A 144,179-nucleotide genomic window follows, 5' to 3' on the forward strand; every position below is an offset into this window, starting at 1 on the left:
CAGATCTGCTCAATCAAAAGTATGGTTTAACTCTGTTAGCTGAATGCACAGATCAGAAAGAAGTTTCACAGAATGATTCTGTGTAGTTTATATTTGGAGACATTCCGTTTTCCACTATTACCCTCTTAGCGCTCCGAATCTCCACTTGCATTTTCTACAGAAAGAGTGTTTCAGAACGGCTCAATCAAAACTAAGGTTCAACTCTTTTAGTTGAACAAACAGAACAGAAAGAAGTTTCACACAATTCTTCTGTGTAGTTTTTATTTGTAGACATTCTTTTTCCCAATATAGGCCTCTTAGCGCTCAGAATGTCCAATTGCAGTTTCTACAGAAAGAGTGTTTCAGAATGGCTCAATCAAAAGTAAGGTTCAACTCTGTTAGTTGAATGCACAGAACAGAAAGAAGTTTCATACAATGCTTCTGTGTAGTTTATATTTGAACATATTCTTTTTTCCACTATTACCCACTTAGCGCTACGAATGTCCAGTTGCATTTTCTACAGACAGAGTGTTTCAAAACTGCTCAATCAAACGTATGGTTTAACTCTGTTAGCTGTATGCTCAGATCAGAAAGAAGTTTCACAGAATGCTTCTGTGTAGTTTATATTTGAATATATTCCTTTTTCCACTACTACGCTCTTAGCGCTCCAAATGTCCAGTTGCATTTTCAACAGAAAGAGTGTTCAGATCTGCTCAATCAAAAGTATGGTTTAACTCTGTTAGCTGAATGCACAGATCAGAAAGAAGTTTCACCGAATGATTCTGTGTAGTTTATATTTGAAGACATTCCTTTTTCCACTATTTCCCTCTTAGCGCTCCGAATCTCCACTTGCATTTTCTACAAAAAGAGTGTTTCATAACTGCTCAATTAAAAATATGTTTTATCTCTGTTAACTGAATTTACAGATCAGAAATAAGTTTCACAGAATGCATCTGTATAGTTTTTATTTGAAGATATTCTTTTTCCCAATGTAGGCCTCTTAGCGCTTAGCATGCCCAATTGCAGTTTCTACAGAAAGAGTGTTTCAGAACGGCTCAATCAAAAGTAAGGTTCAACCCTGTTAGTTGAATGCACAGAACAGAAAGAATTTTCACAGAATGCTACTGTGTAGTTTATATTTGAATATATTCCTTTTTCCACTATTACCCTCTTAGCGCTCCGAATGTCCACTTGCATTTTCTACAGAAAGAGTGTTCAGAACTGCGCAATCAAAAGTATGGTTTAACTCTGTTAGCTTAATGAACATATCAGAAATAAGTTTCACACAATGCTTCTGTGTAGTTTTTATTTGAAGATATTATTTTTCCCAATAGAGGCCTCTTAGCGCTCAGAATGTCCAATTGCAGTTTCTACAGAAAGAGTGTTTCAGAAAGGCTCAATCAAAAGTAAGGTTCAACTCTGTTAGTTGAATGCACAGAACAGAAAGAAGTTTCATACAATGCTTCTGTGTAGTTTATATTTGAACATATTCTTTTTTCCACTATTACCCACTTAGCGCTACGAATGTCCAGTTGCATTTTCTACAGACAGCGTGTTTCAAAACTGCTCAATCAAAAGTATGGTTTAACTCTGTTAGCTGAATGCTCAGATCAGAAAGAAGTTTCACAGAATGCTTCTGTGTAGTTTATATTTGAATATATTCCTTTTTCCACTACTTATCTCTTAGCGCTCCAAATGTCCAGTTGCATTTTCTACAGAAAGAGTGTTCAGATCTGCTCAATCAAAGAATGGTTAACTCTGTTAGCTGAATGCACAGATCAGAAAGAAGTTTCACAGAATGATTCTGTGTAGTTTATATTTGGAGACATTCCTTTTTCCACTATTACCCTCTTAGCGCTCCGAATCTCCACTTGCATTTTCTACAGAAAGAGTGTTTCAGAACGGCTCAATCAAAACTAAGGTTCAACTCTTTTAGTTGAACAAACAGAACAGAAAGAAGTTTCACACAATTCTTCTGTGTAGTTTTTATTTGTAGACATTCTTTTTCCCAATATAGGCCTCTTAGCGCTCAGAATGTCCAATTGCAGTTTCTACAGAAAGAGTGTTTCAGAACGGCTCAATCAAAAGTAAGGTTCAACTCTGTTAGTTGAATGCACAGAACAGAAAGAAGTTTCATACAATGCTTCTGTGTAGTTTATATTTGAACATATTCTTTTTTCCACTATTACCCACTTAGCGCTACGAATGTCTAGTTGCATTTTCTACAGACAGAGTGTTTCAAAACTGCTCAATCAAAAGTATGGTTTAACTCTGTTAGCTGTATGCTCAGATCAGAAAGAAGTTTCACAGAATGCTTCTGTGTAGTTTATATTTGAATATATTCCTTTTTCCACTACTACGCTCTTAGCGCTCCAAATGTCCAGTTGCATTTTCAACAGAAAGAGTGTTCAGATCTGCTCAATCAAAAGTATGGTTTAACTCTGTTAGCTGAATGCACAGATCAGAAAGAAGTTTCACCGAATGATTCTGTGTAGTTTGTATTTGAAGACATTCCTTTTTCCACTATTACCCTCTTAGCGCTCCGAATCTCCACTTGCATTTTCTACAAAAAGAGTGTTTCATAACTGCTCAATCAAAAATATGTTTTATCTCTGTTAACTGAATTTACAGATCAGAAATAAGTTTCACAGAATGCATCCGTGTAGTTTTTATTTGAAGATATTCTTTTTCCCAATGTAGGCCTCTTAGCGCTTAGCATGTCCAATTGCAGTTTCTACAGAAAGAGTGTTTCAGAACGGCTCAATCAAAAGTAAGGTTCAACTCTGTTAGTTGAATGCACAGAACAGAAAGAATTTTCACAGAATGCTACTGTGTAGTTTATATTTGAATATATTCATTTTTCCACTATTACCCTCTTAGAGCTCCAAATGTCCACTTGCATTTTCTACAGAAAGAGTGTTCAGAACTGCGCAATCAAAAGTATGGTTTAACTCTGTTAGCTTAATGAACATATCAGAAATAAGTTTCACACAATGCTTCTGTGTAGTTTTTATTTGAAGATATTATTTTTCCCAATAGAGGCCTCTTAGCGCTCAGAATGTCCAATTGCAGTTTCTACAGAAAGAGTGTTTCAGAAAGGCTCAATCAAAAGTAAGGTTCAACTCTGTTAGTTGAATGCACAGAACAGAAAGTAGTTTCATACAATCCTTCTGTGTAGTTTATATTTGAACATATTCTTTTTTCCACTATTACCCACTTAGCGCTACGAATGTCCAGTTGCATTTTCTACAGACAGAGTGTTTCAAAACTGCTCAATCAAAAGTATGGTTTAACTCTGTTAGCTGAATGCTCAGATCAGAAAGAAGTTTCACAGAATGCTTCTGTGTAGTTTATATTTGAATATATTCCTTTTTCCACTACTACTCTCTTAGCGCTCCAAATGTCCAGTTGCATTTTCTACAGAAAGAGTGTTCAGATCTGCTCAATCAAAAGTATGGTTTAACTCTGTTAGCTGAATGCACAGATCAGAAAGAAGTTTCACAGAATGATTCTGTGTAGTTTATATTTGGAGACATTCCTTTTTCCACTATTACCCTCTTAGCGCTCCGAATCTCCACTTGCATTTTCTACAGAAAGAGTGTTACAGAACGGCTCAATCAAAACTAAGGTTCAACTCTTTTAGTTGAACAAACAGAACAGAAAGAAGTTTCACACAATTCTTCTGTGTAGTTTTTATTTGTAGACATTCTTTTTCCCAATATAGGCCTCTTAGCGCTCAGAATGTCCAATTGCAGTTTCTACAGAAAGAGTGTTTCAGAACGGCTCAATCAAAAGTAAGGTTCAACTCTGTTAGTTGAATGCACAGAACAGAAAGAAGTTTCATACAATGCTTCTGTGTAGTTTATATTTGAACGTATTCTTTTTTCCACTATTACCCACTTAGCGCTACGAATGTCCAGTTGCATTTTCTACAGACAGAGTGTTTCAAAACTGCTCAATCAAAATTATGGTTTAACTCTGTTAGCTGAATGCTCAGATCAGAAAGAAGTTTCACAGAATGCTTCTGTGTAGTTTATATTTGAATATATTACTTTTTCCACTACTACGCTCTTAGCGCTCCAAATGTCCAGTTGCATTTTCAACAGAAAGAGTGTTCAGATCTGCTCAATCAAAAGTATGGTTTAACTCTTTTAGCTGAATGCACAGATCAGAAAGAAGTTTCAAGGAATGATTCTGTGTAGTTTATATTTGAAGACATTCCTTTTTCCACTATTACCCTCTTAGCGCTCCGAATCTCCACTTGCATTTTCTACAAAAACAGTGTTTCATAACTGCTCAATCAAAAATATGTTTTATCTCTGTTAACTGAATTTACAGATCAGAAATAAGTTTCACAGTATGCATCTGTGTAGTTTTTATTTGAAGATATTCTTTTTCCCAATGTAGGCCTCTTAGCGCTTAGCATGTCCAACTGCAGTTTCTACAGAAAGAGTGTTTCAGAACGGCTCAATCAAAAGTAAGGTTCAACTCTGTTAGTTGAATGCACAGAACAGAAAGAATTTTCACAGAATGCTACTGTGTAGTTTATATTTGAATATATTCCTTTTTCCACTATTACCCTCTTAGCGCTCCGAATGTCCACTTGCAGTTTCTACAGAAAGAGTGTTCAGAACTGCGCGATCAAAAGTATGGTTTAACTCTGTTAGCTTAATGAACATATCAGAAATAAGTTTCACACAATGCTTCTATGTAGTTTTTATTTGAAGATATTATTTTTCCCAATAGAGGCCTCTTAGCGCTCAGAATGTCCAATTGCAGTGTCTACAGAAAGAGTGTTTCAGAAAGGCTCAATCAAAAGTAAGGTTCAACTCTGTTAGTTGAATGCACAGAACAGAAAGAAGTTTCATACAATGCTTCTGTGTAGTTTATATTTGAACATATTCTTTTTTCCACTATTACCCACTTAGCGCTACGAATGTCCAGTTGCATTTTCTACAGACAGAGTGTTTCAAAACTGCTCAATCAAAAGTATGGTTTAACTCTGTTAGCTGAATGCTCAGATCAGAAGAAGTTTCACAGAATGCTTCTGTGTAGTTTATATTTGAATATATTCCTTTTTCCACTACTACTCTCTTAGCGCTCAAAATGTCCAGTTGCATTTTCTACAGAAAGAGTGTTCAGATCTGCTCAATCAAAAGTATGGTTTAACTCTGTTAGCTCAATGCACAGATAAGAAAGAAGTTTCACAGAATGATTCTGTGTAGTTTATATTTGGAGACATTCCGTTTTCCACTATTACCCTCTTAGCGCTCCGAATCTCCACTTGCATTTTCTACAGAAAGAGTGTTTCAGAACGGCTCAATCAAAACTAAGGTTCAACTCTTTTAGTTGAACAAACAGAACAGAAAGTAGTTTCACACAATTCTTCTGTGTAGTTTTTATTTGTAGACATTCTTTTTCCCAATATAGGCCTCTTAGCGCTCAGAATGTCCAATTGCAGTTTCTACAGAAAGAGTGTTTCAGAACGGCTCAATCAAAAGTATGGTTCAACTCTGTTAGTTGAATGCACAGAACAGAAAGAAGTTTCATACAATGCTTCTGTGTAGTTTATATTTGAACGTATTCTTTTTTCCACTATTACCCACTTAGCGCTACGAATGTCCAGTTGCATTTTCTACAGACAGAGTGTTTCAAAACTGCTCAATCAAAAGTATGGTTTAACTCTGTTAGCTGTATGCTCAGATGAGAAAGAAGTTTCACAGAATGCTTCTGTGTAGTTTATATTTGAATATATTCCTTTTTCCACTACTACGCTCTTAGCGCTCCAAATGTCCAGTTGCATTTTCAACAGAAAGAGTGTTCAGATCTGCTCAATCAAAAGTATTTTTTAACTCTGTTAGCTGAATGCTCAGATCAGAAAGAAGTTTCACCGAATGATTCTGTGTAGTTTATATTTGAAGACATTCCTTTTTCCACTATTACCCACTTAGCGCTCCGAATCTCCACTTGCATTTTCTACAAAAGGAGTGTTTCATAACTGCTCAATCAAAAATATGTTTTATCTCTATTAACTGAATTTACAGATCAGAAATAGGTTTCACAGAATGCATCTGTGTAGTTTTTATTTGAAGATATTCTTTTTCCCAATGTAGGCCTCTTAGCGCTTAGCATGTCCAATTGCAGTTTCTACAGAAAGAGTGTTTCAGAACGGCTCAAACAAAAGTAAGGTTCAACTCTGTTAGTTGAATGCAAAGAACAGAAAGAATTTTCACAGAATGCTACTGTGTAGTTTATATTTGAATATATTCCTTTTTCCACTGTTACCCTCTTAGCGCTCCGAATGTCCACTTGCATTTTCTACAGAAAGAGTGTTCAGAACTGCGCAATCAAAAGTATGGTTTAACTCTGTTAGCTTAATGAACATATCAGAAATAAGTTTCACACAATGCTTCTGTGTAGTTTTTATTTGAAGATATTATTTTTCCCAATAGAGGCCTCTTAGCGCTCAGAATGTCCAATTGCAGTTTCTACAGAAAGAGTGTTTCAGAAAGGCTCAATCAAAAGTAAGGTTCAACTCTGTTAGTTGAATGCACAGAACAGAAAGAAGTTTCATACAATGCTTCTGTGTAGTTTATATTTGAACATATTCTTTTTTCCACTATTACCCACTTAGCGCTATGAATGTCCAGTTGCATTTTCTACAGACAGAGAGTTTCAAAACTGCTCAATCAAAAGTATGGTTTAACTCTGTTAGCTGTATGCTCAGATCAGAAAGAAGTTTCACAGAATGCTTCTTTGTAGTTTATATTTGTATATATTCCTTTTTCCACTGCTACGCTCTTAGCGCTCCAAATGTCCAGTTGCATTTTCAACAGAAAGAGTGTTCAGATCTGCTCAATCAAAAGTATGGTTTAACTCTGTTAGCTAAATGCACAGATCAGAAAGAAGTTTCACCGAATGATTCTGTGTAGTTTATATTTGAAGACATACCTTTTTCCACTATTACCCTCTTAGCGCTCCGAATCTCCACTTGCATTTTCTACAAAAAGAGTGTTTCATAACTGCACAATAAAAAATATGTTTTATCTCTGTTAACTGAATTTACATATCAGAAATAAGTTTCACAGAATGCATCTGTGTAGTTTTTATTTGAAGATATTTTTTCCCAATGTAGGCCTCTTAGCGCTTAGCATGTCCAATTGCAGTTTCTACAGAAAGAGTGTTTCAGAACGGCTCAATCAAAAGTAAGGTTCAACTCTGTTAGTTGAATGCACAGAACAGAAAGAATTTTCACAGAATGCTACTGTGTAGTTTATATTTGAATATATTCCTTTTTCCAATATTACCCTCTTAGCACTCCAAATGTCCACTTGCATTTTCTACAGAAAGAGTGTTCAGAACTGCGCAATCAAAAGTATGGTTTAACTCTGTTAGCTTAATGAACATATCAGAAATAAGTTTCACACAATGCTTCTGTGTAGTTTTTATTTGAAGATATTATTTTTCCCAATAGAGGCCTCTTAGCGCTCAGAATGTCCAATTGCAGTTTCTACAGAAAGAGTGTTTAAGAAAGGCTCCATGAAAAGTAAGGTTCAACTCTGTTAGTTGAATGCACAGAAAAGAAAGAAGTTTCATACAATGCTCCTGTGTAGTTTATATTTGAACATATTCTCTTTTCCACTATTACCCACTTAGCGCTACGAATGTCCTGTTGCATTTTCTACAGACAGAGTGTTTCAAAACTGCTCAATCAAAAGTATGGTTTAACTCTGTTAGCTGAATGCTCAGATCAGAAAGAAGTTTCACAGAATGCTTCTGTTTAGTTTATATATGAATATATTCCTTTTTCCACTACTACTCTCTTAGCGCTCCAAATGTCCAGTTGCATTTTCTACAGAAAGAGTGTTCAGATCTGCTCAATCAAAAGTATGGTTTAACTCTGTTAGCTGAATGCACAGATCAGAAAGAAGTTTCACAGAATTATTCTGTGTAGTTTATATTTGCAGACATTCCTTTTTCCACTATTACCCTCTTAGCGCTCCGAATCTCCACTTGCATTTTCTACAGAAAGAGTGTTTCAGAACGGCTCAATCAAAACTAAGGTTCAACTCTTTTAGTTGAACAAACAGAACAGAAAGAAGTTTCACACAATTCTTCTGTGTAGTTTTTATTTGTAGACATTCTTTTTCCCAATATAGGCCTCTTAGCGCTCAGAATGTCCAATTGCAGTTTCTACAGAAAGAGTGTTTCAGAACGGCTCAATCAAAAGTAAGGTTCAACTCTGTTAGTTGAATGCACAGAACAGAAAGAAGTTTCATACAATGCTTCTGTGTAGTTTATATTTGAACATATTCTTTTTTCCACTATTACCAACTTAGCGCTACGAATGTCCAGTTGCATTTTCTACAGACAGAGTGTTTCAAAACTGCTCAATCAAAAGTATGGTTTAACTCTGTTAGCTGTATGCTCAGATCAGAAAGAAGTTTCACAGAATGCTTCTGTGTAGTTTATATTTGAATATATTTCTTTTTCCACTGGTACGCTCTTAGCGCTCCAAATGTCCAGTTGCATTTTCTACAGAAAGAGTGTTCAGATCTGCTCAATCAAAAGTATTTTTTAACTCTGTTAGCTGAATGCTCAGATCAGAAAGAAGTTTCACCGAATGATTCTGTGTAGTTTATATTTGAAGACATTCCTTTTTCCACTATTACCCACTTAGCGCTCCGAATCTCCACTTGCATTTTCTACAAAAGGAGTGTTTCATAACTGCTCAATCAAAAATATGTTTTATCTCTATTAACTGAATTTACAGATCAGAAATAGGTTTCACAGAATGCATCTGTGTAGTTTTTATTTGAAGATATTCTTTTTCCCAATGTAGGCCTCTTAGCGCTTAGCATGTCCAATTGCAGTTTCTACAGAAAGAGTGTTTCAGAACGGCTCAAACAAAAGTAAGGTTCAACTCTGTTAGTTGAATGCAAAGAACAGAAAGAATTTTCACAGAATGCTACTGTGTAGTTTATATTTGAATATATTCCTTTTTCCACTGTTACCCTCTTAGCGCTCCGAATGTCCACTTGCATTTTCTACAGAAAGAGTGTTCAGAACTGCGCAATCAAAAGTGTGGTTTAACTCTGTTAGCTTAATGAACATATCAGAAATAAGTTTCACACAATGCTTCTGTGTAGTTTTTATTTGAAGATATTATTTTTCCCAATAGAGGCCTCTTAGCGCTCAGAATGTCCAATTGCAGTTTCTACAGAAAGAGTGTTTCAGAAAGGCTCAATCAAAAGTAAGGTTCAACTCTGTTAGTTGAATGCACAGAACAGAAAGAAGTTTCATACAATGCTTCTGTGTAGTTTATATTTGAACATATTCTTTTTTCCACTATTACCCACTTAGCGCTATGAATGTCCAGTTGCATTTTCTACAGACAGAGAGTTTCAAAACTGCTCAATCAAAAGTATGGTTTAACTCTGTTAGCTGTATGCTCAGATCAGAAAGAAGTTTCACAGAATGCTTCTTTGTAGTTTATATTTGTATATATTCCTTTTTCCACTGCTACGCTCTTAGCGCTCCAAATGTCCAGTTGCATTTTCAACAGAAAGAGTGTTCAGATCTGCTCAATCAAAAGTATGGTTTAACTCTGTTAGCTAAATGCACAGATCAGAAAGAAGTTTCACCGAATGATTCTGTGTAGTTTATATTTGAAGACATACCTTTTTCCACTATTACCCTCTTAGCGCTCCGAATCTCCACTTGCATTTTCTACAAAAAGAGTGTTTCATAACTGCACAATAAAAAATATGTTTTATCTCTGTTAACTGAATTTACATATCAGAAATAAGTTTCACAGAATGCATCTGTGTAGTTTTTATTTGAAGATATTTTTTCCCAATGTAGGCCTCTTAGCGCTTAGCATGTCCAATTGCAGTTTCTACAGAAAGAGTGTTTCAGAACGGCTCAATCAAAAGTAAGGTTCAACTCTGTTAGTTGAATGCACAGAACAGAAAGAATTTTCACAGAATGCTACTGTGTAGTTTATATTTGAATATATTCCTTTTTCCAATATTACCCTCTTAGCACTCCAAATGTCCACTTGCATTTTCTACAGAAAGAGTGTTCAGAACTGCGCAATCAAAAGTATGGTTTAACTCTGTTAGCTTAATGAACATATCAGAAATAAGTTTCACACAATGCTTCTGTGTAGTTTTTATTTGAAGATATTATTTTTCCCAATAGAGGCCTCTTAGCGCTCAGAATGTCCAATTGCAGTTTCTACAGAAAGAGTGTTTAAGAAAGGCTCCATGAAAAGTAAGGTTCAACTCTGTTAGTTGAATGCACAGAAAAGAAAGAAGTTTCATACAATGCTCCTGTGTAGTTTATATTTGAACATATTCTCTTTTCCACTATTACCCACTTAGCGCTACGAATGTCCTGTTGCATTTTCTACAGACAGAGTGTTTCAAAACTGCTCAATCAAAAGTATGGTTTAACTCTGTTAGCTGAATGCTCAGATCAGAAAGAAGTTTCACAGAATGCTTCTGTTTAGTTTATATATGAATATATTCCTTTTTCCACTACTACTCTCTTAGCGCTCCAAATGTCCAGTTGCATTTTCTACAGAAAGAGTGTTCAGATCTGCTCAATCAAAAGTATGGTTTAACTCTGTTAGCTGAATGCACAGATCAGAAAGAAGTTTCACAGAATTATTCTGTGTAGTTTATATTTGCAGACATTCCTTTTTCCACTATTACCCTCTTAGCGCTCCGAATCTCCACTTGCATTTTCTACAGAAAGAGTGTTTCAGAACGGCTCAATCAAAACTAAGGTTCAACTCTTTTAGTTGAACAAACAGAACAGAAAGAAGTTTCACACAATTCTTCTGTGTAGTTTTTATTTGTAGACATTCTTTTTCCCAATATAGGCCTCTTAGCGCTCAGAATGTCCAATTGCAGTTTCTACAGAAAGAGTGTTTCAGAACGGCTCAATCAAAAGTAAGGTTCAACTCTGTTAGTTGAATGCACAGAACAGAAAGAAGTTTCATACAATGCTTCTGTGTAGTTTATATTTGAACATATTCTTTTTTCCACTATTACCAACTTAGCGCTACGAATGTCCAGTTGCATTTTCTACAGACAGAGTGTTTCAAAACTGCTCAATCAAAAGTATGGTTTAACTCTGTTAGCTGTATGCTCAGATCAGAAAGAAGTTTCACAGAATGCTTCTGTGTAGTTTATATTTGAATATATTTCTTTTTCCACTGGTACGCTCTTAGCGCTCCAAATGTCCAGTTGCATTTTCTACAGAAAGAGTGTTCAGATCTGCTCAATCAAAAGTATGGTTTAAATCTGTTAGCTGAATGCACAGATCAGAAAGAAGTTTCACCGAATGATTCTGTGTAGTTTATATTTGAAGACATTCCTTTTTCCACTATTACCCTCTTAGCGCTCCGAATCTCCACTTGCATTTTCTACAAAAAGAGTGTTTCATAACTGCTCAATCAAAAATATGTTTTATCTCTGTTAACTGAATTTACAGATCAGAAATAAGTTTCACAGAATGCATCTGTGTAGTTTTTATTTGAAGATATTTTTTCCCAATGTAGGCCTCTTAGCGCTTAGCATGTCCAATTGCAGTTTCTACAGAAAGAGTGTTTCAGAACGGCTCAATCAAAAGTAAGGTTCAACTCTGTTAGTTGAATGCACAGAACAGAAAGAATTTTCACAGAATGCTATTGTGTAGTTTATATTTGAATATATTCCTTTTTCCACTATTACCCTCTTAGCGCTCCGAATGTCCACTTGCATTTTCTACAGAAAGAGTGTTCAGAACTTCGCAATCAAAAGTATGGTTTAACTCTGTTAGCTTAATGAACATATCAGAAATAAGTTTCACACAATGCTTCTGTGTAGTTTTTATTTGAAGATATTATTTTTCCCAATAGAGGCCTCTTAGCGCTCAGAAAGTCCAGTTGCAGTTTCTACAGAAAGAGTGTTTCAGAAAGGCTCAATCAAAAGTAAGGTTCAACTCTGTTAGTTGAATGCACAGAACAGAAAGAAGTTTCATACAATGCTTCTGTGTAGTTTATATTTGAACATATTCTTTTTTCCACTATTACCCACTTAGCGCTACGAATGTCCAGTTGCATTTTCTACAGACAGAGTGTTTCAAAACTGCTCAATCAAAAGTATGGTTTAACTCTGTTAGCTGAATGCTCAGATCAGAAAGAAGTTTCACAGAATGCTTCTGTATAGTTTATATTTGAATATATTCCTTTTTCCACTACTACTCTCTTAGCGCTCCAAATGTCCAGTTGCATTTTCTACAGAAAGAGTGTTCAGATCTGCTCAATCAAAAGTATGGTTTAACTCTGTTAGCTGAATGCACAGATCAGAAAGAAGTTTCACAGAATGATTCTGTGTAGTTTATATTTGGAGAAATTCCTTTTTCCACTATTACCCTCTTAGCGCTCCGAATCTCCACTTGCATTTTCTACAGAAAGAGTGTTTCAGAACGGCTCAATCAAAACTAAGGTTCAACTCTTTTAGTTGAACAAACAGAACAGAAAGAAGTTTCACACAATTCTTCTGTGTAGTTTTTATTTGTAGACATTCTTTTTCCCAATATAGGCCTCTTAGCGCTCAGAATGTCCAATTGCAGTTTCTACAGAAAGAGTGTTTCAGAACGGCTCAATCAAAAGTAAGGTTCAACTCTGTTAGTTGAATGCACAGAACAGAAAGAAGTTTCATACAATGCTTCTGTGTAGTTTATATTTGAACATATTCTTTTTTCCACTATTACCCACTTAGCGCTATGAATGTCCAGTTGCATTTTCTACAGACAGAGTGTTTCAAAACTGCTCAATAAAAAGTATGGTTTAACTCTGTTAGCTGTATGCTCAGATCAGAAAGAAGTTTCACAGAATGCTTCTGTGTAGTTTATATTTGAATATATTCCTTTTTCCACTGCTACGCTCTTAGCGCTCCAAATGTCCAGTTGCATTTTCAACAGAAAGATTGTTCAGATCTGCTCAATCAAAAGTATGGTTTAACTCTGTTAGCTGAATGCACAGATCAGAAAGAAGTTTCACCGAATGATTCTGTGTAGTTTATATTTGAAGACATTCCTTTTTCCACTATTACCCACTTAGCGCTCCGAATCTCCACTTGCATCTTCTACAAAAACAGTGTTTCATAACTGCTCAATCAAAAATATGTTTTATCTCTGTTAACTGAATTTACAGATCAGAAATAAGTTTCACAGTATGCATCTGTGTAGTTTTTATTTGAAGATATTTTTTTCCCAATGTAGGCCTCTTAGCGCTTAGCATGTCCAATTGCAGTTTCTACAGAAAGAGTGTTTCAGAACGGCTCAATCAAAAGTAAGGTTCAACTCTGTTAGTTGAATGCACAGAACAGAAAGAATTTTCACAGAATGCTACTGTGTAGTTTATATTTGAATATAATCCTTTTTCCACTATTACCCTCTTAGCGCTCCGAATGTCCACTTGCAGTTTCTACAGAAAGAGTGTTCAGAACTGCGCGATCAAAAGTATGGTTTAACTCTGTTAGCTTAATGAACATATCAGAAATATGTTTCACACAATTCTTCTGTGTGGCTTTTATTTGAAGATATTATTTTTCCCAATAGAGGCCTCTTAGCGCTCAGAATGTCCAATTGCAGTTTCTACAGAAAGAGTGTTTCAGAAAGGCTCAATCAAAAGTAAGGTTCATCTCTGTGAGTTGAATGCACAGAACAGAAAGAAGTTTCCTACAATGCTTCTGTGTAGTTTATATTTGAACATATTCTTTTTTCCACTATTACCCACTTAGCGCTACGAATGTCCAGTTGCATTTTCTACAGACAGAGTGTTTCAAAACTGTTCAATCAAAAGTATGGTTTAACTCTGTTAGCTTAATGAACATATCAGAAATATGTTTCACACAATTCTTCTGTGTGGCTTTTATTTGAAGATATTATTTTTCCCAATAGAGGCCTCTTAGCGCTCAGAATGTCCAATTGAGTTTCTACAGAAAGAGTGTTTAAGAAAGGATCAATCAAAAGTAAGGTTCAACTCTGTTAGTTGAATGCACAGAAAAGAAAGAAGTTTCATACAATGCTCCTGTGAAGTTTATATTTGAACATATTCTTTTTTCCACTATTACCCACTTAGCGCTACGAATGTCCAGTTGCATTTTCAACAGACAGAGTGTTTCAAAACTGCTCAATCAAAAGTATGGTTTAACTCTGTTAGCTGAATGCTCAGATCAGAAAGAAGTTTCACAGAATGCTTCTGTGTAGTTTATATTTGAATATATTCCTTTTTCCACTACTACTCTCTTAGCGCTCCAAATGTCCAGTTGCATTTTCTACAGAAAGAGTGTTCAGATCTGCTCAATCAAAAGTATGGTTTAACTCTGTTAGGTGAATGCACAGATCAGAAAGAAGTTTCACAGAATGATTCTGTGTAGTTTATATTTGGAGACATTCCTTTTTCCACTATTACCCTCTTAGCGCTCCGAATCTCCACTTGCATTTTCTACAGAAAGAGTGTTTCAGAACGGCTCAATCAAAACTAAGGTTCAACTCTTTTAGTTGAACAAACAGAACAGAAAGAAGTTTCACACAATTCTTCTGTGTAGTTTTTATTTGTAGACATTCTTTTTCCCAATATAGGCCTCTTAGCGCTCAGAATGTCCAATTGCATTTTCTACAGAAAGAGTGTTTCAGAACGGCTCAATCAAAAGTAAGGTTCAACTCTGTTAGTTGAATGCACAGAACAGAAAGAAGTTTCATACAATGCTTCTGTGTAGTTTATATTTGAACGTATTCTTTTTTCCACTATTACCCACTTAGCGCTACGAATGTCCAGTTGCATTTTCTACAGACAGAGTGTTTCAAAACTGCTCAATCAAAAGTATGGTTTAACTCTGTTAGCTGAATGCTCAGATCAGAAAGAAGTTTCACAGAATGCTTCTGTGTAGTTTATATTTGAATATATTCCTTTTTCCACTACTACGCTCTTAGCGCTCCAAATGTCCAGTTGCATTTTCAACAGAAGGAGTGTTCAGATCTGCTCAATCAAAAGTATGGTTTAATTCTGTTAGCTGAATGCACAGTTCAGAAAGAAGTTTCACCGAATGATTCTGTGTAGTTTATATTTGAAGACATTCCTTTCTACACTATTACCCTCTTAGCGCTCCGAATCTCCACTTGCTTTTTCTACAAAAAGAGTGTTTCATAACTGCTCAATCAAAAATATGTTTTATCTCTGTTAACTGAATTTACAGATCAGAAATAAGTTTCACAGAATGCATCTGTGTAGTTTTTATTTGAAGATATTCTTTTTCCCAATGTAGGCCTCTTAGCGCTTAGCATGTCCAATTGCAGTTTCTACAGAAAGAGTGTTTCAGAACTTATCAATCAAAAGTAAGGTTCAACTCTGTTAGTTGAATGCACAGAACAGAAAGAATTTTCACAGAATGCTACTGTGTAGTTTATATTTGAATATATTCCTTTTTCCACTATTTCCCTCTTAGTGCTCAGAATGTCCACTTGCATTTTCTACAGAAAGAGTGTTCAGAACTGCGCAATCAAAAGTATGGTTTAACTCTGTTAGCTTCATGAACATATCAGAAATAAGTTTCACTCAATGCTTCTGTGTAGTTTTTATTTGAAGATATTATTTTTCCCAATAGAGGCCTCTTAGCGCTCAGAATGTCCAATAGCAGTTTCTACAGAAAGAGTGTTTCAGAAAGGCTCAATCAAAAGTAAGGTTCAACTCTGTTAGTTGAATGCACAGAACAGAAAGTAGTTTCATACAATGCTTCTGTGTAGTTTATATTTGAACATATTCTTTTTTCCACTATTACACACTTAGCGCTACGAATGTCCAGTTGCATTTTCTACAGACAGAGTGTTTCAAAACTGCTCAATCAAAAGTATGGTTTAACTCTGTTAGCTGAATGCTCAGATCAGAAAGAAGTTTCACAGAATGCTTCTGTGTAGTTTATATTTGAATATATTCCTTTTTCCACTGCTACGCTCTTAGCGCTCCAAATGTCCAGTTGCATTTTCAACAGAAAGAGTGTTCAGATCTGCTCAATCAAAAGTATGGTTTAACTCTGTTAGCTGAATGCACAGATCAGAAAGAAGTTTCACCGAATGATTCTGTGTAGTTTATATTTGAAGACATTCCTTTTTCCACTATTACCCTCTTAGCGCTCTGAATCTCCACTTGCATTTTCTACAAAAAGAGTGTTTCATAACTGCTCAATCAAAAATATGTTTTATCTCTGTTAACTGAATTTACAGATCAGAAATTAGTTTCACAGAATGCATCTGTGTAGTTTTTATTTGAAGATATTCTTTTTACCAATGTAGGCCTCTTAGCGCTTAGCATGTCCAATTGCAGTTTCTACAGAAAGAGTGTTTCAGAACAGCTCAATCAAAAGTAAGGTTCAACTCTGTTAGTTGAATGCACAGAACAGAAAGAATTTTCACAGAATGCTACTGTGTAGTTTATATTTGAATATATTCCTTTTTCCACTATTACCCTCTTAGCACTCCGAATGTCTACTTGCATTTTCTACAGAAAGAGTGTTCAGAACTGCGCAATCAAAAGTATGGTTTAACTCTGTTAGCTTAATGAACATATCAGAAATAAATTTCACACAATGCTTCTGTGTAGTTTTTATTTGAAGATATTATTTTTCCCAACAGAGGCCTCTTAGCGCTCAGAATGTCCAATTGCAGTTTCTACAGAAAGAGTGTTTCAGAAAGGCTCAATCAAAAGTAAGTTTCAACTCTGTTAGTTGAATGCACAGAACAGAAAGAAGTTTCATACAATGCTTCTGTGTAGTTTATATTTGAACATATTCTTTATTCCACTATTACCCACTTAGCGCTACGAATGTCCAGTTGCATTTTCTACAGACAGAGTGTTTCAAAACTGCTCAATCAAAAGTATGGTTTAACTCTGTTAGCTGAATGCTCAGATCAGAAAGAAGTTTCACAGAATGCTTCTGTGTAGTTTATATTTGAATATATTCCTTTTTCCACTACTACTCTCTTAGCGCTCCAAATGTCCAGTTGCATTTTCTAGAGAAAGAGTGTTCAGATCTGCTCAATCAAAATATGGTTTAACTCTGTTAGCTGAATGCACAGATCAGAAAGAAGTTTCACAGAATGATACGGTGTAGTTTATATTTGGAGACATTCCTTTTTCCACTATTACCCTCTTAGCGCTCCGAATCTCCACTTGCATTTTCTACAGAAAGAGTGTTTCAGAACGGGTCAATGAAAAGTAAGGTTCAACTCTTTTAGTTGAACAAACAGAACAGAAAGAAGTTTCACACAATTCTTCTGTGTAGTTTTTATTTGTAGACATTCTTTTTCCCAATATAGGCCTCTTAGCGCTCAGAATGTCCAATTGCAGTTTCTACAGAAAGAGTGTTTCAGAACGGCTCAATCAAAAGTAAGGTTCAACGCTGTTAGTTGAATGCACAGAACAGAAAGAAGTTTCATACAATGCTTCTGTGCAGTTCATATTTGAAAATATTCTTTTTTCCACTATTACCCACTTAGCGCTACGAATGTCCAGTTGCATTTTCTACAGACAGAGTGTTTGAAAACTGCTCAATCAAAAGTATGGTTTAACTCTGTTAGCTGAATGCTCAGATCAGAAAGAAGTTTCACATAATGCTTCTGTGTAGTTTATATTTGAATATATTCCTTTTTCCACTACTACGCTCTTAGCGCTCCAAATGTCCAGTTGCATTTTCTACAGAAAGAGTGTTCAGATCTGCTCAATCAAAAGTATGCTTTAACTCTGTTAGCTGAATGCACAGATCAGAAAGAAGTTTCACCGAATGATTCCGTGTAGTTTATATTTGAAGACATTCCTTTTTCCACTATTACCCTCTTAGCACTCCGAATCTCCACTTGCATTTTCTACAAAAAGAGTGTTTCATAACTGCTCAATCAAAAATATGTTTTATCTCTGTTAACTGAATTTACAGATCAGAAATAAGTTTCACAGAATGCATCTGTGTAGTTTTAATTTGAAGATATTCTTTTTCCCAATGTAGGCCTCTTAGCGCTTAGCATGTCCAATTGCAGTTCCTAGAGAAAGAGTGTTTCAGAACGACTCAATCAAAAGTAAGGTTCAACTCTGTTAGTTGAATGCACAGAACAGAAAGAATTTTCACAGAATGCTACTGTGTAGTTTATATTTGAATATATTCCTTTTTCCACTATTACCCTCTTAGCGCTCCGAATGTCCACTTGCATTTTCTACAGAAAGAGTGTTCAGAACTGTGCAATCAAAAGTATGGTTTAACTCTGTTAGCTTAATGAACATATCAGAAATAAGTTTCACACAATGCTTCTGTGTAGTTTTTATTTGAAGATATTATTTTTCCCAACAGAGGCCTCTTAGCGCTCAGAATGTCCAATTGCAGTTTCTACAGAAAGAGTGTTTCAGAAAGGCTCAATCAAAAGTAAGGTTCAACTCTGTTAGTTGAATGCACAGAACAGCAAGAAGTTTCATACAATGCTTCTGTGTAGTTTATATTTGAACATATTCTTTATTCCACTATTACCCACTTAGCGCTACGAATGTCCAGTTGCATTTTCTACAGACAGAGTGTTTCAAAACTGGTCAATCAAAAGTATGGTTTAACTCTGTTAGCTGAAAGCTCAGATCAGAAAGAATTTTCACAGAATGCTTCTGTGTAGTTTATATTTGAATATATTCCTTTTTCCACTACTACTCTCTTAGCACTCCAAATGTCCAGTTGCATTTTCTAGAGAAAGAGTGTTCAGATCTGCTCAATCAAAATATGGTTTAACTCTGTTAGCTGAATGCACAGATCAGAAAGAAGTTTCACAGAATGATTCTGTGTAGTTTATATTTGGAGACATTCCTTTTTCCACTATTACCCTCTTAGCGCTCCGAATCTCCACTTGCATTTTCTACAGAAAGAGTGTTTCAGAACGGCTCAATCAAAAGTAAGGTTCAACTCTTTTAGTTGAACAAACAGAACAGAAAGATGTTTCACACAATTCTTCTGTGTAGTTTTTATTTGTAGACATTCTTTTTCCCAATATAGGCCTCTTAGCGCTCAGAATGTCCAATTGCAGTTTCTACAGAAAGAGTGTTTCAGAAAGGCTCAATCAAAAGTAAGGTTCAACTCTGTTAGTTGAATGCACAGAACAGAAAGAAGTTTCATACAATGCTTCTGTGTAGTTTATATTTGAACATATTCTTTATTCCACTATTACCCACTTAGCGCTACGAATGTCCAGTTGCATTTTCTACAGACAGAGTGTTTCAAAACTGCTCAATCAAAAGTATGGTTTAACTCTGTTAGCTGAATGCTCAGATCAGAAAAAAGTTTCACAGAATGCTTCTGTGTAGTTTATATTTGAATATATTCCTTTTTCCACTACTACTCTCTTAGCGCTCCAAATGACCAGTTGCATTTTCTAAAGAAAGAGTGTTCAGATCTGCTCAATCAAACGTATGGTTTAACTCTGTTAGCTGAATGCACAGATCAGAAAGAAGTTTCACAGAATGATTCTGTGTAGTTTATATTTGGAGACATTACTTTTTCCACTATTACCCTCTTAGCGCTCCGAATCTCCACTTGCATTTTCTACAGAAAGAGTGTTTCAGAACGGCTCAATCAAAACTAAGGTTCAACTCTTTTAGTTGAACAAACAGAACAGAAAGAAGTTTCACACAATGCTTCTGTGTAGTTTTAATTTGAAGATATTATTTTTCCCATTACAGGCCTCTTAGCGCTCAGAATGTCCAATTGCAGTTTCTACAGAAAGAGTGTTTCAGAAAGGCTCAATCAAAAGTAAGGTTCAACTCTGTTAGTTGAATGCACAGAACAGAAAGAAGTTTCATACAATGCTTCTGTGTAGTTTATATTTGAACATATTCTTTTTTCCACTATTACCCACTTAGCGCTACGAGTGTCCAGTTGCATTTTCTACAGACAGAGTGTTTCAAAACTGCTCAATCAAAAGTATGGTTTAACTCTGTTGGCTGAATGCTCAGATCAGAAAGTAGTTTCACAGAATGCTTCTGTGTAGTTTATATTTGAATATATTCCTTTTTCCACTACTACTCTCTTAGCGCTCCAAATGTCCAGTTGCATTTTCTACAGAAAGATTGTTCTGATCTGCTCAATCAAAAGTATGGTTTAACTCTGTTAGCTGAATGCACAGATCAGAAAGAAGTTTCACAGAATGATTCTCTGTTGTTTATATTTGGAGACATTCCTTTTTCCACTATTACCCTCTTAGCGCTCCGAATCTCCACTTGCATTTTCTACAGAAAGAGTGTTTAAGAACGGCTCAGTCAAAACTAAGTTTCAAATCTTTTAGTTGAACAAACAGAACAGAAAGAAGTTTCACACAATTCTTCTGTGTAGTTTTTATTTGTAGACATTCTTTTTCCCAATATAGGCCTCTTAGCGCTCAGAATGTCCAATTGCAGTTTCTACAGAAAGAGTGTTTCAGAACGGCTCAATCAAAAGTAAGGTTCAACTCTGTTAGTTGAATGCACAGAACAGAAAGAATTTTCACAGAATGCTACTGTGTAGTTTATATTTGAATATATTCCTTTTTCCACTATTAGCCTCTTAGCGCTCCGAATGTCCACTTGCATTTTCTACAGAAAGAGTGTTCAGAACTGCGCAATCAAAAGTATGGTTTAACTCTGTTAGCTTAATGAACATATCAGAAATAAGTTTCACACAATGCTTCTGTGTAGTTTTTATTTGAAGATATTTTTTTCCCAATAGAGGGCTCTTAGCGCTCAGAATGTCCAATTGCAGTTTCTAAAGAAATAGTGTTTCAGAAAGGCTCATTCAAAAGTAAGGTTCAACTCTGTTAGTTGAATGCACAGAACAGAAAGAAGTTTCATACGATGTTTCTGTGTAGTTTATATTTGAACATACTGTTTTTTCCACTATTACCCACTTAGCGCTACGAATGTCCAGTTGTATTTTCTACAGACAGAGTGTTTCAAAACTGCTCAATCAAAAGTATGGTTTAACTCTGTTAGCTGAATGCTCAGATCAGAAAGAAGTTTCACAGAATGCTTCTGTGTAGTTTATATTTGAACATACTCTTTTTTCCACTATTACCCACTTAGCGCTACGAGTGTCCAGTTGCATTTTCTACAGACAGAGTGTTTCAAAACTGCTCAATCAAAAGTATGGTTTAACTCTGTTGGCTGAATGCTCAGATCAGAAAGAAGTTTCACAGAATGCTTCTGTGTAGTTTATATTTGAATATATTCCTTTTTCCACTACTACTCTCTTAGCGCTCCAAATGTCCAGTTGCCTTTTCTACAGAAAGAGTGTTCAGATCTGCTCAATCAAAAGTATGGTTTAACTCTGTTAGCTGAATGCACAGATCAGAAAGAAGTTTCACAGAATATTCTGTGTAGTTCATATTTGGAGACATTCCTTTTTCCAATATTACCCCCTTAGCGCTCCGACTCTCCACTTGCATTTTCTACAGAAAGAGTGTTTCAGAACGGCTCAATCAAAACTAAGGTTCAACTCTTTTAGTTGAACAAACAGAACAGAAAGAAGTTTCACACAATTCTTCTGTGTAGTTTTTATTTGTAGACATTCTTTTTCCCAATATAGGCCTCTTAGCTCTTAGAATGTCCAATTGCAGTTTTTACAGAAAGAGTGTTTCAGAACGGCTCAATCAAAAGTAAGGTTCAACTCTGTTAGTTGAATGCACAGAACAGAAAGTAGTTTCATACAATGCTTCTGTGTAGTTTATATTTGAACATATTCTTTTTTCCACTATTACCCACTTAGCGCTACGAATGTCCAGTTGCATTTTCTACAGACAGAGTGTTTCAAAACTGCTCAATCAAAAGTATGGTTTAACTCTGTTAGCTGAATGCTCAGATCAGAAAGAAGTTTCACAGAATGCTTCTGTGTAGTTTATATTTGAATATATTCCTTTTTCCACTACTACGCTCTTAGCGCTCCAAATGTCCAGTTGCATTTTCAACAGAAAGAATGTTCAGATCTGCTCAATCAAAAGTATGGTTTAACTCTGTTAGCTGAATGCACAGATCAGAAAGAAGTTTCACCGAATGATTCTGTGTAGTTTATATTTGAAGACATTCCTTTTTCCACTATTACCTTCTTAGCGCTCCGAATCTCCACTTGCATTTTCTACAAAAAGAGTGTTTCATAACTGCTCAATCAAAAATATGTTTTATCTCTGTTAACTGAATTTACAGATCAGAAATAAGTTTCACAGAATGCATCTGTGTAGTTTTTATTTGAAGATATTCTTTTTCCCAATGTAGGCCTCTTAGCGCTTAGCATGTCCAATTGCAGTTTCTACAGAAAGAGTGTTTCAGAACGGCTCAATCAAAAGTAAGGTTCAACTCTGTTAGTTGAATGCACAGAACAGAAAGAATTTTCACAGAATGCTACTGTGTAGTTTATATTTGAATATATTCCTTTTTCCACTATTACCCTCTTAGCGCTCCGAATGTCCACTTGCATTTTCTACAGAAAGAGTGTTCAGAACTGCACAATCAAAAGTATGGTTTAACTCTGTTAGCTTAATGAACATATCAGAAATAAGTTTCACACAATGCTTCTGTGTAGTTTTTATTTGAAGATATTATTTTTCCCAACAGAGGCCTCTTAGCGCTCAGAATGTCCAATTGCAGTTTCTACAGAAAGAGTGTTTCAGAAAGGCTCAATCAAAAGTAAGGTTCAACTCTGTTAGTTGAATGCACAGAACAGAAAGAAGTTTCATACAATGCTTCTGTGTAGTTTATATTTGAATATATTCTTTATTCCACTATTACCCACTTAGCGCTACGAATGTACAGTTGCATTTTCTACAGACAGAGTGTTTCAAAACTGGTCAATCAAAAGTATGGTTTAACTCTGTTAGCTGAATGCTCAGATCAGAAAGAATTTTCACAGAATGCTTCTGTGTAGTTTATATTTGAATATATTCCTTTTTCCACTACTACTCTCTTAGCACTCCAAATGTCCAGTTGCATTTTCTAGAGAAAGAGTGTTCAGATCTGCTCAATCAAAATATGGTTTAACTCTGTTAGCTGAATGCACAGATCAGAAAGGAGTTTCACAGAATGATTCTGTGTAGTTTATATTTGGAGACATTCCTTTTTCCACTATTACCCTCTTAGCGCTCCGAATCTCCACTTGCATTTTCTACAGAAAGAGTGTTTCAGAACGGCTCAATCAAAAGTAAGGTTCAACTCTTTTAGTTGAACAAACAGAACAGAAAGATGTTTCACACAATTCTTCTGTGTAGTTTTTATTTGTAGACATTCTTTTTCCCAATATAGGCCTCTTAGCGCTCAGAATGTCCAATTGCAGTTTCTACAGAAAGAGTGTTTCAGAAAGGCTCAATCAAAAGTAAGGTTCAACTCCGTTAGTTGAATGCACAGAACAGAAAGAAGTTTCATACAATGCTTCTGTGTAGTTTATATTTGAACATATTCTTTATTCCACTATTACCCACTTAGCGCTACGAATGTCCAGTTGCATTTTCTACAGACAGAGTGTTTCAAAACTGCTCAATCAAAAGTATGGTTTAACTCTGTTAGCTGAATGCTCAGATCAGAAAAAAGTTTCACAGAATGCTTCTGTGTAGTTTATATTTGAATATATTCCTTTTTCCACTACTACTCTCTTAGCGCTCCAAATGACCAGTTGCATTTTCTACAGAAAGAGTGTTCAGATCTGCTCAATCAAAAGTATGGTTTAACTCTGTTAGCTGAATGCACAGATCAGAAAGAAGTTTCACAGAATGATTCTGTGTAGTTTATATTTGGAGACATTACTTTTTCCACTATTACCCTCTTAGCGCTCCGAATCTCCACTTGCATTTTCTACAGAAAGAGTGTTTCAGAACGGCTCAATCAAAACTAAGGTTCAACTCTTTTAGTTGAACAAACAGAACAGAAAGAAGTTTCACACAATGCTTCTGTGTAGTTTTTATTTGAAGATATTATTTTTCCCATTACAGGCCTCTTAGCGCTCAGAATGTCCAATTGCAGTTTCTACAGAAAGAGTGTTTCAGAAAGGCTCAATCAAAAGTAAGGTTCAACTCTGTTAGTTGAATGCACAGAACAGAAAGACGTTTCATACAATGCTTCTGTGTAGTTTATATTTGAACATACTCTTTTTTCCACTATTACCCACTTAGCGCTACGAGTGTCCAGTTGCATTTTCTACAGACAGAGTGTTTCAAAACTGCTCAATCAAAAGTATGGTTTAACTCTGTTGGCTGAATGCTCAGATCAGAAAGAAGTTTCACAGAATGCTTCTGTGTAGTTTATATTTGAATATATTCCTTTTTCCACTACTACTCTCTTAGCGCTCCAAATGTCCAGTTGCATTTTCTACAGAAAGATTGTTCTGATCTGCTCAATCAACAGTATGGTTTAACTCTGTTAGCTGAATGCACAGATCAGAAAGAAGTTTCACAGAATGATTCTGTGTTGTTTATATTTGGAGACATTCCTTTTTCCACTATTACCCTCTTAGCGCTCCGAATCTCCACTTGCATTTTCTACAGAAAGAGTGTTTAAGAACGGCTCAATCAAAACTAAGTTTCAAATCTTTTAGTTGAACAAACAGAACAGAAAGAAGTTTCACACAATTCTTCTGTGTAGTTTTTATTTGTAGACATTCTTTTTCCCAATATAGGCCTCTTAGCGCTCAGAATGTCCAATTGCAGTTTCTACAGAAAGAGTGTTTCAGAACGGCTCAATCAAAAGTAAGGTTCAACTCTGTTAGTTGAATGCACAGAACAGAAAGAATTTTCACAGAATGCTACTGTGTAGTTTATATTTGAATATATTCCTTTTTCCACTATTAGCCTCTTACCGCTCCGAATGTCCACTTGCATTTTCTACAGAAAGAGTGTTCAGAACTGCGCAATCAAAAGTATGGTTTAACTCTGTTAGCTTAATGAACATATCAGAAATAAGTTTCACACAATGCTTCTGTGTAGTTTTTATTTGAAGATATTTTTTTCCCAATAGAGGGCTCTTAGCGTTCAGAATGTCCAATTGCAGTTTCTAAAGAAAGAGTGTTTCAGAAAGGCTCATTCAAAAGTAAGGTTCAACTCTGTTAGTTGAATGCACAGAACAGAAAGAAGTTTCATACGATGCTTCTGTGTAGTTTATATTTGAACATACTCTTTTTTCCACTATTACCCACTTAGCGCTACGAATGTCCAGTTGTATTTTCTACAGACAGAGTGTTTCAAAACTGCTCAATCAAAAGTATGGTTTAACTCTGTTAGCTGAATGCTCAGATCAGAAAGAAGTTTCACAGAATGCTTCTGTGTAGTTTATATTTGAATATATTCCTTTTTCCACTACTACTCTCTTAGCGCTCCAAATGTCCAGTTGCCTTTTCTACAGAAAGAGTGTTCAGATCTGCTCAATCAAAAGTATGGTTTAACTCTGTTAGCTGAATGCACAGATCAGAAAGAAGTTTCACAGAATATTCTGTGTAGTTCATATTTGGAGACATTCCTTTTTCCAATATTACCCCCTTAGCGCTCCGACTCTCCACTTGCATTTTCTACAGAAAGAGTGTTTCAGAACGGCTCAATCAAAACTAAGGCTCAACTCTTTTAGTTGAACAAACAGAACAGAAAGAAGTTTCACACAATTCTTCTGTGTAGTTTTTATTTGTAGACATTCTTTTTCCCAATATAGGCCTCTTAGCTCTTAGAATGTCCAATTGCAGTTTTTACAGAAAGAGTGTTTCAGAACGGCTCAATCAAAAGTAAGGTTCAACTCTGTTAGTTGAATGCACAGAACAGAAAGTAGTTTCATACAATGCTTCTGTGTAGTTTATATTTGAACATATTCTTTTTTCCACTATTACCCACTTAGCGCTACGAATGTCCAGTTGCATTTTCTACAGACAGAGTGTTTCAAAACTGCTCAATCAAAAGTATGGTTTAACTCTGTTAGCTGAATGCTCAGATCAGAAAGAAGTTTCACAGAATGCTTCTGTGTAGTTTATATTTGAATATATTCCTTTTTCCACTACTACGCTCTTAGCGCTCCAAATGTCCTGTTGCATGTTCAACAGAAAGAATGTTCAGATCTGCTCAATCAAAAGTATGGTTTAACTCTGTTAGCTGAATGCACAGATCAGAAAGAAGTTTCACCGAATGATTCTGTGTAGTTTATATTTGAAGACATTCCTTTTTCCACTATTACCTTCTTAGCGCTCCAAATCTCCACTTGCATTTTCTACAAAAAGAGTGTTTCATAACTGCTCAATCAAAAATATGTTTTATCTCTGTTAACTGAATTTACAGATCAGAAATAAGTTTCACAGAATGCATCTGTGTAGTTTTTATTTGAAGATATTCTTTTTCCCAATGTAGGCCTCTTAGCGCTTAGCATGTCCAATTGCAGTTTCTACAGAAAGAGTGTTTCAGAACGGCTCAATCAAAAGTAAGGTTCAACTCTGTTAGTTGAATGCACAGAACAGAAAGAATTTTCACAGAATGCTACTGTGTAGTTTATATTTGAATATATTCCTTTTTCCACTATTACCCTCTTAGCGCTCCGAATGTCCACTTGCATTTTCTACAGAAAGAGAGTTCAGAACTGCGCAATCAAAAGTATGGTTTAACTCTATTAGCTTAATGAACATATCAGAAATAAGTTTCACACAATGCTTCTGTGTAGTTTTTATTTGAAGATATTATTTTTCCCAACAGAGGCCTCTTAGCGCTCAGAATGTCCAATTGCAGTTTCTACAGAAAGAGTGTTTCAGAAAGGCTCAATCAAAAGTAAGGTTCAACTCTGTTAGTTGAATGCACAGAACAGAAAGAAGTTTCATACAATGCTTCTGTGTAGTTTATATTTGAACATATTCTTTTTTCCACTATTACCCACTTAGCGCTACGAATGTCCAGTTGCATTTTCTACAGACAGAGTGTTTCAAAACTGCTCAATCAAAAGTATGGTTTAACTCTGTTAGCTGAATGCTCAGATCAGAAAGAAGTTTCACAGAAGGCTTCTGTGTAGTTTATATTTGAATATATTCCTTTTTCCACTACTACGCTCTTAGCACTCCAAATGTCCAGTTGCATTTTCTACAGAAAGAGTGTTCAGATCTGCTCAATCAAAAGTATGGTTTAACTCTGTTAGCTGAATGCACAGATCAGAAAGAAGTTTCACCGAATGATTCTGTGTAGTTTATATTTGAAGACATTCCTTTTTCCACTATTACCCTCTTAGCGCTCCGAATCTCCACTTGCATTTTCTACAAAAAGAGTGTTTCATAACTGCTCAATCAAAAATATGTTTTATCTCTGTTAACTGAATTTACAGATCAGAAATAAGTTTCACAGAATGCATCTGTGTAGTTTTTATTTGAAGATATTCTTTTTCCCAATGTAGGCCTCTTAGCGCTTAGCATGTCCAATTGCAGTTTCTACAGAAAGAGTGTTTCAGAACGGCTCAATCAAAAGTAAGGTTCAACTCTGTTAGTTGAATGCACAGAACAGAAAGAATTTTCACAGAATGCTACTGTGTAGTTTATATTTGAATATATTCCTTTTTCCACTATTACCCTCTTAGCGCTCCGAATGTCCACTTGCATTTTCTACAGAAAGAGAGTTCAGAACTGCGCAATCAAAAGTATGGTTTAACTCTATTAGCTTAATGAACATATCAGAAATAAGTTTCACACAATGCTTCTGTGTAGTTTTTATTTGAAGATATTATTTTTCCCAACAGAGGCCTCTTAGCGCTCAGAATGTCCAATTGCAGTTTCTACAGAAAGAGTGTTTCAGAAAGGCTCAATCAAAAGTAAGGTTCAACTCTGTTAGTTGAATGCACAGAACAGAAAGAAGTTTCATACAATGCTTCTGTGTAGTTTATATTTGAACATATTCTTTTTTCCACTATTACCCACTTAGCGCTACGAATGTCCAGTTGCATTTTCTACAGACAGAGTGTTTCAAAACTGCTCAATCAAAAGTATGGTTTAACTCTGTTAGCTGAATGCTCAGATCAGAAAGAAGTTTCACAGAAGGCTTCTGTGTAGTTTATATTTGAATATATTCCTTTTTCCACTACTACGCTCTTAGCACTCCAAATGTCCAGTTGCATTTTCTACAGAAAGAGTGTTCAGATCTGCTCAATCAAAAGTATGGTTTAACTCTGTTAGCTGAATGCACAGATCAGAAAGAAGTTTCACCGAATGATTCTGTGTAGTTTATATTTGAAGACATTCCTTTTTCCACTATTACCCTCTTAGCGCTCCGAATCTCCACTTGCATTTTCTACAAAAAGAGTGTTTCATAACTGCTCAATCAAAAATATGTTTTATCTCTGTTAACTGAATTTACAGATCAGAAATAAGTTTCACAGAATGCATCTGTGTAGTTTTTATTTGAAGATATTCTTTTTCCCAATGTAGGCCTCTTAGCGCTTAGCATGTCCAATTGCAGTTTCTACAGAAAGAGTGTTTCAGAACGGCTCAATCAAAAGTAAGGTTCAACTCTGTTAGTTGAATGCACAGAACAGAAAGAATTTTCACAGAATGCTACTGTGTAGTTTATATTTGAATATATTCCTTTTTCCACTATTAGCCTCTTAGCGCTCCGAATGTCCACTTGCATTTTCTACAGAAAGAGTGTTCAGAACTGCGCAATCAAAAGTATGGTTTAACTCTGTTAGCTTAATGAACATATCAGAAAAAAGTTTCACACAATGCTTCTGTGTAGTTTTTATTTGAAGATATTATTTTTCCCAATAGAGGGCTCTTAGCGCTCAGAATGTCCAATTGCAGTTTCTACAGAAAGAGTGTTTCAGAAAGGCTCAATCAAAAGTAAGGTTCAACTCTGTTAGTTGAATGCACAGAAAACAAAGAAGTTTCATACGATGCTTCTGTGTAGTTTATATTTGAACATACTCTTTTTTCCACTATTACCCACTTAGCGCTACGAATGTCCAGTTGTATTTTCTACAGACAGAGTGTTTCAAAACTGCTCAATCAAAAGTATGGTTTAACTCTGTTAGCTGAATGCTCAGATCAGAAAGAAGTTTCACAGAATGCTTCTGTGTAGTTTATATTTGAATATATTCCTTTTTCCACTACTACTCTCTTAGCGCTCCAAATGTCCAGTTGCATTTTCTACAGAAAGAGTGTTCAGATCTGCTCAATGAAAAGTATGGTTTAATTCTGTTAGCTGAATGCACAGGTCAGAAAGAAGTTTCACAGAATATTCTGTGTAGTTCATATTTGGAGACATTCCTTTTTCCACTATTACCCCCTTAGCGCTCCGAATCTCCACTTGCATTTTCTACAGAAAGAGTGTTTCAGAACGGCTCAATCAAAACTAAGGTTCAACTCTTTTAGTTGAACAAACAGAACAGAAAGAAGTTTCACACAATTCTTCTGTGTAGTTTTTATTTGTAGTCATTCTTTTTCCCAATACAGGCCTCTTAGCGCTCAGAATGTCCAATTGTAGTTTTTACAGAAAGAGTGTTTCAGAACGGCTCAATCAAAAGTAAGTTTCAACTCTGTTAGTTGAATGCACAGAACAGAAAGAAGTTTCATACAATGCTTCTGTGTAGTTTATATTTGAACATATTCTTTTTTCCACTATTACCCACTTAGCGCTACGAATGTCCAGTTGCATTTCCTACAGACAGAGTGTTTCAAAACTGCTCAATCAAAAGTATGGTTTAACTCTGTTAGCTGAATGCTCAGATCAGAAAGAAGTTTCACAGAATGCTTCTGTGTAGTTTATATTTGAATATATTCCTTTTTCCACTACTACGCTCTTAGCGCTCCAAATGTCCAGTTGCATTTTCATCAGAAAGAATGTTCAGATCTGCTCAATCAAAAGTATGGTTTAACTCTGTTAGCTGAATGCACAGATCAGAAAGAAGTTTCACAGAATGATTCTGTGTAGTTTATATTTGCAGACATTCCTTTTTCCACTATTACCCTATTAGCGCTCCGAATCTCCACTTGCATTTTCTACAGAAAGACTGTTACAGAACGGCTCAATCAAAACTAAGGTTCAACTCTTTTAGTTGAACAAACAGAACAGAAAGAAGTTTCACACAATTCTTCTGTGTAGTTTTTATTTGTAGACATTCTTTTTCCCAATATAGGCCTCTTAGCGCTCAGAATGTCCAATTGCAATTTCTACAGAAAGAGTGTTTCAGAACGGCTCAATCAAAAGGAAGGTTCAACTCTGTTAGTTGAATGCACAGAACAGAAAGATGTTTCATACAATGCTTCTGTGTAGTTTATATTTGAACATATTCTTTTTTCCACTATTACCCACTTAGCGCTACGAATGTCCAGTTGCATTTTCTACAGACAGAGTGTTTCAAAACTGCTCAATCAAAAGTATGGTTTAACTCTGTTAGCTGAATGCTCAGATCAGAAAGAAGTTTCACAGAATGCTTCTGTGTAGTTTATATTTGAATATATTCCTTTTTCCACTACTACGCTCTTAGCGCTCCAAATGTCCAGTTGCATTTTCAACAGAAAGAGTGTTCAGATCTGCTCAATCAAAAGTATGGTTTAACTCTGTTAGCTGAATGCACAGATCAGAAAGAAGTTTCACCGAATGATTCTGTGTAGTTTATATTTGAAGACATTCCTTTTTCCACTATTACCCTCTTAGCGCTCCGAATCTCCACTTGCATTTTCTACAAAAACAGTGTTTCATAACTGCTCAATCAAAAATATGTTTTATCTCTGTTAACTGAATTTACAGATCAGAAATAAGTTTCACAGAATGCATCTGTGTAGTTTTTATTTGAAGATATTCTTTTTCCCAATGTAGGCCTCTTAGCGCTTAGCATGTCCAATTGCAGTTTCTACAGAAAGAGTGTTTCAGAACGGCTCAATCAAAAGTAAGGTTCAACTCTGTTAGTTGAATGCACAGAACAGAAAGAATTTTCACAGAATGCTACTGTGTAGTTTATATTTGAATATATTCCTTTTTCCACTATTACCCTCTTAGCGCTCCAAATGTCCAGTTGCATTTTCTACAGAAAGAGTGTTGAGATCTGCTCAATCAAAAGTATGGTTTAACTCTGTTAGCTGAATGCACAGATCAGAAAGAAGTTTCACAGAATGATTCTGTGTAGTTTATATTTGCAGACATTCCTTTTTCCACTATTACCCTCTTAGCGCTCCGAATCTCCACTTGCATTTTCTACAGAAAGACTGTTACAGAACGGCTCAATCAAAACTAAGGTTCAACTCTTTTAGTTGAACAAACAGAACAGAAAGAAGTTTCACACAATTCTTCTGTGTAGTTTTTATTTGTAGACATTCTTTTTCCCAATATAGGCCTCTTAACGCTCAGAATGTCCAATTGCAGTTTCTACAGAAAGAGTGTTTCAGAACGGCTCAATCAAAAGTAAGGTTCAACTCTGTTAGTTGAATGCACAGAACAGAAAGAATTTTCACAGAATGCTACTGTGTAGTTTATATTTGAATATATTCCTTTTTCCACTATTACCCTCTTAGCGCTCCGAATGTCCACTTGCATTTTCTACAGAAAGAGTGTTCAGAACTGCGCAATCAAAAGTATGGTTTAACTCTGTTAGCTCAATGAACATATCAGAAATTAGTTTCACACAATGCTTCTGTGTAGTTTTTATTTGAAGATATTATTTTTCCCAATAGAGGCCTGTTAGCGCTCAGAATGTCCAATTGCAGTTTCTACAGAAAGAGTGTTTCAGAAAGGCTCAATCAAAAGTAAGGTTCAACTCTGTTAGTTGAATGCACAGAACAGAAAGAAGTTTCATACAATGCTTCTGTGTAGTTTATATTTGAACATATTCTTTTTTCCACTATTACCCACTTAGCGCTACGAATGTCCAGTTGCATTTTCTACAGACAGAGTGTTTCAAAACTGCTCAATCAAAAGTATGGTTTAACTCTGTTAGCTGAATGCTCAGATCAGAAATAAGTTTCACAGAATGCTTCTGTGTAGTTTATATTTGAATATATTCCTTTTTCCACTACTACTCTCTTAGCGCTCCAAATGTCCAGTTGCATTTTCAACAGAAAGAGTGTTCAGATCTGCTCAATCAAAAGTATGGTTTAACTCTGTTAGCTGAATGCACAGATCAGAAAGAAGTTTCACCGAATGATTCTGTGTAGTTTGTATTTGAAGACATTCCTTTTTCCACTATTACCCTCTTAGCGCTCCGAATCTCCACTTGCATTTTCTACAAAAAGAGTGTTTCATAACTGCTCAATCAAAAATATGTTTTATCTCTGTTAACTGAATTTACAGATCAGAAATAAGTTTCACAGAATGCATCTGTGTAGTTTTTATTTGAAGATATTCTTTTTCCCAATGTAGGCCTCTTAGCGCTTAGCATGACCAATTGCAGTTTCTACAGAAAGAGTGTTTCAGAACGGCTCAATCAAAAGTAAGGTTCAACTCTGTTAGTTGAATGCACAGAACAGAAAGAATTTTCACAGAATGCTACTGTGTAGTTTATATTTGAATATATTCCTTTTTCCACTATTACCCTCTTAGCGCTCCGAATGTCCACTTGAATTTTCTACAGAAAGAGTGTTCAGAACTGCGCAATCAAAAGTATGGTTTAACTCTGTTAGCTTAATGAACATGTCAGAAATAAGTTTCACACAATGCTTCTGTGTAGTTTTTATTTGAAGATATTATTTTTCCCAATATAGGCCTCTTCGCGCTCAGAATGTCCAATTGCAGTTTCTACAGAAAGAGTGTTTCCGAAAGGCTCAATCAAAAGTAAGGTTCAACTCTGTTAGTTGAATGCACAGAACAGAAAGAAGTTTCATACAATGCTTCTGTGTAGTTTATATTTGAACATATTCTTTTTTCCACTATTACCCACTTAGCGCTACGAATGTCCAGTTGCATTTTCTACAGACAGTGTGTTTCAAAACTGCTCAATCAAAAGTATGGTTTAACTCTGTTAGCTGAATGCTGAGATCAGAAAGAAGTTTCACAGAATGCTTCTGTGTAGTTTATATTTGAATATATTCCTTTTTCCACTACTACTCTCTTAGCGCTCCAAATGTCCATTTGCATTTTCTACAGAAAGAGTGTTCAGATCTGCTCAATCAAAAGTATGGTTTAACTCTGTTAGCTGAATGCACAGATCAGAAAGAAGTTTCACAGAATGATTCTGTGTAGTTTAATTTGGAGACATTCCTTTTTTCCACTATTACCCTCTTAGCGCTCCGAATCTCCACTTGCATTTTCTACAGAAAGAGTGTTTCAGAACGGCTCAATCAAAACTAAGGTTCAACTCTTTTAGTTGAACAAACAGAACAGAAAGAAGTTTCACACAATTCTTCTGTGTAGTTTTTATTTGTAGACATTCTTTTTCCCAATATAGGCCTCTTAGCGCTCAGAATGTCCAATTGCAATTTCTACAGAAAGAGTGTTTCAGAACGGCTCAATCAAAACTAAGGTTCAACTCTTTTAGTTGAACAAACAGAACAGAAAGAAGTTTCACACAATTCTTCTGTGTAGTTTTTATTTGTAGACATTCTTTTTCCCAATATAGGCCTCTTAGCGCTCCGAATGTCCACTTGCATTTTCTACAGAAAGAGTGTTCAGAACTGCGCAATCAAAAGTATGGTTTAACTCTGTTAGCTTAATGAACATATCAGAAATAAGTTTCACACAATGCTTCTGTGTAGTTTTTATTTGAAGATATTATTTTTCCCAATAGAGGCCTCTTAATGCTCAGAATGTCCAATTGCAGTTTCTACAGAAAGAGAGTTTAAGAACGGCTCAATCAAAACTAAGTTTCAAATCTTTTAGTTGAACAAACAGAACAGAAAGAAGTTTCACACAATTCTTCTGTGTAGTTTTTATTTGTAGACATTCTTTTTCCCAATATAGGCCTCTTAGCGCTCAGAATGTCCAATTGCAGTTTCAACAGAAAGAGTGTTTCAGAACGGCTCAATCAAAAGTAAGGTTCAACTCTGTTAGTTGAATGCACAGAACAGAAAGAATTTTCACAGAATGCTACTGTGTAGTTTATATTTGAATATATTCCTTTTTCCACTATTAGCCTCTTAGCGCTCCGAATGTCCACTTGCATTTTCTACAGAAAGAGTGTTCAGAACTGCGCAATCAAAAGTATGGTTTAACTCTGTTAGCTTAATGAACATATCAGAAATAAGTTTCACACAATGCTTCTGTGTAGTTTTTATTTGAAGATATTTTTTTCCCAATAGAGGGCTCTTAGCGCTCAGAATGTCCAATTGCAGTTTCTAAAGAAAGAGTGTTTTAGAAAGGCTCATTCAAAAGTAAGGTTCAACTCTGTTAGTTGAATGCACAGAACAGAAAGAAGTTTCATACGATGCTTCTGTGTAGTTTATATTTGAACATACTCTTTTTTCCACTATTACCCACTTAGCGCTACGAATGTCCAGTTGTATTTTCTACAGACAGAGTGTTTCAAAACTGCTCAATCAAAAGTATGGTTTAACTCTGTTAGCTGAATGCTCAGATCAGAAAGAAGTTTCACAGAATGCTTCTGTGTAGTTTATATTTGAATATATTCCTTTTTCCACTACTACTCTCTTAGCGCTCCCAATGTCCAGTTGCCTTTTCTACAGAAAGTGTGTTCAGATCTGCTCAATCAAAAGTATGGTTTAACTCTGTTAGCTGAATGCACAGATCAGAAAGAAGTTTCACAGAATATTCTGTGTAGTTCATATTTGGAGACATTCCTTTTTCCAATATTACCCCCTTAGCGCTCCGACTCTCCACTTGCATTTTCTACAGAAAGAGTGTTTCAGAACGGCTCAATCAAAACTAAGGTTCAACTCTTTTAGTTGAACAAACAGAACAGAAAGAAGTTTCACACAATTCTTCTGTGTAGTTTTTATTTGTAGACATTCTTTTTCCCAATATAGGCCTCTTAGCTCTTAGAATGTCCAATTGCAGTTTTTACAGAAAGAGTGTTTCAGAACGGCTCAATCAAAAGTAAGGTTCAACTCTGTTAGTTGAATGCACAGAACAGAAAGTAGTTTCATACAATGCTTCTGTGTAGTTTATATTTGAACATATTCTTTTTTCCACTATTACCCACTTAGCGCTACGAATGTCCAGTTGCATTTTCTACAGACAGAGTGTTTCAAAACTGCTCAATCAAAAGTATGGTTTAACTCTGTTAGCTGAATGCTCAGATCAGAAAGAAGTTTCACAGAATGCTTCTGTGTAGTTTATATTTGAATATATTCCTTTTTCCACTACTACGCTCTTAGCGCTCCAAATGTCCAGTTGCATTTTCAACAGAAAGAATGTTCAGATCTGCTCAATCAAAAGTATGGTTTAACTCTGTTAGCTGAATGCACAGATCAGAAAGAAGTTTCACCGAATGATTCTGTGTAGTTTATATTTGAAGACATTCCTTTTTCCACTATTACCTTCTTAGCGCTCCGAATCTCCACTTGCATTTTCTACAAAAAGAGTGTTTCATAACTGCTCAATCAAAAATATGTTTTATCTCTGTTAACTGAATTTACAGATCAGAAATAAGTTTCACAGAATGCATCTGTGTAGTTTTTATTTGAAGATATTCTTTTTCCCAATGTAGGCCTCTTAGCGCTTAGCATGTCCAATTGCAGTTTCTACAGAAAGAGTGTTTCAGAACGGCTCAATCAAAAGTAAGGTTCAACTCTGTTAGTTGAATGCACAGAACAGAAAGAATTTTCACAGAATGCTACTGTGTAGTTTATATTTGAATATATTCCTTTTTCCACTATTACCCTCTTAGCGCTCCGAATGTCCACTTGCATTTTCTACAGAAAGTGTTCAGAACTGCGCAATCAAAAGAATGGTTTAACTCTGTTAGCTTAATGAACATATCAGAAATAAGTTTCACACAATGCTTCTGTGTAGTTTTTATTTGAAGATATTATTTTTCCCAACAGAGGCCTCTTAGCGCTCAGAATGTCCAATTGCAGTTTCTACAGAAAGAGTGTTTCAGAAAGGCTCAATCAAAAGTAAGGTTCAACTCTGTTAGTTGAATGCACAGAACAGAAAGAAGTTTCATACAATGCTTCTGTGTAGTTTATATTTGAATATATTCTTTATTCCACTATTACCCACTTAGCGCTACGAATGTACAGTTGCATTTTCTACAGACAGAGTGTTTCAAAACTGCTCAATCAAAAGTATGGTTTAACTCTGTTAGCTGAATGCTCAGATCAGAAAGAATTTTCACAGAATGCTTCTGTGTAGTTTATATTTGAATATATTCCTTTTTCCACTACTACTCTCTTAGCACTCCAAATGTCCAGTTGCATTTTCTAGAGAAAGAGTGTTCAGATCTGCTCAATCAAAATATGGTTTAACTCTGCTAGCTGAATGCACAGATCAGAAAGGAGTTTCACAGAATGATTCTGTGTAGTTTATATTTGGAGACATTCCTTTTTCCACTATTACCCTCTTAGCGCTCCGAATCTCCACTTGCATTTTCTACAGAAAGAGTGTTTCAGAACGGCTCAATCAAAAGTAAGGTTCAACTCTTTTAGTTGAACAAACAGAACAGAAAGATGTTTCACACAATTCTTCTGTGTAGTTTTTATTTGTAGACATTCTTTTTCCCAATATAGGCCTCTTAGCGCTCAGAATGTCCAATTGCAGTTTCTACAGAAAGAGTGTTTCAGAAAGGCTCAATCAAAAGTAAGGTTCAACTCTGTTAGTTGAATGCACAGAACAGAAAGAAGTTTCATACAATGCTTCTGTGTAGTTTATATTTGAACATATTCTTTATTCCACTATTACCCACTTAGCGCTACGAATGTCCAGTTGCATTTTCTACAGACAGAGTGTTTCAAAACTGCTCAATCAAAAGTATGGTTTAACTCTGTTAGCTGAATGCTCAGATCAGAAAAAAGTTTCACAGAATGCTTCTGTGTAGTTTATATTTGAATATATTCCTTTTTCCACTACTACTCTCTTAGCGCTCCAAATGACCAGTTGCATTTTCTACAGAAAGAGTGTTCAGATCTGCTCAATCAAAAGTATGGTTTAACTCTGTTAGCTGAATGCACAGATCAGAAAGAAGTTTCACAGAATGATTGTGTGTAGTTTATATTTGGAGACATTACTTTTTCCACTATTACCCTCTTAGCGCTCCGAATCTCCACTTGCATTTTCTACAGAAAGAGTGTTTCAGAACGGCTCAATCAAAACTAAGGTTCAACTCTTTTAGTTGAACAAACAGAACAGAAAGAAGTTTCACACAATGCTTCTGTGTAGTTTTTATTTGAAGATATTATTTTTCCCATTACAGGCCTCTTAGCGCTCAGAATGTCCAATTGCAGTTTCTACAGAAAGAGTGTTTCAGAAAGGCTCAATCAAAAGTAAGGTTCAACTCTGTTAGTTGAATGCACAGAACAGAAAGACGTTTCATACAATGCTTCTGTGTAGTTTATATTTGAACATACTCTTTTTTCCACTATTACCCACTTAGCGCTACGAGTGTCCAGTTGCATTTTCTACAGACAGAGTGTTTCAAAACTGCTCAATCAAAAGTATGGTTTAACTCTGTTGGCTGAATGCTCAGATCAGAAAGAAGTTTCACAGAATGCTTCTGTGTAGTTTATATTTGAATATATTCCTTTTTCCACTACTACTCTCTTAGCGCTCCAAATGTCCAGTTGCATTTTCTACAGAAAGATTGTTCTGATCTGCTCAATCAAAAGTATGGTTTAACTCTGTTAGCTGAATGCACAGATCAGAAAGAAGTTTCACAGAATGATTCTGTGTTGTTTATATTTGGAGACATTCCTTTTTCCACTATTACCCTCTTAGCGCTCCGAATCTCCACTTGCATTTTCTACAGAAAGAGTGTTTAAGAACGGCTCAATCAAAACTAAGTTTCAAATCTTTTAGTTGAACAAACAGAACAGAAAGAAGTTTCACACAATTCTTCTGTGTAGTTTTTATTTGTAGACATTCTTTTTCCCAATATAGGCCTCTTAGCGCTCAGAATGTCCAATTGCAGTTTCTACAGAAAGAGTGTTTCAGAACGGCTCAATCAAAAGTAAGGTTCAACTCTGTTAGTTGAATGCACAGAACAGAAAGAATTTTCACAGAATGCTACTGTGTAGTTTATATTTGAATATATTCCTTTTTCCACTATTAGCCTCTTAGCGCTCCGAATGTCCACTTGCATTTTCTACAGAAAGAGTGTTCAGAACTGCGCAATCAAAAGTATGGTTTAACTCTGTTAGCTTAATGAACATATCAGAAATAAGTTTCACACAATGCTTCTGTGTAGTTTTTATTTGAAGATATTTTTTTCCCAATAGAGGGCTCTTAGCGCTCAGAATGTCCAATTGCAGTTTCTAAAGAAAGAGTGTTTCAGAAAGGCTCATTCAAAAGTAAGGTTCAACTCTGTTAGTTGAATGCACAGAACAGAAAGAAGTTTCATACGATGCTTCTGTGTAGTTTATATTTGAACATACTCTTTTTTCCACTATTACCCACTTAGCGCTACGAATGTCCAGTTGTATTTTCTACAGACAGAGTGTTTCAAAACTGCTCAATCAAAAGTATGGTTTAACTCTGTTAGCTGAATGCTCAGATCAGAAAGAAGTTTCACAGAATGCTTCTGTGTAGTTTATATTTGAATATATTCCTTTTTCCACTACTACTCTCTTAGCGCTCCAAATGTCCAGTTGCCTTTTCTACAGAAAGAGTGTTCAGATCTGCTCAATCAAAAGTATGGTTTAACTCTGTTAGCTGAATGCACAGATCAGAAAGAAGTTTCACAGAATATTCTGTGTAGTTCATATTTGGAGACATTCCTTTTTCCAATATTACCCCCTTAGCGCTCCGACTCTCCACTTGCATTTTCTACAGAAAGAGTGTTTCAGAACGGCTCAATCAAAACTAAGGTTCAACTCTTTTAGTTGAACAAACAGAACAGAAAGAAGTTTCACACAATTCTTCTGTGTAGTTTTTATTTGTAGACATTGTTTTTCCCAATATAGGCCTCTTAGCTCTTAGAATGTCCAATTGCAGTTTTTACAGAAAGAGTGTTTCAGAACGGCTCAATCAAAAGTAAGGTTCAACTCTGTTAGTTGAATACACAGAACAGAAAGTAGTTTCATACAATGCTTCTGTGTAGTTTATATTTGAACATATTCTTTTTTCCACTATTACCCACTTAGCGCTACGAATGTCCAGTTGCATTTTCTACAGACAGAGTGTTTCAAAACTGCTCAATCAAAAGTATGGTTTAACTCTGTTAGCTGAATGCTCAGATCAGAAAGAAGTTTCACAGAATGCTTCTGTGTAGTTTATATTTGAATATATTCCTTTTTCCACTACTACTCTCTTAGCGCTCCAAATGACCAGTTGCATTTTCTACAGAAAGAGTGTTCAGATCTGCTCAATCAAAAGTATGGTTTAACTCTGTTAGCTGAATGCACAGATCAGAAAGAAGTTTCACAGAATGATTCTGTGTAGTTTATATTTGGAGACATTACTTTTTCCACTATTACCCTCTTAGCGCTCCGAATCTCCACTTGCATTTTCTACAGAAAGAGTGTTTCAGAACGGCTCAATCAAAACTAAGGTTCAACTCTTTTAGTTGAACAAACAGAACAGAAAGAAGTTTCACACAATGCTTCTGTGTAGTTTTTAATTGAAGATATTATTTTTCCCATTACAGGCCTCTTAGCGCTCAGAATGTCCAATTGCAGTTTCTACAGAAAGAGTGTTTCAGAAAGGCTCAATCAAAAGTAAGGTTCAACTCTGTTAGTTGAATGCACAGAACAGAAAGTAGTTTCATACAATGCTTCTGTGTAGTTTATATTTGAACATACTCTTTTTTCCACTATTACCCACTTAGCGCTACGAGTGTCCAGTTGCATTTTCTACAGACAGAGTGTTTCAAAACTGCTCAATCAAAAGTATGGTTTAACTCTGTTGGCTGAATGCTCAGATCAGAAAGAAGTTTCACAGAATGCTTCTGTGTAGTTTATATTTGAATATATTCCTTTTTCCACTACTACTCTCTTAGCGCTCCAAATGTCCAGTTGCATTTTCTACAGAAAGATTGTTCTGATCTGCTCAATCAAAAGTATGGTTTAACTCTGTTAGCTGAATGCACAGATCAGAAAGAAGTTTCACAGAATGATTCTGTGTTGTTTATATTTGGAGACATTCCTTTTTCCACTATTACCCTCTTAGCGCTCCGAATCTCCACTTGCATTTTCTACAGAAAGAGTGTTTAAGAACGGCTCAATCAAAACTAAGTTTCAAATCTTTTAGTTGAACAAACAGAACAGAAAGAAGTTTCACACAATTCTTCTGTGTAGTTTTTATTTGTAGACATTCTTTTTCCCAATATAGGCCTCTTAGCGCTCAGAATGTCCAATTGCAGTTTCTACAGAAAGAGTGTTTCAGAACGGCTCAATCAAAAGTAAGGTTCAACTCTGTTAGTTGAATGCACAGAACAGAAAGAATTTTCACAGAATGCTACTGTGTAGTTTATATTTGAATATATTCCTTTTTCCACTATTACCCTCTTAGCGCTCCGAATGTCCACTTGCATTTTCTACAGAAAGAGAGTTCAGAACTGCGCAATCAAAAGTATGGTTTAACTCTATTAGCTTAATGAACATATCAGAAATAAGTTTCACACAATGCTTCTGTGTAGTTTTTATTTGAAGATATTATTTTTCCCAACAGAGGCCTCTTAGCGCTCAGAATGTCCAATTGCAGTTTCTACAGAAAGAGTGTTTCAGAAAGGCTCAATCAAAAGTAAGGTTCAACTCTGTTAGTTGAATGCACAGAACAGAAAGAAGTTTCATACAATGCTTCTGTGTAGTTTATATTTGAACATATTCTTTTTTCCACTATTACCCACTTAGCGCTACGAATGTCCAGTTGCATTTTCTACAGACAGAGTGTTTCAAAACTGCTCAATCAAAAGTATGGTTTAACTCTGTTAGCTGAATGCTCAGATCAGAAAGAAGTTTCACAGAAGGCTTCTGTGTAGTTTATATTTGAATATATTCCTTTTTCCACTACTACGCTCTTAGCACTCCAAATGTCCAGTTGCATTTTCTACAGAAAGAGTGTTCAGATCTGCTCAATCAAAAGTATGGTTTAACTCTGTTAGCTGAATGCACAGATCAGAAAGAAGTTTCACCGAATGATTCTGTGTAGTTTATATTTGAAGACATTCCTTTTTCAACTATTACCCTCTTAGCGCTCCGAATCTCCACTTGCATTTTCTACAAAAAGAGTGTTTCATAACTGCTCAATCAAAAATATGTTTTATCTCTGTTAACTGAATTTACAGATCAGAAATAAGTTTCACAGAATGCATCTGTGTAGTTTTTATTTGAAGATATTCTTTTTCCCAATGTAGGCCTCTTAGCGCTTAGCATGTCCAATTGCAGTTTCTACAGAAAGAGTGTTTCAGAACGGCTCAATCAAAAGTAAGGTTCAACTCTGTTAGTTGAATGCACAGAACAGAAAGAATTTTCACAGAATGCTACTGTGTAGTTTATATTTGAATATATTCCTTTTTCCACTATTAGCCTCTTAGCGCTCCGAATGTCCACTTGCATTTTCTACAGAAAGAGTGTTCAGAACTGCGCAATCAAAAGTATGGTTTAACTCTGTTAGCTTAATGAACATATCAGAAAAAAGTTTCACACAATGCTTCTGTGTAGTTTTTATTTGAAGATATTATTTTTCCCAATAGAGGGCTCTTAGCGCTCAGAATGTCCAATTGCAGTTTCTACAGAAAGAGTGTTTCAGAAAGGCTCAATCAAAAGTAAGGTTCAACTCTGTTAGTTGAATGCACAGAACACAAAGAAGTTTCATACGATGCTTCTGTGTAGTTTATATTTGAACATACTCTTTTTTCCACTATTACCCACTTAGCGCTACGAATGTCCAGTTGTATTTTCTACAGACAGAGTGTTTCAAAACTGCTCAATCAAAAGTATGGTTTAACTCTGTTAGCTGAATGCTCAGATCAGAAAGAAGTTTCACAGAATGCTTCTGTGTAGTTTATATTTGAATATATTCCTTTTTCCACTACTACTCTCTTAGCGCTCCAAATGTCCAGTTGCATTTTCTACAGAAAGAGTGTTCAGATCTGCTCAATGAAAAGTATGGTTTAATTCTGTTAGCTGAATGCACAGGTCAGAAAGAAGTTTCACAGAATATTCTGTGTAGTTCATATTTGGAGACATTCCTTTTTCCACTATTACCCCCTTAGCGCTCCGAATCTCCACTTGCATTTTCTACAGAAAGAGTGTTTCAGAACGGCTCAATCAAAACTAAGGTTCAACTCTTTTAGTTGAACAAACAGAACAGAAAGAAGTTTCACACAATTCTTCTGTGTAGTTTTTATTTGTAGTCATTCTTTTTCCCAATATAGGCCTCTTAGCGCTCAGAATGTCCAATTGTAGTTTTTACAGAAAGAGTGTTTCAGAACGGCTCAATCAAAAGTAAGGTTCAACTCTGTTAGTTGAATGCACAGAACAGAAAGAAGTTTCATACAATGCTTCTGTGTAGTTTATATTTGAACATATTCTTTTTTCCACTATTACCCACTTAGCGCTACGAATGTCCAGTTGCATTTCCTACAGACAGAGTGTTTCAAAACTGCTCAATCAAAATTATGGTTTAACTCTGTTAGCTGAATGCTCAGATCAGAAAGAAGTTTCACAGAATGCTTCTGTGTAGTTTATATTTGAATATATTCCTTTTTCCACTACTACGCTCTTAGCGCTCCAAATGTCCAGTTGCATTTTCAACAGAAAGAATGTTCAGATCTGCTCAATCAAAAGTATGGTTTAACTCTGTTAGCTGAATGCACAGATCAGAAAGAAGTTTCACCGAATGATTCTGTGTAGTTTATATTTGAAGACATTCCTTTTTCCACTATTACCCTCTTAGCGCTCCGAATCTCCACTTGCATTTTCTACAAAAAGAGTGTTTCATAACTGCTCAATCAAAAATATGTTTTATCTCTGTTAACTGAATTTACAGATCAGAAATAAGTTTCACAGAATGCATCTGTGTAGTTTTTATTTGAAGATATTCTTTTTCCCAATGTAGGCCTCTTAGCGCTTAGCATGTCCAATTGCAGTTTCTACAGAAAGAGTGTTTCAGAACGGCTCAATCAAAAGTAAGGTTCAACTCTGTTAGTTGAATGCACAGAACAGAAAGAATTTTCACAGAATGCTACTGTGTAGTTTATATTTGAATATATTCCTTTTTCCACTATTACCCTCTTAGCGCTCCGAATGTCCACTTGCATTTTCTACAGAAAGAGTGTTCAGAACTGCGCTATCAAAAGTATTGTTTACCTCTGTTAGCTTAATGAACATATCAGAAATAAGTTTCACACAATGCTTCTGTGTAGTTTTTATTTGAAGATATTATTTTTCCCAATAGAGGCCTCTTAGCGTTCAGAATGTCCAATTGCAGTTTCTACAGAAAGAGTGTTTCTGAAAGGCTCAATCAAAAGTAAGGATCAACTCTGTTAGTTGAATGCACAGAACAGAAAGAAGTTTCATACAATGCTTCTGTGTAGTTTATATTTGAACATATTCTTTTTTCCACTATTACCCACTTAGCGCTACGAATGTCCAGTTGCATTTTCTACAGACAGAGTGTTTCAAAACTGCTCAATCAAAAGTATGGTTTAAATCTGTTAGCTGAATGCTCAGATCAGAAAGAAGTTTCACAGAATGCTTCTGTGTAGTTTATATTTGAATATATTCCTTTTTCCACTACTACTCTCTTAGCGCTCCAAATGTCCAGTTGCATTTTCTACGGAAAGAGTGTTGAGATCTGCTCAATCAAAAGTATGGTTTAACTCTGTTAGCTGAATGCACAGATCAGAAAGAAGTTTCACAGAATGATTCTGTGTAGTTTATATTTGCAGACATTCCTTTTTCCACTATTACCCTATTAGCGCTCCGAATCTCCACTTGCATTTTCTACAGAAAGACTGTTACAGAACGGCTCAATCAAAACTAAGGTTCAACTCTTTTAGTTGAACAAACAGAACAGAAAGAAGTTTCACACAATTCTTCTGTGTAGTTTTTATTTGTAGACATTCTTTTTCCCAATATAGGCCTCTTAGCGCTCAGAATGTCCAATTGCAATTTCTACAGAAAGAGTGTTTCAGAACGGCTCAATCAAAAGTAAGGTTCAACTCTGTTAGTTGAATGCACAGAACAGAAAGATGTTTCATACAATGCTTCTGTGTAGTTTATATTTGAACATATTCTTTTTTCCACTATTACCCACTTAGCGCTACGAATGTCCAGTTGCATTTTCTACAGACAGAGTGTTTCAAAACTGCTCAATCAAAAGTATGGTTTAACTCTGTTAGCTGAATGCTCAGATCAGAAAGAAGTTTCACAGAATGCTTCTGTGTAGTTTATATTTGAATATATTCCTTTTTCCACTACTACGCTCTTAGCGCTCCAAATGTCCAGTTGCATTTTCAACAGAAAGAGTGTTCAGATCTGCTCAATCAAAAGTATGGTTTAACTCTGTTAGCTGAATGCACAGATCAGAAAGAAGTTTCACCGAATGATTCTGTGTAGTTTATATTTGAAGACATTCCTTTTTCCACTATTACCGTCTTAGCGCTCCGAATCTCCACTTGCATTTTCTACAAAAAGAGTGTTTCATAACTGCTCAATCAAAAATATGTTTTATCTCTGTTAACTGAATTTACAGATCAGAAATAAGTTTCACAGAATGCATCTGTGTAGTTTTTATTTGAAGATATTCTTTTTCCCAATGTAGGCCTCTTAGCGCTTAGCATGTCCAATTGCAGTTTCTACAGAAAGAGTGTTTCAGAACGGCTCAATCAAAAGTAAGGTTCAACTCTGTTAGTTGAATGCACAGAACAGAAAGAATTTTCACAGAATGCTACTGTGTAGTTTATATTTGAATATATTCCTTTTTCCACTATTACCCTCTTAGCGCTCCGAATGTCCACTTGCATTTTCTACAGAAAGAGTGTTCAGAACTGCGCAATCAAAAGTATGGTTTAACTCTGTTAGCTTAATGAACATATCAGAAATAAGTTTCACAAAATGCTTCTGTGTAGTTTTTATTTGAAGATATTATTTTTCCCAATAGAGGCCTCTTAGCGCTCAGAATGTCCAATTGCAGTTTCTACAGAAAGAGTGTTTCAGAAAGGCTCAATCAAAAGTAAGGTTCAACTCTGTTAGTTGAATGCACAGAACAGAAAGAAGTTTCATACAATGCTTCTGTGTAGTTTATATTTGAACATATTCTTTTTTCCACTATTACCCACTTAGCGCTACGAATGTCCAGTTGCATTTTCTACAGACAGAGTGTTTCAAAACTGCTCAATCAAAAGTATGGTTTAAATCTGTTAGCTGAATGCTCAGATCAGAAAGAAGTTTCACAGAATGCTTCTGTGTAGTTTATATTTGAATATATTCCTTTTTCCACTACTACTCTCTTAGCGCTCCAAATGTCCAGTTGCATTTTCTACAGAAAGAGTGTTGAGATCTGCTCAATCAAAAGTATGGTTTAACTCTGTTAGCTGAATGCACAGATCAGAAAGAAGTTTCACAGAATGATTCTGTGTAGTTTATATTTGCAGACATTCCTTTTTCCACTATTACCCTCTTAGCGCTCCGAATCTCCACTTGCATTTTCTACAGAAAGACTGTTACAGAACGGCTCAATCAAAACTAAGGTTCAACTCTTTTAGTTGAACAAACAGAACAGAAAGAAGTTTCACATAATTCTTCTGTGTAGTTTTTATTTGTAGACATTCTTTTTCCCAATATAGGCCTCTTAACGCTCAGAATGTCCAATTGCAGTTTCTACAGAAAGTGTGTTTCAGAACGGCTCAATCAAAAGTAAGGTTCAACTCTGTTAGTTGAATGCACAGAACAGAAAGAAGTTTCATACAATGCTTCTGTGTAGTTTATATTTGAACATATTCTTTTTTCCACTATTACCCACTTAGCGCTACGAATGTCCAGTTGCATTTTCTACAGACAGAGTGTTTCAAAACTGCTCAATCAAAAGTATGGTTTAACTCTGTTAGCTGAATGCTCAGATCAGAAAGAAGTTTCACAGAATGCTTCTGTGTAGTTTATATTTGAATATATTCCTTTTTCCACTACGACGCTCTTAGCGCTCCAAATGTCCAGTTGCATTTTCAACAGAAAGAGTGTTCAGATCTGCTCAATCAAAAGTATGGTTTAACTCTGTTAGCTGAATGCACAGATCAGAAAGAAGTTTCACCGAATGATTCTGTGTAGTTTATATTTGAAGACATTACTTTTTCCACTATTACCTTCTTAGCGCTCCGAATCTCCACTTGCATATTCTACAAAAAGAGTGTTTCATTACTGCTCAATCAAAAATATGTTTTATCTCTGTTAACTGAATTTACAGATCAGAAATAAGTTCCACAGAATGCATCTGTGTAGTTTTTATTTGAAGATATTCTTTTTCCCAATGTAGGCCTCTTAGCGCTTAGCATGTCCAATTGCAGTTTCTACAGAAAGAGTGTTTCAGAACGGCTCAATCAAAAGTAAGGTTCAACTCTGTTAGTTGAATGCACAGAACAGAAAGAATTTTCACAGAATGCTACTGTGTAGTTTATATTTGAATATATTCCTTTTTCCACTATTACCCTCTTAGCGCTCCGAATGTCCACTTGCATTTTCTACAGAAAGAGTGTTCAGAACTGCGCAATCAAAAGTATGGTTTAACTCTGTTAGCTCAATGAACATATCAGAAATTAGTTTCACACAATGCTTCTGTGTAGTTTTTATTTGAAGATATTATTTTTCCCAATAGAGGCCTCTTAGCGCTCAGAATGTCCAATTGCAGTTTCTACAGAAAGAGTGTTTCAGAAAGGCTCAATCAAAAGTAAGGTTCAACTCTGTTAGTTGAATGCACAGAACAGAAAGAAGTTTCATACAATGCTTCTGTGTAGTTTATATTTGAACATATTCTTTTTTCCACTATTACCCACTTAGCGCTACGAATGTCCAGTTGCATTTTCTACAGACAGAGTGTTTCAAAACTGCTCAATCAAAAGTATGGTTTAACTCTGTTAGCTGAATGCTCAGATCAGAAAGAAGTTTCACAGAATGCTTCTGTGTAGTTTATATTTGAATATATTCCTTTTTCCACTACTACTCTCTTAGCGCTCCAAATGTCCAGTTGCATTTTCTACAGAAAGAGTGTTCAGATCTGCTCAATCAAAAGTATGGTTTAACTCTGTTAGCTGAATGCACAGATCAGAAAGAAGTTTCACAGAATGATTCTGTGTAGTTTATACTTGGAGACATTCCTTTTTCCTCTATTACCCCCTTAGCGCTCCGAATCTCCACTTGCATTTTCTACAGAAAGAGTGTTTCAGAACGGCTCAATCAAAACTAAAGTTCAACTCTTTTAGTTGAACAAACAGAACAGAAAGAAGTTTCACACAATTCTTCTGTGTAGTTTTTATTTTTAGACATTCTTTTTCCCAATATAGGCCTCTTAGCGCTCAGAATGTCCAATTGCAGTTTCTACAGAAAGAGTGTTTCAGAACGGCTCAATCAAAAGTAAGGTTCAACTCTGTTAGTTGAATGCACAGAACAGAAAGAAGTTTCATACAATGCTTCTGTGTAGTTTACATTTGAACATATTCTTTTTTCCACTATTACCCACTTAGCGCTACGAATGTCCAGTTGTATTTTCTACAGACAGAGTGTTTCAAAACTGCTCAATCAAAAGTATGGTTTAACTCTGTTAGCTGAATGCTCAGATCAGAAAGAAGTTTCACAGAATGCTTCTGTGTAGTTTATATTTGAATATATTCCTTTTTCCACTACTACGCTCTTAGCGCTCCAAATGTCCAGTTGCATTTTCAACAGAAAGAGTGTTCAGATCTGCTCAATCAAAAGTATGGTTTAACTCTGTTAGCTGAATGCACAGATCAGAAAGAAGTTTCACCGAATGATTCTGTGTAGTTTATATTTGAAGACATTCCTTTTTCCACTATTACCCTCTTAGCGCTCCGAATCTCCACTTGCATTTTCTACAAAAACAGTGTTTCATAACTGCTCAATCAAAAATATGTTTTATCTCTGTTAACTGAATTTACAGATCAGAAATAAGTTTCACAGAATGCATCTGTGTAGTTTTTATTTGAAGATATTCTTTTTCCCAATGTAGGCCTCTCAGCGCTTAGCATGTCCAATTGCAGTTTCTACAGAAAGAGTGTTTCAGAACGGCTCAATCAAAAGTAAGGTTCAACTCTGTTAGTTGAATGCACAGAACAGAAAGAATTTTCACAGAATGCTACTGTGTAGTTTATATTTGAATATATTCCTTTTTCCATTATTACCCTCTTAGCGCTCCGAATGTCCACTTGCATTTTCTACAGAAAGACTGTTCAGAACTGCGCAATCAAAAGTATGGTTTAACTCTGTTAGCTTAATGAACATATCAGAAATAAGTTTCACACAATGCTTCTGTGTAGTTTTTATTTGAAGATATTATTTTTCCCAATAGAGGCCTCTTAGCGCTCAGAATGTCCAATTGCAGTTTCTACAGAAAGAGTGTTTCAGAAAGGCTCAATCAAAAGTAAGGTTCAACTCTGTTAGTTGAATGCACAGAACAGAAAGAAGTTTCATACAATGCTTCTGTGTAGTTTATATTTGAACAAATTCTTTTTCCACTATTACCCACTTAGCGCTACGAATGTCCAGTTGCATTTTCTACAGACAGAGTGTTTCAAAACTGCTCAATCAAAAGTATGGTTTAAGTCTGTTAGCTGAATGCTCAGATCAGAAAGAAGTTTCACAGAATGCTTCTGTGTAGTTTATATTTGTATATATTCCCTTTTCCACTACTACTCTCTTAGCGCTCCAAATGTCCAGTTGCATTTTCTACAGAAGGAGTGTTCAGATCTGCTCAATCAAAAGTATGGTTTAACTCTGTTAGCTGAATGCACAGATCAGAAAGAAGTTTCACAGAATGATTCTGTGTAGTTTATATTTGGAGACATTCCTTTTTCCACTATTAACCTCTTAGCGCTCCGAATCTCCACTTGCATTTTCTACAGAAAGACTGTTACAGAACGGCTCAATCAAAACGAAGGTTCAACTCTTTTAGTTGAACAAACAGAACAGAAAGAAGTTTCACACAATTCTTCTGTGTAGTTTTTATTTGTAGACATTCTTTTTCCCAATATAGGCCTCTTAGCGCTCAGAATGTCCAATTGCAGTTTCTACAGAAAGTGTGTTTCAGAACGGCTCAATCAAAAGTAAGGTTCAACTCTGTTAGTTGAATGCACAGAACAGAAAGAAGTTTCATACAATGCTTCTGTGTAGTTTATATTTGAACTTATTCTTTTTTCCACTATTACCCACTTAGCGCTACGAATGTCCAGTTGCATTTTCTACAGACAGAGTGTTTCAAAACTGCTCAATCAAAAGTATGGTTTAACCCTGTTAGCTGAATGCTCAGATCAGAAAGAAGTTTCACAGAATGCTTCTGTGTAGTTTATATTTGAATATATTCTTTTTTCCACTACTACGCTCTTAGCGCTCGAAATGTCCAGTTGCATTTTCAACAGAAAGAGTGTTCAGATCTGCTCAATCAAAAGTATGGTTTAACTCTGTTAGGTGAATGCACAGATCAGAAAGAAGTTTCACCGAATGATTCTCTGTAGTTTATATTTGAAGACATTCCTTTTTCCACTATTACCCTCTTAGCGCTCCGAATCTCCACTTGCATTTTCTACAAAAAGAGTGTTTCATAACTGCTCAATCGAAAATATGTTTTATCTCTGTTAACTGAATTTACAGATCAGAAATAAGTTTCACAGAATGCATCTGTGTAGTTTTAATTTGAAGATATTCTTTTTCCCAATGTTGGCCTCTTAGCGCTTAGTATGTCCAATTGCAGTTTGTACAGAAAGAGTGTTTCAGAACGGCTCAATCAAAAGTAAGGTTCAACTCTGTTAGTTGAATGCACAGAACAGAAAGAATTTTCACAGAATGCTACTGTGTAGTTTATATTTGAATATATTCCTTTTTCCATTATTACCCTCTTAGCGCTCCGAATGTCCACTTGCATTTTCTACAGAAAGAGTGTTCAGAACTGCGCAATCAAAAGTATGGTTTAACTCTGTTAGCTTAATGAACATATCAGAAATAAGTTTCACACAATGCTTCTGTGTAGTTTTTATTTGAAGATATTATTTTTCCCAATAGAGGCCTCTTAGCGCTCAGAATGTCCAATTGCAGTTTCTACAGAAAGAGTGTTTCAGAAAGGCTCAATCAAAAGTAAGGTTCAACTCTGTTAGTTGAATGCACAGAACAGAAAGAAGTTTCATACAATGCTTCTGTGTAGTTTATATTTGAACATATTCTTTTTTCCACTATTACCCACTTAGCGCTACGAATGTCCAGTTGCATTTTCTACAGACAGAGTGTTTCAAAACTGCTCAATCAAAAGTATGGTTTAACTCTGTTAGCTGAATGCTCAGATCAGAAAGAAGATTCACAGAATGCTTCTGTGTAGTTTATATTTGAATATATTCCTTTTTCCACTACTACTCTCTTAGTGCTCCAAATGTCCAGTTGCATTTTCTACAGAAAGAGTGTTCAGATCTGCTCAATCAAAAGTATGGTTTAACTCTGTTAGCTGAATGCACAGATCAGAAAGAAGTTTCACAGAATTATTCTGTGTAGTTTATATTTGGAGACATACCTTTTTCCTCTATTACCCCCTTAGCGCTCCGAATCTCCACTTGCATTTTCTACAGAAAGAGTGTTTCAGAACGGCTCAATCAAAACTAAGGTTCAACTCTTTTAGTTGAACAAACAGAACAGAAAGAAGTTTCACACAATTCTTCTGTGTAGTTTTTATTTGTAGACATTCTTTTTCCCAATATAGGCCTCTTAGCGCTCAGAATGTCCAATTGCAATTTCTACAGAAAGAGTGTTTCAGAACGGCTCAATCAAAAGTAAGGTTCAACTCTGTTAGTTGAATGCACAGAACAGAAAGAAGTTTCATACAATGCTTCTGTGTAGTTTACATTTGAACATATTCTTTTTTCCACTATTACCCACTTAGCGCTACGAATGTCCAGTTGTATTTTCTACAGACAGAGTGTTTCAAAACTGCTCAATCAAAAGTATGGTTTAACCCTGTTAGCTGAATGCTCAGATCAGAAAGAAGTTTCACAGAATGCTTCTGTGTAGTTTATATTTGAATATATTCCTTTTTCCACTACTACGCTCTTAGCGCTCCAAATGTCCAGTTGCATTTTCAACAGAAAGAGTGTTCAGATCTGCTCAATCAAAAGTATGGTTTAACTCTGTTAGCTGAATGCACAGATCAGAAAGAAGTTTCACCGAATGATTCTGTGTAGTTTATATTTGAAGACATTCCTTTTTCCACTATTACCCTCTTAGCGCTCCGAATCTCCACTTGCATTTTCTACAAAAACAGTGTTTCATAACTGCTCAATCAAAAATATGTTTTATCTCTGTTAACTGAATTTACAGATCAGAAATAAGTTTCACAGAATGCATCTGTGTAGTTTTTATTTGAAGATATTCTTTTTCCCAATGTAGGCCTCTCAGCGCTTAGCATGTCCAATTGCAGTTTCTACAGAAAGAGTGTTTCAGAACGGCTCAATCAAAAGTAAGGTTCAACTCTGTTAGTTGAATGCACAGAACAGAAAGAATTTTCACAGAATGCTACTGTGTAGTTTATATTTGAATATATTCCTTTTTCCATTATTACCCTCTTAGCGCTCCGAATGTCCACTTGCATTTTCTACAGAAAGACTGTTCAGAACTGCGCAATCAAAAGTATGGTTTAACTCTGTTAGCTTAATGAACATATCAGAAATAAGTTTCACACAATGCTTCTGTGTAGTTTTTATTTGAAGATATTATTTTTCCCAATAGAGGCCTCTTAGCGCTCAGAATGTCCAATTGCAGTTTCTACAGAAAGAGTGTTTCAGAAAGGCTTAATCAAAAGTAAGGTTCAACTCTGTTAGTTGAATGCACAGAACAGAAAGAAGTTTCATACAATGCTTCTGTGTAGTTTATATTTGAACAAATTCTTTTTCCACTATTACCCACTTAGCGCTACGAATGTCCAGTTGCATTTTCTACAGACAGAGTGTTTCAAAACTCCTCAATCAAAAGTATGGTTTAAGTCTGTTAGCTGAATGCTCAGATCAGAAAGAAGTTTCACAGAATGCTTCTGTGTAGTTTATATTTGAATATATTCCCTTTTCCACTACTACTCTCTTAGCGCTCCAAATGTCCAGTTGCATTTTCTACAGAAGGAGTGTTCAGATCTGCTCAATCAAAAGTATGGTTTAACTCTGTTAGCTGAATGCACAGATCAGAAAGAAGTTTCACAGAATGATTCTGTGTAGTTTATATTTGGAGACATTCCTTTTTCCACTATTAACCTCTTAGCGCTCCGAATCTCCACTTGCATTTTCTACAGAAAGACTGTTACAGAACGGCTCAATCAAAACGAAGGTTCAACTCTTTTAGTTGAACAAACAGAACAGAAAGAAGTTTCACACAATTCTTCTGTGTAGTTTTTATTTGTAGACATTCTTTTTCCCAATATAGGCCTCTTAGCGCTCAGAATGACAATTGCAGTTTCTACAGAAAGTGTGTTTCAGAACGGCTCAATCAAAAGTAAGGTTCAACTCTGTTAGTTGAATGCACAGAACAGAAAGAAGTTTCATACAATGCTTCTGTGTAGTTTATATTTGAACTTATTCTTTTTTCCACTATTACCCACTTAGCGCTACGAATGTCCAGTTGCATTTTCTACAGACAGAGTGTTTCAAAATTGCTCAATCAAAAGTATGGTTTAACTCTGTTAGCTGAATGCTCAGATCAGAAAGAAGTTTCACAGAATGCTTCTGTGTAGTTTATATTTGAATATATTCTTTTTTCCACTACTACGCTCTTAGCGCTCGAAATGTCCAGTTGCATTTTCAACAGAAAGAGTGTTCAGATCTGCTCAATCAAAAGTATGGTTTAACTCTGTTAGGTGAATGCACAGATCAGAAAGAAGTTTCACCGAATGATTCTCTGTAGTTTATATTTGAAGACATTCCTTTTTCCACTATTACCCTCTTAGCGCTCCGAATCTCCACTTGCATTTTCTACAAAAAGAGTGTTTCATAACTGCTCAATCAAAAATATGTTTTATCTCTGTTAACTGAATTTACAGATCAGAAATAAGTTTCACAGAATGCATCTGTGTAGTTTTAATTTGAAGATATTCTTTTTCCCAATGTTGGCCTCTTAGCGCTTAGTATGTCCAATTGCAGTTTGTACAGAAAGAGTGTTTCAGAACGGCTCAATCAAAAGTAAGGTTCAACTCTGTTAGTTGAATGCACAGAACAGAAAGAATTTTCACAGAATGCTACTGTGTAGTTTATATTTGAATATATTCCTTTTTCCATTATTACCCTCTTAGCGCTCCGAATGTCCACTTGCATTTTCTACAGAAAGACTGTTCAGAACTGCGCAATCAAAAGTATGGTTTAACTCTGTTAGCTTAATGAACATATCAGAAATAAGTTTCACACAATGCTTCTGTGTAGTTTTTATTTGAAGATATTATTTTTCCCAATAGAGGCCTCTTAGCGCTCAGAATGTCCAATTGCTGTTTCTACAGAAAGAGTGTTTCAGAAAGGCTCAATCAAAAGTAAGGTTCAACTCTGTTAGTTGAATGCACAGAACAGAAAGAAGTTTCATACAATGCTTCTGTGTAGTTTATATTTGAACAAATTCTTTTTCCACTATTACCCACTTAGCGCTACGAATGTCCAGTTGCATTTTCTACAGACAGAGTGTTTCAAAACTGCTCAATCAAAAGTATGGTTTAAGTCTGTTAGCTGAATGCTCAGATCAGAAAGAAGTTTCACAGAATGCTTCTGTGTAGTTTATATTTGAATATATTCCCTTTTCCACTACTACTCTCTTAGCGCTCCAAATGTCCAGTTGCATTTTCTACAGAAGGAGTGTTCAGATCTGCTCAATCAAAAGTATGGTTTAACTCTGTTAGCTGAATGCACAGATCAGAAAGAAGTTTCACAGAATGATTCTGTGTAGTTTATATTTGGAGACATTCCTTTTTCCACTATTAACCTCTTAGCGCTCCGAATCTCCACTTGCATTTTCTACAGAAAGACTGTTACAGAACGGCTCAATCAAAACGAAGGTTCAACTCTTTTAGTTGAACAAACAGAACAGAAAGAAGTTTCACACAATTCTTCTGTGTAGTTTTTATTTGTAGACATTCTTTTTCCCAATATAGGCCTCTTAGCGCTCAGAATGTCCAATTGCAGTTTCTACAGAAAGTGTGTTTCAGAACGGCTCAATCAAAAGTAAGGTTCAACTCTGTTAGTTGAATGCACAGAACAGAAAGAAGTTTCATACAATGCTTCTGTGTAGTTTATATTTGAACTTATTCTTTTTTCCACTATTACCCACTTAGCGCTACGAATGTCCAGTTGCATTTTCTACAGACAGAGTGTTTCAAAACTGCTCAATCAAAAGTATGGTTTAACTCTGTTAGCTGAATGCTCAGATCAGAAAGAAGTTTCACAGAATGCTTCTGTGTAGTTTATATTTGAATATATTCTTTTTTCCACTACTACGCTCTTAGCGCTCGAAATGTCCAGTTGCATTTTCAACAGAAAGAGTGTTCAGATCTGCTCAATCAAAAGTATGGTTTAACTCTGTTAGGTGAATGCACAGATCAGAAAGAAGTTTCACCGAATGATTCTCTGTAGTTTATATCTGAAGACATTCCTTTTTCCACTATTACCCTCTTAGCGCTCCGAATCTCCACTTGCATTTTCTACAAAAAGAGTGTTTCATAACTGCTCAATCAAAAATATGTTTTATCTCTGTTAACTGAATTTACAGATCAGAAATAAGTTTCACAGAATGCATCTGTGTAGTTTTAATTTGAAGATATTCTTTTTCCCAATGTTTGCCTCTTAGCGCTTAGTATGTCCAATTGCAGTTTGTACAGAAAGAGTGTTTCAGAACGGCTCAATCAAAAGTAAGGTTCAACTCTGTTAGTTGAATGCACAGAACAGAAAGAATTTTCACAGAATGCTACTGTGTAGTTTATATTTGAATATATTCCTTTTTCCATTATTACCCTCTTAGCGCTCCGAATGTCCACTTGCATTTTCTACAGAAAGAGTGTTCAGAACTGCGCAATCAAAAGTATGGTTTAACTCTGTTAGCTTAATGAACATATCAGAAATAAGTTTCACACAATGCTTCTGTGTAGTTTTTATTTGAAGATATTATTTTTCCCAATAGAGGCCTCTTAGCGCTCAGAATGTCCAATTGCAGTTTCTACAGAAAGAGTGTTTCAGAAAGGCTCAATCAAAAGTAAGGTTCAACTCTGTTAGTTGAATGCACAGAACAGAAAGAAGTTTCATACAATGCTTCTGTGTAGTTTATATTTGAACATATTCTTTTTTCCACTATTACCCACTTAGCGCTACGTATGTCCAGTTGCATTTTCTACAGACAGAGTGTTTCAAAACTGCTCAATCAAAAGTATGGTTTAACTCTGTTAGCTGAATGCTCAGATCAGAAAGAAGTTTCACAGAATGCTTCTGTGTAGTTTATATTTGAATATATTCCTTTTTCCACTACTACTCTCTTAGCGCTCCAAATGTCCAGTTGCATTTTCTACAGAAAGAGTGTTCAGATCTGCTCAATCAAAAGTATGGTTTAACTCTGTTAGCTGAATGCACAGATCAGAAAGAAGTTTCACAGAATGATTCTGTGTAGTTTATATTTGGAGACATTCCTTTTTCCACTATTACCCCCTTAGCGCTCCGAATCTCCACTTGCATTTTCTACAGAAAGACTGTTACAGAACGGCTCAATCAAAACTAAGGTTCAACTCTTTTAGTTGAACAAACCGAACAGAAAAATGTTTCACACAATTCTTCTGTGTAGTTTTTATTTGTAGACATTCTTTTTCCCAATATAGGCCTCTTAGCGCTCAGAATGTCCAATTGCAGTTTCTACAGAAAGTGTGTTTCAGAACGGCTCAATCAAAAGTAAGGTTCAACTCTGTTAGTTGAATGCACAGAACAGAAAGAAGTTTCATACAATGCTTCTGTGTAGTTTATATTTGAACTTATTCTTTTTTCCACTATTACCCACTTAGCGCTACGAATGTCCAGTTGCATTTTCTACAGACAGAGTGTTTCAAAACTGCTCAATCAAAAGTATGGTTTAACTCTGTTAGCTGAAGGCTCAGATCAGAAAGAAGTTTCACATAATGCTTCTGTGTAGTTTATATTTGAATATATTCCTTTTTCCACTACTACGCTCTTAGCGCTCCAAATGTCCAGTTGCATTTTCAACAGAAAGAGTGTTCAGATCTGCTCAATCAAAAGTATGGTTTAACTCTGTTAGCTGAATGCACAGATCAGAAAGAAGTTTCACCGAATGATTCTGTGTAGTTTATATTTGAAGACATTCCATTTTCCACTATTACCCACTTAGCGCTCCGAATCTCCACTTGCATTTTCTACAAAAAGAGTGTTTCATAACTGCTCAATCAAAAATATGTTTTATCTCTGTTAACTGAATTTACAGATCAGAAATAAGTTCCACAGAATGCATCTGTGTAGTTTTTATTTGAAGATATTCTTTTCCCAATGTAGGCCTCTTAGCGCTTAGCATGTCCAATTGCAGTTTGTACAGAAAGAGTGTTTGAGAACGGCTCAATCAAAAGTAAGGTTCAACTCTGTTAGTTGAATGCACAGAACAGAAAGAATTTTCACAGAATGCTACTGTGTAGTTTATATTTGAATATATTCCTTTTTCCATTATTACCCTCTTAACGCTCCGAATGTGCACTTGCATTTTCTACAGAAAGAGTGTTCAGAACTGCGCAATCAAAAGTATGGTTTAACTCTGTTAGCTTAATGAACATATCAGAAATAAGTTTCACACAATGCTTCTGTGTAGTTTTTATTTGAAGATATTATTTTTCCCAATAGAGGCCTCTTAGCGCTCAGAATGTCCAATTGCAGTTTCTACAGAAAGAGTGTTTCAGAAAGGCTCAATCAAAAGTAAGGTTCAACTCTGTTAGTTGAATGCACAGAACAGAAAGAAGTTTCATACAATGCTTCTGTGTAGTTTATATTTGAACATATTCTTTTTTCCACTATTACCCACTTAGCGCTACGAATGTCCAGTTGCATTTTCTACAGACAGAGTGTTTCAAAACTGCTCAATCAGAAGTATGGTTTAACTCTGTTAGCTGAATGCTCAGATCAGAAAGAAGTTTCACAGAATGCTTCTGTGTAGTTTATATTTGAATATATTCCTTTTTCCACTACTACTCTCTTAGCACTCCAAATGTCCAGTTGCATTTTCTACAGAAAGAGTGTTCAGATCTGCTCAATCAAAAGTATGGTTTAACTCTGTTAGCTGAATGCACAGATCAGAAAGAAGTTTCACAGAATGATTCTTTGTAGTTTATATTTGTAGACATTCCTTTTTCCACTATTACCCTCTTAGCGCTCCGAATCTCCACTTGCATTTTCAACAGAAAGACTGTTACAGAACGGCTCAATCAAATCTAAGGTTCAACTCTTTTAGTTGAACAAACAGAACAGAAAGAAGTTTCACACAATTCTTCTGTGTTGTTTTTATTTGTAGACATTCTTTTTCCCAATATAGGCCTCTAAGCGCTCAGAATATCCAATTGCAGTTTCTACAGAAAGTGTGTTTCAGAACGGCTCAATCAAAAGTAAGGTTCAACTCTGTTAGTTGAATGCACAGAACAGAAAGATGTTTCATACAATGCTTCTGTGTAGTTTATATTTGAACATATTCTTTTTTCCACTATTACCCACTTAGCGCTACGAATGTCCAGTTGCATTTTCTACAGACAGAGTGTTTCAAAACTGCTCAATCAAAAGTATGGTTTAACTCTGTTAGCTGAATGCTCAGATCATAAAGAAGTTTCACAGAATGCTTCTGTGTAGTTTATATTTGAATATATTACTTTTTCCACTACTACGCTCTTAGCGCTCCAAACGTCCAGTTGCATTTTCAACAGAAAGAGTGTTCAGATCTGCTCAATCAAAAGTATGGTTTAACACTGTAAGCTGAATGCACAGATCAGAAAGAAGTTTCACCGAATGATTCTGTGTAGTTTATATTTGAAGACATTCCTTTTTCCACTATTACCCTCTTAGCGCTCCGAATCTCCACTTGCATTTTCTACAAAAAGAGTGTTTCATAACTGCTCAATCAAAAATATGTTTTATCTCTGTTAACTGAATTTACAGATCAGAAATAAGTTTCACAGAATGCATCTGTGTAGTTTTTATTTGAAGATATTCTTTTTCCCAATGTAGGCCTCTTAGCGCTTAGCATGTCCAATTGCAGTTTCTATAGAAAGAGTGTTTCAGAACGGCTCAATCAAAAGTAAGGTTCAACTTTGTTAGTTGAATGCACAGAACAGAAAGAATTTTCACAGAATGCTACTGTGTAGTTTATATTTGAATATATTCCTTTTTCCACTATTACCCTCTTAGCGCTCCGAATGTCCACTTGCATTTTCTACAGAAAGAGTGTTCAGAACTGCGCAATCAAAAGTATGGTTTAACTCTGATAGCTTAATGAACATATCAGAAATAAGTTTCACACAATGCTTCTGTGTAGTTTTTATTTGAAGATATTATTTTTCCCAATAGAGGCCTCTTAGCGCTCAGAATGTCCAATTGCAGTTTCTACAGAAAGAGTGTTTCAGAAAGGCTCAATCAAAAGTAAGGTTCAACTCTGTTAGTTGAATGCACAGAACAGAAAGAAGTTTCATACAATGCTTCTGTGTAGTTTATATTTGAACATATTCTTTTTTCCACTATTACCCTCTTAGCGCTACGAATGTCCAGTTGCATTTTCTACAGACAGAGTGTTTCAAAACTGCTCAATCAAAAGTATGGTTTAACTCTGTTAGCTGAATGCTCAGATCAGAAAGAAGTTTCACAGAATGCTTCTGTGTAGTTTATATTTGAATATATTCCTTTTTCCACTACTACTCTCTTAGCGCTCCAAATGTCCAGTTGCATTTTCTACAGAAAGAGTGTTCAGATCTGCTCAATCAAAAGTATGGTTTAACTCTGTTAGCTGAATGCACAGATCAGAAAGAAGTTTCACAGAATGATTCTGTGTAGTTTATATTTGGAGACATTCCTTTTTCCACTATTACCCTCTTAGAGCTCCGAATCTCCACTTGCATTTTCTACAGAAAGAGTGTTTCAGAACGGCTCAATCAAAACTAAGGTTCAACTCTTTTAGTTGAACAAACAGAACAGAAAGAAGTTTCACACAATTCTTCTGTGTAGTTTTTATTTGTAGACATTCTTTTTCCCAATATAGGCCTCTTAGCGCTCAGAATGTCCAACTGCAGTTTCTACAGAAAGAGTGTTTCAGAACGGCTCAATCAAATGTAAGGTTCAACTCTGTTAGTTGAATGCACAGAACAGAAAGAAGTTTCATACAATGCTTCTGTGTAGTTTATATTTGAACATATTCTTTTTTCCACTATTACCCACTTAGCGCTACGAATGTCCAGTTGCATTTTCTACAGACAGAGTGTTTCAAAACTGCTCAATCAAAAGTATGGTTTAACTCTGTTAGCTGAATGCTCAGATCAGAAAGAAGTTTCACAGAATGCTTCTGTGTAGTTTATATTTGAATATATTCCTTTTTCCACTACTACGCTCTTAGCACTCCAAATGTCCAGTTGCATTTTCTACAGAAAGAGTGTTCAGATCTGCTCAATCAAAATTATGGTTTAACTCTGTTAGCTGAATGCACAGATCAGAAAGAAGTTTCACAGAATGATTCTGTGTAGTTTATATTTGGAGACATTCCTTTTTCCACTATTACCCTATTAGCGCTCCGAATCTCCACTTGCATTTTCTACAGAAAGAGTGTTTCAGAACGGCTCAATCAAAACTAAGGTTCAACTCTTTTAGTTGAACAAACAGAACAGAAAGAAGTTTCACACAATTCTTCTGTGTAGTTTTTATTTGTAGACATTCTTTTTCCCAATATAGGCCTCTTAGCGCTCAGAATGTCCAATTGCAGTTTCTACAGAAAGAGTGTTTCAGAACGGCTCAATCAAAAGTAAGGTTCAACTCTGTTAGTTGAATGCACAGAACAGAAAGAAGTTTCATACAATGCTTCTGTGTAGTTTATAATTGAACATATTCTTTTTTCCACTATTACCCACTTAGCGCTACGAATGTCCAGTTGCATTTTCTACAGACAGAGTGTTTCAAAACTGCTCAATCAAAAGTATGGTTTAACTCTGTTAGCTGAATGCTCAGATCAGAAAGAAGTTTCACAGAATGCTTCTGTGTAGTTTATATTTGAATATATTCCTTTTTCCACTACTACGCTCTTAGCGCTCCAAACGTCCAGTTGCATTTTCAACAGAAAGAGTGTTCAGATCTGCTCAATCAAAAGTATGGTTTAACACTGTTAGCTGAATGCACAGATCAGAAAGAAGTTTCACCGAATGATTCTGTGTAGTTTATATTTGAAGACATTCCTTTTTCCACTATTACCCTCTTAGCGCTCCGAATCTCCACTTGCATTTTCTACAAAAAGAGTGTTTCATAACTGCTCAATCAAAAATATGTTTTATCTCTGTTAACTGAATTTACAGATCAGAAATAAGTTTCACAGAATGCATCTGTGTAGTTTTTATTTGAAGATATTCTTTTTCCCAATGTAGGCCTCTTAGCGCTTAGCATGTCCAATTGCAGTTTCTACAGAAAGAGTGTTTCAGAACGGCTCAATCTAAAGTAAGGTTCAACTCTGTTAGTTGAATGCACAGAACAGAAAGAATTTTCACAGAATGCTACTGTGTAGTTTATATTTGAATATATTCCTTTTTCCACTATTACCCTCTTAGCGCTCCGAATGTCCACTTGCATTTTCTACAGAAAGAGTGTTCAGAACTGCGCAATCAAATATATGGTTTAACTCTGTTAGCTCAATGAACATATCAGAAATAAGTTTCACACAATGCTTCTGTGTAGTTTTTATTTGAAGATATTATTTTTCCCAATATAGGCCTCTTAGCGCTCAGAATGTCCAATTGCAGTTTCTACAGAAAGAGTGTTTCAGAAAGGCTCAATCAAAAGTAAGGTTCAACTCTGTTAGTTGAATGCACAGAACAGAAAGAAGTTTCATACAATGCTTCTGTGTAGTTTATATTTGAACATATTCTTTTTTCCACTATTACCCACTTAGCGCTACGAATGTCCAGCTGCATTTTCTACAGACAGAGTGTTTCAAAACTGCTCAATCAAAAGTATGGTTTAACTCTGTTAGCTGAATGCTCAGATCAGAAAGAAGTTTCACAGAATGCTTCTGTGTAGTTTATATTTGAATATATTCCTTTTTCCACTACTACGCTCTTAGCGCTCCAAATGTCCAGTTGCATTTTCAACAGAAAGATTGTTCAGATCTGCTCAATCAAAAGTATGGTTTAATTCTGTTAGCTGAATGCACAGATCAGAAAGTAGTTTCACAGAATGATTCTGTGTAGTTTATATTTGGAGACATTCCCTTTTTCCACTATTACCCTCTTAGCGCTCCGAATCTCCACTTGCATTTTCTACAGAAAGAGTGTTTCAGAACGGCTCAGTCAAAACTAAGGTTCAACTCTTTTAGTTGAACAAACAGAACAGAAAGAAGTTTCACACAATTCTTCTGTGTAGTTTTTATTTGTAGACATTCTTTTTCCCAATATAGGCCTCTTAGCGCTCAGAAGGTCCAATTGCAGTTTATACAGAAAGAGTTTTTCAGAACGGCTCAATCAAAAGTAAGGTTCAACTCTGTTAGTTGAATGCACAGAACAGAAAGAAGTTTCATACAATGCTTCTGTGTAGTTTATATTTGAACATATTCTTTTTTCCACTATTACCCACTAAGCGCTACGAATGTCCAGTTGCATTATCTACAGACAGAGTGTTTCAAAACTGCTCAATCAAAAGTATGGTTTAACTCTGTTAGCTGAATGCTCAGATCAGAAAGAAGTTTCACAGAATGCTTCTGTGTAGTTTATATTTGAATATATTCCTTTTTCCACTACTACGCTCTTAGCGCTCCAAATGTCCAGTTGCATTTTCTTCAGAAAGAGGGTTCAGATCTGCTCAATCAAAAGTATGGTTTAACTCTGTTAGCTGAATGCACAGATCAGAAAAAGTTTCACAGAATGATTCTGTGTAGTTTATATTTGGAGACATTCCTTTTTCCACTATTACCCTATTAGCGCTCCGAATCTCCACTTGCATTTTCTACAGAAAGAGTGTTTCAGAACGGCTCAATCAAAACTAAGGTTCAACTCTTTTAGTTGAACAAACAGAACAGAAAGAAGTTTCACACAATTCTTCTGTGTAGTTTTTATTTGTAGACATTCTTTTTCCCAATATAGGCCTCTTAGCGCTCAGAATGTCCAATTGCAGTTTCTACAGAAAGAGTGTTTCAGAACGGCTCAATCAAAAGTAAGGTTCAACTCTGTTATTTGAATGCACAGAACAGAAAGAAGTTTCATACAATGCTTCTGTGTAGTTTATATTTGAACATATACTTTTTTCCACTATTACCCACTTAGCGCTACGAATGTCCAGTTGCATTTTCTACAGACAGAGTGTTTCAAAACTGCTCAATCAAAAGTATGGTTTAACTCTGTAAGCTGAATGCTCAGATCAGAAAGAAGTTTCACAGAAGGCTTCTGTGTAGTTTATATTTGAATATATTCCTTTTTCCACTACTACGCTCTTAGCGCTCCAAATGTCCAGTTGCATTTTCTACAGAAAGTGTGTTCAGATCTGCTCAATCAAAAGTATGGTTTAACTCTGTTAGCTGAATGCACAGATCAGAAAGAAGTTTCACCGAATGATTCTGTGTAGTTTATATTTGAAGACATTCCTTTTTCCACTATTACCCTCTTAGCGCTCCGAATCTCCACTTGCATTTTCTACAAAAAGAGTGTTTCATAACTGCTCAATCAAAAATATGTTTAATCTCTGTTAACTGAATTTACAGATCAGAAATAAGTTTCACAGAATGCATCTGTGTAGTTTTTATTTGAAGATATTCTTTTTCCCAATGTAGGCCTCTTAGCGCTTAGCATGTCCAATTGCAGTTTCTACAGAAAGAGTGTTTCAGAACGGCTCAATCAAAAGTAAGGTTCAACTCTGTTAGTTGAATGCACAGAACAGAAAGAATTTTCACAGAATGCTACTGTGTAGTTTATATTTGAATATATTCCTTTTTCCACTATTACCCTCTTAGCGCTCCGAATGTCCACTTGCATTTTCTACAGAAAGAGTGTTCAGAACTGCGCAATCAAATATATGGTTTAACTCTGTTAGCTCAATGAACATATCAGAAATAAGTTTCACACAATGCTTCTGTGTAGTTTTTATTTGAAGATATTATTTTTCCCAATATAGGCCTCTTAGCGCTCAGAATGTCCAATTGCAGTTTCTACAGAAAGAGTGTTTCAGAAAGGCTCAATCAAAAGTAAGGTTCAACTCTGTTAGTTGAATGCACAGAACAGAAAGAAGTTTCATACAATGCTTCTGTGTAGTTTATATTTGAACATATTCTTTTTTCCACTATTACCCACTTAGCGCTACGAATGTCCAGCTGCATTTTCTACAGACAGAGTGTTTCAAAACTGCTCAATCAAAAGTATGGTTTAACTCTGTTAGCTGAATGCTCAGATCAGAAAGAAGTTTCACAGAATGCTTCTGTGTAGTTTATATTTGAATATATTCCTTTTTCCACTACTACGCTCTTAGCGCTCCAAATGTCCAGTTGCATTTTCAACAGAAAGATTGTTCAGATCTGCTCAATCAAAAGTATGGTTTAATTCTGTTAGCTGAATGCACAGATCAGAAAGTAGTTTCACAGAATGATTCTGTGTAGTTTATATTTGGAGACATTCCCTTTTTCCACTATTACCCTCTTAGCGCTCCGAATCTCCACTTGCATTTTCTACAGAAAGAGTGTTTCAGAACGGCTCAGTCAAAACTAAGGTTCAACTCTTTTAGTTGAACAAACAGAACAGAAAGAAGTTTCACACAATTCTTCTGTGTAGTTTTTATTTGTAGACATTCTTTTTCCCAATATAGGCCTCTTAGCGCTCAGAAGGTCCAATTGCAGTTTATACAGAAAGAGTTTTTCAGAACGGCTCAATCAAAAGTAAGGTTCAACTCTGTTAGTTGAATGCACAGAACAGAAAGAAGTTTCATACAATGCTTCTGTGTAGTTTATATTTGAACATATTCTTTTTTCCACTATTACCCACTAAGCGCTACGAATGTCCAGTTGCATTATCTACAGACAGAGTGTTTCAAAACTGCTCAATCAAAAGTATGGTTTAACTCTGTTAGCTGAATGCTCAGATCAGAAAGAAGTTTCACAGAATGCTTCTGTGTAGTTTATATTTGAATATATTCCTTTTTCCACTACTACGCTCTTAGCGCTCCAAATGTCCAGTTGCATTTTCAACAGAAAGAGTGTTCAGATCTGCTCAATCAAAAGTATGGTTTAACTCTGTTAGCTGAATGCACAGATCAGAAAGAAGTTTCACCGAAAGATTCTGTGGAGTTTATATTTGAAGACATTCCTTTTTCCACTATTACCCTCTTAGCGCTCCGAATCTCCACTTGCATTTCCTACAAAAAGAGTGTTTCATAACTGCTCAATCAAAAATATGCTTTATCTCTGTTAACTGAATTTACAGATCAAAAATAAGTTTCACAGAATGCATCTGTGTAGTTTTTATTTGAAGATATTCTTTTTCCCAATGTAGGCCTCTTAGCGCTTATCATGTCCAATTGCAGTTTCTACAGAAAGAGTGTTTCAGAACGGCTCAATCAAAAGTAAGGTTCAACTCTGTTAGTTGAATGCACAGAACAGAAAGAATTTTCACAGAATGCTACTGTGTAGTTTATATTTGAATATATTCCTTTTTTCACTATTACCCTCTTAGCGCTCCGAATGTCCACTTGCATTTTCTACAGAAAGAGTGTTCAGAACTGCGCGATCAAAAGTATGGTTTAACTCTGTTAGCTTAATGAACATATCAGAAATAAGTTTCACACAATGCTTCTGTGTAGTTTTTATTTGAAGATATTATTTTTCCCAATAGAGGCCTCTTAGCGCTCAGAATGTCCAATTGCAGTTTCTACAGAAAGAGTGTTTCAGAAAGGCTCAATCAAAAGTAAGGTTCAACCCTGTTAGTTGAATGCACAGAACAGAAAGAAGTTTCATACAATGCTTCTGTGTAGTTTATATTTGAACATATTCTTTTTTCCACTATTACCCACTTAGCGCTACGAATGTCCAGTTGCATTTTCTACAGACAGAGTGTTTCAAAACTGCTCAATCAAAAGTATGGTTTAACTCTGTTAGCTGAATGCTCAGATCAGAAAGAAGTTTCACAGAATGCTTCTGTGTAGTTTATATTTGAATATATTCCTTTTTCCACTACTACTCACTTAGCGCTCCAAATGTCCAGTTGCATTTTCTACAGAAAGAGTGTTCAGATCTGCTCAATCAAAAGTATGGTTTAACTCTGTTAGCTGAATGCACAGATCAGAAAGAACTTTCACAGAATGATTCTGTGTAGTTTATATTTGGAGACATTCCTTTTTCCACTATTACCCTCTTAGCGCTCCGAATTTCCACTTGCATTTTCTACAGAAAGAGTGTTTCAGAACGGCTCAATCAAAACTAAGGTTCAACTCTTTTAGTTGAACAAACAGAACAGAAAGAAGTTTCACACAATTCTTCTGTGTAGTTTTTATTTGTAGACATTCTTTTTCCCAATATAGGCCTCTTAGCGCTCAGAATGTCCAATTGCAGTTTCTACAGAAAGAGTGTTTCAGAACGGCTCAATCAAATGTAAGGTTCAACTCTGTTAGTTGAATGCACAGAACAGAAAGAAGTTTCATACAATGCTTCTGTGTAGTTTATATTTGAACGTATTCTTTTTTCCACTATTATCCACTTAGCGCTACGAATGTCCAGTTGCATTTTCTACAGACAGAGTGTTTCAAAACTGCTCAATCAAAAGTATGGTTTAACTCTGTTAGCTGAATGCTCAGATCAGAAAGAAGTTTCACAGAATGCTTCTGTGTAGTTTATATTTGAATATATTCCTTTTTCCACTAATACGCTCTTAGCGCTCCAAATGTCCAGTTGCATTTTCAACAGAAAGAGTGTTCAGATCTGCTCAATCAAAAGTATGGTCTAACTCTGTTAGCTGAATGCACAGATCAGAAAGAAGTTTCACCGAATGATTCTGTGTAGTTTATATTTGAAGACATTCCTTTTTCCACTATTACCCTCTTAGCGCTCCGAATCTCCACTTGCATTTTCTACAAAAACAGTGTTTCATAACTGCTCAATCAAAAATATGTTTTATCTCTGTTAACTGAATTTACAGATCAGAAATAAGATTCACACTATGCATCTGTGTAGTTTTTATTTGAAGATATTCTTTTTCCCAATGTAGGCCTCTTAGCGCTTAGCATGTCCAATTGCAGTTTCTACAGAAAGAGTGTTTCAGAACGGCTCAATCAAAAGTAAGGTTCAACTCTGTTAGTTGAATGCACAGAACAGAAAGAATTTTCACAGAATGCTACTGTGTAGTTTATATTTGAATATATTCCTTTTTCCACTATTACCCTCTTAGCGCTCCGAATGTCCACTTGCAGTTTCTACAGAAAGAGTGTTCAGAACTGCGCGATCAAAAGTATGGTTTAACTCTGTTAGCTTAGTGAACATATCAGAAATAAGTTTCACACAATGCTTCTGTGTAGTTTTTATTTGAAGATATTATTTTTCCCAATAGAGGCCTCTTAGCGCTCAGAATGTCCAATTGCAGTTTCCACAGAAAGAGTGTTTCAGAAAGGCTCAATCAAAAGTGAGGTTCAACTCTGTTAGTTGAATGCACAGAACAGAAAGAAGTTTCATACAATGCTTCTGTGTAGTTTATATTTGAACATATTCTTTTTTCCACTATTAACCACTTAGCGCTACGAATGTCCAGTTGCATTTTCTACAGACAGAGTGTTTCAAAACTGCTCAATCAAAAGTATGGTTTAACTCTGTTAGCTGAATGCTCAGATCAGAAAGAAGTTTCACAGAATGCTTCTGTGTAGTTTATATTTGAATATATTCCTTTTTCCACTACTACTCTCTTAGCGCTCCAAATGTCCAGTTGCATTTTCTACAGAAAGAGTGTTCAGATCTGCTCAATCAAAAGTATGGTTTAACTCTGTTAGCTGAATGCACAGATCAGAAAGAAGTTTCACAGAATGATTCTGTGTAGTTTATATTTGGAGACATTCCTTTTTCCACTATTACCCTCTTAGCGCTCCGAATCTCCACTTGCATTTTCTACAGAAAGAGTGTGTCAGAACGGCTCAATCAAAACTAAGGTTCAACCCTTTTAGTTGAACAAACAGAACAGAAATAAGTTTCACACAATTCTTCTGTGTAGTTTTTATTTGTAGACATTCTTTTTCCCAATATAGGCCTCTTAGCGCTCAGAATGTCCAATTGCAGTTTCTACAGAAAGAGTGTTTCAGAACGACTCAATCAAAAGTAAGGTTCAACTCTGTTAGTTGAATGCACAGAACAGAAAGAAGTTTCATACAATGCTTCTGTGTAGTTTATATTTGAACATATTCTTTTTTCCTCTATTACCCACTTAGCGCTACGAATGTCCAGTTGCATTTTCTACAGACAGAGTGTTTCAAAACTGCTCAATCAAAAGTATGGTTTAACTCTGTTAGCTGAATGCTCAGATCAGAAAGAAGTTTCACAGAATGCTTCTGTGTAGTTTATATTTGAATATGTTAATTTTTCCACTAATACGCTCTTAGCGCTCCAAATGTCCAGTTGCATTTTCAAAAGAAAGAGTGTTCAGATCTGCTCAATCAAAAGTATGGTTTAAATCTGTTAGCTGAATGCACAGATCAGAAAGAAGTTTCACCGAATGATTCTGTGTAGTTTATATTTGAAGACATTCCTTTTTCCACTATTACCCTCTTAGCGCTCCGAATCTCCACTTGCATTTTCTACAAAAACAGTGTTTCATAACTGCTCAATCAAAAATATGTTTTATCTCTGTTAACTGAATTTACAGATCAGAAATAAGTTTCACAGTATGCATCTGTGTAGTTTTTATTTGAAGATATTCTTTTTCCCAATGTAGGCCTCTTAGCGCTTAGCATGTCCAATTGCAGTTTCTACAGAAAGAGTGTTTCAGAACGGCTCAATCAAAAGTAAGGTTCAACTCTGTTAGTTGAATGCACAGAACAGAAAGAATTTTCATAGAATGCTACTGTGTAGTTTATATTTGAATATATTCCTTTTTCCACTATTACCCTCTTAGCGCTCCGAATGTCCACTTGCAGTTTCTACAGAAAAAGTGTTCAGAACTGCGCGATCAAAAGTATGGTTTAACTCTGTTAGCTTAATGAACATATCAGAAATAAGTTTCACACAATGCTTCTGTGTAGTTTTTATTTGAAGATATTATTTTTCCCAATAGAGGCCTCTTAGCGCTCAGAATGTCCAATTGCAGTTTCTACAGAAAGAGTGTTTCAGAAAGGCTCAATCAAAATTAAGGTTCAACTCTGTTAGTTGAATGCACAGAACAGAAAGAAGTTTCATACAATGCTTCTGTGTAGTTTATATTTGAACATATTCTTTTTTCCACTATTACCCACTTAGCGCTACGAATGTCCAGTTGCATTTTCTACAGACAGAGTGTTTCAAAACTGCTCAATCAAAAGTATGGTTTAACTCTGTTAGCTGAATGCTCAGATCAGAAAGAAGTTTCACAGAATGCTTCTGTGTAGTTTATATTTGAATATATTCCTTTTTCCACTACTACTCTCTTAGCGCTCCAAATGTCCAGTTGCATTTTATACAGAAAGAGTGTTCAGATCTGCTCAATCAAAAGTATGGTTTAACCCTGTTAGCTGAATGAACAGATCAGAAAGAAGTTTCACAAAATGATTCTGTGTAGTTTATATTTGGAGACATTCCTTTTTCCACTATTACCCTCTTAGCGCTCCGAATCTCCACTTGCATTTTCTACAGAAAGAGTGCATCAGAACGGCTCAATCAAAACTAAGGTTCAACTCTTTTAGTTGAACAAACAGAACAGAAATAAGTTTCACACAATTCTTCTGTGTAGTTTTTATTTGTAGACATTCTTTTTCCCAATATAGGCCTCTTAGCGCTCAGAATGTCCAATTGCAGTTTCTACAGAAAGAGTGTTTCACAACGGCTCAATCAAAAGTAAGGTTCAACTCTATTAGTTGAATGCACAGAACAGAAAGAAGTTTCATACAATGCTTCTGTGTAGTTTTTATTTGAAGATATTATTTTTCCCAATAGAGGCCTCTTAGCGCTCAGAATGTCCAATTGCAGTTTCTACAGAAAGAGTGTTTCAGAAAGGCTCAATCAAAAGTAAGGTTCAACTCTGTTAGTTGAATGCACAGAACAGAAAGAAGTTTCATACAATGCTTCTGTGTAGTTTATATTTGAACATATTCTTTTTTCCACTATTACCCACTTAGCGCTACGAATGTCCAGTTGCATTTTCTACAGACAGAGTGTTTCAAAACTGCTCAATCAAAAGTATGGTTTAACTCTGTTAGCTGAATGCTCAGATCAGAAAGAAGTTTCACAGAATGCTTCTGTGTAGTTTATATTTGAATATATTCCTTTTTCCACTACTACTCTCTTAGCGCTCCAAATGTCCAGTTGCATTTTCTACAGAAAGAGTGTTCAGATCTGCTCAATCAAAAGTATGGTTTAACTCTGTTAGCTGAATGCACAGATCAGAAAGAAGTTTCACAGAATGATTCTGTGTAGTTTATATTTGGGGACATTCCCTTTTCCACTATTACCCTCTTAGCGCTCCGAATCTCCACTTGCATTTTCTACAGAAACAGTGTTTCAGAACGGCTCAATCAAAACTAAGGTTCAACTCTTTTAGTTGAACAAACAGAACAGAAAGAAGTTTCACACAATTCTTCTGTGTAGTTTTTATTTGTAGACATTCTTTTTCCCAATATAGGCCTCTTCGCGCTCAGAATGTCCAATTGCAGTTTCTACAGAAAGAGTGTTTCAGAACGGCTCAATCAAAAGTAAGGTTCAACTCTGTTAGTTGAATGCACAGAACAGAAAGAAGTTTCATACAATGCTTCTGTGTAGTTTATATTTGAACATATTCTTTTTTCCACTATTACCCACTTAGCGCTACGAATGTCCAGTTGCAATTTCTACAGACAGAGTGTTTCAAAACTGCTCAATCAAAAGTATGGTTTAACTCTGTTAGCTGAATGCTCAGATCAGAAAGAAGTTTCACAGAATGCTTCTGTGTAGTTTATATTTCAATATATTCCTTTTTCCACTACTACGCTCTTAGCGCTCCAAATGTCCAGTTGCATTTTCTACAGAAAGAGTGTTCAGATCTGCTCAATCAAAAGTATGGTTTAACTCTGTTAGCTGAATGCACAGATCAGAAAGAAGTTTCACCGAATGATTCTGTGTAGTTTATATTTGAAGACATTCCTTTTTCCACTATTACCCACTTAGCGCTCCGAATCTCCACTTGCATTTTCTACAAAAAGAGTGTTTCATAACTGCTCAATCAAAAATATGTTTTATCTCTGTTAACTGAATTTACAGATCAGAAATAAGTTTCACAGAATGCATCTGTGTAGTTTTTATTTGAATATATTCTTTTTCCCAATGTACGCCTCTTAGCGCTTAGCATGTCCAATTGCAGTTTCTACAGAAAGAGTGTTTCATAACGGCTCAATCAAAAGTAAGGTTCAACTCTGTTAGTTGAATGCACAGAACAGGAAGTATTTTCACAGAATGCTACTGTGTAGTTTATATTTGAATATATTCCTTTTTCCACTATTACCCTCTTAGCGCTCCGAATGTCCACTTGCATTTTCTACAGAAAGAGTGTTCAGAACTGCGCAATCAAAACTAAGGTTCAACTCTTTTAGTTGAACAAACAGAACAGAAAGAAGTTTCACACAATGCTTCTGTGTAGTTTTTATTGTAGACATTCTTTTTCCCAATAGAGGCCTCTTAGCGCTCAGAATGTCCAATTGCAGTTTCTACAGAAAGAGTGTTTCAGAACGGCTCAATCAAACGTAAGGTTCAACTCTGTTAGATGAATGCACAGAACAGAAAGGAGTTTCATACAATACTTCTGTGTAGTTTATATTTGAACATATTCTTTTTTCCACTATTACCCACTTAGCGCTACGAATGTCCAGTTGCATTTTCTACAGACAGAGTGTTTCAAAACTGCTCAATCAAAAGTATGGTTTAACTCTGTTACCTGAATGCTCAGATCAGAAAGAAGTTTCACAGAATGCTTCTGTGTAGTTTATATTTGAATATATTCCTTTTTCCACTACTACGCTCTTAGCGCTCCAAATGTCCAGTTGCATTTTCTACAGAAAGAGTGTTCAGATCTGCTCAATCAAAAGTATGGTTTAACTCTGTTAGCTGAATGCACAGATCAGAAAGAAGTTTCACCGAATGATTCTGTGTAGTTTATATTTGAAGACATTCCTTTTTCCAATATTACCTTCTTAGCGCTCCGAATCTCAACTTGCATTTTCTTCAAAAAGAGTGTTTCATAACTGCTCAATCAAAAATATGTTTTATCTCTGTTAACTGAATTTACAGGTCAGAAATAAGTTTCACAGAAGGCATCTGTGTAGTTTTTATTTGAAGATATTCTTTTTCCCAATGTAGGCCTCTTAGCGCTTAGCATGTCAGATTGCAGTTTCTACAGAAAGAGTGTTTCAGAACGGCTCAATCAAAAGTAAGGTTCAACTCTGTTAGTTGAATGCACAGAACAGAAAGAATTTTCACAGAATGCTACTGTGTAGTTTATATTTGAATATATTCCTTTTTCCACTATTACCCTCTTAGCGCTCCGAATGTCCACTTGCATTTTCTACAGAAAGAGTGTTCAGAACTGCGCAATCAAAAGTATGGTTTAACTCTGTTAGCTTAATGAACATATCAGAAATAAGTTTCACACAATGCTTCTGTGTAGTTTTTATTTGAAGATATTTTTTTCCCAATAGAGGCCTCTTAGCGCTCAGAATGTCCAATTGCAGTTTCTACAGAAAGAGTGTTTCAGAAAGGCTCAATCAAAAGTAAGGTTCAACTCTGTTAGTTGAATGCACAGAACAGAAAGAAGTTTCATACAATGCTTCTGTGTAGTTTATATTTGAACATATTCTTTTTTCCACTATTACCCACTTAGCGCTACGAATGTCCAGTTGCATTTTCTACAGACAGAGTGTTTCAAAACTGCTCAATCAAATGTATGGTTTAACTCTGTTAGCTGAATGCTCAGATCAGAAAGAAGTTTCACAGAATGCTTCTGTGTAGTTTATATTTGAATATATTCCTTTTTCCACTACTACTCTCTTAGCGCTCCAAATGTCCAGTTGCATTTTCTACAGAAAGAGTGTTCAGATCTGCTGAATCAAAAGTATGGTTTAACTCTGTTAGCTGAATGCACAGATCAGAAAGAAGTTTCACAGAATGATTCTGTGTAGTTTATATTTGGAGACATTCCTTTTTCCACTATTACCCTCTTAGCGCTCCGAATCTCCACTAGCATTTTCTACAGAAAGAGTGTTTCAGAACGGCTCAATCAAAACTAAGGTTCAACTCTTTTAGTTGAACAAACAGAACAGAAAGAAGTTTCACACAATTCTTCTGTGTAGTTTTTATTTGTAGACATTCTTTTTCCCAATATAGGCCTCTTAGCACTCAGAATGTCCAATTGCAGTTTCTACAGAAAGAGTGTTTCAGAAAGGCTCAATCAAAAGTAAGGTTCAACTCTGTTAGTTGAATGCACAGAACAGGAAGAATTTTCACAGAATGCTACTGTGTAGTTTATATTTGAATATATTCCTTTTTCCACTATTACCCTCTTAGCGCTGCGAATGTCCACTTGCATTTTCTACAGAAAAAGTGTTCAGAACTGCGCAATCAAAACTAAGGTTCAACTCTTTTAGTTGAACAAACAGAACAGAAAGAAGTTTCACACAATGCTTCTGTGTAGTTATTATTTGTAGACATTCTTTTTCCCAATATAGGCCTCTTAGCGCTCAGAATGTCCAATTGCAGTTTCTACAGAAAGAGTGTTTCAGAACGGCTCAATCAAACGTAAGGTTCAACTCTGTTAGTTGAATGCACAGAACAGAAAGAAGTTTCATACAATGCTTCTGTGTAGTTTATATTTGAACATATTATTTTTTCCACTATTACCCACTTAGCGCTACGAATGTCCAGTTGCATTTTCTACAGACAGAGTGTTTCAAAACTGCTCAATCAAAAGTATGGTTTAAATCTGTTAGCTGAATGCTCAGATCAGAAAGAAGTTTCACAGAATGCTTCTGTGTAGTTTATATTTGAATATATTCCTTTTTCCACTACTACGCTCTTAGCGCTCCAAATGTCCAGTTGCATTTTCTACAGAAAGAGTGTTCAGATCTGCTCAATCAAAAGTATGGTTTAACTCTGTTTGCTGAATGCACAGATCAGAAAGAAGTTTCACCGAATGATTCTGTGTAGTTTATATTTGAAGACATTCCTTTTTCCACTATTACCCTCTTAGCGCTCCGAATCTCCACTTGCATTTTCTTCAAAAAAAGTTTTTCATAACTGCTCAATCAAAAATATGTTTTATCTCTGTTAACTGAATATACAGATCAGAAATAAGTTTCACAGAAGGCATCTGTGTAGTTTTTATTTGAATATATTATTTTTCCCAATGTAGGCCTCTTAGCGCTTAGCATGTCAGATTGCAGTTTCTACAGAAAGAGTGTTTCAGAACGGCTCAATCAAAAGTAAGGTTCAACTCTGTTAGTTGAATGCACAGAACAGAAAGAATTTTCACAGAATGCTACTGTGTAGTTTATATTTGAATATATTCCTTTTTCCACTATTACCCTCTTAGCGCTCCGAATGTCCACTTGCATTTTCTACAGAAAGAGTGTTCAGAACTGCGCAATCAAAAGTATGGTTTAACTCTGTTAGCTTAATGAACATATCAGAAATAAGTTTCACGCAATGCTTCTGTGTAGTTTTTATTTGAAGATATTATTTTTCCCAATAGAGGCCTCTTAGCGCTCAGAATGTCCAATTGCAGTTTCTACAGAAAGAGTGTTTCAGAAAGGCTCAATCAAATTAAGGTTCAACTCTGTTAGTTGAATGCACAGAACAGAACGAAGTTTCATACAATGCTTCTGTGTAGTTTATATTTGAACATATTCTTTTTTCCACTATTACCCACTTAGCGCTACGAATGTCCAGTTGCATTTTCTACAGACAGAGTGTTTCAAAACTGCTCAATCAAAAGTATGTTTTAACTCTGTTAGCTGAATGCTCAGATCAGAAAGAAGTTTCACAGAATGCTTCTGTGTAGTTTATATTTGAATATATTCCTTTTTCCACTACTACGCTCTTAGCGCTCCAAATGTCCATTTGCATTTTCTACAGAAAGAGTGTTCAGATCTGCTCAATCAAAAGTATGGTTTAACTCTGTTAGCTGAATGCACAGATCAGAAAGAAGTTTCACAGAATGATTCTGTGTAGTTTATATTTGGAGACATTCCTTTTTCCACTATTACCCTCTTAGCGCTCCGAATCTCCAATTGCATTTTCTACAGAAAGAGTGTTTCAGAACGGCTCAATCAAAACTAAGGTTCAACTCTTTTAGTTGAACAAACAGAACAGAAAGAAGTTTCACACAATTCTTCTGTGTAGTTTTTATTTGTAGACATTTTTTTCCCAATATAGGCCTCTTAGCGCTCAGAATGTCCAATTGCAGTTTCTACAGAAAGAGTGTTTCAGAACGGCTCAATCAAAAGTAAGGTTCAACTCTGTTAGTTGAATGCACAGAACAGAAAGAAGTTTCATACAATGCTTCTGTGTAGTTTATATTTGAACATATTCTTTTTTCCACTATTACCCACTTAGCGCTACGAATGTCCAGTTGCATTTGCTACAGACAGAGTGTTTCAAAACTGCTCAATCAAAAGTATGGTTTAACTCTGTTAGCTGAATGCTCAGATCAGAAAGAAGTTTCACAGAATGCCTCTGTGTAGTTTATATTTGAATATATTCCTTTTTCCACTACTAAGCTTTTAGCGCTCCAAATGTCCAGTTGCATTTTCTACAGAAAGAGTGCTCAGATCTGCTCAATCAAAAGTATGGTTTAACTCTGTTAGCTGAATGCACAGATCAGAAAGAAGTTTCACCGAATGATTCTGTGTAGTTTATATTTGAAGACATTCCTTTTTCCACTATTATCCCCTTAGCGCTCCGAATCTCCACTTGCATTTTCTACAAAAAGAGTGTTTCATAACTGCTCAATCAAAAATATGTTTTATCTCTGTTAACTGAATTTACAGATCAGAAATAAGTTTCACAGAATGCATCTGTGTACTTTTTATTTGAAGATATTCTTTTTCCCAATGTAGGCCTCTTAGCGCTTAGCATGTCCAATTGCAGTTTCTACAGAAAGAGTGTTTCAGAACGGCTCAATCAAAAGTAAGGTTCAACTCTGTTAGTTGAATGCACAGAACAGGAAGAATTTTCACAGAATGCTACTGTGTACTTTATATTTGAATATATTCCTTTTTACACTATTACCCTCTTAGCGCTCCGAATGTCCACTTGCATTTTCTACAGAAAGGGTGTTCAGAACTGCGCAATCAAAACTAAGGTTCAACTCTTTTAGTTGAACAAACAGAACAGAAAGAAGTTTCACACAATGCTTCTGTGTAGTTTTTATTGTAGACATTCTTTTTCCCAATAGAGGCCTCTTAGCACTCAGAATGTCCAATTGCAGTTTCTACAGAAAGAGTGTTTCAGAAAGGCTCAATCAAAAGTAAGGTTCAACTCTGTTAGTTGAATGCACAGAACAGGAAGAATTTTCACAGAATGCTACTGTGTAGTTTATATTTGAATATATTCCTTTTTCCACTATTACCCTCTTAGCGCTGCGAATGTCCACTTGCATTTTCTACAGAAAAAGTGTTCAGAACTGCGCAATCAAAACTAAGGTTCAACTCTTTTAGTTGAACAAACAGAACAGAAAGAAGTTTCACACAATGCTTCTGTGTAGTTATTATTTGTAGACATTCTTTTTCCCAATATAGGCCTCTTAGCGCTCAGAATGTCCAATTGCAGTTTCTACAGAAAGAGTGTTTCAGAACGGCTCAATCAAACGTAAGGTTCAACTCTGTTAGTTGAATGCACAGAACAGAAAGAAGTTTCATACAATGCTTCTGTGTAGTTTATATTTGAACATATTATTTTTTCCACTATTACCCACTTAGCGCTACGAATGTCCAGTTGCATTTTCTACAGACAGAGTGTTTCAAAACTGCTCAATCAAAAGTATGGTTTAAATCTGTTAGCTGAATGCTCAGATCAGAAAGAAGTTTCACAGAATGCTTCTGTGTAGTTTATATTTGAATATATTCCTTTTTCCACTACTACGCTCTTAGCGCTCCAAATGTCCAGTTGCATTTTCTACAGAAAGAGTGTTCAGATCTGCTCAATCAAAAGTATGGTTTAACTCTGTTTGCTGAATGCACAGATCAGAAAGAAGTTTCACCGAATGATTCTGTGTAGTTTATATTTGAAGACATTCCTTTTTCCACTATTACCCTCTTAGCGCTCCGAATCTCCACTTGCATTTTCTTCAAAAAAAGTTTTTCATAACTGCTCAATCAAAAATATGTTTTATCTCTGTTAACTGAATATACAGATCAGAAATAAGTTTCACAGAAGGCATCTGTGTAGTTTTTATTTGAATATATTATTTTTCCCAATGTAGGCCTCTTAGCGCTTAGCATGTCAGATTGCAGTTTCTACAGAAAGAGTGTTTCAGAACGGCTCAATCAAAAGTAAGGTTCAACTCTGTTAGTTGAATGCACAGAACAGAAAGAATTTTCACAGAATGCTACTGTGTAGTTTATATTTGAATATATTCCTTTTTCCACTATTACCCTCTTAGCGCTCCGAATGTCCACTTGCATTTTCTACAGAAAGAGTGTTCAGAACTGCGCAATCAAAAGTATGGTTTAACTCTGTTAGCTTAATGAACATATCAGAAATAAGTTTCACGCAATGCTTCTGTGTAGTTTTTATTTGAAGATATTATTTTTCCCAATAGAGGCCTCTTAGCGCTCAGAATGTCCAATTGCAGTTTCTACAGAAAGAGTGTTTCAGAAAGGCTCAATCAAATTAAGGTTCAACTCTGTTAGTTGAATGCACAGAACAGAACGAAGTTTCATACAATGCTTCTGTGTAGTTTATATTTGAACATATTCTTTTTTCCACTATTACCCACTTAGCGCTACGAATGTCCAGTTGCATTTTCTACAGACAGAGTGTTTCAAAACTGCTCAATCAAAAGTATGTTTTAACTCTGTTAGCTGAATGCTCAGATCAGAAAGAAGTTTCACAGAATGCTTCTGTGTAGTTTATATTTGAATATATTCCTTTTTCCACTACTACGCTCTTAGCGCTCCAAATGTCCATTTGCATTTTCTACAGAAAGAGTGTTCAGATCTGCTCAATCAAAAGTATGGTTTAACTCTGTTAGCTGAATGCACAGATCAGAAAGAAGTTTCACAGAATGATTCTGTGTAGTTTATATTTGGAGACATTCCTTTTTCCACTATTACCCTCTTAGCGCTCCGAATCTCCAATTGCATTTTCTACAGAAAGAGTGTTTCAGAACGGCTCAATCAAAACTAAGGTTCAACTCTTTTAGTTGAACAAACAGAACAGAAAGAAGTTTCACACAATTCTTCTGTGTAGTTTTTATTTGTAGACATTTTTTTCCCAATATAGGCCTCTTAGCGCTCAGAATGTCCAATTGCAGTTTCTACAGAAAGAGTGTTTCAGAACGGCTCAATCAAAAGTAAGGTTCAACTCTGTTAGTTGAATGCACAGAACAGAAAGAAGTTTCATACAATGCTTCTGTGTAGTTTATATTTGAACATATTCTTTTTTCCACTATTACCCACTTAGCGCTACGAATGTCCAGTTGCATTTGCTACAGACAGAGTGTTTCAAAACTGCTCAATCAAAAGTATGGTTTAACTCTGTTAGCTGAATGCTCAGATCAGAAAGAAGTTTCACAGAATGCCTCTGTGTAGTTTATATTTGAATATATTCCTTTTTCCACTACTAAGCTTTTAGCGCTCCAAATGTCCAGTTGCATTTTCTACAGAAAGAGTGCTCAGATCTGCTCAATCAAAAGTATGGTTTAACTCTGTTAGCTGAATGCACAGATCAGAAAGAAGTTTCACCGAATGATTCTGTGTAGTTTATATTTGAAGACATTCCTTTTTCCACTATTATCCCCTTAGCGCTCCGAATCTCCACTTGCATTTTCTACAAAAAGAGTGTTTCATAACTGCTCAATCAAAAATATGTTTTATCTCTGTTAACTGAATTTACAGATCAGAAATAAGTTTCACAGAATGCATCTGTGTACTTTTTATTTGAAGATATTCTTTTTCCCAATGTAGGCCTCTTAGCGCTTAGCATGTCCAATTGCAGTTTCTACAGAAAGAGTGTTTCAGAACGGCTCAATCAAAAGTAAGGTTCAACTCTGTTAGTTGAATGCACAGAACAGGAAGAATTTTCACAGAATGCTACTGTGTACTTTATATTTGAATATATTCCTTTTTACACTATTACCCTCTTAGCGCTCCGAATGTCCACTTGCATTTTCTACAGAAAGGGTGTTCAGAACTGCGCAATCAAAACTAAGGTTCAACTCTTTTAGTTGAACAAACAGAACAGAAAGAAGTTTCACACAATGCTTCTGTGTAGTTTTTATTGTAGACATTCTTTTTCCCAATAGAGGCCTCTTAGCGCTCAGAATGTCCAATTGCAGTTTCTACAGAAAGAGTGTTTCAGAACGGCTCAATCAAACGTAAGGTTCAACTCTGTTAGATGAATGCACAGAACAGAAAGGAGTTTCATACAATACTTCTGTGTAGTTTATATTTGAACATATTCTTTTTTCCACTATTACCCACTTAGCGCTACGAATGTCCAGTTGCATTTTCTACAGACAGAGTGTTTCAAAACTGCTCAATCAAAAGTATGGTTTAACTCTGTTACCTGAATGCTCAGATCAGAAAGAAGTTTCACAGAATGCTTCTGTGTAGTTTATATTTGAATATATTCCTTTTTCCACTACTACGCTCTTAGCGCTCCAAATGTCCAGTTGCATTTTCTACAGAAAGAGTGTTCAGATCTGCTCAATCAAAAGTATGGTTTAACTCTGTTAGCTGAATGCACAGATCAGAAAGAAGTTTCACCGAATGATTCTGTGTAGTTTATATTTGAAGACATTCCTTTTTCCAATATTACCTTCTTAGCGCTCCGAATCTCAACTTGCATTTTCTTCAAAAAGAGTGTTTCATAACTGCTCAATCAAAAATATGTTTTATCTCTGTTAACTGAATTTACAGGTCAGAAATAAGTTTCACAGAAGGCATCTGTGTAGTTTTTATTTGAAGATATTCTTTTTCCCAATGTAGGCCTCTTAGCGCTTAGCATGTCAGATTGCAGTTTCTACAGAAAGAGTGTTTCAGAACGGCTCAATCAAAAGTAAGGTTCAACTCTGTTAGTTGAATGCACAGAACAGAAAGAATTTTCACAGAATGCTACTGTGTAGTTTATATTTGAATATATTCCTTTTTCCACTATTACCCTCTTAGCGCTCCGAATGTCCACTTGCATTTTCTACAGAAAGAGTGTTCAGAACTGCGCAATCAAAAGTATGGTTTAACTCTGTTAGCTTAATGAACATATCAGAAATAAGTTTCACACAATGCTTCTGTGTAGTTTTTATTTGAAGATATTTTTTTCCCAATAGAGGCCTCTTAGCGCTCAGAATGTCCAATTGCAGTTTCTACAGAAAGAGTGTTTCAGAAAGGCTCAATCAAAAGTAAGGTTCAACTCTGTTAGTTGAATGCACAGAACAGAAAGAAGTTTCATACAATGCTTCTGTGTAGTTTATATTTGAACATATTCTTTTTTCCACTATTACCCACTTAGCGCTACGAATGTCCAGTTGCATTTTCTACAGACAGAGTGTTTCAAAACTGCTCAATCAAATGTATGGTTTAACTCTGTTAGCTGAATGCTCAGATCAGAAAGAAGTTTCACAGAATGCTTCTGTGTAGTTTATATTTGAATATATTCCTTTTTCCACTACTACTCTCTTAGCGCTCCAAATGTCCAGTTGCATTTTCTACAGAAAGAGTGTTCAGATCTGCTGAATCAAAAGTATGGTTTAACTCTGTTAGCTGAATGCACAGATCAGAAAGAAGTTTCACAGAATGATTCTGTGTAGTTTATATTTGGAGACATTCCTTTTTCCACTATTACCCTCTTAGCGCTCCGAATCTCCACTAGCATTTTCTACAGAAAGAGTGTTTCAGAACGGCTCAATCAAAACTAAGGTTCAACTCTTTTAGTTGAACAAACAGAACAGAAAGAAGTTTCACACAATTCTTCTGTGTAGTTTTTATTTGTAGACATTCTTTTTCCCAATATAGGCCTCTTAGCACTCAGAATGTCCAATTGCAGTTTCTACAGAAAGAGTGTTTCAGAAAGGCTCAATCAAAAGTAAGGTTCAACTCTGTTAGTTGAATGCACAGAACAGGAAGAATTTTCACAGAATGCTACTGTGTAGTTTATATTTGAATATATTCCTTTTTCCACTATTACCCTCTTAGCGCTGCGAATGTCCACTTGCATTTTCTACAGAAAAAGTGTTCAGAACTGCGCAATCAAAACTAAGGTTCAACTCTTTTAGTTGAACAAACAGAACAGAAAGAAGTTTCACACAATGCTTCTGTGTAGTTATTATTTGTAGACATTCTTTTTCCCAATATAGGCCTCTTAGCGCTCAGAATGTCCAATTGCAGTTTCTACAGAAAGAGTGTTTCAGAACGGCTCAATCAAACGTAAGGTTCAACTCTGTTAGTTGAATGCACAGAACAGAAAGAAGTTTCATACAATGCTTCTGTGTAGTTTATATTTGAACATATTATTTTTTCCACTATTACCCACTTAGCGCTACGAATGTCCAGTTGCATTTTCTACAGACAGAGTGTTTCAAAACTGCTCAATCAAAAGTATGGTTTAAATCTGTTAGCTGAATGCTCAGATCAGAAAGAAGTTTCACAGAATGCTTCTGTGTAGTTTATATTTGAATATATTCCTTTTTCCACTACTACGCTCTTAGCGCTCCAAATGTCCAGTTGCATTTTCTACAGAAAGAGTGTTCAGATCTGCTCAATCAAAAGTATGGTTTAACTCTGTTTGCTGAATGCACAGATCAGAAAGAAGTTTCACCGAATGATTCTGTGTAGTTTATATTTGAAGACATTCCTTTTTCCACTATTACCCTCTTAGCGCTCCGAATCTCCACTTGCATTTTCTTCAAAAAAAGTTTTTCATAACTGCTCAATCAAAAATATGTTTTATCTCTGTTAACTGAATATACAGATCAGAAATAAGTTTCACAGAAGGCATCTGTGTAGTTTTTATTTGAATATATTATTTTTCCCAATGTAGGCCTCTTAGCGCTTAGCATGTCAGATTGCAGTTTCTACAGAAAGAGTGTTTCAGAACGGCTCAATCAAAAGTAAGGTTCAACTCTGTTAGTTGAATGCACAGAACAGAAAGAATTTTCACAGAATGCTACTGTGTAGTTTATATTTGAATATATTCCTTTTTCCACTATTACCCTCTTAGCGCTCCGAATGTCCACTTGCATTTTCTACAGAAAGAGTGTTCAGAACTGCGCAATCAAAAGTATGGTTTAACTCTGTTAGCTTAATGAACATATCAGAAATAAGTTTCACGCAATGCTTCTGTGTAGTTTTTATTTGAAGATATTATTTTTCCCAATAGAGGCCTCTTAGCGCTCAGAATGTCCAATTGCAGTTTCTACAGAAAGAGTGTTTCAGAAAGGCTCAATCAAATTAAGGTTCAACTCTGTTAGTTGAATGCACAGAACAGAAAGAAGTTTCATACAATGCTTCTGTGTAGTTTATATTTGAACATATTCTTTTTTCCACTATTACCCACTTAGCGCTACGAATGTCCAGTTGCATTTTCTACAGACAGAGTGTTTCAAAACTGCTCAATCAAAAGTATGTTTTAACTCTGTTAGCTGAATGCTCAGATCAGAAAGAAGTTTCACAGAATGCTTCTGTGTAGTTTATATTTGAATATATTCCTTTTTCCACTACTACGCTCTTAGCGCTCCAAATGTCCATTTGCATTTTCTACAGAAAGAGTGTTCAGATCTGCTCAATCAAAAGTATGGTTTAACTCTGTTAGCTGAATGCACAGATCAGAAAGAAGTTTCACAGAATGATTCTGTGTAGTTTATATTTGGAGACATTCCTTTTTCCACTATTACCCTCTTAGCGCTCCGAATCTCCAATTGCATTTTCTACAGAAAGAGTGTTTCAGAACGGCTCAATCAAAACTAAGGTTCAACTCTTTTAGTTGAACAAACAGAACAGAAAGAAGTTTCACACAATTCTTCTGTGTAGTTTTTATTTGTAGACATTTTTTTCCCAATATAGGCCTCTTAGCGCTCAGAATGTCCAATTGCAGTTTCTACAGAAAGAGTGTTTCAGAACGGCTCAATCAAAAGTAAGGTTCAACTCTGTTAGTTGAATGCACAGAACAGAAAGAAGTTTCATACAATGCTTCTGTGTAGTTTATATTTGAACATATTCTTTTTTCCACTATTACCCACTTAGCGCTACGAATGTCCAGTTGCATTTGCTACAGACAGAGTGTTTCAAAACTGCTCAATCAAAAGTATGGTTTAACTCTGTTAGCTGAATGCTCAGATCAGAAAGAAGTTTCACAGAATGCCTCTGTGTAGTTTATATTTGAATATATTCCTTTTTCCACTACTAAGCTTTTAGCGCTCCAAATGTCCAGTTGCATTTTCTACAGAAAGAGTGCTCAGATCTGCTCAATCAAAAGTATGGTTTAACTCTGTTAGCTGAATGCACAGATCAGAAAGAAGTTTCACCGAATGATTCTGTGTAGTTTATATTTGAAGACATTCCTTTTTCCACTATTATCCCCTTAGCGCTCCGAATCTCCACTTGCATTTTCTACAAAAAGAGTGTTTCATAACTGCTCAATAAAAAATATGTTTTATCTCTGTTAACTGAATTTACAGATCAGAAATAAGTTTCACAGAATGCATCTGTGTACTTTTTATTTGAAGATATTCTTTTTCCCAATGTAGGCCTCTTAGCGCTTAGCATGTCCAATTGCAGTTTCTACAGAAAGAGTGTTTCAGAACGGCTCAATCAAAAGTAAGGTTCAACTCTGTTAGTTGAATGCACAGAACAGGAAGAATTTTCACAGAATGCTACTGTGTACTTTATATTTGAATATATTCCTTTTTTCACTATTACCCTCTTAGCGCTCCGAATGTCCACTTGCATTTTCTACAGAAAGGGTGTTCAGAACTGCGCAATCAAAACTAAGGTTCAACTCTTTTAGTTGAACAAACAGAACAGAAATAAGTTTCACACAATGCTTCTGTGTAGTTTTTATTTGTAGACATTCTTTTTCCCAATATAGGCCTCTTAGCGCTCAGAATGTCCAATTGCAGTTTCTACAGAAAGAGTGTTTCAGAAAGGCTCAATCAAAAGTAAGGTTCAACTCTGTTAGTTGAATGCACAGAACAGAAAGAAGTTTCATACAATGCTTCTGTGTAGTTTATATTTGAACATATTCTTTTTTCCACTATTACCCACTTAGCGCTACGAATGTCCAGCTGCATTTTCTACAGACAGAGTGTTTCAAAACTGCTCAATCAAAAGTATGGTTTAATTCTGTTAGGTGAATGCTCAGATCAGAAAGAAGTTTCACAGAATGCTTCTGTGTAGTTTATATTTGAATATATTCCTTTTTCCACTACTACTCTCTTAGCGCTCCAAATGTCCAGTTGCATTTTCTACAGAAAGAGTGTTCAGATCTGCTCAATCAGAACTATGGTTTAACTCTGTTAGCTGAATGCACAGATCAGAAAGAAGTTTCACCGAGTGATTCTGTGTAGTTTATATTTGGGGACATTCCCTTTTCCACTATTACCCTCTTAGCGCTCCGAATCTCCACTTGCATTTTCTACAGAAACAGTGTTTCAGAACGGCTCAATCAAAACTAAGGTTCAACTCTTTTAGTTGAACAAACAGAACAGAAAGATGTTTCACACAATTCTTCTGTGTAGTTTTTATTTGTAGACATTCTTTTTCCCAATATAGGCCTCTTAGCACTCAGAATGTCCAATTGCAGTTTCTACAGAAAGAGGGTTTCAGAACGGCTCAATCAAAAGTAAGGTTCAACTCTGTTAGTTGAATGCACAGAACAGAAAGAAGTTTCATACAATGCTTCTGTGTAGTTTATATTTGAACATATTCTTTTTTCCACTATTACCCACTTAGCGCTACGAATGTCCAGTTGCATTTTCTACAGACAGAGTGTTTCAAAACTGCTCAATCAAAAGTATGGTTTAACTCTGTTAGCTGAATGCTCAGATCAGAAAGAAGTTTCACAGAATGCTTCTGTGTAGTTTATATTTGAATATATTCCTTTTTCCACTACTACGCTCTTAGCGCTCCAAATGTCCAGTTGCATTTTCTACAGAAAAAGTGTTCCGATCTGCTCAATCAAAAGTATGGTTTAACTCTGTTAGCTGAATGCACAGATCAGAAATAAGTTTCACCGAATGACTCTGTGTAGTTTATATTTGAAGACATTCCTTTTTCCAATATTACCCTCTTAGCGCTCCGAATCTCAACTTGCATTTTCTTCAAAAAGAGTGTTTCATAACTGCTCAATCAAAAATATGTTTTATCTCTGTTAACTGAATTTACAGATCAGAAATAAGTTTCACAGAAGGCATCTCTGTAGTTTTTATTTGAAGATATTCTTTTTCCCAATGTAGGCCTCTTAGCGCTTAGCATGTCAGATTGCAGTTTCTACAGAAAGAGTGTTTCAGAACGGCTCAATCAAAAGTAAGGTTCAACTCTGTTAGTTGAATGCACAGAACAGAAAGGATTTTCACAGAATGCTACTGTGTAGTTTATATTTGAATATATTCCTTTTTCCACTATTACCCTCTTAGCGCTCCGAATGTCCACTTGCATTTTCTACAGAAAGAGTGTTCAGAACTGCGCAATCAAAAGTATGGTTTAACTCTGTTAGCTTAATGAACATATCAGAAATAAGTTTCACACAATGCTTCTGTGTAGTTTTTATTTGAAGATATTATTTTTCCCAATAGAGGCCTCTTAGCGCTCAGAATGTCCAATTGCAGTTTCTACAGAAAGAGTGTTTCAGAACGGCTCAATCAAAAGTAAGGTTCAACTCTGTTAGTTGAATGCACAGAACAGAAAGAAGTTTCATACAATGCTTCTGTGTAGTTTATATTTGAACATATTATTTTTTCCACTATTACCCACTTAGCGCTACGAATGTCCAGTTGCATTTTCTACAGACAGAGTGTTTCAAAACTGCTCAATCAAATGTATGGTTTAACTCTGTTAGCTGAATGCTCAGATCAGAAAGAAGTTTCAAAGAATGCTTCTGTGTAGTTTATATTTGAATATATTCCTTTTTCCACTACTACCCTCTTAGCGCTCCAAATGTCCAGTTGCATTTTCTACAGAAAGAGTGTTCAGATCTGCTGAATCAAAAGTATGTTTTAACTCTGTTAGCTGAATGCACAGATCAGAAAGAAGTTTCACAGAATGATTCTGTGTAGTTTATATTTGGAGACATTCCTTTTTCCACTATTACCCTCTTAGCGCTCCGAATCTCCACTTGCATTTTCTACAAAAAGAGTGTTTCATAACTGCTCAATCAAAAATATGTTTTATCTCTGTTAACTGAATTTACAGATCAGAAATAAGTTTCACAGAATGCATCTGTGTAGTTTTTATTTGAAGATATGCTTTTTCCCAATGTAGGCCTCTTAGCGCTTAGCATGTCCAATTGCAGTTTCTACAGAAAGAGTGTTTCAGAACGGCTCAATCAAAAGTAAGGTTCAACTCTGTTAGTTGAATGCACAGAACAGGAAGAATTTTCACAGAATGCTACTGTGTACTTTATATTTGAATATATTCCTTTTTCCACTATTACCCTCTTAGCGCTCCGAATGTCCACTTGCATTTTCTACAGAAAGAGTGTTCAGAACTGCGCAATCAAAACTAAGGTTCAACTCTTTTAGTTGAACAAACAGAACAGAAAGAAGTTTCACACAATGCTTCTGTGTCGTTTTTATTTGTAGATATTCTTTTTCCCAATATAGGCCTCTTAGCGCTCAGAATGTCCAATTGCAGTTTCTACAGAAAGAGTGTTTCAGAAAGGCTCAATCAAAAGTAAGATTCAACTCTGTTAGTTGAATGCACAGAACAGAAAGAAGTTTCATACAATGATTCTGTGTAGCTTATATTTGAACATATTCTTTTTTCCACTATTACCCACTTAGCGCTACGAATGTCCAGTTGCATTTTCTACAGACAGAGTGTTTCAAAACTGCTCAATCAAAAGTATGGTTTAACTCTGTTAGCTGAATGCTCAGATCAGAAAGAAGTTTCACAGAATGCTTCTGTGTAGTTTATATTTGAATATATTCCTTTTTCCGCTACTACTCACTTAGCGCTCCAAATGTCCAGTTGCATTTTCTACAGAAAGAGTGTTCAGATCTGCTCAATCAAAAGTATGGTTTAACTCTGTTAGCTGAATGCACAGATCAGAAAGAAGTTTCACAGAATGATTCTGTGTAGTTTATATTTGGAGACATTCCTTTTTCCACTATTACCCTATTAGCGCTCCGAAACTCCACTTGCATTTTCTACAGAAAGAGTGTTTCAGAACGGCTCAATCAAAACTAAGGTTCAACTCTCTTAGTTGAACAAACAGAACAGAAAGGAGTTTCACACAATTCTTCTGTGTAGTTTTTATTTGTAGACATTCTTTTTCCCAATATAGGCCTCTTAGCGCTCAGAATGTCCAATTGCAGTTTCTACAGAAAGAGTGTTTCAGAACGGCTCAATCAAAAGTAAGGTTCAACTCTGTTAGTTGAATGCACAGAACAGAAAGAAGTTTCATACAATGCTTCTGTGTAGTTTATATTTGAACATATTCTTTTTTCCACTATTACCCACTTAGCGCTACGAATGTCTAGTTGCATTTTCTACAGACAGAGTGTTTCAAAAGTGCTCAATGAAAAGTATGGTTTAACTCTGTTAGCTGAATGCTCAGATCAGAAAGAAGTTTCACAGAATGCTTCTGTGTAGTTTATATTTGAATATATTCCTTTTTCCACTACTACTCTCTTAGCGCTCCAAATGTCCAGTTGCATTTTCTACAGAAAGAGTGTTGAGATCTGCTCAATCAAAACTATGGTTTAACTCTGTTAGCTGAATGCACAGATCAGAAAGAAGTTTCACCGAATGATTCTGTGTAGTTTATATTTGAAGACATTCCTTTTTCCACTATTACCCTCTTAGCGCTCCGAATCTCCACTTGCATTTTCTACAAAAAGAGTGTTTCATAACTGCTCAATCAAAAATATGTTTTATCTCTGTTAACGGAATTTACAGATCAGAAATAAGTTTCACAGAATGCATCTGTGTAGTTTTTATTTGAAGATATTCATTTTCCCAATGTAGGCCTCTTAGCGCTTAGCATGTCCAATTGCAGTTTCTACAGAAAGAGTGTTTCAGAACGGCTCAATCAAAAGTAGGGTTCAACTCTGTTATTTGAATGCACAGAACAGAAAGAATTTTCACAGAATGCTACTGTGTAGTTTATATTTGAATATATTCCTTTTTCCACTATTACCCTCTTAGCGCTCCGAATGTCCACTTGCATTTTCTACAGTAAGAGTGTTCAGAACTGCGCAATCAAAAGTATGGTTTAACTCTGTTAGCTTAATGAACATATCAGAAATAAGTTTCACACAATGCTTCTGTGTAGTTTTTATTTGTAGACATTCTTTTTCCCAATATAGGCCTCTTAGCGCTCAGAATGTCCAATTGCAGTTTCTAGAGAAAGAGTGTTTCAGAAAGGCTCAATCAAAAGTAAGGTTCAACTCTGTTAGTTGAATGCACAGAACAGAAAGAAGTTTCATACAATGCTTCTGTGTAGTTTATATTTGAACATATTCTTTTTTCCACTATTACCCACTTAGCGCTACGAATGTCCAGTTGCATTTTCTACAGACAGAGTGTTTCAAAACTGCTCAATCAAAAGTATGGTTTAACTCTGTTAGCTGAATGCTCAGATCAGAAAGAAGTTTCACAGAATGCTTCTGTGTAGTTTATATATGAATATATTCCTTTTTCCACTACTACGCTCTTAGCGCTCCAAATGTCCAGTTGCATTTTCTACAGAAAGAGTGTTCAGATCTGCTCAATCAAAAGTATGGTTTAACTCTGTTAGCTGAATGCACAGATCAGAAAGAAGTTTCACCGAATGATTCTGTGTAGTTTATATTTGAAGACATTCCTTTTTCCACTATTACCCTCTTAGCGCTCCGAATCTCCACTTGCATTTTCTACAAAAAGAGTGTTTCATAACTGCTCAATCAAAAATATGTTTTATCTCTGTTAACTGAATTTACAGATCAGAAATAAGTTTCACAGAATGCATCTGTGTAGTTTTTATTTGAAGATATTCTTTTTCCCAATGTAGGCCTCTTAGCGCTTAGCATGTCCAATTGCAGTTTCTACAGAAAGAGTGTTTCAGAATGGCTCAATCAAAAGTAAGGTTCAACTCTGTTAGTTGAATGCACAGAACAGAAAGAATTTTCACAGAATGCTACTGTGTAGTTTATATTTGAATATATTCCTTTTTCCACTATTACCCTCTTAGCGCTCCGAATGTCCACTTGCATTTTCTACAGAAAGAGTGTTCAGAACTGCGCAATCAAAAGTATGGTTTAACTCTGTTAGCTTAATGAACATATCAGAAATAAGTTTCACACAATGCTTCTGTGTAGTTTTTATTTGAAGATATTATTTTTCCCAATAGAGGCCTCTTAGCGCTCAGAATGTCCAATTGCAGTTTCTACAGAAAGAGTGTTTCAGAACGGCTCAATCAAAAGTAAGGTTCAACTCTGTTAGTTGAATGCACAGAACAGAAAGAAGTTTCATACAATGCTTCTGTGTAGTTTATATTTGAACATATTATTTTTTCCACTATTACCCACTTAGCGCTACGAATGTCCAGTTGCATTTTCTACAGACAGAGTGTTTCAAAACTGCTCAATCAAATGTATGGTTTAACTCTGTTAGCTGAATGCTCAGATCAGAAAGAAGTTTCAAAGAATGCTTCTGTGTAGTTTATATTTGAATATATTCCTTTTTCCACTACTACCCTCTTAGCGCTCCAAATGTCCAGTTGCATTTTCTACAGAAAGAGTGTTCAGATCTGCTGAATCAAAAGTATGGTTTAACTCTGTTAGCTGAATGCACAGATCAGAAAGAAGTTTCACAGAATGATTCTGTGTAGTTTATATTTGGAGACATTCCTTTTTCCACTATTACCCTCTTAGCGCTCCGAATCTCCACTTGCATTTTCTACAAAAAGAGTGTTTCATAACTGCTCAATCAAAAATATGTTTTATCTCTGTTAACTGAATTTACAGATCAGAAATAAGTTTCACAGAATGCATCTGTGTAGTTTTTATTTGAAGATATGCTTTTTCCCAATGTAGGCCTCTTAGCGCTTAGCATGTCCAATTGCAGTTTCTACAGAAAGAGTGTTTCAGAACGGCTCAATCAAAAGTAAGGTTCAACTCTGTTAGTTGAATGCACAGAACAGGAAGAATTTTCACAGAATGCTACTGTGTACTTTATATTTGAATATATTCCTTTTTCCACTATTACCCTCTTAGCGCTCCGAATGTCCACTTGCATTTTCTACAGAAAGAGTGTTCAGAACTGCGCAATCAAAACTAAGGTTCAACTCTTTTAGTTGAACAAACAGAACAGAAAGAAGTTTCACACAATGCTTCTGTGTCGTTTTTATTTGTAGATATTCTTTTTCCCAATATAGGCCTCTTAGCGCTCAGAATGTCCAATTGCAGTTTCTACAGAAAGAGTGTTTCAGAAAGGCTCAATCAAAAGTAAGATTCAACTCTGTTAGTTGAATGCACAGAACAGAAAGAAGTTTCATACAATGATTCTGTGTAGCTTATATTTGAACATATTCTTTTTTCCACTATTACCCACTTAGCGCTACGAATGTCCAGTTGCATTTTCTACAGACAGAGTGTTTCAAAACTGCTCAATCAAAAGTATGGTTTAACTCTGTTAGCTGAATGCTCAGATCAGAAAGAAGTTTCACAGAATGCTTCTGTGTAGTTTATATTTGAATATATTCCTTTTTCCGCTACTACTCACTTAGCGCTCCAAATGTCCAGTTGCATTTTCTACAGAAAGAGTGTTCAGATCTGCTCAATCAAAAGTATGGTTTAACTCTGTTAGCTGAATGCACAGATCAGAAAGAAGTTTCACAGAATGATTCTGTGTAGTTTATATTTGGAGACATTCCTTTTTCCACTATTACCCTATTAGCGCTCCGAAACTCCACTTGCATTTTCTACAGAAAGAGTGTTTCAGAACGGCTCAATCAAAACTAAGGTTCAACTCTCTTAGTTGAACAAACAGAACAGAAAGGAGTTTCACACAATTCTTCTGTGTAGTTTTTATTTGTAGACATTCTTTTTCCCAATATAGGCCTCTTAGCGCTCAGAATGTCCAATTGCAGTTTCTACAGAAAGAGTGTTTCAGAACGGCTCAATCAAAAGTAAGGTTCAACTCTGTTAGTTGAATGCACAGAACAGAAAGAAGTTTCATACAATGCTTCTGTGTAGTTTATATTTGAACATATTCTTTTTTCCACTATTACCCACTTAGCGCTACGAATGTCTAGTTGCATTTTCTACAGACAGAGTGTTTCAAAAGTGCTCAATCAAAAGTATGGTTTAACTCTGTTAGCTGAATGCTCAGATCAGAAAGAAGTTTCACAGAATGCTTCTGTGTAGTTTATATTTGAATATATTCCTTTTTCCACTACTACTCTCTTAGCGCTCCAAATGTCCAGTTGCATTTTCTACAGAAAGAGTGTTCAGATCTGCTGAATCAAAAGTATGGTTTAACTCTGTTAGCTGAATGCACAGATCAGAAAGAAGTTTCACAGAATGATTCTGTGTAGTTTATATTTGGAGACATTCCTTTTTCCACTATTACCCTCTTAGCGCTCCGAATCTCCACTAGCATTTTCTACAGAAAGAGTGTTTCAGAACGGCTCAATCAAAACTAAGGTTCAACTCTTTTAGTTGAACAAACAGAACAGAAAGAAGTTTCACACAATTCTTCTGTGTAGTTTTTATTTGTAGACATTCTTTTTCCCAATATAGGCCTCTTAGCACTCAGAATGTCCAATTGCAGTTTCTACAGAAAGAGTGTTTCAGAAAGGCTCAATCAAAAGTAAGGTTCAACTCTGTTAGTTGAATGCACAGAACAGGAAGAATTTTCACAGAATGCTACTGTGTAGTTTATATTTGAATATATTCCTTTTTCCACTATTACCCTCTTAGCGCTGCGAATGTCCACTTGCATTTTCTACAGAAAAAGTGTTCAGAACTGCGCAATCAAAACTAAGGTTCAACTCTTTTAGTTGAACAAACAGAACAGAAAGAAGTTTCACACAATGCTTCTGTGTAGTTATTATTTGTAGACATTCTTTTTCCCAATATAGGCCTCTTAGCGCTCAGAATGTCCAATTGCAGTTTCTACAGAAAGAGTGTTTCAGAACGGCTCAATCAAACGTAAGGTTCAACTCTGTTAGTTGAATGCACAGAACAGAAAGAAGTTTCATACAATGCTTCTGTGTAGTTTATATTTGAACATATTATTTTTTCCACTATTACCCACTTAGCGCTACGAATGTCCAGTTGCATTTTCTACAGACAGAGTGTTTCAAAACTGCTCAATCAAAAGTATGGTTTAAATCTGTTAGCTGAATGCTCAGATCAGAAAGAAGTTTCACAGAATGCTTCTGTGTAGTTTATATTTGAATATATTCCTTTTTCCACTACTACGCTCTTAGCGCTCCAAATGTCCAGTTGCATTTTCTACAGAAAGAGTGTTCAGATCTGCTCAATCAAAAGTATGGTTTAACTCTGTTTGCTGAATGCACAGATCAGAAAGAAGTTTCACCGAATGATTCTGTGTAGTTTATATTTGAAGACATTCCTTTTTCCACTATTACCCTCTTAGCGCTCCGAATCTCCACTTGCATTTTCTTCAAAAAAAGTTTTTCATAACTGCTCAATCAAAAATATGTTTTATCTCTGTTAACTGAATATACAGATCAGAAATAAGTTTCACAGAAGGCATCTGTGTAGTTTTTATTTGAATATATTATTTTTCCCAATGTAGGCCTCTTAGCGCTTAGCATGTCAGATTGCAGTTTCTACAGAAAGAGTGTTTCAGAACGGCTCAATCAAAAGTAAGGTTCAACTCTGTTAGTTGAATGCACAGAACAGAAAGAATTTTCACAGAATGCTACTGTGTAGTTTATATTTGAATATATTCCTTTTTCCACTATTACCCTCTTAGCGCTCCGAATGTCCACTTGCATTTTCTACAGAAAGAGTGTTCAGAACTGCGCAATCAAAAGTATGGTTTAACTCTGTTAGCTTAATGAACATATCAGAAATAAGTTTCACGCAATGCTTCTGTGTAGTTTTTATTTGAAGATATTATTTTTCCCAATAGAGGCCTCTTAGCGCTCAGAATGTCCAATTGCAGTTTCTACAGAAAGAGTGTTTCAGAAAGGCTCAATCAAATTAAGGTTCAACTCTGTTAGTTGAATGCACAGAACAGAAAGAAGTTTCATACAATGCTTCTGTGTAGTTTATATTTGAACATATTCTTTTTTCCACTATTACCCACTTAGCGCTACGAATGTCCAGTTGCATTTTCTACAGACAGAGTGTTTCAAAACTGCTCAATCAAAAGTATGTTTTAACTCTGTTAGCTGAATGCTCAGATCAGAAAGAAGTTTCACAGAATGCTTCTGTGTAGTTTATATTTGAATATATTCCTTTTTCCACTACTACGCTCTTAGCGCTCCAAATGTCCATTTGCATTTTCTACAGAAAGAGTGTTCAGATCTGCTCAATCAAAAGTATGGTTTAACTCTGTTAGCTGAATGCACAGATCAGAAAGAAGTTTCACAGAATGATTCTGTGTAGTTTATATTTGGAGACATTCCTTTTTCCACTATTACCCTCTTAGCGCTCCGAATCTCCAATTGCATTTTCTACAGAAAGAGTGTTTCAGAACGGCTCAATCAAAACTAAGGTTCAACTCTTTTAGTTGAACAAACAGAACAGAAAGAAGTTTCACACAATTCTTCTGTGTAGTTTTTATTTGTAGACATTTTTTTCCCAATATAGGCCTCTTAGCGCTCAGAATGTCCAATTGCAGTTTCTACAGAAAGAGTGTTTCAGAACGGCTCAATCAAAAGTAAGGTTCAACTCTGTTAGTTGAATGCACAGAACAGAAAGAAGTTTCATACAATGCTTCTGTGTAGTTTATATTTGAACATATTCTTTTTTCCACTATTACCCACTTAGCGCTACGAATGTCCAGTTGCATTTGCTACAGACAGAGTGTTTCAAAACTGCTCAATCAAAAGTATGGTTTAACTCTGTTAGCTGAATGCTCAGATCAGAAAGAAGTTTCACAGAATGCCTCTGTGTAGTTTATATTTGAATATATTCCTTTTTCCACTACTAAGCTTTTAGCGCTCCAAATGTCCAGTTGCATTTTCTACAGAAAGAGTGCTCAGATCTGCTCAATCAAAAGTATGGTTTAACTCTGTTAGCTGAATGCACAGATCAGAAAGAAGTTTCACCGAATGATTCTGTGTAGTTTATATTTGAAGACATTCCTTTTTCCACTATTATCCCCTTAGCGCTCCGAATCTCCACTTGCATTTTCTACAAAAAGAGTGTTTCATAACTGCTCAATAAAAAATATGTTTTATCTCTGTTAACTGAATTTACAGATCAGAAATAAGTTTCACAGAATGCATCTGTGTACTTTTTATTTGAAGATATTCTTTTTCCCAATGTAGGCCTCTTAGCGCTTAGCATGTCCAATTGCAGTTTCTACAGAAAGAGTGTTTCAGAACGGCTCAATCAAAAGTAAGGTTCAACTCTGTTAGTTGAATGCACAGAACAGGAAGAATTTTCACAGAATGCTACTGTGTACTTTATATTTGAATATATTCCTTTTTACACTATTACCCTCTTAGCGCTCCGAATGTCCACTTGCATTTTCTACAGAAAGGGTGTTCAGAACTGCGCAATCAAAACTAAGGTTCAACTCTTTTAGTTGAACAAACAGAACAGAAATAAGTTTCACACAATGCTTCTGTGTAGTTTTTATTTGTAGACATTCTTTTTCCCAATATAGGCCTCTTAGCGCTCAGAATGTCCAATTGCAGTTTCTACAGAAAGAGTGTTTCAGAAAGGCTCAATCAAAAGTAAGGTTCAACTCTGTTAGTTGAATGCACAGAACAGAAAGAAGTTTCATACAATGCTTCTGTGTAGTTTATATTTGAACATATTCTTTTTTCCACTATTACCCACTTAGCGCTACGAATGTCCAGCTGCATTTTCTACAGACAGAGTGTTTCAAAACTGCTCAATCAAAAGTATGGTTTAATTCTGTTAGGTGAATGCTCAGATCAGAAAGAAGTTTCACAGAATGCTTCTGTGTAGTTTATATTTGAATATATTCCTTTTTCCACTACTACTCTCTTAGCGCTCCAAATGTCCAGTTGCATTTTCTACAGAAAGAGTGTTCAGATCTGCTCAATCAGAACTATGGTTTAACTCTGTTAGCTGAATGCACAGATCAGAAAGAAGTTTCACCGAGTGATTCTGTGTAGTTTATATTTGGGGACATTCCCTTTTCCACTATTACCCTCTTAGCGCTCCGAATCTCCACTTGCATTTTCTACAGAAACAGTGTTTCAGAACGGCTCAATCAAAACTAAGGTTCAACTCTTTTAGTTGAACAAACAGAACAGAAAGATGTTTCACACAATTCTTCTGTGTAGTTTTTATTTGTAGACATTCTTTTTCCCAATATAGGCCTCTTAGCACTCAGAATGTCCAATTGCAGTTTCTACAGAAAGAGGGTTTCAGAACGGCTCAATCAAAAGTAAGGTTCAACTCTGTTAGTTGAATGCACAGAACAGAAAGAAGTTTCATACAATGCTTCTGTGTAGTTTATATTTGAACATATTCTTTTTTCCACTATTACCCACTTAGCGCTACGAATGTCCAGTTGCATTTTCTACAGACAGAGTGTTTCAAAACTGCTCAATCAAAAGTATGGTTTAACTCTGTTAGCTTAATGCTCAGATCAGAAAGAAGTTTCACAGAATGCTTCTGTGTAGTTTATATTTGAATATATTCCTTTTTCCACTACTACGCTCTTAACGCTCCAAATGTCCAGTTGCATTTTCTACAGAAAGAGTGTTCAGATCTGCTCAATCAAAAGTATGGTTTAACTCTGTTAGCTGAATGCACAGATCAGAAAGAAGTTTCACCGAATGATTCTGTGTAGTTTATATTTGAAGACATTCCTTTTTCCACTATTACCCACTTAGCGCTCCGAATCTCCACTTGCATTTTCTACAAAAAGAGTGTTACATAACTGCTCAATCAAAAATATGTTTTATCTCTGTTAACTGAATTTACAGATCAGAAATAAGTTTCACAGAATGCATCTGTGTAGTTTTTATTTGAATATATTCTTTTTCCCAATGTAGGCCTCTTAGCGCTTAGCATGTCCAATTGCAGTTTCTACAGAAAGAGTGTTTCATAACGGCTCAATCAAAAGTAAGGTTCAACTCTGTTAGTTGAATGCACAGAACAGGAAGAATTTTCACAGAATGCTACTGTGTAGTTTATATTTGAATATATTCCTTTTTCCACTATTACCCTCTTAGCGCTCCGAATGTCCACTTGCATTTTCTACAGAAACAGTGTTCAGAACTGCGCAATCAAAACTAAGGTTCAACTCTTTTAGTTGAACAAACAGAACAGAAAGAAGTTTCACACAATGCTTCTGTGTATTTTTTATTTGTAGACATTCTTTTTCCCAATATAGGCCTCTTAGCGCTCAGAATGTCCAATTGCAGTTTCTACAGAAAGAGTGTTTCAGAACGGCTCAATCAAACGTAAGGTTCAACTCTGTTAGTTGAATGCACAGAACAGAAAGAAGTTTCATACAATACTTCTGTGTAGTTTATATTTGAACATATTCTTTTTTCCACTATTACCCACTTAGCGCTACGAATGTCCAGTTGCATTTTCTACAGACAGAGTGTTTCAAAACTGCTCAATCAAAAGTATGGTTTAACTCTGTTAGCTGAATGCTCAGATCAGAAAGAAGTTTCACAGAATGCTTCTGTGTAGTTTATATTTGAATATATTCCTTTTTCCACTACTACGCTCTTAGCGCTCCAAATGTCCAGTTGCATTTTCTACAGAAAAAGTGTTCCGATCTGCTCAATCAAAAGTATGGTTTAACTCTGTTAGCTGAATGCACAGATCAGAAATAAGTTTCACCGAATGACTCTGTGTAGTTTATATTTGAAGACATTCCTTTTTCCAATATTACCCTCTTAGCGCTCCGAATCTCAACTTGCATTTTCTTCAAAAAGAGTGTTTCATAACTGCTCAATCAAAAATATGTTTTATCTCTGTTAACTGAATTTACAGATCAGAAATAAGTTTCACAGAAGGCATCTCTGTAGTTTTTATTTGAAGATATTCTTTTTCCCAATGTAGGCCTCTTAGCGCTTAGCATGTCAGATTGCAGTTTCTACAGAAAGAGTGTTTCAGAACGGCTCAATCAAAAGTAAGGTTCAACTCTGTTAGTTGAATGCACAGAACAGAAAGGATTTTCACAGAATGCTACTGTGTAGTTTATATTTGAATATATTCCTTTTTCCACTATTACCCTCTTAGCGCTCCGAATGTCCACTTGCATTTTCTACAGAAAGAGTGTTCAGAACTGCGCAATCAAAAGTATGGTTTAACTCTGTTAGCTTAATGAACATATCAGAAATAAGTTTCACACAATGCTTCTGTGTAGTTTTTATTTGAAGATATTATTTTTCCCAATAGAGGCCTCTTAGCGCTCAGAATGTCCAATTGCAGTTTCTACAGAAAGAGTGTTTCAGAACGGCTCAATCAAAAGTAAGGTTCAACTCTGTTAGTTGAATGCACAGAACAGAAAGAAGTTTCATACAATGCTTCTGTGTAGTTTATATTTGAACATATTATTTTTTCCACTATTACCCACTTAGCGCTACGAATGTCCAGTTGCATTTTCTACAGACAGAGTGTTTCAAAACTGCTCAATCAAATGTATGGTTTAAATCTGTTAGCTGAATGCTCAGATCAGAAAGAAGTTTCAAAGAATGCTTCTGTGTAGTTTATATTTGAATATATTCCTTTTTCCACTACTACCCTCTTAGCGCTCCAAATGTCCAGTTGCATTTTCTACAGAAAGAGTGTTCAGATCTGCTGAATCAAAAGTATGGTTTAACTCTGTTAGCTGAATGCACAGATCAGAAAGAAGTTTCACAGAATGATTCTGTGTAGTTTATATTTGGAGACATTCCTTTTTCCACTATTACCCTCTTAGCGCTCCGAATCTCCACTTGCATTTTCTACAAAAAGAGTGTTTCATAACTGCTCAATCAAAAATATGTTTTATCTCTGTTAACTGAATTTACAGATCAGAAATAAGTTTCACAGAATGCATCTGTGTAGTTTTTATTTGAAGATATGCTTTTTCCCAATGTAGGCCTCTTAGCGCTTAGCATGTCCAATTGCAGTTTCTACAGAAAGAGTGTTTCAGAACGGCTCAATCAAAAGTAAGGTTCAACTCTGTTAGTTGAATGCACAGAACAGGAAGAATTTTCACAGAATGCTACTGTGTACTTTATATTTGAATATATTCCTTTTTCCACTATTACCCTCTTAGCGCTCCGAATGTCCACTTGCATTTTCTACAGAAAGAGTGTTCAGAACTGCGCAATCAAAACTAAGGTTCAACTCTTTTAGTTGAACAAACAGAACAGAAAGAAGTTTCACACAATGCTTCTGTGTCGTTTTTATTTGTAGATATTCTTTTTCCCAATATAGGCCTCTTAGCGCTCAGAATGTCCAATTGCAGTTTCTACAGAAAGAGTGTTTCAGAAAGGCTCAATCAAAAGTAAGATTCAACTCTGTTAGTTGAATGCACAGAACAGAAAGAAGTTTCATACAATGATTCTGTGTAGCTTATATTTGAACATATTCTTTTTTCCACTATTACCCACTTAGCGCTACGAATGTCCAGTTGCATTTTCTACAGACAGAGTGTTTCAAAACTGCTCAATCAAAAGTATGGTTTAACTCTGTTAGCTGAATGCTCAGATCAGAAAGAAGTTTCACAGAATGCTTCTGTGTAGTTTATATTTGAATATATTCCTTTTTCCGCTACTACTCACTTAGCGCTCCAAATGTCCAGTTGCATTTTCTACAGAAAGAGTGTTCAGATCTGCTCAATCAAAAGTATGGTTTAACTCTGTTAGCTGAATGCACAGATCAGAAAGAAGTTTCACAGAATGATTCTGTGTAGTTTATATTTGGAGACATTCCTTTTTCCACTATTACCCTATTAGCGCTCCGAAACTCCACTTGCATTTTCTACAGAAAGAGTGTTTCAGAACGGCTCAATCAAAACTAAGGTTCAACTCTCTTAGTTGAACAAACAGAACAGAAAGGAGTTTCACACAATTCTTCTGTGTAGTTTTTATTTGTAGACATTCTTTTTCCCAATATAGGCCTCTTAGCGCTCAGAATGTCCAATTGCAGTTTCTACAGAAAGAGTGTTTCAGAACGGCTCAATCAAAAGTAAGGTTCAACTCTGTTAGTTGAATGCACAGAACAGAAAGAAGTTTCATACAATGCTTCTGTGTAGTTTATATTTGAACATATTCTTTTTTCCACTATTACCCACTTAGCGCTACGAATGTCTAGTTGCATTTTCTACAGACAGAGTGTTTCAAAAGTGCTCAATGAAAAGTATGGTTTAACTCTGTTAGCTGAATGCTCAGATCAGAAAGAAGTTTCACAGAATGCTTCTGTGTAGTTTATATTTGAATATATTCCTTTTTCCACTACTACTCTCTTAGCGCTCCAAATGTCCAGTTGCATTTTCTACAGAAAGAGTGTTGAGATCTGCTCAATCAAAACTATGGTTTAACTCTGTTAGCTGAATGCACAGATCAGAAAGAAGTTTCACCGAATGATTCTGTGTAGTTTATATTTGAAGACATTCCTTTTTCCACTATTACCCTCTTAGCGCTCCGAATCTCCACTTGCATTTTCTACAAAAAGAGTGTTTCATAACTGCTCAATCAAAAATATGTTTTATCTCTGTTAACGGAATTTACAGATCAGAAATAAGTTTCACAGAATGCATCTGTGTAGTTTTTATTTGAAGATATTCATTTTCCCAATGTAGGCCTCTTAGCGCTTAGCATGTCCAATTGCAGTTTCTACAGAAAGAGTGTTTCAGAACGGCTCAATCAAAAGTAGGGTTCAACTCTGTTATTTGAATGCACAGAACAGAAAGAATTTTCACAGAATGCTACTGTGTAGTTTATATTTGAATATATTCCTTTTTCCACTATTACCCTCTTAGCGCTCCGAATGTCCACTTGCATTTTCTACAGTAAGAGTGTTCAGAACTGCGCAATCAAAAGTATGGTTTAACTCTGTTAGCTTAATGAACATATCAGAAATAAGTTTCACACAATGCTTCTGTGTAGTTTTTATTTGTAGACATTCTTTTTCCCAATATAGGCCTCTTAGCGCTCAGAATGTCCAATTGCAGTTTCTAGAGAAAGAGTGTTTCAGAAAGGCTCAATCAAAAGTAAGGTTCAACTCTGTTAGTTGAATGCACAGAACAGAAAGAAGTTTCATACAATGCTTCTGTGTAGTTTATATTTGAACATATTCTTTTTTCCACTATTACCCACTTAGCGCTACGAATGTCCAGTTGCATTTTCTACAGACAGAGTGTTTCAAAACTGCTCAATCAAAAGTATGGTTTAACTCTGTTAGCTGAATGCTCAGATCAGAAAGAAGTTTCACAGAATGCTTCTGTGTAGTTTATATATGAATATATTCCTTTTTCCACTACTACGCTCTTAGCGCTCCAAATGTCCAGTTGCATTTTCTACAGAAAGAGTGTTCAGATCTGCTCAATCAAAAGTATGGTTTAACTCTGTTAGCTGAATGCACAGATCAGAAAGAAGTTTCACCGAATGATTCTGTGTAGTTTATATTTGAAGACATTCCTTTTTCCACTATTACCCTCTTAGCGCTCCGAATCTCCACTTGCATTTTCTACAAAAAGAGTGTTTCATAACTGCTCAATCAAAAATATGTTTTATCTCTGTTAACTGAATTTACAGATCAGAAATAAGTTTCACAGAATGCATCTGTGTAGTTTTTATTTGAAGATATTCTTTTTCCCAATGTAGGCCTCTTAGCGCTTAGCATGTCCAATTGCAGTTTCTACAGAAAGAGTGTTTCAGAATGGCTCAATCAAAAGTAAGGTTCAACTCTGTTAGTTGAATGCACAGAACAGAAAGAATTTTCACAGAATGCTACTGTGTAGTTTATATTTGAATATATTCCTTTTTCCACTATTACCCTCTTAGCGCTCCGAATGTCCACTTGCATTTTCTACAGAAAGAGTGTTCAGAACTGCGCAATCAAAAGTATGGTTTAACTCTGTTAGCTTAATGAACATATCAGAAATAAGTTTCACACAATGCTTCTGTGTAGTTTTTATTTGAAGATATTATTTTTCCCAATAGAGGCCTCTTAGCGCTCAGAATGTCCAATTGCAGTTTCTACAGAAAGAGTGTTTCAGAACGGCTCAATCAAAAGTAAGGTTCAACTCTGTTAGTTGAATGCACAGAACAGAAAGAAGTTTCATACAATGCTTCTGTGTAGTTTATATTTGAACATATTATTTTTTCCACTATTACCCACTTAGCGCTACGAATGTCCAGTTGCATTTTCTACAGACAGAGTGTTTCAAAACTGCTCAATCAAATGTATGGTTTAACTCTGTTAGCTGAATGCTCAGATCAGAAAGAAGTTTCAAAGAATGCTTCTGTGTAGTTTATATTTGAATATATTCCTTTTTCCACTACTACCCTCTTAGCGCTCCAAATGTCCAGTTGCATTTTCTACAGAAAGAGTGTTCAGATCTGCTGAATCAAAAGTATGGTTTAACTCTGTTAGCTGAATGCACAGATCAGAAAGAAGTTTCACAGAATGATTCTGTGTAGTTTATATTTGGAGACATTCCTTTTTCCACTATTACCCTCTTAGCGCTCCGAATCTCCACTTGCATTTTCTACAAAAAGAGTGTTTCATAACTGCTCAATCAAAAATATGTTTTATCTCTGTTAACTGAATTTACAGATCAGAAATAAGTTTCACAGAATGCATCTGTGTAGTTTTTATTTGAAGATATGCTTTTTCCCAATGTAGGCCTCTTAGCGCTTAGCATGTCCAATTGCAGTTTCTACAGAAAGAGTGTTTCAGAACGGCTCAATCAAAAGTAAGGTTCAACTCTGTTAGTTGAATGCACAGAACAGGAAGAATTTTCACAGAATGCTACTGTGTACTTTATATTTGAATATATTCCTTTTTCCACTATTACCCTCTTAGCGCTCCGAATGTCCACTTGCATTTTCTACAGAAAGAGTGTTCAGAACTGCGCAATCAAAACTAAGGTTCAACTCTTTTAGTTGAACAAACAGAACAGAAAGAAGTTTCACACAATGCTTCTGTGTCGTTTTTATTTGTAGATATTCTTTTTCCCAATATAGGCCTCTTAGCGCTCAGAATGTCCAATTGCAGTTTCTACAGAAAGAGTGTTTCAGAAAGGCTCAATCAAAAGTAAGATTCAACTCTGTTAGTTGAATGCACAGAACAGAAAGAAGTTTCATACAATGATTCTGTGTAGCTTATATTTGAACATATTCTTTTTTCCACTATTACCCACTTAGCGCTACGAATGTCCAGTTGCATTTTCTACAGACAGAGTGTTTCAAAACTGCTCAATCAAAAGTATGGTTTAACTCTGTTAGCTGAATGCTCAGATCAGAAAGAAGTTTCACAGAATGCTTCTGTGTAGTTTATATTTGAATATATTCCTTTTTCCGCTACTACTCACTTAGCGCTCCAAATGTCCAGTTGCATTTTCTACAGAAAGAGTGTTCAGATCTGCTCAATCAAAAGTATGGTTTAACTCTGTTAGCTGAATGCACAGATCAGAAAGAAGTTTCACAGAATGATTCTGTGTAGTTTATATTTGGAGACATTCCTTTTTCCACTATTACCCTATTAGCGCTCCGAAACTCCACTTGCATTTTCTACAGAAAGAGTGTTTCAGAACGGCTCAATCAAAACTAAGGTTCAACTCTCTTAGTTGAACAAACAGAACAGAAAGGAGTTTCACACAATTCTTCTGTGTAGTTTTTATTTGTAGACATTCTTTTTCCCAATATAGGCCTCTTAGCGCTCAGAATGTCCAATTGCAGTTTCTACAGAAAGAGTGTTTCAGAACGGCTCAATCAAAAGTAAGGTTCAACTCTGTTAGTTGAATGCACAGAACAGAAAGAAGTTTCATACAATGCTTCTGTGTAGTTTATATTTGAACATATTCTTTTTTCCACTATTACCCACTTAGCGCTACGAATGTCTAGTTGCATTTTCTACAGACAGAGTGTTTCAAAAGTGCTCAATCAAAAGTATGGTTTAACTCTGTTAGCTGAATGCTCAGATCAGAAAGAAGTTTCACAGAATGCTTCTGTGTAGTTTATATTTGAATATATTCCTTTTTCCACTACTACTCTCTTAGCGCTCCAAATGTCCAGTTGCATTTTCTACAGAAAGAGTGTTGAGATCTGCTCAATCAAAACTATGGTTTAACTCTGTTAGCTGAATGCACAGATCAGAAAGAAGTTTCACCGAATGATTCTGTGTAGTTTATATTTGAAGACATTCCTTTTTCCACTATTACCCTCTTAGCGCTCCGAATCTCCACTTGCATTTTCTACAAAAAGAGTGTTTCATAACTGCTCAATCAAAAATATGTTTTATCTCTGTTAACGGAATTTACAGTTCAGAAATAAGTTTCACAGAATGCATCTGTGTAGTTTTTATTTGAAGATATTCATTTTCCCAATGTAGGCCTCTTAGCGCTTAGCATGTCCAATTGCAGTTTCTACAGAAAGAGTGTTTCAGAACGGCTCAATCAAAAGTAGGGTTCAACTCTGTTATTTGAATGCACAGAACAGAAAGAATTTTCACAGAATGCTACTGTGTAGTTTATATTTGAATATATTCCTTTTTCCACTATTACCCTCTTAGCGCTCCGAATGTCCACTTGCATTTTCTACAGTAAGAGTGTTCAGAACTGCGCAATCAAAAGTATGGTTTAACTCTGTTAGCTTAATGAACATATCAGAAATAAGTTTCACACACTGCTTCTGTGTAGTTTTTATTTGTAGACATTCTTTTTCCCAATATAGGCCTCTTAGCGCTCAGAATGTCCAATTGCAGTTTCTAGAGAAAGAGTGTTTCAGAAAGGCTCAATCAAAAGTAAGGTTCAACTCTGTTAGTTGAATGCACAGAACAGAAAGAAGTTTCATACAATGCTTCTGTGTAGCTTATATTTGAACATATTCTTTTTTCCACTATTACCCACTTAGCGCTACGAATGTCCAGTTGCATTTTCTACAGACAGAGTGTTTCAAAACTGCTCAATCAAAAGTATGGTTTAACTCTGTTAGCTGAATGCTCAGATCAGAAAGAAGTTTCACAGAATGCTTCTGTGTAGTTTATATTTGAATGTATTCCTTTTTCCGCTACTACTCTCTTAGCGCTCCAAATGTCCAGTTGCATTTTCTAAAGAAAGAGTGTTCAGATCTGCTCAATCAAAAGTATGGTTTAACTCTGTTAGCTGAATGCACAGATCAGAAAGAAGTTTCACAGAATGATTCTGTGTAGTTTATATTTGGAGACATTCCTTTTTCCACTATTACCCTCTTAGCGCTCCGAATCTCCACTTGCATTTTCTACAAAAAGAGTGTTTCATAACTGCTCAATCAAAAATATGTTTTATCTCTGTTAACTGAATTTACAGATCAGAAATAAGTTTCACAGAATGCATCTGTGTAGTTTTTATTTGAAGATATTCTTTTTCCCAATGTAGGCCTCTTAGCGCTTAGCATGTCCAATTGCAGTTTCTTCAGAAAGAGTGTTTCAGAACGGCTCAATCAAAAGTAAGGTTCAACTGTGTTAGTTGAATGCACAGAACAGAAAGAATTTTCACAGAATGCTACTGTGTAGTTTATATTTGAATATATTCCTTTTTCCACTATTACCCTCTTAGCGCTCCGAATGTCCACTTGCATTTTCTACAGAAAGAGTGTTCAGAACTGCGCAATCAAAAGTATGGTTTAACTCTGTTAGCTTAATGAACATATCAGAAATAAGTTTCACACAATGCTTCTGTGTAGTTTTTATTTGAAGATATTATTTTTCCCAGTAGAGGACTCTTAGCGCTCAGAATGTCCAATTGCAGTTTCTACAGAAAGAGTGTTTCCGAAAGGCTCAATCAAAAGTGAGGTTCAACTCTGTTAGTTGAATGCACAGAACAGAAAGAAGTTTCATACAATGCTTCTGTGTAGGTTATATTTGAATATATTCTTTTTTCCACTATTACCCACTTAGCGCTACGAATGTCCAGTTGCATTTTCTACAGACAGAGGGTTTCAAAACTGCTCAATCAAAAGTATGGTTTAACTCTGTTAGCTGAATGCTCAGATCAGAAAGAAGTTTCACAGAATGCTTCTGTGTAGTTTATATTTGAATATATTCCTTTTTCCACTACTACTCTCTTAGCGCTCCAAATGTCCAGTTGCATTTTCTACAGAAAGAGTGTTCAGATCTGCTGAATCAAAAGTATGGTTTAACTCTGTTAGCTGAATGCACAGATCAGAAAGAAGTTTCACAGAATGATTCTGTGTAGTTTATATTTGGAGACATTCCTTTTTCCACTATTACCCTCTTAGCGCTCCGAATCTCCACTTGCATTTTCTACAGAAACAGTGTTTCAGAACGGCTCAATCAAAACTAAGGTTCAACTCTTTTAGTTGAACAAACAGAACAGAAAGGAGTTTCACAAAATTCTTCTGTGTAGTTTTTATTTGTAGACATTCTTTTTCCCAATATAGGCCTCTTAGCGCTCAGAATTTCCAATTGCAGTTTCTACAGAAAGAGTGTTTCAGAACGGCTCAATCAAAAGTAAGGTTCAACTCTGTTAGTTGAATGCACAGAACAGAAAGAAGTTTCATACAATGCTTCTGTGTAGTTTATATTTGAACATATTCTTTTTTCCACTATTACCCACTTAGCGCTACGAATGTCCAGTTGCATTTTCTACAGACAGAGTGTTTCAAAACTGCTCAATCAAAAGTATGGTTTAACTCTGTTAGCTGAATGCTCAGATCAGAAAGAAGTTTCACAGAATGCTTCTGTGTAGTTTATATATGAATATATTCCTTTTTCCACTACTACGCTCTTAGCGCTCCAAATGTCCAGTTGCATTTTCTACAGAAAGAGTGTTCAGATCTGCTCAATCAAAAGTATGGTTTAACTCTGTTAGCTGAATGCACAGATCAGAAAGAAGTTTCACCGAATGATTCTGTGTAGTTTATATTTGAAGACATTCCTTTTTCCACTATTACCCTCTTAGCGCTCCGAATCTCCACTTGCATTTTCTACAAAAAGAGTGTTTCATAACTGCTCAATCAAAAATATGTTTTATCTCTGTTAACTGAATTTACAGATCAGAAATAAGTTTCACAGAATGCATCTGTGTAGTTTTTATTTGAAGATATTCTTTTTCCCAATGTAGGCCTCTTAGCGCTTAGCATGTCCAATTGCAGTTTCTACAGAAAGAGTGTTTCAGAATGGCTCAATCAAAAGTAAGGTTCAACTCTGTTAGTTGAATGCACAGAACAGAAAGAATTTTCACAGAATGCTACTGTGTAGTTTATATTTGAATATATTCCTTTTTCCACTATTACCCTCTTAGCGCTCCGAATGTCCACTTGCATTTTCTACAGAAAGAGTGTTCAGAACTGCGCAATCAAAAGTATGGTTTAACTCTGTTAGCTTAATGAACATATCAGAAATAAGTTTCACACAATGCTTCTGTGTAGTTTTTATTTGAAGATATTATTTTTCCCAATAGAGGCCTCTTAGCGCTCAGAATGTCCAATTGCAGTTTCTACAGAAAGAGTGTTTCAGAAAGGCTCAATCAAAAGTAAGGTTCAACTCTGTTAGTTGAATGCACAGAACAGAAAGAAGTTTCATACAATGCTTCTGTGTAGTTTATATTTGAACATATTGTTTTTTCCACTATTACCCACTTAGCGCTACGAATGTCCAGTTGCATTTTCTACAGACAGAGTGTTTCAAAACTGCTCAATCAAAAGTATGGTTTAACTCTGTTAGCTGAATGCTCAGATCAGAAAGAAGTTTCACAGAATGCTTCTGTGTAGTTTATATTTGAATATATTCCTTTTTCCACTACTACTCTCTTAGCGCTCCAAATGTCCAGTTGCATTTTCTACAGAAAGAGTGTTCAGATCTGCTGAATCAAAAGTATGTTTTAACTCTGTTAGCTGAATGCACAGATCAGAAAGAAGTTTCACAGAATGATTCAGTGTAGTTTATATTTGGAGACATTCCTTTTTCCACTATTACCCTCTTAGCGCTCCGAATCTCCACTTGCATTTCCTACAGAAAGAGTGTTTCAGAACGGCTCAATCAAAACTAAGGTTCAAATCTTTTAGTTGAACAAACAGAACAGAAAGAAGTTTCACACAATTTTTCTGTGTAGTTTTTATTTGTAGACATTCTTTTTCCCAATATAGGCCTCTTAGAGCTCAGAATGTCCAATTGCAGTTTCTACAGAAAGAGTGTTTCAGAACGGCTCAATCAAAAGTAAGGTTCAAATCTGTTAGTTGAATGCACAGAACAGAAAGAAGTTTCATACAATGCTTCTGTGTAGTTTATATTTGAACATATTCTTTTTTCCACTATTACCCACTTAGCGCTACGAATGTCCAGTTGCATTTTCTACAGACAGAGTGTTTCAAAACTGCTCAATCAAAAGTATGGTTTAACTCTGTTAGCTGAATGCTCAGATCAGAAAGAAGTTTCACAGAATGCTTCTGTGTAGTTTATATTTGAATATATTCCTTTTTCCACTACTACGCTCTTAGCGCTCCAAATGTCCAGTTGCATTTTCTACAGAAAGAGTGTTCAGATCTGCTCAATCAAAAGTATGGTTTAACACTGTTAGCTGAATGCACAGATCAGAAAGAAGTTTCACCGAATGATTCTGTGTAGTTTATATTTGAAGACATTCCTTTTTCCACTATTACCCTCTTAGCGCTCCGAATCTCCACTTGCATTTTCTACAAAAAGAGTGTTTCATAACTGCTCAATCAAAAATATGTTTTATCTCTGTTAACTGAATTTACAAATCAGAAATAAGTTTCACAGAATGCATCTGTGTAGTTTTTATTTGAAGATATTCTTTTTCCCAATGTAGGCCTCTTAGCGCTTAGCATGTCCAATTGCAGTTTCTACAGAAAGAGTGTTTCAGAACGGCTCAATCAAAAGTAAGGTTCAACTCTGTTAGTTGAATGCACAGAACAGAAAGAATTTTCACAGAATGCTACTGTGTAGTTTATATTTGAATATATTCCTTTTTCCACTATTACCCTCTTAGCGCTCCGAATGTCCACTTGCATTTTCTACAGAAAGAGTGTTCAGAACTGCGCAATCAAAAGTATGGTTTAACTCTGTTAGCTTAATGAACATATCAGAAATAAGTTTCACACAATGCTTCTGTGTAGTTTTTATTTGAAGATATTATTTTTCCCAATAGAGGCCTCTTAGCGCTCAGAATGTCCAATTGCAGTTTCTACAGAAAGAGTGTTTCAGAAAGGCTCAATCAAAAGTGAGGTTCAACTCTGTTAGTTGAATGCACAGAACAGAAAGATGTTTCATACAATGCTTCTGTGTAGTTTATATTTGAACATATTCTTTTTTCCACTATTACCCACTTAGCGCTACGAATGTCCAGTTGCATTTTCTACAGACAGAGTATTTCAAAACGGCTCAATCAAAAGTATGGTTTAACTCTGTTAGCTGAATGCTCAGATCAGAAAGAAGTTTCACAGAATGCTTCTGTGTAGTTTATATTTGAATATATTCCTTTTTCCACTACTACTCTCTTAGCGCTCCAAACGTCCAGTTGCATTTTCTACAGAAAGAGTGTTCAGATCTGCTCAATCAAAAGTATGGTTTAACTCTGTTAGCTGAATGCACAGATCAGAAAGAAGTTTCACAGAATGATTCTGTGTAGTTTATATTTGGAGACATTCCTTTTTCCACTGTTACCCTCTTAGCGCTCCGAATCTCCACTTGCATTTTCTACAGAAAGAGTGTTTCAGAACGGCTCAATCAAAACTAAGGTTCAACTCTTATAGTTGAACAAACAGAACAGAAAGAAGTTTCACACAATTCTTCTGTGTAGTTTTTATTTGTAGACATTCTTTTTCCCAATATAGGCCTCTTAGCGCTCAGAATGTCCAATTGCAGTTTCTACAGAAAGAGTGTTTCAGAAAGGCTCAATCAAAAGTAAGGTTCAACTCTGTTAGTTGAATGCACAGAACAGAAAGAAGTTTCATACAATGCTTCTGTGTAGCTTATATTTGAACATATTCTTTTTTCCACTATTACCCACTTAGCGCTACGAATGTCCAGTTGCATTTTCTACAGACAGAGTGTTTCAAAACTGCTCAATCAAAAGTATGGTTTAACTCTGTTAGCTGAATGCTCAGATCAGAAAGAAGTTTCACAGAATGCTTCTGTGTAGTTTATATTTGAATATATTCCTTTTTCCGCTACTACTCTCTTAGCGCTCCAAATGTCCAGTTGCATTTTCTACAGAAAGAGTGTTCAGATCTGCTCAATCAAAAGTATGGTTTAACACTGTTAGCTGAATGCACAGATCAGAAAGAAGTTTCACAGAATGATTCTGTGTAGTTTATATTTGGAGACATTCCTTTTTCCACTATTACCCTCTTAGCGCTCCGAATCTCCACTTGCATTTTCTACAAAAAGAGTGTTTCATAACTGCTCAATCAAAAATATGTTTTATCTCTGTTAACTGAATTTACAGATCAGAAATAAGTTTCACAGAATGCATCTGTGTAGTTTTTATTTGAAGATATTCTTTTTCCCAATGTAGGCCTCTTAGCGCTTAGCATGTCCAATTGCAGTTTCTTCAGAAAGAGTGTTTCAGAACGGCTCAATCAAAAGTAAGGTTCAACTCTGTTAGTTGAATGCACAGAACAGAAAGAATTTTCACAGAATGCTACTGTGTAGTTTATATTTGAATATATTCCTTTTTCCACTATTACCCTCTTAGCGCTCCGAATGTCCACTTGCATTTTCTACAGAAAGAGTGTTCAGAACTGCGCAATCAAAAGTATGGTTTAACTCTGTTAGCTTAATGAACATATCAGAAATAAGTTTCACACAATGCTTCTGTGTAGTTTTTATTTGAAGATATTATTTTTCCCAATAGAGGACTCTTAGCGCTCAGAATGTCCAATTGCAGTTTCTACAGAAAGAGTGTTTCCGAAAGGCTCAATCAAAAGTGAGGTTCAACTCTGTTAGTTGAATGCACAGAACAGAAAGAAGTTTCATACAATGCTTCTGTGTAGGTTATATTTGAACATATTCTTTTTTCCACTATTACCCACTTAGCGCTACGAATGTCCAGTTGCATTTTCTACAGACAGAGTGTTTCAAAACTGCTCAATCAAAAGTATGGTTTAACTCTGTTAGCTGAATGCTCAGATCAGAAAGAAGTTTCACAGAATGCTTCTGTGTAGTTTATATTTGAATATATTCCTTTTTCCACTACTACGCTCTTAGCGCTCCAAATGTCCAGTTGCATTTTCTACAGAAAGAGTGTTCAGATCTGCTCAATCAAAAGTATGGTTTAACTCTGTTAGCTGAATGCACAGATCAGAAAGAAGTTTCACCGAATGATTCTCTGTAGTTTATATTTGAAGACATTCCTTTTTCCACTATTACCCTCTTAGCGCTCCGAATCTCCACTTGCATTTTCTACACAAAGAGTGTTTCATAACTGCTCAATCAAAAATATGTTTTATCTCTGTTAACTGAATTTACAGATCAGAAATAAGTTTCACAGAATGCCTCTGTGTAGTTTTTATTTGAAGATATTCTTTTTCCCAATGTAGGCCTCTTAGCGCTTAGCATGTCCAATTGCAGTTTCTACAGAAAGAGTGTTTCAGAACGGCTCAATCAAAAGTAAGGTTCAACTCTGTTAGTTGAATGCACAGAACAGAAAGAATTTTCACAGAATGCTACTGTGTAGTTTATATTTGAATATATTCCTTTTTCCACTATTACCCACTTAGCGCTCCGAATGTCCACTTGCATTTTCTACAGAAAGAGTGTTCAGAACTGCGCAATCAAAAGTATGGTTTAACTCTGTTAGCTTAATGAACATATCAGAAATAAGTTTCACACAATGCTTCTGTGTAGTTTTTATTTGAAGATATTATTTTTCCCAGTAGAGGCCTCTTAGCGCTCAGAATGTCCAATTGCAGTTTCTACAGAAAGAGTGTTTCAGAAAGGCTCAATCAAAAGTAAGGTTCAACTCTGTTAGTTGAATGCACAGAACAGAACGAAGTTTCATACAATGCTTCTGTGTAGTTTATATTTGAACATATACTTTTTTCCACTATTACCCAGTTAGCGCTACGAATGTCCAGTTGCATTTTCTACAGACAGAGTGTTTCAAAACTGCTCAATCAAAAGTATGGTTTAACTCTGTTAGCTGAATGCTCAGATCAGAAAGAAGTTTCACAGAATGCTTCTGTGTAGTTTATATTTGAATATATTCCTTTTTCCACTACTACTCTCTTAGCGCTCCAAATGTCCAGTTGCATTTTCTACAGAAAGAGTGTTCAGATCTGCTCAATCAAAAGTATGGTTTAACTCTGTTAGCTGAATGCACAGATCAGAAAGAAGTTTCACGGAATGATTCTGTGTAGTTTATATTTGAAGACATTCCTTTTTCCACTATTACCCTCTTAGCGCTCCGAATCTCCACTTGCATTTTCTACAAAAAGAGTGTTTCATAACTGCTCAATCAAAAATATGTTTTATCTCTGTTAACTGAATTTACAAATCAGAAATAAGTTTCACAGAATGCATCTGTGTAGTTTTTATTTGAAGATATTCTTTTTCCCAATGTAGGCCTCTTAGCGCTTAGCATGTCCAATTGCAGTTTCTACAGAAAGAGTGTTTCAGAACGGCTCAATCAAAAGTAAGGTTCAACTCTGTTAGTTGAATGCACAGAACAGAAAGAATTTTCACAGAATGCTACTGTGTAGTTTATATTTGAATATATTCCTTTTTCCACTATTACCCTCTTAGCGCTCCGAATGTCCACTTGCATTTTCTACAGAAAGAGTGTTCAGAACTGCGCAATCAAAAGTATGGTTTAACTCTGTTAGCTTAATGAACATATCAGAAATAAGTTTCACACAATGCTTCTGTGTAGTTTTTATTTGAAGATATTATTTTTCCCAATAGAGGCCTCTTAGCGCTCAGAATGTCCAATTGCAGTTTCTACAGAAAGAGTGTTTCAGAAAGGCTCAATCAAAAGTGAGGTTCAACTCTGTTAGTTGAATGCACAGAACAGAAAGATGTTTCATACAATGCTTCTGTGTAGTTTATATTTGAACATATTCTTTTTTCCACTATTACCCACTTAGCGCTACGAATGTCCAGTTGCATTTTCTACAGACAGAGTATTTCAAAACGGCTCAATCAAAAGTATGGTTTAACTCTGTTAGCTGAATGCTCAGATCAGAAAGAAGTTTCACAGAATGCTTCTGTGTAGTTTATATTTGAATATATTCCTTTTTCCACTACTACTCTCTTAGCGCTCCAAACGTCCAGTTGCATTTTCTACAGAAAGAGTGTTCAGATCTGCTCAATCAAAAGTATGGTTTAACTCTGTTAGCTGAATGCACAGATCAGAAAGAAGTTTCACAGAATGATTCTGTGTAGTTTATATTTGGAGACATTCCTTTTTCCACTGTTACCCTCTTAGCGCTCCGAATCTCCACTTGCATTTTCTACAGAAAGAGTGTTTCAGAACGGCTCAATCAAAACTAAGGTTCAACTCTTATAGTTGAACAAACAGAACAGAAAGAAGTTTCACACAATTCTTCTGTGTAGTTTTTATTTGTAGACATTCTTTTTCCCAATATAGGCCTCTTAGCGCTCAGAATGTCCAATTGCAGTTTCTACAGAAAGAGTGTTTCAGAAAGGCTCAATCAAAAGTAAGGTTCAACTCTGTTAGTTGAATGCACAGAACAGAAAGAAGTTTCATACAATGCTTCTGTGTAGCTTATATTTGAACATATTCTTTTTTCCACTATTACCCACTTAGCGCTACGAATGTCCAGTTGCATTTTCTACAGACAGAGTGTTTCAAAACTGCTCAATCAAAAGTATGGTTTAACACTGTTAGCTGAATGCTCAGATCAGAAAGAAGTTTCACAGAATGCTTCTGTGTAGTTTATATTTGAATATATTCCTTTTTCCGCTACTACTCTCTTAGCGCTCCAAATGTCCAGTTGCATTTTCTACAGAAAGAGTGTTCAGATCTGCTCAATCAAAAGTATGGTTTAACACTGTTAGCTGAATGCACAGATCAGAAAGAAGTTTCACAGAATGATTCTGTGTAGTTTATATTTGGAGACATTCCTTTTTCCACTATTACCCTCTTAGCGCTCCGAATCTCCACTTGCATTTTCTACAAAAAGAGTGTTTCATAACTGCTCAATCAAAAATATGTTTTATCTCTGTTAACTGAATTTACAGATCAGAAATAAGTTTCACAGAATGCATCTGTGTAGTTTTTATTTGAAGATATTCTTTTTCCCAATGTAGGCCTCTTAGCGCTTAGCATGTCCAATTGCAGTTTCTTCAGAAAGAGTGTTTCAGAACGGCTCAATCAAAAGTAAGGTTCAACTCTGTTAGTTGAATGCACAGAACAGAAAGAATTTTCACAGAATGCTACTGTGTAGTTTATATTTGAATATATTCCTTTTTCCACTATTACCCTCTTAGCGCTCCGAATGTCCACTTGCATTTTCTACAGAAAGAGTGTTCAGAACTGCGCAATCAAAAGTATGGTTTAACTCTGTTAGCTTAATGAACATATCAGAAATAAGTTTCACACAATGCTTCTGTGTAGTTTTTATTTGAAGATATTATTTTTCCCAATAGAGGACTCTTAGCGCTCAGAATGTCCAATTGCAGTTTCTACAGAAAGAGTGTTTCCGAAAGGCTCAATCAAAAGTGAGGTTCAACTCTGTTAGTTGAATGCACAGAACAGAAAGAAGTTTCATACAATGCTTCTGTGTAGGTTATATTTGAACATATTCTTTTTTCCACTATTACCCACTTAGCGCTACGAATGTCCAGTTGCATTTTCTACAGACAGAGTGTTTCAAAACTGCTCAATCAAAAGTATGGTTTAACTCTGTTAGCTGAATGCTCAGATCAGAAAGAAGTTTCACAGAATGCTTCTGTGTAGTTTATATTTGAATATATTCCTTTTTCCACTACTACGCTCTTAGCGCTCCAAATGTCCAGTTGCATTTTCTACAGAAAGAGTGTTCAGATCTGCTCAATCAAAAGTATGGTTTAACTCTGTTAGCTGAATGCACAGATCAGAAAGAAGTTCCACCGAATGATTCTCTGTAGTTTATATTTGAAGACATTCCTTTTTCCACTATTACCCTCTTAGCGCTCCGAATCTCCACTTGCATTTTCTACACAAAGAGTGTTTCATAACTGCTCAATCAAAAATATGTTTTATCTCTGTTAACTGAATTTACAGATCAGAAATAAGTTTCACAGAATGCCTCTGTGTAGTTTTTATTTGAAGATATTCTTTTTCCCAATGTAGGCCTCTTAGCGCTTAGCATGTCCAATTGCAGTTTCTACAGAAAGAGTGTTTCAGAACGGCTCAATCAAAAGTAAGGTTCAACTCTGTTAGTTGAATGCACAGAACAGAAAGAATTTTCACAGAATGCTACTGTGTAGTTTATATTTGAATATATTCCTTTTTCCACTATTACCCACTTAGCGCTCCGAATGTCCACTTGCATTTTCTACAGAAAGAGTGTTCAGAACTGCGCAATCAAAAGTATGGTTTAACTCTGTTAGCTTAATGAACATATCAGAAATAAGTTTCACACAATGCTTCTGTGTAGTTTTTATTTGAAGATATTATTTTTCCCAGTAGAGGCCTCTTAGCGCTCAGAATGTCCAATTGCAGTTTCTACAGAAAGAGTGTTTCAGAAAGGCTCAATCAAAAGTAAGGTTCAACTCTGTTAGTTGAATGCACAGAACAGAACGAAGTTTCATACAATGCTTCTGTGTAGTTTATATTTGAACATATACTTTTTTCCACTATTACCCAGTTAGCGCTACGAATGTCCAGTTGCATTTTCTACAGACAGAGTGTTTCAAAACTGCTCAATCAAAAGTATGGTTTAACTCTGTTAGCTGAATGCTCAGATCAGAAAGAAGTTTCACAGAATGCTTCTGTGTAGTTTATATTTGAATATATTCCTTTTTCCACTACTACTCTCTTAGCGCTCCAAATGTCCAGTTGCATTTTCTACAGAAAGAGTGTTCAGATCTGCTCAATCAAAAGTATGGTTTAACTCTGTTAGCTGAATGCACAGATCAGAAAGAAGTTTCACCGAATGATTCTGTGTAGTTTATATTTGAAGACATTCCTTTTTCCACTATTACCCTCTTAGCGCTCCGAATCTCCACTTGCATTTTCTACAAAAAGAGTGTTTCATAACTGCTCAATCAAAAATATGTTTTATCTCTGTTAACTGAATTTACAAATCAGAAATAAGTTTCACAGAATGCATCTGTGTAGTTTTTATTTGAAGATATTCTTTTTCCCAATGTAGGCCTCTTAGCGCTTAGCATGTCCAATTGCAGTTTCTACAGAAAGAGTGTTTCAGAACGGCTCAATCAAAAGTAAGGTTCAACTCTGTTAGTTGAATGCACAGAACAGAAAGAATTTTCACAGAATGCTACTGTATAGTTTATATTTGAATATATTCCTTTTTCCACTATTACCCTCTTAGCGCTCCGAAGGTCCACTTGCATTTTCTACAGAAAGAGTGTTCAGAACTGCGCAATCAAAAGTATGGTTTAACTCTGTTAGCTTAATGAACATATCAGAAATAAGTTTCACACAATGCTTCTGTGTAGTTTTTATTTGAAGATATTATTTTTCCCAATAGAGGCCTCTTAGCGCTCAGAATGTCCAATTGCAGTTTCTACAGAAAGAGTGTTTCAGAAAGGCTCAATCAAAAGTGAGGTTCAACTCTGTTAGTTGAATGCACAGAACAGAAAGAAGTTTCATACAATGCTTCTGTGTAGTTTATATTTGAACATATTCTTTTTTCCACTATTACCCACTTAGCGCTACGAATGTCCAGTTGCATTTTCTACAGACAGAGTATTTCAAAACGGCTCAATCAAAAGTATGGTTTAACTCTGTTAGCTGAATGCTCAGATCAGAAAGAAGTTTCACAGAATGCTTCTGTGTAGTTTATATTTGAATATATTCCTTTTTCCACTACTACTCTCTTAGCGCTCCAAATGTCCAGTTGCATTTTCTACAGAAAGAGTGTTCAGATCTGCTCAATCAAAAGTATGGTTTAACTCTGTTAGCTGAATGCACAGATCAGAAAGAAGTTTCACAGAATGATTCTGTGTAGTTTATATTTGGAGACATTCCTTTTTCCACTGTTACCCTCTTAGCGCTCCGAATCTCCACTTGCATTTTCTACAGAAAGAGTGTTTCAGAACGGCTCAATCAAAACTAAGGTTCAACTCTTATAGTTGAACAAACAGAACAGAAAGAAGTTTCACACAATTCTTCTGTGTAGTTTTTATTTGTAGACATTCTTTTTCCCAATATAGGCCTCTTAGCGCTCAGAATGTCCAATTGCAGTTTCTACAGAAAGAGTGTTTCAGAAAGGCTCAATCAAAAGTAAGGTTCAACTCTGTTAGTTGAATGCACAGAACAGAAAGAAGTTTCATACAATGCTTCTGTGTAGCTTATATTTGAACATATTCTTTTTTCCACTATTACCCACTTAGCGCTACGAATGTCCAGTTGCATTTTCTACAGACAGAGTGTTTCAAAACTGCTCAATCAAAAGTATGGTTTAACTCTGTTAGCTGAATGCTCAGATCAGAAAGAAGTTTCACAGAATGCTTCTGTGTAGTTTATATTTGAATATATTCCTTTTTCCGCTACTACACTCTTAGCGCTCCAAATGTCCAGTTGCATTTTCTACAGAAAGAGTGTTCAGATCTGCTCAATCAAAAGTATGGTTTAACTCTGTTAGCTGAATGCACAGATCAGAAAGAAGTTTCACAGAATGATTCTGTGTAGTTTATATTTGGAGACATTCCTTTTTCCACTATTACCCTCTTAGCGCTCCGAATCTCCACTTGCATTTTCTACAAAAAGAGTGTTTCATAACTGCTCAATCAAAAATATGTTTTATCTCTGTTAACTGAATTTACAGATCAGAAATAAGTTTCACAGAATGCATCTGTGTAGTTTTTATTTGAAGATATTCTTTTTCCCAATGTAGGCCTCTTAGCGCTTAGCATGTCCAATTGCAGTTTCTTCAGAAAGAGTGTTTCAGAACGGCTCAATCAAAAGTAAGGTTCAACTCTGTTAGTTGAATGCACAGAACAGAAAGAATTTTCACAGAATGCTACTGTGTAGTTTATATTTGAATATATTCCTTTTTCCACTATTACCCTCTTAGCGCTCCGAATGTCCACTTGCATTTTCTACAGAAAGAGTGTTCAGAACTGCGCAATCAAAAGTATGGTTTAACTCTGTTAGCTTAATGAACATATCAGAAATAAGTTTCACACAATGCTTCTGTGTAGTTTTTATTTGAAGATATTATTTTTCCCAATAGAGGACTCTTAGCGCTCAGAATGTCCAATTGCAGTTTCTACAGAAAGAGTGTTTCCGAAAGGCTCAATCAAAAGTGAGGTTCAACTCTGTTAGTTGAATGCACAGAACAGAAAGAAGTTTCATACAATGCTTCTGTGTAGGTTATATTTGAACATATTCTTTTTTCCACTATTACCCACTTAGCGCTACGAATGTCCAGTTGCATTTTCTACAGACAGAGTGTTTCAAAACTGCTCAATCAAAAGTATGGTTTAACTCTGTTAGCTGAATGCTCAGATCAGAAAGAAGTTTCACAGAATGCTTCTGTGTAGTTTATATTTGAATATATTCCTTTTTCCACTACTACTCTCTTAGCGCTCCAAATGTCCAGTTGCATTTTCTACAGAAAGAGTGTTCAGATCTGCTGAATCAAAAGTATGGTTTAACTCTGTTAGCTGAATGCACAGATCAGAAAGAAGTTTCACAGAATGATTCTGTGTCGTTTATATTTGGAGACATTCCTTTTTCCACTATTACCCTCTTAGCGCTCCGAATCTCCACTTGCATTTTCTACAGAAACAGTGTTTCAGAACGGCTCAATCAAAACTAAGGTTCAACACTTTTAGTTGAACAAACAGAACAGAAAGGAGTTTCACAAAATTCTTCTGTGTAGTTTTTATTTGTAGACATTCTTTTTCCCAATATAGGCCTCTTAGCGCTCAGAATTTCCAATTGCAGTTTCTACAGAAAGAGTGTTTCAGAACGGCTCAATCAAAAGTAAGGTTCAACTCTGTTAGTTGAATGCACAGAACAGAAAGAAGTTTCATACAATGCTTCTGTGTAGTTTATATTTGAACATATTCTTTTTTCCACTATTACCCACTTAGCGCTACGAATGTCCAGTTGCATTTTCTACAGACAGAGTGTTTCAAAACTGCTCAATCAAAAGTATGGTTTAACTCTGTTAGCTGAATTCTCAGATCAGAAAGAAGTTTCACAGAATGCTTCTGTGTAGTTTATATATGAATATATTCCTTTTTCCACTACTACGCTCTTAGCGCTCCAAATGTCCAGTTGCATTTTCTACAGAAAGAGTGTTCAGATCTGCTCAATCAAAAGTATGGTTTAACTCTGTTAGCTGAATGCACAGATCAGAAAGAAGTTTCACCGAATTATTCTGTGTAGTTTATATTTGAAGACATTCCTTTTTCCACTATTACCCTCTTAGCGCTCCGAATCTCCACTTGCATTTTCTACAAAAAGAGTGTTTCATAACTGCTCAATCAAAAATATGTTTTATCTCTGTTAACTGAATTTACAGATCAGAAATAAGTTTCACAGAATGCATCTGTGTAGTTTTTATTTGAAGATATTCTTTTTCCCAATGTAGGCCTCTTAGCGCTTAGCATGTCCAATTGCAGTTTCTACAGAAAGAGTGTTTCAGAACGGCTCAATCAAAAGTAAGGTTCAACTCTGTTAGTTGAATGCACAGAACAGAAAGAATTTTCACAGAATGCAACTGTGTAGTTTATATTTGAATATATTCCTTTTTCCACTATTACCCTCTTAGCGCTCCGAATGTCCACTTGCATTTTCTACAGAAAGAGTGTTCAGAACTGCGCAATCAAAAGTATGGTTTAACTCTGTTAGCTTAATGAACATATCAGAAATAAGTTTCACACAATGCTTCTGTGTAGTTTTTATTTGAAGATATTATTTTTCCCAATAGAGGCCTCTTAGCGCTCAGAATGTCCAATTGCAGTTTCTACAGAAAGAGTGTTTCAGAAAGGCTCAATCAAAAGTAAGGTTCAACTCTGTTAGTTGAATGCACAGAACAGAAAGAAGTTTCATACAATGCTTCTGTGTAGTTTATATTTGAACATATTCTTTTTTCCACTATTACCCACTTAGCGCTACGAATGTCCAGTTGCATTATCTACAGACAGAGTGTTTCAAAACTGCTCAATCAAAAGTATGGTTTAACTCTGTTAGCTGAATGCTCAGATCAGAAAGAAGTTTCACAGAATGCTTCTGTGTAGTTTATATTTGAATATATTCCTTTTTCCACTACTACTCTCTTAGCGCTCCAAATGTCCAGTTGCATTTTCTACAGAAAGAGTGTTCAGATCTGCTGAATCAAAAGTATGGTTTAACTCTGTTAGCTGAATGCACAGATCAGAAAGAAGTTTCACAGAATGATTCTGTGTAGTTTATATTTGGAGACATTCCTTTTTCCACTATTACCCTCTTAGCGCTCCGAATCTCCACTTGCATTTTCTACAGAAAGAGTGTTTCAGAACGGCTCAATCAAAACTAAGGTTCAAATCTTTTAGTTGAACAAACAGAACAGAAAGAAGTTTCACACAATTCTTCTGTGTAGTTTTTATTTGTAGACATTCTTTTTCCCAATATAGGCCTCTTAGCGCTCAGAATGTCCAATTGCAGTTTCTACAGAAAGAGTGTTTCAGAACGGCTCAATCAAAAGTAAGGTTCAAATCTGTTAGTTGAATGCACAGAACAGAAAGAAGTTTCATACAATGCTTCTGTGTAGTTTATATTTGAACATATTCTTTTTTCCACTATTTCCCACGTAGTGCTACGAATGTCCAGTTGCATTTTCTACAGACAGAGTGTTTCAAAACTGCTCAATCAAAAGTATGGTTTAACTCTGTTAGCTGAATGCTCAGATCAGAAAGAAGTTTCACAGAATGCTTCTGTGTAGTTTATATTTGAATATATTCCTTTTTCCACTACTACGCTCTTAGCGCTCCAAATGTCCAGTTGCATATTCTACAGAAAGAGTGTTCAGATCTGCTCAATCAAAAGTATGGTTTAACTCTGTTAGCTGAATGCACAGATCAGAAAGAAGTTTCACCGAATGATTCTGTGTAGTTTATATTTGAAGACATTCCTTTTTCCACTATTACCCTCTTAGCGCTCCGAATCTCCACTTGCATTTTCTACAAAAAGAGTGTTTCATAACTGCTCAATCAAAAATATGTTTTATCTCTGTTAACTGAATTTACAAATCAGAAATAAGTTTCACAGAATGCATCTGTGTAGTTTTTATTTGAAGATATTCTTTTTCCCAATGTAGGCCTCTTAGCGCTTAGCATGTCCAATTGCAGTTTCTACAGAAAGAGTGTTTCAGAACGGCTCAATCAAAAGTAAGGTTCAACTCTGTTAGTTGAATGCACAAAACAGAAAGAATTTTCACAGAATGCTACTGTGTAGTTTATATTTGAATATATTCCTTTTTCCACTATTACCCTCTTAACGCTCCGAATGTCCACTTGCATTTTCTACAGAAAGAGTGTTCAGAACTGCGCAATCAAAAGTATGGTTTAACTCTGTTAGCTTAATGAACATATCAGAAATAAGTTTCACACAATGCTTCTGTGTAGTTTTTATTTGAAGATATTATTTTTCCCAATAGAGGCCTCTTAGCGCTCAGAATGTCCAATTGCAGTTTCTACAGAAAGAGTGTTTCAGAAAGGATCAATCAAAAGTGAGGTTCAACTCTGTTAGTTGAATGCACAGAACAGAAAGAAGTTTCATACAATGCTTCTGTGTAGTTTATATTTGAACATATTCTTTTTTCCACTATTACCCACTTAGCGCTACGAATGTCCAGTTGCATTTTCTACAGACAGAGTATTTCAAAACTGCTCAATCAAAAGTATGGTTTAACTCTGTTAGCTGAATGCTCAGATCAGAAAGAAGTTTCACAGAATGCTTCTGTGTAGTTTATATTTGAATATATTCCTTTTTCCACTACTACTCTCTTAGCGCTCCAAATGTCCAGTTGCATTTTCTACAGAAAGAGTGTTCAGATCTGCTCAATCAAAAGTATGGTTTAACTCTGTTAGCTGAATGCACAGATCAGAAAGAAGTTTCACAGAATGATTCTGTGTAGTTTATATTTGGAGACATTCCTTTTTCCACTATTACCCTCTTAGCGCTCCGAATCTCCACTTGCATTTTCTACAGAAAGAGTGCTTCAGAACGGCTCAATCAAAACTAAGGTTCAACTCTTTTAGTTGAACAAACAGAACAGAAAGAAGTTTCACACAATTCTTCTGTGTAGTTTTTATTTGTAGACATTCTTTTTCCCAATATAGGCCTCTTAGCGCTCAGAATGTCCAATAGCAGTTTCTACAGAAATAGTGTTTCAGAACGGCTCAATCAAAAGTAAGGTTCAACTCTGTTAGTTGAATGCACAGAACAGAAAGAAGTTTCATACAATGCTTCTGTGTAGTTTATATTTGAACATATTCTTTTTTCCACTATTTCCCACTTCGCGCTACGAATGTCCAGTTGCATTTTCTACAGACAGAGTGTTTCAAAACTGCTCAATCAAAAGTATGGTTTAACTCTGTTAGCTGAATGCTCAGATCAGAAAGAAGTTTCACAGAATGCTTCTGTGTAGTTTATATTTGAATATATTCCTTTTTCCACTACTACGCTCTTAGCGCTCCAAATGTCCAGTTGCATTTTCTACAGAAAGAGTGTTCACATCTGCTCAATCAAAAGTATGGTTTAACTCTGTTAGCTGAATGCACAGATCAGAAAGAAGTTTCACCGAATGATTCTGTGTAGTTTTTATTGGAAGACATTCCTTTTTCCACTATTAGCCTCTTAGCGCTCCGAATCTCCACTTGCATTTTCTACAAAAAGAGTGTTTCATAACTGCTCAATCAAAAATATGTTTTATATCGGTTAACTGAATTTACAGATCAGAAATAAGTTTCACAGAATGCATCTGTGTAGTTTTTATTTGAAGATATTCTTTTTCCCAATGTAGGCCTCTTAGCGCTTAGCATGTCCAATTGCTGTTTCTACAGAAAGAGTGTTTCAGAACGGCTCAATCAAAAGTAAGGTTCAACTGTGTTAGTTGAATGCACTGAACAGAAAGAATTTTCACAGAATGCTACTGTGTAGTTTATATTTGAATATATTCCTTTTTCAACTATTACCCTCTTAGCGCTCCGAATGTCCACTTGCATTTTCTACAGAAAGAGTGTTCAGAACTGCGCAATCAAAAGTATGGTTTAACTCTGTTAGCTTAATGAACATATCAGAAATAAGTTTCACACAATGCTTCTGTGTAGTTTTTATTTGAAGATATTATTTTTCCCAATAGAGGCCTCTTAGCGCTCAGAATGTCCAATTGCAGTTTCTACAGAAAGAGTGTTTCCGAAAGGCTCAATCAAAAGTGAGGTTCAACTCTGTTAGTTGAATGCACAGAACAGAAAGAAGTTTCATACAATGCTTCTGTGTAGGTTATATTTGAACATATTCTTTTTTCCACTATTACCCACTTAGCGCTACGAATGTCCAGTTGCATTTTCTACAGACAGAGTGTTTCAAAACTGCTCAATCAAAAGTATGGTTTAACTCTGTTAGCTGAATGCTCAGATCAGAAAGAAGTTTCACAGAATGCTTCTGTGTAGTTTATATTTGAATATATTCCTTTTTCCACTACTACTCTCTTAGCGCTCCAAATGTCCAGTTGCATTTTCTACAGAAAGAGTGTTCAGATCTGCTGAATCAAAAGTATGGTTTAACTCTGTTAGCTGAATGCACAGATCAGAAAGAAGTTTCACAGAATGATTCTGTGTAGTTTATATTTGGAGACATTCCTTTTTCCACTATTACCCTCTTAGCGCTCCGAATCTCCACTTGCATTTTCTACAGAAACAGTGTTTCAGAACGGCTCAATCAAAACTAAGGTTCAACTCGTTTAGTTGAACAAACAGAACAGAAAGGAGTTTCACAAAATTCTTCTGTGTAGTTTTTATTTGTAGACATTCTTTTTCCCAATATAGGCCTCTTAGCGCTCAGAATTTCCAATTGCAGTTTCTACAGAAAGAGTGTTTCAGAACGGCTCAATCAAAAGTAAGGTTCAACTCTGTTAGTTGAATGCACAGAACAGAAAGAAGTTTCATACAATGCTTCTGTGTAGTTTATATTTGAACATATTCTTTTTTCCACTATTACCCACTTAGCGCTACGAATGTCCAGTTGCATTTTCTACAGACAGAGTGTTTCAAAACTGCTCAATCAAAAGTATGGTTTAACTCTGTTAGCTGAATGCTCAGATCAGAAAGAAGTTTCACAGAATGCTTCTGTGTAGTTTATATATGAATATATTCCTTTTTCCACTACTACGCTCTTAGCGCTCCAAATGTCCAGTTGCATTTTCTACAGAAAGAGTGTTCAGATCTGCTCAATCAAAAGTATGGTTTAACTCTGTTAGCTGAATGCACAGATCAGAAAGAAGTTTCACCGAATGATTCTGTGTAGTTTATATTTGAAGACATTCCTTTTTCCACTATTACCCTCTTAGCGCTCCGAATCTCCACTTGCATTTTCTACAAAAAGAGTGTTTCATAACTGCTCAATCAAAAATATGTTTTATCTCTGTTAACTGAATTTACAGATCAGAAATAAGTTTCACAGAATGCATCTGTGTAGTTTTTATTTGAAGATATTCTTTTTCCCAATGTAGGCCTCTTAGCGCTTAGCATGTCCAATTGCAGTTTCTACAGAAAGAGTGTTTCAGAACGGCTCAATCAAAAGTAAGGTTCAACTCTGTTAGTTGAATGCACAGAACAGAAAGAATTTTCACAGAATGCTACTGTGTAGTTTATATTTGAATATATTCCTTTTTCCACTATTACCCTCTTAGCGCTCCGAATGTCCACTTGCATTTTCTACAGAAAGAGAGTTCAGAACTGCGCAATCAAAAGTATGGTTTAACTCTGTTAGCTTAATGAACATATCAGAAATAAGTTTCACACAATGCTTCTGTGTAGTTTTTATTTGAAGATATTATTTTTCCCAATAGAGGCCTCTTAGCGCTCAGAATGTCCAATTGCAGTTTCTACAGAAAGAGTGTTTCAGAAAGGCTCAATCAAAAGTAAGGTTCAACTCTGTTAGTTGAATGCACAGAACAGAAAGAAGTTTCATACAATGCTTCTGTGTAGTTTATATTTGAACATATTCTTTTTTCCACTATTACCCACTTAGCGCTACGAATGTCCAGTTGCATTTTCTACAGACAGAGTATTTCAAAACGGCTCAATCAAAAGTATGGTTTAACTCTGTTAGCTGAATGCTCAGATCAGAAAGAAGTTTCACAGAATGCTTCTGTGTAGTTTATATTTGAATATATTCCTTTTTCCACTACTACTCTCTTAGCGCTCCAAATGTCCAGTTGCATTTTCTACAGAAAGAGTGTTCAGATCTGCTCAATCAAAAGTATGGTTTAACTCTGTTAGCTGAATGCACAGATCAGAAAGAAGTTTCACAGAATGATTCTGTGTAGTTTATATTTGGAGACATTCCTTTTTCCACTGTTACCCTCTTAGCGCTCCGAATCTCCACTTGCATTTTCTACAGAAAGAGTGTTTCAGAACGGCTCAATCAAAACTAAGGTTCAACTCTTATAGTTGAACAAACAGAACAGAAAGAAGTTTCACACAATTCTTCTGTGTAGTTTTTATTTGTAGACATTCTTTTTCCCAATATAGGCCTCTTAGCGCTCAGAATGTCCAATTGCAGTTTCTACAGAAAGAGTGTTTCAGAAAGGCTCAATCAAAAGTAAGGTTCAACTCTGTTAGTTGAATGCACAGAACAGAAAGAAGTTTCATACAATGCTTCTGTGTAGCTTATATTTGAACATATTCTTTTTTCCACTATTACCCACTTAGCGCTACGAATGTCCAGTTGCATTTTCTACAGACAGAGTGTTTCAAAACTGCTCAATCAAAAGTATGGTTTAACTCTGTTAGCTGAATGCTCAGATCAGAAAGAAGTTTCACAGAATGCTTCTGTGTAGTTTATATTTGAATATATTCCTTTTTCCGCTACTACTCTCTTAGCGCTCCAAATGTCCAGTTGCATTTTCTACAGAAAGAGTGTTCAGATCTGCTCAATCAAAAGTATGGTTTAACACTGTTAGCTGAATGCACAGATCAGAAAGAAGTTTCACAGAATGATTCTGTGTAGTTTATATTTGGAGACATTCCTTTTTCCACTATTACCCTCTTAGCGCTCCGAATCTCCACTTGCATTTTCTACAAAAAGAGTGTTTCATAACTGCTCAATCAAAAATATGTTTTATCTCTGTTAACTGAATTTACAGATCAGAAATAAGTTTCACAGAATGCATCTGTGTAGTTTTTATTTGAAGATATTCTTTTTCCCAATGTAGGCCTCTTAGCGCTTAGCATGTCCAATTGCAGTTTCTTCAGAAAGAGTGTTTCAGAACGGCTCAATCAAAAGTAAGGTTCAACTCTGTTAGTTGAATGCACAGAACAGAAAGAATTTTCACAGAATGCTACTGTGTAGTTTATATTTGAATATATTCCTTTTTCCACTATTACCCTCTTAGCGCTCCGAATGTCCACTTGCATTTTCTACAGAAAGAGTGTTCAGAACTGCGCAATCAAAAGTATGGTTTAACTCTGTTAGCTTAATGAACATATCAGAAATAAGTTTCACACAATGCTTCTGTGTAGTTTTTATTTGAAGATATTATTTTTCCCAATAGAGGACTCTTAGCGCTCAGAATGTCCAATTGCAGTTTCTACAGAAAGAGTGTTTCCGAAAGGCTCAATCAAAAGTGAGGTTCAACTCTGTTAGTTGAATGCACAGAACAGAAAGAAGTTTCATACAATGCTTCTGTGTAGGTTATATTTGAACATATTCTTTTTTCCACTATTACCCACTTAGCGCTACGAATGTCCAGTTGCATTTTCTACAGACAGAGTGTTTCAAAACTGCTCAATCAAAAGTATGGTTTAACTCTGTTAGCTGAATGCTCAGATCAGAAAGAAGTTTCACAGAATGCTTCTGTGTAGTTTATATTTGAATATATTCCTTTTTCCACTACTACGCTCTTAGCGCTCCAAATGTCCAGTTGCATTTTCTACAGAAAGAGTGTTCAGATCTGCTCAATCAAAAGTATGGTTTAACTCTGTTAGCTGAATGCACAGATCAGAAAGAAGTTTCACCGAATGATTCTCTGTAGTTTATATTTGAAGACATTCCTTTTTCCACTATTACCCTCTTAGCGCTCCGAATCTCCACTTGCATTTTCTACACAAAGAGTGTTTCATAACTGCTCAATCAAAAATATGTTTTATCTCTGTTAACTGAATTTACAGATCAGAAATAAGTTTCACAGAATGCCTCTGTGTAGTTTTTATTTGAAGATATTCTTTTTCCCAATGTAGGCCTCTTAGCGCTTAGCATGTCCAATTGCAGTTTCTACAGAAAGAGTGTTTCAGAACGGCTCAATCAAAAGTAAGGTTCAACTCTGTTAGTTGAATGCACAGAACAGAAAGAATTTTCACAGAATGCTACTGTGTAGTTTATATTTGAATATATTCCTTTTTCCACTATTACCCACTTAGCGCTCCGAATGTCCACTTGCATTTTCTACAGAAAGAGTGTTCAGAACTGCGCAATCAAAAGTATGGTTTAACTCTGTTAGCTTAATGAACATATCAGAAATAAGTTTCACACAATGCTTCTGTGTAGTTTTTATTTGAAGATATTATTTTTCCCAGTAGAGGCCTCTTAGCGCTCAGAATGTCCAATTGCAGTTTCTACAGAAAGAGTGTTTCAGAAAGGCTCAATCAAAGGTAAGGTTCAACTCTGTTAGTTGAATGCACAGAACAGAACGAAGTTTCATACAATGCTTCTGTGTAGTTTATATTTGAACATATACTTTTTTCCACTATTACCCAGTTAGCGCTACGAATGTCCAGTTGCATTTTCTACAGACAGAGTGTTTCAAAACTGCTCAATCAAAAGTATGGTTTAACTCTGTTAGCTGAATGCTCAGATCAGAAAGAAGTTTCACAGAATGCTTCTGTGTAGTTTATATTTGAATATATTCCTTTTTCCACTACTACTCTCTTAGCGCTCCAAATGTCCAGTTGCATTTTCTACAGAAAGAGTGTTCAGATCTGCTCAATCAAAAGTATGGTTTAACTCTGTTAGCTGAATGCACAGATCAGAAAGAAGTTTCACCGAATGATTCTGTGTAGTTTATATTTGAAGACATTCCTTTTTCCACTATTACCCTCTTAGCGCTCCGAATCTCCACTTGCATTTTCTACAAAAAGAGTGTTTCATAACTGCTCAATCAAAAATATGTTTTATCTCTGTTAACAGAATTTACAAATCAGAAATAAGTTTCACAGAATGCATCTGTGTAGTTTTTATTTGAAGATATTCTTTTTCCCAATGTAGGCCTCTTAGCGCTTAGCATGTCCAATTGCAGTTTCTACAGAAAGAGTGTTTCAGAACGGCTCAATCAAAAGTAAGGTTCAACTCTGTTAGTTGAATGCACAGAACAGAAAGAATTTTCACAGAATGCTACTGTGTAGTTTATATTTGAATATATTCCTTTTTCCACTATTACCCTCTTAGCGCTCCGAAGGTCCACTTGCATTTTCTACAGAAAGAGTGTTCAGAACTGCGCAATCAAAAGTATGGTTTAACTCTGTTAGCTTAATGAACATATCAGAAATAAGTTTCACACAATGCTTCTGTGTAGTTTTTATTTGAAGATATTATTTTTCCCAATAGAGGCCTCTTAGCGCTCAGAATGTCCAATTGCAGTTTCTACAGAAAGAGTGTTTCAGAAAGGCTCAATCAAAAGTGAGGTTCAACTCTGTTAGTTGAATGCACAGAACAGAAAGAAGTTTCATACAATGCTTCTGTGTAGTTTATATTTGAACATATTCTTTTTTCCACTATTACCCACTTAGCGCTACGAATGTCCAGTTGCATTTTCTACAGACAGAGTATTTCAAAACGGCTCAATCAAAAGTATGGTTTAACTCTGTTAGCTGAATGCTCAGATCAGAAAGAAGTTTCACAGAATGCTTCTGTGTAGTTTATATTTGAATATATTCCTTTTTCCACTACTACTCTCTTAGCGCTCCAAATGTCCAGTTGCATTTTCTACAGAAAGAGTGTTCAGATCTGCTCAATCAAAAGTATGGTTTAACTCTGTTAGCTGAATGCACAGATCAGAAAGAAGTTTCACAGAATGATTCTGTGTAGTTTATATTTGGAGACATTCCTTTTTCCACTGTTACCCTCTTAGCGCTCCGAATCTCCACTTGCATTTTCTACAGAAAGAGTGTTTCAGAACGGCTCAATCAAAACTAAGGTTCAACTCTTATAGTTGAACAAACAGAACAGAAAGAAGTTTCACACAATTCTTCTGTGTAGTTTTTATTTGTAGACATTCTTTTTCCCAATATAGGCCTCTTAGCGCTCAGAATGTCCAATTGCAGTTTCTACAGAAAGAGTGTTTCAGAAAGGCTCAATCAAAAGTAAGGTTCAACTCTGTTAGTTGAATGCACAGAACAGAAAGAAGTTTCATACAATGCTTCTGTGTAGCTTATATTTGAACATATTCTTTTTTCCACTATTACCCACTTAGCGCTACGAATGTCCAGTTGCATTTTCTACAGACAGAGTGTTTCAAAACTGCTCAATCAAAAGTATGGTTTTACTCTGTTAGCTGAATGCTCAGATCAGAAAGAAGTTTCACAGAATGCTTCTGTGTAGTTTATATTTGAATATATTCCTTTTTCCGCTACTACACTCTTAGCGCTCCAAATGTCCAGTTGCATTTTCTACAGAAAGAGTGTTCAGATCTGCTCAATCAAAAGTATGGTTTAACTCTGTTAGCTGAATGCACAGATCAGAAAGAAGTTTCACAGAATGATTCTGTGTAGTTTATATTTGGAGACATTCCTTTTTCCACTATTACCCTCTTAGCGCTCCGAATCTCCACTTGCATTTTCTACACAAAGAGTGTTTCATAACTGCTCAATCAAAAATATGTTTTATCTCTGTTAACTGAATTTACAGATCAGAAATAAGTTTCACAGAATGCATCTGTGTAGTTTTTATTTGAAGATATTCTTTTTCCCAATGTAGGCCTCTTAGCGCTTAGCATGTCCAATTGCAGTTTCTTCAGAAAGAGTGTTTCAGAACGGCTCAATCAAAAGTAAGGTTCAACTCTGTTAGTTGAATGCACAGAACAGAAAGAATTTTCACAGAATGCTACTGTGTAGTTTATATTTGAATATATTCCTTTTTCCACTATTACCCTCTTAGCGCTCCGAATGTCCACTTGCATTTTCTACAGAAAGAGTGTTCAGAACTGCGCAATCAAAAGTATGGTTTAACTCTGTTAGCTTAATGAACATATCAGAAATAAGTTTCACACAATGCTTCTGTGTAGTTTTTATTTGAAGATATTATTTTTCCCAATAGAGGACTCTTAGCGCTCAGAATGTCCAATTGCAGTTTCTACAGAAAGAGTGTTTCCGAAAGGCTCAATCAAAAGTGAGGTTCAACTCTGTTAGTTGAATGCACAGAACAGAAAGAAGTTTCATACAATGCTTCTGTGTAGGTTATATTTGAACATATTCTTTTTTCCACTATTACCCACTTAGCGCTACGAATGTCCAGTTGCATTTTCTACAGACAGAGTGTTTCAAAACTGCTCAATCAAAAGTATGGTTTAACTCTGTTAGCTGAATGCTCAGATCAGAAAGAAGTTTCACAGAATGCTTCTGTGTAGTTTATATTTGAATATATTCCTTTTTCCACTACTACTCTCTTAGCGCTCCAAATGTCCAGTTGCATTTTCTACAGAAAGAGTGTTCAGATCTGCTGAATCAAAAGTATGGTTTAACTCTGTTAGCTGAATGCACAGATCAGAAAGAAGTTTCACAGAATGATTCTGTGTCGTTTATATTTGGAGACATTCCTTTTTCCACTATTACCCTCTTAGCGCTCCGAATCTCCACTTGCATTTTCTACAGAAACAGTGTTTCAGAACGGCTCAATCAAAACTAAGGTTCAACACTTTTAGTTGAACAAACAGAACAGAAAGGAGTTTCACAAAATTCTTCTGTGTAGTTTTTATTTGTAGACATTCTTTTTCCCAATATAGGCCTCTTAGCGCTCAGAATTTCCAATTGCAGTTTCTACAGAAAGAGTGTTTCAGAACGGCTCAATCAAAAGTAAGGTTCAACTCTGTTAGTTGAATGCACAGAACAGAAAGAAGTTTCATACAATGCTTCTGTGTAGTTTATATTTGAACATATTCTTTTTTCCACTATTACCCACTTAGCGCTACGAATGTCCAGTTGCATTTTCTACAGACAGAGTGTTTCAAAACTGCTCAATCAAAAGTATGGTTTAACTCTGTTAGCTGAATGCTCAGATCAGAAAGAAGTTTCACAGAATGCTTCTGTGTAGTTTATATTTGAATATATTCCTTTTTCCGCTACTACACTCTTAGCGCTCCAAATGTCCAGTTGCATTTTCTACAGAAAGAGTGTTCAGATCTGCTCAATCAAAAGTATGGTTTAACTCTGTTAGCTGAATGCACAGATCAGAAAGAAGTTTCACAGAATGATTCTGTGTAGTTTATATTTGGAGACATTCCTTTTTCCACTATTACCCTCTTAGCGCTCCGAATCTCCACTTGCATTTTCTACAAAAAGAGTGTTTCATAACTGCTCAATCAAAAATATGTTTTATCTCTGTTAACTGAATTTACAGATCAGAAATAAGTTTCACAGAATGCATCTGTGTAGTTTTTATTTGAAGATATTCTTTTTCCCAATGTAGGCCTCTTAGCGCTTAGCATGTCCAATTGCAGTTTCTTCAGAAAGAGTGTTTCAGAACGGCTCAATCAAAAGTAAGGTTCAACTCTGTTAGTTGAATGCACAGAACAGAAAGAATTTTCACAGAATGCTACTGTGTAGTTTATATTTGAATATATTCCTTTTTCCACTATTACCCTCTTAGCGCTCCGAATGTCCACTTGCATTTTCTACAGAAAGAGTGTTCAGAACTGCGCAATCAAAAGTATGGTTTAACTCTGTTAGCTTAATGAACATATCAGAAATAAGTTTCACACAATGCTTCTGTGTAGTTTTTATTTGAAGATATTATTTTTCCCAATAGAGGACTCTTAGCGCTCAGAATGTCCAATTGCAGTTTCTACAGAAAGAGTGTTTCCGAAAGGCTCAATCAAAAGTGAGGTTCAACTCTGTTAGTTGAATGCACAGAACAGAAAGAAGTTTCATACAATGCTTCTGTGTAGGTTATATTTGAACATATTCTTTTTTCCACTATTACCCACTTAGCGCTACGAATGTCCAGTTGCATTTTCTACAGACAGAGTGTTTCAAAACTGCTCAATCAATAGTATGGTTTAACTCTGTTAGCTGAATGCTCAGATCAGAAAGAAGTTTCACAGAATGCTTCTGTGTAGTTTATATTTGAATATATTCCTTTTTCCACTACTACTCTCTTAGCGCTCCAAATGTCCAGTTGCATTTTCTACAGAAAGAGTGTTCAGATCTGCTGAATCAAAAGTATGGTTTAACTCTGTTAGCTGAATGCACAGATCAGAAAGAAGTTTCACAGAATGATTCTGTGTCGTTTATATTTGGAGACATTCCTTTTTCCACTATTACCCTCTTAGCGCTCCGAATCTCCACTTGCATTTTCTACAGAAACAGTGTTTCAGAACGGCTCAATCAAAACTAAGGTTCAACACTTTTAGTTGAACAAACAGAACAGAAAGGAGTTTCACAAAATTCTTCTGTGTAGTTTTTATTTGTAGACATTCTTTTTCCCAATATAGGCCTCTTAGCGCTCAGAATTTCCAATTGCAGTTTCTACAGAAAGAGTGTTTCAGAACGGCTCAATCAAAAGTAAGGTTCAACTCTGTTAGTTGAATGCACAGAACAGAAAGAAGTTTCATACAATGCTTCTGTGTAGTTTATATTTGAACATATTCTTTTTTCCACTATTACCCACTTAGCGCTACGAATGTCCAGTTGCATTTTCTACAGACAGAGTGTTTCAAAACTGCTCAATCAAAAGTATGGTTTAACTCTGTTAGCTGAATTCTCAGATCAGAAAGAAGTTTCACAGAATGCTTCTGTGTAGTTTATATATGAATATATTCCTTTTTCCACTACTACGCTCTTAGCGCTCCAAATGTCCAGTTGCATTTTCTACAGAAAGAGTGTTCAGATCTGCTCAATCAAAAGTATGGTTTAACTCTGTTAGCTGAATGCACAGATCAGAAAGAAGTTTCACCGAATTATTCTGTGTAGTTTATATTTGAAGACATTCCTTTTTCCACTATTACCCTCTTAGCGCTCCGAATCTCCACTTGCATTTTCTACAAAAAGAGTGTTTCATAACTGCTCAATCAAAAATATGTTTTATCTCTGTTAACTGAATTTACAGATCAGAAATAAGTTTCACAGAATGCATCTGTGTAGTTTTTATTTGAAGATATTCTTTTTCCCAATGTAGGCCTCTTAGCGCTTAGCATGTCCAATTGCAGTTTCTACAGAAAGAGTGTTTCAGAACGGCTCAATCAAAAGTAAGGTTCAACTCTGTTAGTTGAATGCACAGAACAGAAAGAATTTTCACAGAATGCAACTGTGTAGTTTATATTTGAATATATTCCTTTTTCCACTATTACCCTCTTAGCGCTCCGAATGTCCACTTGCATTTTCTACAGAAAGAGTGTTCAGAACTGCGCAATCAAAAGTATGGTTTAACTCTGTTAGCTTAATGAACATATCAGAAATAAGTTTCACACAATGCTTCTGTGTAGTTTTTATTTGAAGATATTATTTTTCCCAATAGAGGCCTCTTAGCGCTCAGAATGTCCAATTGCAGTTTCTACAGAAAGAGTGTTTCAGAAAGGCTCAATCAAAAGTAAGGTTCAACTCTGTTAGTTGAATGCACAGAACAGAAAGAAGTTTCATACAATGCTTCTGTGTAGTTTATATTTGAACATATTCTTTTTTCCACTATTACCCACTTAGCGCTACGAATGTCCAGTTGCATTATCTACAGACAGAGTGTTTCAAAACTGCTCAATCAAAAGTATGGTTTAACTCTGTTAGCTGAATGCTCAGATCAGAAAGAAGTTTCACAGAATGCTTCTGTGTAGTTTATATTTGAATATATTCCTTTTTCCACTACTACTCTCTTAGCGCTCCAAATGTCCAGTTGCATTTTCTACAGAAAGAGTGTTCAGATCTGCTGAATCAAAAGTATGGTTTAACTCTGTTAGCTGAATGCACAGATCAGAAAGAAGTTTCACAGAATGATTCTGTGTAGTTTATATTTGGAGACATTCCTTTTTCCACTATTACCCTCTTAGCGCTCCGAATCTCCACTTGCATTTTCTACAGAAAGAGTGTTTCAGAACGGCTCAATCAAAACTAAGGTTCAAATCTTTTAGTTGAACAAACAGAACAGAAAGAAGTTTCACACAATTCTTCTGTGTAGTTTTTATTTGTAGACATTCTTTTTCCCAATATAGGCCTCTTAGCGCTCAGAATGTCCAATTGCAGTTTCTACAGAAAGAGTGTTTCAGAACGGCTCAATCAAAAGTAAGGTTCAAATCTGTTAGTTGAATGCACAGAACAGAAAGAAGTTTCATACAATGCTTCTGTGTAGTTTATATTTGAACATATTCTTTTTTCCACTATTTCCCACGTAGTGCTACCAATGTCCAGTTGCATTTTCTACAGACAGAGTGTTTCAAAACTGCTCAATCAAAAGTATGGTTTAACTCTGTTAGCTGAATGCTCAGATCAGAAAGAAGTTTCACAGAATGCTTCTGTGTAGTTTATATTTGAATATATTCCTTTTTCCACTACTACGCTCTTAGCGCTCCAAATGTCCAGTTGCATTTTCTACAGAAAGAGTGTTCAGATCTGCTCAATCAAAAGTATGGTTTAACTCTGTTAGCTGAATGCACAGATCAGAAAGAAGTTTCACCGAATGATTCTGTGTAGTTTATATTTGAAGACATTCCTTTTTCCACTATTACCCTCTTAGCGCTCCGAATCTCCACTTGCATTTTCTACAAAAAGAGTGTTTCATAACTGCTCAATCAAAAATATGTTTTATCTCTGTTAACTGAATTTACAAATCAGAAATAAGTTTCACAGAATGCATCTGTGTAGTTTTTATTTGAAGATATTCTTTTTCCCAATGTAGGCCTCTTAGCGCTTAGCATGTCCAATTGCAGTTTCTACAGAAAGAGTGTTTCAGAACGGCTCAATCAAAAGTAAGGTTCAACTCTGTTAGTTAAATGCACAAAACAGAAAGAATTTTCACAGAATGCTACTGTGTAGTTTATATTTGAATATATTCCTTTTTCCACTATTACCCTCTTAACGCTCCGAATGTCCACTTGCATTTTCTACAGAAAGAGTGTTCAGAACTGCGCAATCAAAAGTATGGTTTAACTCTGTTAGCTTAATGAACATATCAGAAATAAGTTTCACACAATGCTTCTGTGTAGTTTTTATTTGAAGATATTATTTTTCCCAATAGAGGCCTCTTAGCGCTCAGAATGTCCAATTGCAGTTTCTACAGAAAGAGTGTTTCAGAAAGGATCAATCAAAAGTGAGGTTCAACTCTGTTAGTTGAATGCACAGAACAGAAAGAAGTTTCATACAATGCTTCTGTGTAGTTTATATTTGAACATATTCTTTTTTCCACTATTACCCACTTAGCGCTACGAATGTCCAGTTGCATTTTCTACAGACAGAGTATTTCAAAACTGCTCAATCAAAAGTATGGTTTAACTCTGTTAGCTGAATGCTCAGATCAGAAAGAAGTTTCACAGAATGCTTCTGTGTAGTTTATATTTGAATATATTCCTTTTTCCACTACTACTCTCTTAGCGCTCCAAATGTCCAGTTGCATTTTCTACAGAAAGAGTGTTCAGATCTGCTCAATCAAAAGTATGGTTTAACTCTGTTAGCTGAATGCACAGATCAGAAAGAAGTTTCACAGAATGATTCTGTGTAGTTTATATTTGGAGACATTCCTTTTTCCACTATTACCCTCTTAGCGCTCCGAATCTCCACTTGCATTTTCTACAGAAAGAGTGCTTCAGAACGGCTCAATCAAAACTAAGGTTCAACTCTTTTAGTTGAACAAACAGAACAGAAAGAAGTTTCACACAATTCTTCTGTGTAGTTTTTATTTGTAGACATTCTTTTTCCCAATATAGGCCTCTTAGCGCTCAGAATGTCCAATAGCAGTTTCTACAGAAATAGTGTTTCAGAACGGCTCAATCAAAAGTAAGGTTCAACTCTGTTAGTTGAATGCACAGAACAGAAAGAAGTTTCATACAATGCTTCTGTGTAGTTTATATTTGAACATATTCTTTTTTCCACTATTTCCCACTTCGCGCTACGAATGTCCAGTTGCATTTTCTACAGACAGAGTGTTTCAAAACTGCTCAATCAAAAGTATGGTTTAACTCTGTTAGCTGAATGCTCAGATCAGAAAGAAGTTTCACAGAATGCTTCTGTGTAGTTTATATTTGAATATATTCCTTTTTCCACTACTACGCTCTTAGCGCTCCAAATGTCCAGTTGCATTTTCTACAGAAAGAGTGTTCACATCTGCTCAATCAAAAGTATGGTTTAACTCTGTTAGCTGAATGCACAGATCAGAAAGAAGTTTCACCGAATGATTCTGTGTAGTTTTTATTGGAAGACATTCCTTTTTCCACTATTAGCCTCTTAGCGCTCCGAATCTCCACTTGCATTTTCTACAAAAAGAGTGTTTCATAACTGCTCAATCAAAAATATGTTTTATATCGGTTAACTGAATTTACAGATCAGAAATAAGTTTCACAGAATGCATCTGTGTAGTTTTTATTTGAAGATATTCTTTTTCCCAATGTAGGCCTCTTAGCGCTTAGCATGTCCAATTGCTGTTTCTACAGAAAGAGTGTTTCAGAACGGCTCAATCAAAAGTAAGGTTCAACTGTGTTAGTTGAATGCACTGAACAGAAAGAATTTTCACAGAATGCTACTGTGTAGTTTATATTTGAATATATTCCTTTTTCAACTATTACCCTCTTAGCGCTCCGAATGTCCACTTGCATTTTCTACAGAAAGAGTGTTCAGAACTGCGCAATCAAAAGTATGGTTTAACTCTGTTAGCTTAATGAACATATCAGAAATAAGTTTCACACAATGCTTCTGTGTAGTTTTTATTTGAAGATATTATTTTTCCCAATAGAGGCCTCTTAGCGCTCAGAATGTCCAATTGCAGTTTCTACAGAAAGAGTGTTTCCGAAAGGCTCAATCAAAAGTGAGGTTCAACTCTGTTAGTTGAATGCACAGAACAGAAAGAAGTTTCATACAATGCTTCTGTGTAGGTTATATTTGAACATATTCTTTTTTCCACAATTACCCACTTAGCGCTACGAATGTCCAGTTGCATTTTCTACAGACAGAGTGTTTCAAAACTGCTCAATCAAAAGTATGGTTTAACTCTGTTAGCTGAATGCTCAGATCAGAAAGAAGTTTCACAGAATGCTTCTGTGTAGTTTATATTTGAATATATTCCTTTTTCCACTACTACTCTCTTAGCGCTCCAAATGTCCAGTTGCATTTTCTACAGAAAGAGTGTTCAGATCTGCTGAATCAAAAGTATGGTTTAACTCTGTTAGCTGAATGCACAGATCAGAAAGAAGTTTCACAGAATGATTCTGTGTAGTTTATATTTGGAGACATTCCTTTTTCCACTATTACCCTCTTAGCGCTCCGAATCTCCACTTGCATTTTCTACAGAAACAGTGTTTCAGAACGGCTCAATCAAAACTAAGGTTCAACTCTTTTAGTTGAACAAACAGAACAGAAAGGAGTTTCACAAAATTCTTCTGTGTAGTTTTTATTTGTAGACATTCTTTTTCCCAATATAGGCCTCTTAGCGCTCAGAATTTCCAATTGCAGTTTCTACAGAAAGAGTGTTTCAGAACGGCTCAATCAAAAGTAAGGTTCAACTCTGTTAGTTGAATGCACAGAACAGAAAGAAGTTTCATACAATGCTTCTGTGTAGTTTATATTTGAACATATTCTTTTTTCCACTATTACCCACTTAGCGCTACGAATGTCCAGTTGCATTTTCTACAGACAGAGTGTTTCAAAACTGCTCAATCAAAAGTATGGTTTAACTCTGTTAGCTGAATGCTCAGATCAGAAAGAAGTTTCACAGAATGCTTCTGTGTAGTTTATATATGAATATATTCCTTTTTCCACTACTACGCTCTTAGCGCTCCAAATGTCCAGTTGCATTTTCTACAGAAAGAGTGTTCAGATCTGCTCAATCAAAAGTATGGTTTAACTCTGTTAGCTGAATGCACAGATCAGAAAGAAGTTTCACCGAATGATTCTGTGTAGTTTATATTTGAAGACATTCCTTTTTCCACTATTACCCTCTTAGCGCTCCGAATCTCCACTTGCATTTTCTACAAAAAGAGTGTTTCATAACTGCTCAATCAAAAATATGTTTTATCTCTGTTAACTGAATTTACAGATCAGAAATAAGTTTCACAGAATGCATCTGTGTAGTTTTTATTTGAAGATATTCTTTTTCCCAATGTAGGCCTCTTAGCGCTTAGCATGTCCAATTGCAGTTTCTACAGAAAGAGTGTTTCAGAACGGCTCAATCAAAAGTAAGGTTCAACTCTGTTAGTTGAATGCACAGAACAGAAAGAATTTTCACAGAATGCTACTGTGTAGTTTATATTTGAATATATTCCTTTTTCCACTATTACCCTCTTAGCGCTCCGAATGTCCACTTGCATTTTCTACAGAAAGAGAGTTCAGAACTGCGCAATCAAAAGTATGGTTTAACTCTGTTAGCTTAATGAACATATCAGAAATAAGTTTCACACAATGCTTCTGTGTAGTTTTTATTTGAAGATATTATTTTTCCCAATAGAGGCCTCTTAGCGCTCAGAATGTCCAATTGCAGTTTCTACAGAAAGAGTGTTTCAGAAAGGCTCAATCAAAAGTAAGGTTCAACTCTGTTAGTTGAATGCACAGAACAGAAAGAAGTTTCATACAATGCTTCTGTGTAGTTTATATTTGAACATATTCTTTTTTCCACTATTACCCACTTAGCGCTACGAATGTCCAGTTGCATTATCTACAGACAGAGTGTTTCAAAACTGCTCAATCAAAAGTATGGTTTAACTCTGTTAGCTGAATGCTCAGATCAGAAAGAAGTTTCACAGAATGCTTCTGTGTAGTTTATATTTGAATATATTCCTTTTTCCACTACTACTCTCTTAGCGCTCCAAATGTCCAGTTGCATTTTCTACAGAAAGAGTGTTCAGATCTGCTGAATCAAAAGTATGGTTTAACTCTGTTAGCTGAATGCACAGATCAGAAAGAAGTTTCACAGAATGATTCTGTGTAGTTTATATTTGGAGACATTCCTTTTTCCACTATTACCCTCTTAGCGCTCCGAATCTCCACTTGCATTTTCTACAGAAAGAGTGTTTCAGAACGGCTCAATCAAAACTAAGGTTCAAATCTTTTAGTTGAACAAACAGAACAGAAAGAAGTTTCACACAATTTTTCTGTGTAGTTTTTATTTGTAGACATTCTTTTTCCCAATATAGGCCTCTTAGCGCTCAGAATGTCCAATTGCAGTTTCTACAGAAAGAGTGTTTCAGAACGGCTCAATCAAAAGTAAGGTTCAAATCTGTTAGTTGAATGCACAGAACAGAAAGAAGTTTCATACAATGCTTCTGTGTAGTTTATATTTGAACATATTCTTTTTTCCACTATTACCCACTTAGTGCTACGAATGTCCAGTTGCATTTTCTACAGACAGAGTGTTTCAAAACTGCTCAATCAAAAGTATGGTTTAACTCTGTTAGCTGAATGCTCAGATCAGAAAGAAGTTTCACAGAATGCTTCTGTGTAGTTTATATTTGAATATATTCCTTTTTCCACTACTACGCTCTTAGCGCTCCAAATGTCCAGTTGCATTTTCTACAGAAAGAGTGTTCAGATCTGCTCAATCAAAAGTATGGTTTAACTCTGTTAGCTGAATGCACAGATCAGAAAGAAGTTTCACCGAATGATTCTGTGTAGTTTATATTTGAAGACATTCCTTTTTCCACTATTACCCTCTTAGCGCTCCGAATCTCCACTTGCATTTTCTACAAAAAGAGTGTTTCATAACTGCTCAATCAAAAATATGTTTTATCTCTGTTAACTGAATTTACAAATCAGAAATAAGTTTCACAGAATGCATCTGTGTAGTTTTTATTTGAAGATATTCTTTTTCCCAATGTAGGCCTCTTAGCGCTTAGCATGTCCAATTGCAGTTTCTACAGAAAGAGTGTTTCAGAACGGCTCAATCAAAAGTAAGGTTCAACTCTGTTAGTTGAATGCACAGAACAGAAAGAATTTTCACAGAATGCTACTGTGTAGTTTATATTTGAATATATTCCTTTTTCCACTATTACCCTCTTAGCGCTCCGAATGTCCACTTGCATTTTCTACAGAAAGAGTGTTCAGAACTGCGCAATCAAAAGTATGGTTTAACTCTGTTAGCTTAATGAACATATCAGAAATAAGTTTCACAAAATGCTTCTGTGTAGTTTTTATTTGAAGATATTATTTTTCCCAATAGAGGCCTCTTAGCGCTCAGAATGTCCAATTGCAGTTTCTACAGAAAGAGTGTTTCAGAAAGGATCAATCAAAAGTGAGGTTCAACTCTGTTAGTTGAATGCACAGAACAGAAAGAAGTTTCATACAATGCTTCTGTGTAGGTTATATTTGAACATATTCTTTTTTCCACTATTACCCACTTAGCGCTACGAATGTCCAGTTGCATTTTCTACAGACAGAGTGTTTCAAAACTGCTCAATCAAAAGTATGGTTTAACTCTGTTAGCTGAATGCTCAGATCAGAAAGAAGTTTCACAGAATGCTTCTGTGTAGTTTATATTTGAATATATTCCTTTTTCCACTACTACTCTCTTAGCGCTCCAAATGTCCAGTTGCATTTTCTACAGAAAGAGTGTTCAGATCTGCTGAATCAAAAGTATGGTTTAACTCTGTTAGCTGAATGCACAGATCAGAAAGAAGTTTCACAGAATGATTCTGTGTAGTTTATATTTGGAGACATTCCTTTTTCCACTATTACCCTCTTAGCGCTCCGAATCTCCACTTGCATTTTCTACAGAAACAGTGTTTCAGAACGGCTCAATCAAAACTAAGGTTCAACTCTTTTAGTTGAACAAACAGAACAGAAAGGAGTTTCACAAAATTCTTCTGTGTAGTTTTTATTTGTAGACATTCTTTTTCCCAATATAGGCCTCTTAGCGCTCAGAATTTCCAATTGAAGTTTCTACAGAAAGAGTGTTTCAGAACGGCTCAATCAAAAGTAAGGTTCAACTCTGTTAGTTGAATGCACAGAACAGAAAGAAGTTTCATACAATGCTTCTGTGTAGTTTATATTTGAACATATTCTTTTTTCCACTATTACCCACTTAGCGCTACGAATGTCCAGTTGCATTTTCTACAGACAGAGTGTTTCAAAACTGCTCAATCAAAAGTATGGTTTAACTCTGTTAGCTGAATGCACAGATCAGAAAGAAGTTTCACAGAATGATTCTGTGTAGTTTATATTTGGAGACATTCCTTTTTCCACTATTACCCTCTTAGCGCTCCGAATCTCCACTTGCATTTTCTACAGAAAGAGTGCTTCAGAACGGCTCAATCAAAACTAAGGTTCAACTCTTTTAGTTGAACAAACAGAACAGAAAGAAGTTTCACACAATTCTTCTGTGTAGTTTTTATTTGTAGACATTCTTTTTCCCAATATAGGCCTCTTAGCGCTCAGAATGTCCAATAGCAGTTTCTACAGAAATAGTGTTTCAGAACGGCTCAATCAAAAGTAAGGTTCAACTCTGTTAGTTGAATGCACAGAACAGAAAGAAGTTTCATACAATGCTTCTGTGTAGTTTATATTTGAACATATTCTTTTTTCCACTATTTCCCACTTCGCGCTACGAATGTCCAGTTGCATTTTCTACAGACAGAGTGTTTCAAAACTGCTCAATCAAAAGTATGGTTTAACTCTGTTAGCTGAATGCTCAGATCAGAAAGAAGTTTCACAGAATGCTTCTGTGTAGTTTATATTTGAATATATTCCTTTTTCCACTACTACGCTCTTAGCGCTCCAAATGTCCAGTTGCATTTTCTACAGAAAGAGTGTTCACATCTGCTCAATCAAAAGTATGGTTTAACTCTGTTAGCTGAATGCACAGATCAGAAAGAAGTTTCACCGAATGATTCTGTGTAGTTTTTATTGGAAGACATTCCTTTTTCCACTATTAGCCTCTTAGCGCTCCGAATCTCCACTTGCATTTTCTACAAAAAGAGTGTTTCATAACTGCTCAATCAAAAATATGTTTTATATCGGTTAACTGAATTTACAGATCAGAAATAAGTTTCACAGAATGCATCTGTGTAGTTTTTATTTGAAGATATTCTTTTTCCCAATGTAGGCCTCTTAGCGCTTAGCATGTCCAATTGCTGTTTCTACAGAAAGAGTGTTTCAGAACGGCTCAATCAAAAGTAAGGTTCAACTGTGTTAGTTGAATGCACTGAACAGAAAGAATTTTCACAGAATGCTACTGTGTAGTTTATATTTGAATATATTCCTTTTTCAACTATTACCCTCTTAGCGCTCCGAATGTCCACTTGCATTTTCTACAGAAAGAGTGTTCAGAACTGCGCAATCAAAAGTATGGTTTAACTCTGTTAGCTTAATGAACATATCAGAAATAAGTTTCACACAATGCTTCTGTGTAGTTTTTATTTGAAGATATTATTTTTCCCAATAGAGGCCTCTTAGCGCTCAGAATGTCCAATTGCAGTTTCTACAGAAAGAGTGTTTCCGAAAGGCTCAATCAAAAGTGAGGTTCAACTCTGTTAGTTGAATGCACAGAACAGAAAGAAGTTTCATACAATGCTTCTGTGTAGGTTATATTTGAACATATTCTTTTTTCCACAATTACCCACTTAGCGCTACGAATGTCCAGTTGCATTTTCTACAGACAGAGTGTTTCAAAACTGCTCAATCAAAAGTATGGTTTAACTCTGTTAGCTGAATGCTCAGATCAGAAAGAAGTTTCACAGAATGCTTCTGTGTAGTTTATATTTGAATATATTCCTTTTTCCACTACTACTCTCTTAGCGCTCCAAATGTCCAGTTGCATTTTCTACAGAAAGAGTGTTCAGATCTGCTGAATCAAAAGTATGGTTTAACTCTGTTAGCTGAATGCACAGATCAGAAAGAAGTTTCACAGAATGATTCTGTGTAGTTTATATTTGGAGACATTCCTTTTTCCACTATTACCCTCTTAGCGCTCCGAATCTCCACTTGCATTTTCTACAGAAACAGTGTTTCAGAACGGCTCAATCAAAACTAAGGTTCAACTCTTTTAGTTGAACAAACAGAACAGAAAGGAGTTTCACAAAATTCTTCTGTGTAGTTTTTATTTGTAGACATTCTTTTTCCCAATATAGGCCTCTTAGCGCTCAGAATTTCCAATTGCAGTTTCTACAGAAAGAGTGTTTCAGAACGGCTCAATCAAAAGTAAGGTTCAACTCTGTTAGTTGAATGCACAGAACAGAAAGAAGTTTCATACAATGCTTCTGTGTAGTTTATATTTGAACATATTCTTTTTTCCACTATTACCCACTTAGCGCTACGAATGTCCAGTTGCATTTTCTACAGACAGAGTGTTTCAAAACTGCTCAATCAAAAGTATGGTTTAACTCTGTTAGCTGAATGCTCAGATCAGAAAGAAGTTTCACAGAATGCTTCTGTGTAGTTTATATATGAATATATTCCTTTTTCCACTACTACGCTCTTAGCGCTCCAAATGTCCAGTTGCATTTTCTACAGAAAGAGTGTTCAGATCTGCTCAATCAAAAGTATGGTTTAACTCTGTTAGCTGAATGCACAGATCAGAAAGAAGTTTCACCGAATGATTCTGTGTAGTTTATATTTGAAGACATTCCTTTTTCCACTATTACCCTCTTAGCGCTCCGAATCTCCACTTGCATTTTCTACAAAAAGAGTGTTTCATAACTGCTCAATCAAAAATATGTTTTATCTCTGTTAACTGAATTTACAGATCAGAAATAAGTTTCACAGAATGCATCTGTGTAGTTTTTATTTGAAGATATTCTTTTTCCCAATGTAGGCCTCTTAGCGCTTAGCATGTCCAATTGCAGTTTCTACAGAAAGAGTGTTTCAGAACGGCTCAATCAAAAGTAAGGTTCAACTCTGTTAGTTGAATGCACAGAACAGAAAGAATTTTCACAGAATGCTACTGTGTAGTTTATATTTGAATATATTCCTTTTTCCACTATTACCCTCTTAGCGCTCCGAATGTCCACTTGCATTTTCTACAGAAAGAGAGTTCAGAACTGCGCAATCAAAAGTATGGTTTAACTCTGTTAGCTTAATGAACATATCAGAAATAAGTTTCACACAATGCTTCTGTGTAGTTTTTATTTGAAGATATTATTTTTCCCAATAGAGGCCTCTTAGCGCTCAGAATGTCCAATTGCAGTTTC

This window comes from Symphalangus syndactylus, chromosome 18, assembly GCF_028878055.3.
Source record: "Symphalangus syndactylus isolate Jambi chromosome 18, NHGRI_mSymSyn1-v2.1_pri, whole genome shotgun sequence".
Lineage (NCBI taxonomy): Eukaryota > Metazoa > Chordata > Mammalia > Primates > Hylobatidae > Symphalangus > Symphalangus syndactylus.